Source organism: Lissotriton helveticus, chromosome 1_1, assembly GCF_964261635.1.
Source record: "Lissotriton helveticus chromosome 1_1, aLisHel1.1, whole genome shotgun sequence".
Classification (NCBI taxonomy): Eukaryota; Metazoa; Chordata; class Amphibia; order Caudata; family Salamandridae; genus Lissotriton; species Lissotriton helveticus.
In genome coordinates, this window is record NC_136057.1 from 1,204,871,502 (window position 1) to 1,205,015,680 (window position 144,179).

Sequence of the window (144,179 nt, forward strand, 5' to 3'; positions counted from 1 at the left end):
CGGTAAAAAAATCGTTGCTAAGCATCGTTAGTGATAAATATCGCTTAACTTTGGTAATATGCCCCAACGTCTGTTAACGTTCGATTCGAAGGAAATCAGGAAGTGTTGAAAAACATTGTCTGCGCCATCTTGTCTTTTTTCAAATGCCACACTTTTGTCGTGCACGGCAGCCATTTTAGATGCCTTGACCAGACCCACTCTGTGCACGCTGTCGATCCTTAGCATGGCTCCCCACCCTCGCAAGCATCTCCCCCAGGCAGTGGTCACCCCCGCTCTCTGTCTTATGCATGGGTAATAAACCTCCCCCATCTGCGCTGCTGTTCCCTGAGAATCACACCCTGTGCCCGCCCGACACCTCCCTTTCGCCCTATTCACTACCGCACCCTCTGACACTCCTTTTCCTCTGTGTCCGATTGTCCAGGCTGGTCCTAGGGTATCAGCTAGCCCTGCAGATGTAGTTTATGGCCACAGCTGTAAAGAATCACCCCTCTTCAAAGGAGTTATAGTAGATCAAGGCCCACACTCGATGAGATCCGTCACAGCAGAAGCGTTGCTATTATCTGAAAACCATCCTGTATTGTGATTGGGGAGGGGACCGAGCCTGAAGCGGAAGATTCCAGGGATGACTGTTTGTACATCAAAGTTTTTACAATTATGTTTCACATTAAAAATATATAGCACTCCGACAAAGTAGTAAGATTATAAAACTTTAATAATTTATAAATATATACAAGAAAACAAAAATAGTAATAACATATAAACATTTTTAGGGAAAAACAACGAAGTAGCGGTCGGCTGTGCGAATAGTCCCAACGCAGCACAACGTCCAGATTTCCGGCGTGGGGCGTCGCGGGGGGTGGGTGATCAGTAGCAAACTGTTGTGCGAATAGTTCCAAGGCAGCAGAACGCGCCGAAATCTAGATGACACGAAAGTGATGTCTAGTAAGTTGCCACCCAGCAAATAACGGCATGGGGCGTCGCGGGGGGTGGGTCATCAGTAGCAAACTGTTGCGCGAATAGTTCCAAGGCAGCAGAACGATGGCACCAAGGTGATGTCCAGTAAGTTGCCGCACTGGTTTTGGTATCCTACAATGCTGCTCCGAATAACGGCGTGGAGCGCCCCGGGGGAGGCGGCGTGAACGGGCCTCTCCAGGTGGAGTGTCATCTGTTGTAGTGGGGCGCCCCTTTACCGTTTCAGTTGCCATTCCGTCCGTTTTTGGTCCACTGTGTCAAAAGCCGCAATTCAGCTGAGTTGCGCCCACTCTTGCGGTGCAGCGATAGGCGGCTGTCACAGGACTCTCAAAATGGCGGCAGGCTGTTTCCTTTTTGGGCCTGGTCCACTGAAATGGCCCTGGGACACCTTGGAAATCGGACGCTTGTCTGCTAGGTCTTGGACCCCATTCTCGAAAGCATCCCCTCCGCCTTGAGAATTCATCAAAAGTTTTGGGGGCTCCGACTCCTGCAGGCTTCTGGTGGGGAGCGGCTGCCATGATTGCTCGCGGAATGACCACGACTGAGCTACGAGATGGTGGTGCTTTCATGCTGACGCCAGCTTCAGTCTGAAACATCCAGAAACAAGGTGGGGCTTTCATCGTTTGGGAAAAAAAAAAAGTTTTCATCCTATGAAAAGTGTTGTTTTTAGGTCACATAATCAAGCCTTCCATCATTAGGAAACAAAAAGTAAAATGAACCAATGAAAAGTTTTATAAACAAGCCACATGACCTGTTATGCGGCATAGGGTGTAAAATGCGGAGAAAATACGTTGGCATGTGAGGCGGTGTCAGTAGCGGACCGATGTGCGAATAGGCCGAAGGCAACACAACGCGCCAAGATCCGGATGGCACCGAGGTGGTGTCCAGCAAGTTGCAGCACTGGTGTGGCCATCCTACAATGCTGAAAGTCGGCGTGGGGCGCCCCGTTGGCCTGTGAGTTTGCGTCAGTAGCGGACCGATGTGCGAATAGGCCGAAGGCAGCACAACGCGCCAAGATCCGGATGGCACCAAGGTGGTGTCTAGTAAGTTGCCGCACTGGTGTGGCCATCCAACAATGCTGAAAGTCGGCGTGGGGCGCCCCGTTGGCCTGTGAGTTTGCGTCAGTAGCGGACCGATGTGCGAATAGGCCGAAGGCAGCACAACGCGCCAAGATCCGGATGTCACCGAGGTGGTGTCTAGTAAGTTGCCGCACTGGTGTGGCCATCCTACAATGCTGAAAGTCGGCGTGGGGCGCCCCGTTGGCCTGTGAGATGGCGTCAGTAGCGGACCGATGTGCGAATGGGGCCAAAGGCAGCGCAACAATATTTTCTGATTTGAAGACACCACAAGGCGCTGAGATGCCAAGATCCGGATGGCACCGAGGTGGTGTCTAGCAAGTTGTGGCACTGGTGTGGCCATCGTACAATGGTAAAAGTCGGCGTGGGGCGCCCTGTTGGCCTGTGAGATGGTGTCAGTAGCGGACTGATGTGTGAATGGGGCCAAAGGCAGCGCAACAATATTTTCTACTATATTTTCGGAGTAGAAGACACCACAAGGCGCTGAGATGCCAAGATCCGGATGGCACCGAGGTGATGTCTAAGTTGCGGACCGATGTGCGAATGGGGCCAAAGGTAGCGTAACAAGATTTTCTGTATGGAAGATACCACTAGGCGTTGAGATGCCAAGATTCAGATGGCACCGAGGTGATGTCTAGCAAGTTGTGCCACTGGTGTGGCCATCGTACAATGGTAAAAGTCGGCGTGGGGCGCCCTATTGGCCTGTGAGATGGTGTCAGTAGCGGACTGATGTGCGAATGGGGCCAAAGGCAGCGCAACAATATTTTCTGACTGACACCACAAGGCGCTGAGATGCCAAGATCCGGATGGCATCGAGGTGATGTCTAAGTTGCGGACTGATGTGCGAATGGGGCCAAAGGCAGCGTAACAATATTTTCTGTATGGAAGATACCACTAGGCGTTGAGATGCCAAGATTCGGATGGCACCGAGGTGATGTCTAGCAAGTTGGTGTGGTCATCCTACAATGCTGAAACTCGGCGTGGGTCACCCCATTAGCCTGTGAGATGGCGTCAGTAGCGGACCGATGTGCGAATAGGCCGAAGGCAGCACAACGCGCCAAGATCCGGATGTCACCGTGGTGGTTTCATAGTTGAGAGGCACTTCATCTGCAGTGGGGCGCCGAGATCCGGATGGCACCGAGGTGATGTCTAGCAAGTTGCTGTACTGGTGTGGTCATCCTACAATGCTGAAATGTAGTGGGGCGCCCATTTACCGTTTCAGTTGCCATTCAGCTGAGTTTCGGCTGCTCTTGATGCTACAGCGACAGGCGGCTGCAAGAGGACTCTTAAAATGGCGGCCTGTTCTTTGGATTTGGGCCTGGTCCACTAAAATTGTCCTGGGACACCTTAGAACTCGGACGCTCGATTTTTTTTTCCTTTCCTGTACATGCAAAAAAAGGTAAATGCCCGGTATGTTACACGCTTCATCTGCCACGATGAACTCTCCAGAGGAACCGAAAAAAAATATAGTTGTGGTAACTATACCATGCATCGTCATATGGAGAGGTGGCACCAATTAATTATAGTGCTGCATAAAAGAGAGATTTGGAGGAGAACCCCTGACCTGCTAGTACATTCATCAAAGAAGTGGCACTGAGAGCTTCAGAGGCAAGGGAAACGGTCCCAAATATTTAGAAGAACTTTGGAAAGATTAAAATGACATGTTTAGATTGTGGTAAATTAATTTCATGTGGGCAGATGAGTGTTACTCTAATAGGTACACAGACAAAATATCGATTTTTAAATATCGATATGCAAAAATATCGAAGTTTAAATATCGATATACAAAAATATCGAAGGTAAGTAATATCGACAGTCTAAATATCGATATTGGCATGATATCAGTAATATCGAAGTTGTAAATATCGATGTTAATAATATCGAAATTAATAACTTTGATGTTACTAATATCAATTTTTAAATAAATTTAGTGTATATTATATTGTATTTATTATGTTTTATTATTTATTTTTAATGTTATTTTATTAAATATTGTCTTTTACTACTGTAGCGGGTTGTGGGTTTATAGGGGAATAGGGTGGGAAGTAATTTAATTATGTTAAATTAATTATTAATTAGTAGGAATTATTAATTAATTAATTGAGAATTAATTTTTAATTATTTTTAATTAATTTATTAATAGATAGATATGTTCTGTAGCGGGTTATGGGTTTATAGGGGAATAGGGTGGGAAGTAATTTAATAATAATTAATTAATTGATATATGTTTGTACATATTTTAATTAATAATTAATTGGTAATTAATTTCTATTCATTAGTTAATTAAATATTATAATTTTTTACATATTTATAATTATTAATTAGTTGGTAATTAATTATTATTAATTATTTAATTACATTAATTATAGTAATTTTTTTATATATAATTTATTGTTATTCTTAATTAATTAATTGTGCGAGCACCCCGCGATTTTTTGAAAAAAAAAAATTGGGGGGGCCTTGGGGGTCCTTGTGGGACACCCTGAGCAGGCCTAGAGGGTCAGGGTGCTTCTACCCTGCCCCCTTTTTGAGTTCTACACGTTTGTTTTTCTGCTTTCCTGTGCCTCAGTCTACCGAGGCACAAGATGGCTGACAACAATTTCTGTTTTGGAGTGTTGAAAAACAAACGTGTAGAACACAAAAAGGGGGCAGGGTAGACACACCCTGACCCCCTAGGCTTGCCCAGGTGGTCCCACAAGGACCCCCAAGGACCCAATTTTTTTTTTTAAACCTGGTCTGTTTTTTTTTTCAGATTACCCCCGGGGGACTAAATCACGGGGGCATAGTGATAAAGAAGTGTGGGTGGTTCCCAATCCCCCCCATACTGCCCTGGGGACCGCCACCCCTGGGGCAAAGCAACGCAGCCCCCTGGCGCATAATGGAGGCTCCTGTTGGGCTAGTTGGCCCCCATGGACCCCCAGTATGCAAGGGGAATTAGTTCCCCCTCTGCAAACGCACCAGGGGGCTGCATTGCAGAGAGGTGTGAAAAAAAAAATTTCAATTTATATTAAAAATATGTAATGTAATTTAAAAAATAAAATATCTAAAAATAAATAATTAAAAAAAAATGTAGTAAATCAGTATAAAAAATATAACAATTAATACCCATGTGGTCCAACAAGGACAAAATAGGCCCCAATTTTTTTTTTTTAAACCCGGTCTGTTTTTTTTTAAATTACCCCCCGGGGAGACCAAATCATGGGGGCATAGTGATAAAGAAGTGTGGGGGGTCCCCAATCCCCCACACTGCCCCGGGGACACCCGCCCCCCCAGGGCAAAGCGACACTGCCCCTTGGCACATACTGGAGGCTCCTGGTGGGCTAGTTGTCCCCCAGGGACCCCCAGTATGCAAGGGGAATTAGTTCCCCCTCTGCAAACACGCCCGGGGGCTGCGTTGCAGGGAGGTGTAAAAAAGGGTGTGGCCTCACTACACCTCTCTGCAATGCAGCCCCCTGGCGCATACTGGAGGTTTCAGGTGGACTAGCTGGCCCCCAGGGACCCCTAGTATGCAAGGGAACTTAATCCCCCAATTTAGAACACTCTACAGGTGCGTTTGCACAGTTTAAGTTGGGAAATTAATTCCTGTTCAATCCAGAGGTCCCCTAGAGGAAACTATTCCAACAGGTATCTCCAGTAAGCTCCATGGAGCTGCGCTGCAGAGTGTTGTAAAAAGGGGGCGTGCCCTCTGAACACCTTGTATGTTGTAGGATTCTCTTGTGTGCCGCATGTTTTGTACTTCCAATGTATTTTAAGTTACAGCTACAGTCTAAAACATAGACCGCATATTCAGTCAAATGTTGGGTGATAGGCCGAGGAACATTGTTAAAAGCTGTGCAATATTCTGTCTTATTAGTACCAAACCTGCCGGCCTCACAGCTACTACATTTGAAAAACCATTTTCTTGCGGTCAGCCAAGAAACAATGTCCTGGTCATCTGGGTTGTTGCGTACCAGGGCATTGCCCATAGATGCAGTTTTCCTATACGAAATAGCAGTTTTTTCAATAAAGTCTGCCCTATGACAGGGTCATCAAAAATGTTAGTCAAATTCCGTCTCATTATTCCTCTAATCCGTTTTTTCTTGTCTTGAGAATGGCATAATGAGACATATCGTTTCCTTCTGTAATCCCACAGTGTTATTCGGTACAACCTCTAGCTTATTTTTATAGGTTAATAGCTCATCTCTGGGTTTTTGTTTTGATTTTGTCATGGTTCTATCCACTACTTTTGTCTTATAACCTCTTTTCAAGAATCTAGCTTTACTCTCCTTTTGTTTGCATTCATATTCTGATTCACCGCTACATATTCTTCGTATTTGAAGCATTTCCCCATAGGGGATGCTATCTCTCAGATGACGTGGGTGAGCGCTTGATGCATGCAATAGTGCATTACTCGCCGTATCTTTGCGGGCAGGGTAATAAATATGGAGTTATTCTGAATTGTGATTTCTACATCCAGAAAAGTCACAGTTTTCTTACTTTTATTCGATGTTTACTTCAAATTAACATCATTCACATAAAGTTGTGTTATAAATTCCTCTGCGCTCTCCTCTGTGCCCCGCCATATTATGAATAAGTCATTTATAAATCTCAGCCAATAAATTATATTCTCCTGACAGACATAACCATACTGTTTCTTGAGGACCAGGTCCTCCCACGACCCCATGAATAGACATGCGTAACTGGGGGAGAAGCTGGCCCCCATTGTTATGCCCTGCACTTGTTGATATATCTGATTCTTAAAAAGGAATAAATTATTATTTAAACAAAATGTCCATAAGTCAATAATCTTTCGATTGTGTTGGACATATTGCATTGGTCTTCTTGATAGAAAATATTCAGTAGCTCGTATTCCATCCCCAGGTATAAAGTGCTGAGACATCCAATGCAATCATGCGATATCCCTTTTGCCATTGTATGTTGTTGATTTTCCTCAAGAAATCGCTTGTGTCCTGTACATAGGAGTCTAAGCCATGGACATGCGCTTGCAGAAAATAGTCACTATTGCACAACATATTCTCAAAAGGTCCATCACGGGTTGAGATAATTGGTCTTCTTAGTGGCTTATATCTGTCCTTATGTACCTTGGGGATGAAGTAGATTTTCAGAATAGTTGGATGTTCCTTTTTAAGATATTTATATTCATCAGGACTTAACATTCCTAAATTTTTCCATGCCAGTAGTTTTATCATAAAACAGCCCAAGGTATTTTTGAATTTTTAGAAGGAGCTTTTCCCGTAGCATTCTGTATTGCCCAATTGACCCATTGCCTCAATCATATACTCCTTCAGAGGACAATGTTCCCACCTTTGTCCAAGTTTCTTATGACCACCTCTTTGTCTTTGCGTAACCTCTCCATCAATTGACCATATTTTCTTTCGAGGTCAGTGATTTTCCTTTTGTTCTTATTAATGTCGATGTTGAGTCTTTTTATTTGAGCCACATTTTGGTCATTAAAAATGGCTATTGAATCCCTCGGCATGATTGGTGTAAATTTTGATTTTATTTTAAAATTCGTATTGGGTTTGCCACACGCTTCCATATCAAGGGCTCCACTACCTTGTGAGTTGTTGAGATATTCATGGTACATTTCCTCCTCCCCTGTAATGGCATTTTCTTTCTCCAAGCTTTGTAAGTCCCTCAATGCACTTACATCTGCTACCGTAAGACAGGCAATGTGCATCGTGTCCATTACGGTTGAGTTGGCCTTCTTGTCTTTGTTTGATAATTGTAGCTGGTGAAATTTCCTCAATGTTAGTTTTCTAATGAATCTATAGATATCTACTCTTGTTTGCGTGTAATAAAAATTTGTCTCGGGACAAAAATGACAGACCAAGGGAAAGAAGTTGTTCCTCCACAGCGTTCAACACAATTTTGATAAATTAATGATGGTATTAGTGTTTTTGGGAGTTATATAAGGTGCCGTTTTTATATTTGATTCCATTTCCACGCTTCCCGTCTCCTTGTCGGACGTTTGGGTTTCGCGCCTTCTTCTTGCCTTTCTCCTTTCCCGTCTACTTTTGGTCCTTGTTTTTTTGCAGGTATCTTTCTGGGGCGCAAGGTTTCTCTGCGGCTTCGTCTGACATACTACAGTTTTGGGTTGCCCGATTCCTTTCTCTTTGTCCCTGTGTCAGACTCGCTCTCAAGCGCTGAGCTCAATTCCTCGATTGAGGCAGCCCCTGCCACGGACTGCCCCATATTATTGGATTTTGCCCCTTGTGTTCTCCCATCTTCCGTTGCCTTTCTGAATGTGTCAAACTTATGGGCAAACGTGAAGATCTGCCCGTTGGCATAGTCCTCTTTGTCCCGCTTGAATTTGTATACTTTTCTTTTTTTAATTTTATCTTCCTCCTTGTTCAATCTACTTGTCATTTCTTCAGAGAATTTTTGTTTTAGTTGGTGATCACTGTGCACCTGAATTACATCGTTCATGTTGTAAATTTTTAATTGAATATCTTGTCTGTCACTCTCTGCCTGTTTTACTAATATGGCCACAAGTTTACGTGATGATTCCAAATTACATTGTGCCCATTCCACTAACATTGCTGGATTAGGTGTTTCATAACTTGGGGCAATCATGATCCTTAAGCCCCTGGGAATCCTCCCCACATCAAGGTATTTTGTAGGGATTTTGCTTCCCACCATTTCGTCATCTCTTGGCGCATCAGTTTCTCCAGTGCCCAAAATGTATCTTTCAAGCTTCTCAATCCCCCACTTGCTTCCTCGTTAGCTCTCCCGTTGGGATCTACCTGCTCCGGAGCTGGTTCAGAAAACATTTCCTCCGCAGTGGATTCTTGATCCCTCAACGCTGCAGCGGACATGTTGGGCGGTTGTTGTATAGTCACAATTACGTTTGCGATCTATTTCAGCCTTGCACAATGCTGCCGAAGATAAGATCCCAACTGCACACCTCCCCAACTGCTAAAATGCTGAGAAGTTATTTACCTTCTTGAAGAGCGTGTGGTCTCAGCGCAGCGCAGCCACTTCACGTTGCTTCGGTCGCCAGTAGGTAGTTATAGTTAGGACCTAGTTACCATAGGAAAATGGCAACATTCTTTTCTCAATATCTTTGGCGCCGATTGACAAATCTTCCCGAAATTCTCGAAACTGATTCTTTGTTGAGATCAGCTCCTATGTTTAAAGTTTGGGGGTGATTTGGCAAGGGGGGCTGAGAAAAAAGAGGGGTCCCAAAACGTGTTTTTTTCAATGTTAAATTCCATAGGAAACTTTAGACAAGGCTGCAGGTCAAACGCGTGAACGGAACTACCCCAAATTTGGAAGGGAGAAGGGTCTTGGTCTAGAAAGCACGCCTTAGTTTATTTGGTATAAATCCGTTCAGTAGTTTTTTAAGAAATGTCAAAATGTACAGTTATCAGTATTTGCGAATTCTGCCATCTGATTGGTTGAGGCGTTACGAGCACAAGCTTGCTGCGGATTGGCTGCGAGCGGTATGAGCGTTTGCAACTAGGAAGTGTTGGCCGCCATTTTGTGATTCCGTTGAAGTGAGTAAGGGAAAAAAGGGCAAATAAAGTGGGAAAGAGAAGGGTAGGAGCACTGTAACCTCTGTGTGGTGTTTAGGGTGTGCTATAGAGGGGGTGCGAAGCGAAGTATTCACCCCTACCTGTGTGAAAGTGCTGGGCTACGGAAATTAAGTGAGGTATTGCCTAGGGTCTGATGCTGGTAAGGTGAGCTGGTGCGGGACTCAGAGGTTAAAGCGTGAGTGCAAACTGTGTGTCTTATGCTGTGAAGTCATGTGCTGTGGCGCTATACTTGTAGTAGGATGTGTTTATACCTACTAGGACGAACTACTGACCCATACTAGTGTGAAAGTCCTGGGTATGGGAAATATGTGAAGTTTTTTCTAGAGTCTCATGGAAGGAGGAAGTGTCTGTCACTAGTTTGTCATTCGGTTGTAGCGAGTAAGGGGAAAAAAGGGCAAAAATAGTGGGAAATAGGAGGGCAGGAGCACTGTAACCTCTGTGGGGTGTTTTGGGTGTACTGTACACGGAGGTGCGAAGTGAACTACTCATGCCTACCAGTCTGAAAGTGCTAGGCTACGAAAATTAAGTGAGGAATTGCCTAGAGTGTGATGCTGCTAAGGTGACCTGGTGCGGGACTCTGGGATTAAAGCACGATCTCAAAGTGTGTGTCTTATGCTGTAAAGTCATGTGCCGTGGCCGCTGAACTACAGTTGTGGAAGTAGTGTCAGCATGTGTTTATACTTACTAGGATGAACTACTGACCCGTACTGGTCTGAAAGTCCTGGGGTACGGAAAATATGTAAGTTAGTGTGTTAAGGCTCATGCTGCTAAGCTGAGCTGCTGCTGGACTCGGGGATGAAAGCGTGAGCCCAAACTGTGTGTCATATGCTGTGAAGTCATGTGCTCTGGCCGCTGTGCCACATCTGTCCAAGTAGTGTCAGCATATAGTTATAGGTACTTGGGGGAACTTTTGTTTCGAACATTGTAACTTGTGTATGTTGCTTAGGGGGTGTTATATAGGGAGTGCAAAGGTAAATTTGTGTGTATGAAATGAATTTGGTATTTGGAAAGTGGAAAGCACTGACTCCTACCGGTCTGATGGCGCTGGGGGCGTAAGCTGAGGTGCTGATGGAGTTGGGGGATAAAGCTGATGAACTACTGACCCCTATTGTGAACTTAAATGTTTGTCAAAATGTTGCAAAAGTTTATCTTTAGGTTACAAAAAAATTTATGAACTTTTAACCTGCAGGTGTCGTAGAATGTTCCAGAAAGAGTGGTGATAAAATAAGTTGAACTGGTGACCTGTATGTGGAGCGGAATATTAAGTAGCTTTTCGTAAGGAAAATTCAAAATTAACCAATGGAGATATGTTTTGGAATGTCGTTATGAAGTATTTTGATTTGTTCTTTAAATGTATTTATGTGTGGAGCGACAGAGAAATTGTGCCAATACTATTTCCATTCTAAGTAGTGTGTGAAGAAGAAAGAATTCAATGCATGTGTGATATTTGCTATCTGCATAACAACTACAACGGTGAGATAGAAATGAACAAGGTGTGTTATGTGTTCTGTAGTAGTGATTTAAGTATTTGAGGTGATGTTTTTAATTTTGAAAATATGTTTTATTTCAAAGTAATGTAGTGTTAGTAAAGTGTGGTGTTTGATATTGGTTATAAAATAAACTTAAAATTTGAGCCATTGTTAAATAAGTACTTTATATATGTTTAGGAATTTTTCACAGAGAAAAAGTATAGTTTGTCATCTTTATAGGACTGTATGGTTTTGAAAATGAGGTACAGCGTTAATTTGTGTTTGTAATGTAATCGGGGAGATAAACAAAATGTTGCACGTTTGCATGTTATACTCTTTGTGGAAATAGTGGGGTGGGGGGTGGTCGTAGGAGATGTATGTGTTACTAAGTTAAAAGCGATAAAACGAAATCCAGAAATGTTATGTGGGCATGTTGTGGTCTCATTTTTGACACTGAGAGGTAGATTTGAATGTAAGTCAAGGTAGGTTGTTGTACAGTGGGTCCGTTTACAGTGTTTGGAGATTACTTCGGGCGGAGGTGGAGATAGGAAAAGTGATACGTTCCTTTTATATGAACGCATAGTTTGAATCATGCGATCCTAGGTTGAGATATAATATGAACATGGTTTCTGGTTTTCATTTGGGTATAGTTAAAAGTGTTTGTAGTTTCTTACTAGTGATTAATGAAAAGGTAGATATACTAAAATATATGGTAGTAAAGGTATTAATTAGTGACTGTTCTTATGGAATAGAAGTGGTTGGGAACTGCTTCTTTAGAAGAGATGTTTTATAAATGTGTGAGAGATAAAAAAAATTCAAATGTGTGGTATATTTTCTGTATGACTTTGTTGACATTAAAGAACTACATGTGATTATAAGTGATACTATTTGTCAGGCTGTGTCGCTGTGGTGGATATATGTAGGTGTTGAAATGGTCCGTGGTTTACTGATGCTGAGCTTCACTATCCCTTTTGAGACACTTGTCAATGTATTCATTCCATTTAATATCTTTAATATAGATACAGGAAAGGGACGGTATATCAAAAGTTTGGGAATTAGAACTTTGTTTACTCTCCCCATGCTCTGGTATACACTCTAGAGACTAGTGATTAAATGACTTTCATAACAGATAGATGTCTAGCTAGTAAAGGTGGTGTAGTTCAACTGAGCCCATTTATTAACCGTGTTATGGGATGGTGTATGTCTTACCCGCCAATTTGCATGTTCAAATAGTTTTTGCTGATAAGTGTTCCGGCAGATGCCTGTTAAAATTAAGACTGTGTATGGCTATAGTGGCGCTTCTACATTTGCTTGGGCTCTTTCTTTTATTGCGTAAAGTTAAGCAAGGGCGGTTGTTGAGGTGGTGTACTAGTACTGTGACTATTTCTAAACCGTCTTATGGTATGGTGTATGTTTGAGTTGCAAAATAGCATGTTTTAGTAGCTTTCGCTGATGAGCATTTCGGGAGATACCTGTTGACATTAAGTCTATGGATGGCTGTAGCGGCAGTAACGGGAGTGCTGGGGCTAGTTGTTTCATTTCGCAAGGTTAAGCAAGGGCATGGGTGGGGGTGGTGGTGGGGGAGGTGCGTATGTTGCTGATTATAAGACAGATATTTGTAACATGGGCATGTGTAGTTACTAAAGGTAATGTAGTTTCAATGGGCCCATTTATAAACAGTGCTATGGGATGGTTTATGTTTTACCCGCCAATTTGCATGTTTGAATTATTTTTGCTGATAAATGTTTTGGTAGACGCCTGTTAAAATTAAGCCTGTGTATGGGTACAGTGGCACTAATAGGAATGGTGGGGGTTTCTGTTTGATTTTGTATGGTCAACCAAGGGCGGGGGTGGGTGTGGGGTAGGTAGTTATGTTGCTGTTTGAAATACAGAATTTAGTAACGTGGAGATGTGGAGCTCTAAAGGTGATGTAGAACCACTGGGAGCACTTATAATGTGCCCTAAGGCAACTTTGCATGTTTTAATACGTTTTGCTGATGAGCGTTTCGGGAGACATCTGTTGAAATTAAGCCTCTGTATGGCTATAGTGGCGCATTTACTTTTGCTTGGGTTCTTTCTTTTATTGCGTAAAGTTAAGCAAGGGCGGGTGTTGAGGTGGTGTAGTGGTACTGTGACTATTTATCAACCGTCTTATAGTATCGTGTATGTTTGAGTTGCAAATTTACAGGTTTTAATAGCTTTTGGTGATGAGCTTTCCAGCAGACACCTGTTGACATTAAGTCTATGTATGGCTATAGTGGCGGTAACAGGAGTGCTGGGGCTCGTTGTTTGATTTTGTAAGGTTAAGCAGGGGTATGGTTGAGGGTGGGGGAGGTGCGTATGTTGCTGATTATAAGACGGACATTTGTAACGTGGGCATGTGTAGTTAGTAAAGGTATTGTAGTTTCACTGGGCGCATGTATTAACCATGCTATTGGATTGTTTATGTTTTTTCCGCCAATTTGCATGTTTGAATACTTTTTGTTGATAAGTCTTCCGGCACACACCCGTTAAAATTAAGGCTGTGTATGGGTACAGTCGTGCTACTGGGAATGGTGGGGGTTTCTGTTTGATTTCGTACAGTTAAGGAAGGCCAGGGGTGGGTATGGGGGCGGTGGGTATGTTTCTGATTCAAACACAGAATATAGTAACGTGCAGATGTCGAGCTAATAAAGGTAATGTAGTACCACTGGGAGCACTTATAAAGTGCCCTATGGCATGGTATATATTTTACCCGCAAATTTGCATGTTTTGATACGCTTTGCTTATGAGCGTTCGAGTAGACAGTTGTTGAAATTAAGTTCCCGTATTACTATAGTGTGTCTACTAGGTTTGGTGTGGCTCTTTCTTTAATTTTGTAAAGTTAAGGAAGGATGGGGAAGAGGGTGGTGCAGTGGCAGTGTGCCCATTTATGAATCGCTTTATGGTATTGTATGTGTTTTTCTGGCACATTCCCATTTTTAATACCTTTTGGTGATGAGTGTTCCAGCAGACAGGTAAAAAAATTACACAATATTTCTGTGGATAAGAAATCTTCGTGCTGATAGATACTCTTGTAGTGTGGTAGAAGGCTGATAGCGTTGATGGAAAATTATGAAACTTGGTGCCATTGTAGATTTCAATGGACGCTTACACTGTTTCATTTTCACTATGGTGTAGTTAGGGTTGTAAGTGGGAGAAAAAAGTGGGGGTGCTCTAAAAGGGGGGGCAAAGCTCTGAAAGGGGTGTGGGCTATGTAAGTTGGTCCATGGTCTAAATCAAGGTAAGTATCATTGTGTGCTTTAGAAAATCCTCTCCAATTATCCTGCGTTCGGAAAAAACATTCTTTAAAGGATTTCCCTTCCTTCTACAACGTGGGTAACCTAGCGTGATGTCTCCACTTTTTAGTAGTGAGCAAAATAAGCATGCGTACATTGATGTGCATGCTCTCACTGCAGTGCAATAAAATAAAAAACAATTGACTGTTTGCAAGGGCCGAAAATACAATTGACTATGTTTGCGAGGGCTGAAAATAGAGCCCGATAGAGACCCGTTTGGAGGCTCCCTGAAAATAAATTGCCGGTCCTCAGACCCGGCCTAATTAAAGCCCAGCATCCGTCTATCCTAAGCACTGCGTCATCCAACCATCTTTTAATTGATGCATACATTCCTACTTATATATATATATATTCACTGAAAAAACCATAGGTTATAGACCATATATAGTTAGGAATTAGCATTTACAAAACCTTGAAAATTCACTGAAAAAACCATAGGTTATAGACCATATATAGTTAGGAATTAGCATTTAAGAAACCTTTTCTTTACTCACAGTGATGTCATCAGTGATGTCATTTGAGATGTCATCAGTGATGTCATCAGTGATGTCACTGACCATGTCATGAATGATGTAATATGTGACATGATCAGCAGTGGATTGCGGGTGCGCGATATATAGTTAGTACAACTAACTATATATGGAATTTCAATGGTTTTGTGTGAGTAAAAAAAGGTTTCTTAAATGCTAATTCCTAACTATATATGGTCTATAACCTATGGTTTTTTCAGTGAATATATATATATATATATATATATATATATATATATATATATATATATATATATATATATATATATATATATATTCACTGAAAAAACCATAGGTTATAGACCATATATAGTTAGGAATTAGCATTTACAAAACCTTGAAAATTCACTGAAAAAACCATAGGTTATAGACCATATATAGTTAGGAATTAGCATTTACAAAACCTTGAAAATTCACTGAAAAAACCATAGGTTATAGACCATATATAGTTAGGAATTAGCATTTAAAAAACCTTATTTTACTCACACAAAACCATTGAAATTCCATATATAGTTAGTTGCACTAACTATATATCGCGCACCCGCAATCCACTGCTGATGATGTCACATATTACATCATTCATGACATGGTCAGTGACATCACTGATGACATCACTGATGACATCTCAAATGACATCACTGATGACATCACTGATGACATCATCCAGTGACTGTGTGTTTCTGTAAAGTTTAAATATGTTTTACATATTGAAGAATGAGTAGATGTAGAAGTGTCTGGATGAAGGATTTAGTAGGTGCGTGACTGACTGTATGAGTGAGTGATTAAATGTGTCTCACTGAGTGCATGGGTTAGTGACTAAACTGTCTTAATTTGTGCATCATTATGTCTGTTGTTCTGTAAACTGCTGCATGTGTTGATCAGTAGCTATATGAGTAACTATATGGGTTATTGATTGATTGCCCAAATATTTGTATGGGAGACTGAGTGTGTGTGTGGCTGGCTGGGAGGTGTGTGACTCTGTGCAGATCAATGTGTACTTGTATCAATGATTGTATAAGAGAGTAATTATGTGTTAGTATATGTTTCAAAATGTAAGGTGCTCTATGTTTAACTGTATAGATTAGAAAATGGAAGTGTGATTGATTCTTTACAGGACTGACTAGGTGTGTGAGTAACTCCATGGATGAGTGACAGAGTGTGAGAGTCTGTATAGGTGTATGAGTGCATATGATAGTGTTGTAAAGATGAGTGATTGTATGTATGAATGATTGTATGGGTAAATGAGTGAATGTGTGTGTAAACATAGGAATCACTGAGTGCGTATGTAGTAACTAGTATTGGTGTGTCAATGGTTTCAAAAATTATACTCTGTATTTAACACTGGGTGTAACAGAGGTTATATTAAAGTGTGAAGAGATGCATTGTATTGTCACATGAATGATATCATCAGTGATGTGGTCATTGATGTCAAATGAGATGTCATCAGTGATGTCATCAGTGATGTCATTTGAGATGTCATCAGTGATGTCATCAGTGATGTCACTGACCATGTCATGAATGATGTAATATGTGACATCATCAGCAGTGGATTGCGGGTGCGCGATATATAGTTAGTGCAACTAACTATATATGGAATTTCAATGGTTTTGTGTGAGTAAAATAAGGTTTTTTAAATGCTAATTCCTAACTATATATGGTCTATAACCTATGGTTTTTTCAGTGAATTTTCAAGGTTTTGTAAATGCTAATTCCTAACTATATATGGTCTATAACCTATGGTTTTTTCAGTGAATTTTCAAGGTTTTGTAAATGCTAATTCCTAACTATATATGGTCTATAACCTATGGTTTTTTCAGTGAATTTCAATGGTTTTTTAATAGCAAATATCATAAGCTGTCGAATGTCAAGTACGTGGTAAGAATTTTTTTTTTCGTGTTTATGCACACTGATCTGCTTTGATTGCTGCCCCCCATCCCTCATTTCTATTAGGAGTACTCTCTCTTTGCAGATAGTGAAGGGTAGTTAACGCAGCCCTTTCCCCCTTTGTAATCCGTCGTGCCTGCTTCTCTCTCCATTTGATTGATTGTTCTCTTTGGTTCATTCTCTATTTACAAACAAGCACAGAGTCGCAATACTCTGTTTAGTCTTTGCAGATAGCGAAAAATCGTGTAAAAAAACAAAAGGAATCGAGCAAAATCAGTAGGCCACTAATGGGATCTCTTTTGACCTCGCTAAAATAGAAACATTAGGAACAACCTGTTGAAAATAGCAATGCGTATGTATATAAGCGGCGTTCATTTGTGTTCACAGTACCCCTTGTTGATTGTTTCAATCGAGCATTGAATTGTTCGAAGTTAATTCTCTTAACGATCTTCTCTACCTGCAAACGAGGAAGAATAGGAATATTCTATCTCCCTTTGCAGATAGTGAAGGGTAGGTAACGCAAGCCTTTAACACGTCGTACCTATTTCATTCCTCATTGATTGATTGATTGTCCGAACATTGACTGTTTGGGAATTAGTTCTTTTTGGAGGTATTCCCTGTTTGCAAATAAACGTAGGAAAATCTTTGCAAGTAGTGAAAGGGTACGTAATGCGGACCGTTCTCCCCCGTTGTAATCTGTCATGCCTATCTACTCCCCACTGATTGATGCACCTTTTTCACCCGGACCATTTACTAGAGATACGTCATCTGGCCCGACCAGAGAGCACCCCTAGTGAAAAGGACATATGCAATAATAACGAAGTGATCACTGTATCCTGTTAACAGAAACTTTACCATGAAACAACCTGGAAAGAAAAAAATAGGAAAACGAAAATCAGTAGGCCACTGATGAACATGAACTTTTATTAAACAACGAACAAAGAAACGATAACATAACGTAATGATAAAACCTATTAATGTCCTAGAAACAAGAAAACGTTAAAATATGCCAGTGGTGAGAGACCAGAAAAACAGTAAGAGAAACCAAATCACCCCTCGCTGTCCCACCGCCTGCCACGCCAAAAAAATCGATAGACTAGGGAAAATGCAAGTCAGTAGAACATCCACCCCCACTCTGGAAACTTCCAAGGTGGGGCAGGGTTCCGGCTACGCCCAGCCGGGAGCAGCCCATATAAGGCAGGTCCTGCTGCCACGCCTCGGCCAGGAGATCCTAACGTAGGGTGTAGCCGGAGGAGAGGCCGAGACCAGCGGGACCCGGCCAGGGGATTGCCTTTACAACGCTGAACAGTTGCAGGGGGGGGGAATGTCTCCTCGACCCTCCCCTCTCTCTCCCAGTCCGGCCGCGGTGGCCCTTGAGAGTTGCAGGTAGTCCCGCCACATGCTCTTCCGGTCCGACCACCAACGGTCGGGGGGCCGAGGCCGACGGGATCCGGCTGCAGCCGATAAACCAAGAAACCCGTTCATGGGGCCAGAGCCAGGGGCGTCCGGCCGACATCCACCGGAAGCCCGGCCCGAAGACGGACGGGACACTTCTTTCTTTTATAATGGCTGCGACAACACTGGGGGGGGATGTCTTGCACATGCCTCCGACCCCCCCCTCGTCCTCATCGCCTGGTCCGGCCATAACAAATCTCAAGCGAGACGCCGTGGGGTGCACTGGGAGGGAGAGACGGTGCGAACAGGCCTCTCCCGCCTCCCCAGGTGGAGACTTCCCAGCTGCACCCTCAGCGCTCCAGGCGGTGGCATCCTAACAACTACAGTGCTGCACAGTTTCGGAACGACCTAGATAACGGTTCTTCCACTGTGGCCATGCTGCAACGTCTCGCCCGGCAGGGTGGAGCCCGTCCGCTCATGTGACCCCGCGATCGCCGGTAGCTGCCGAACTCTCAAAATGGCGGTCGACCTGGCAAGAGCGGGCCCAACATAAAGAAATGGCCCGGTCACTGGTTGACTCCACCACCGTAGTCCTCCACGACCTTGAAGATTCTAGAGGAGCCGCGGGAGTCTCCGACCCCCGATGGGGAATGACTGCCATGATCGCCCGTGGAGTGACGAAACTGTATCCGCGGGACGTCGGCGCTCCCATGCTGGCGCCAGCCTCACTTTGAATTACTACAATCCTGCAGACCTCACTTCCGGTGAAAGCACAGTGTGACCCGGTAGGAAAAATTATTGCACCCCCTCCCCTTTTTGACTGATAGTTCAAACCACCGATCCTTTCCTTTGCCCTTTTAACGGAACTTTGGACTGCCTCCCCCTCTTTTACATTTTCTAGAGAAAACAAAACATTAACCACTACATTAGCATAGCAGTTGACACCAGAACTGTTTTCAAATTGAAAACCAACAACATCTTCAACAGAATCCTTTTTGTTTCTGCTGTGACCCTGCTACAGCACAGGCATTGTCCCCAGCAGTAATTCTGCAATGCCGGTAAGAATAGCTGTGGTGCCTACTGGACTCACTCACCCCCGCGGCACCCCACGCCGTTTTTTGCTGGGCGGCAACTTACTAGACATCACTTTCGTGCCATCTAGATTTCAGCGCGTTCTGCTGCCTTGGAACTATTCGCACAACAGACCGCTACTGACAAGAATATTTCATTATTGGTGCTGTCAATTTCAATAAATCTATTGGATAATTAAAAAGAAATTGCCACGGTCTCTTCGTTGTTTAAATGTTTTTACTGTTTTTGTTTTGTTGTATATATTTATATGTTATTAAAGTTTTATATTCCTACTACTTTGTTGGAGTGCTATATATTTTTAATGTGACACATAATTGTAAAAACTTTGATGTACAAAGAGTCATTCCTGGAATCTTCCGCTTCAGGCTCGGTCCCCTCCCCAATCACAATACAGGATGGTTTTCAGATAGTAGGAACACGTGTGGTGTGACGGATCTCATCGAGTGTGGGCCTTGATCTACTATAACTCCTTTGAAGAGGGGTGATTCTTTACAGCTGGGGCCATAAACTACATCTGCAGGGCTAGCTGATAGCCTGGACAATCGGACACAGAGAAAGAGGAGTGTCAGAGGGTGCGGTAGTGAATAGGGCGAAAGGGAGGTGTCGGGCGGGCACAGAGTGTGATTCTCAGGGAAGAGCAGCGCAGATGGGGGGAGGTTTATTGCCCATGCATAAGACAGAGAGCGGTGGTGACCAGTGCCTAGGGAAGATGCTTGCGTGGGTGAGGAGCCATGCTACGAATCGACAGCGTGCAGACAGTGGGTCTGGTCAAGACATCTAAAATGGCTGCCGTGCACGACAAAAGTGTGGCATTTCAAAAAAGGCAAGATGGCGCAGACAATGTTTTTCAACACTTCCTCATTTCCTTCGAATCGAACGTTAACAGACGTTGGGGCATATTACCAAAGTTAAGCGATATTTATCGCTAACGATGCTTACCAACCAATTTTTTACCACTAAGCATCGTCAGAAATTATCGAAGATAAACCTTACTATTATCAAGGTTTATCGCAAATGCGATAATAAACGGCCGCAATGCATGAATATCGCTAAAAACTCAGCGATATTCATGCATTACCGAGCTAATACTCTTAGCCATGTTATCCACCTCCCATTGGATAACATGGCTAAGAACTGCTCAGGGCAGGTGTTACTTTTTGGAGATATTCGCGCTTAGCGCGAATATCTCCAAAAGTTGGTAATAGGAGATAGATATCTTGCATGTTGTAATGCAAGTTATTGTGGTATATGGAACTCATACCATAATCTCTCAGGAAAGCAGAAACTGATCCTTTTGGGACCGCCTAAAAAGGCCTAGGGGGTGAGGAGTACTCTACTTTGCCCCCTTTTCACGTTCCGAACTATTTTATTTTACTCTCTTCTGTAATTACACAAAATACCAGCGATAAGATGCATCGGAGACACACAGTGAGAGAAAGGAGGCCGGAGATGAAGAAGACATGTCAAATACACATTGGAGATAATATAGTGGCAGAAGGGAAGTAAATATGAGTAAACTTACCATGTAACATAAAAATGTTGCACTCTATACTATAAGTCTCATTTTATACTACAATCACTTCGCTACAACCTCATAAATTAAAAATAAAAATGAATAATGTCTCAAACAATTTTTGATTTCTAAATATAAATTTATTCTTCAGAATTTTCTAAATTTGAAAGAACTAGTAACATGTCCTCATCAGCAATGTCCTCATTAAAAGTCTCCAATGATGATTCTTGTAACTCTATGGTCTCCAAACACTCGATAAATTCGCCATCAAGAGATTGATCAAAAAAATCATTCAAGTCATCTCCTCCTTCTGACAATATTTCATTATTGGTGCTGTCAATTTCAATCAATGTAGTGGAATCATTCAAGTCATCTCCTCGTGACAATATTTCATTATTGATGCTCTCAATTTCAATCAATGTAGTGGAATCATTCAAGTCATCTCCTCATTGTGACAATTTTTCATTATTGGTGCTGTCCATTTCAATCAATCTAATGGAATCATACAAGCCATCTCCTCCTTGTGACAATATTTCATTATTGGTGCTCTCAATTTCAATCAATGTAGTGGAATCATTCAAGTCATCTCCTTGTGACAATATTTCATTCTTGGTGCTGTCCATTTCAATCAATCTAATGGAATCATACAAGTCATGTCCTCCTTGTGACAATATTTCATTATTGGTGCTCTCAATTTCAATCAATGTGTTGGACAATTCAAAAGAAATTGCCACGGTCTCTTCATTGTGAGCCATTTTATTTTGAAATTGCTTGCTGTAAATTGCAGAAAAAAATAATCACTTTCATTTATCGTCTTTAGTAATACATAATATAAAACTAACTTTATCAAGTATTTAGTATAACAGAAGGACTGCAAATAAATAACAGAAAACATTTTTCAAATTATCTTCAAGTGTACAACATAGTTCCCCATACAAATTAACAACTCACCTTTTTAAAAGTAGCAGAAGTGTTAGTACTGTGTAAATCAAACACCAGAAATTCACCACCAAAAATTCCTCACAAATGTACCTCAGACAGTAGTATCACAAAATGGCTGTGGTTTCCTCTCATTTGACATATATACATAACCAATTAACTTTCATCACACACAAATACAAAACCAAAGTAACATTTTAATTGGTTCTAAATTTCAACACTTTCAAATGTGTTTTCTCCATGCAATTTTCCATAGGACATTTACATACGTCTACAGCCTGAATGGCTGAACGGAATTACACCAAACTTGGCAAAATGGTACATCAAACCTAAGAGGTCAGGAAGGATCTACTATGCCCCCTTATGGTCATTTCCCCCTTCGCTTTGGCCTCCTCTTGTCTCTCAATCCTACCGAGGGACAAGATGGCGGCCGCTACGGACTGTTTGGAATGTTGACAGACGCCGGAGAACCAATCAGCTTCGCAAAGCTCCGTAACGCGAAAAGTACGCGAAGCGGAGCGCTGTTACAGATATATATCTTTTTTTCAACGTTAATTTCTCAAAATCCACTGGAGCACATATATTGAGACCTAGCAAAGGCACATCGGGCTACCAGTCCCTAATATTTTGCCAAGTTTCGTGCAAATCCATTCAGCCGTTCGATTATTATTATTTTGGGTTTTTTTTGCCCCGCGGGGCCCTTTTAAAACCTCCACATCAAACCTAGGGGGTCAGCGAGGATCTACTATGCCCCCTTATAGTTATTTCCCCCTTTGTTTTGACCTCCTCTTGTCTCTCGATCCTACCGAGAGACAAGATGGCGGCCGCTACGGACTGTTTGGAATGTTGACAGACGCCGGAGAACCAATCAGCTTCGCTTCACAAAGCTCCGTTGCGCGAAAAGTCCGCGAACCAGAGCGCTGCCCGGTCCGCTGTTACAGATATATATCTTTTTTTAAACGTTAATTTCTCGAAATCCACTGGAGCACATATATTGAGACCTACAAAAGGCACATCGGGCTACCAGTCCCTACAATTTTGCCAAGTTTCGTGCAAATCCATTCAGCCGTTCGGGCTAAAAGTGAGGCCAACCGCCCTATGGAAAACTCAATGTTAAAAACACGTTTTGGGACCCCCCTTTTTTCTCGGCCCCCCCTTGACGAACCCCCCCCAAATTTTCAAGGGCTGCTCAGAAACAAAATGTGCCATTTTCCTGAAAATTTCAGCCAATTCCGTCCACAAACGCCAAAGTTATTAGACATAGAATTTTCAAAAAACCCATAGAGAAAAAATCCTAACTATATATACCTACTGGCGACCGCCAGTAGGTAATATATATATATATATATATATATATATATATATATATATATATATATATATATATATATATATATATATATATATATATATATATATATATATATATATATATTACCTACTGGCGGTCGCCAGTAGGTAGTTATAGTTAGGATTGTTTTCCATAGGGAAATCGCAACATTCTATTGGGAATAACTTTGGCGCCGGTTGAGGAATCTTCCTAAAATTTTCCTTAACTTTGCCACGCGGCGCTCCGGTCCTTCCCTGAAAGTTTGGGGGGATTTGTCAAGCGGGGGCCGAGATAAAAGGGGGGTCCCAAAACGTGATTTCCCCATGTTAATTTCAATAGGGTGGTTTGACTCACTTTTAGCCGAACGGCTAAATGGATTTTCACCAAACTTGGCAAAATTGTAGGGACTGGTAGCCCGATGTGCCTTTGCTATGTCTCAAGATATGTGCTCCAGAGGATTTTGCGTAATTTGGGTTTAAAAATATATATATATCTATAGCCGCGCCCTGGTACGCGCACCGGGGAGCCCACCGGGCGCGCTACGCGACTTGCGCGCGGAAAGCTGATTGGCTCTTGGGTGTCTGTAAACATTCGAAACAGTCCGCAGCGGCCGCCATCGGGCAGGGTACACCCCCCCTGTCCCCCTAGGTTTGATGTGGGGGCCATAAAAGGGTCCCGCGGGACAAAAAAAAAAAATTTAATTCGATTTTTGCGGGGGGAGCACCCGGTACACGTACCGGGGAGCGTACCATGGGGAAAACCCAGTATCTCTGCATAGAGTTGTTGTGTTGTTTGGGTGTTTTAAGTATCAATATGTAGGTACCAATGCTGAGTCTTAAATTTAATGTACACCGTTTCCTCTGTAGATATCTTGCATGTTGTTACAGAAGTTATTGTGGTATATGGAATCCATATCATAGTCTGTCAGGAAAGCAGAAAGAACATGGAGGCAGGAGATGAAAAAGAGATGACAAATACACATTGGAGATAATAAAGTGGGAGAAAGGAAGTAACTATGAGCAAAATTACTATGTAACACAAATAAGTTGCACAGTATATTATAAGTCTGACTTTATATTATAATCAATTTGGTACTAGTTTATGAATTACATATAAAAATGAATAATGTCTCAAACAATTTTTGATTATAAATATACATTTATTTTTGTGATTGTTTTTCAAAATTTGATAGAACTTCTAACAACAAATTGTCGGAAATGTCCTCATTTTCAATCAGTGAATCTACTGCTTCTACACACTGAACTAATTCATGGTCCAGTGACTCATCCATAAAATCAAAGTCATCATTGTCTTCAATATTTTTTTCAGCGTTTTTCTCCAGAACAATTTTGAAGGAAATATTCTGCTCTCCTTCCATTTTCTTGCTGTAAATTGCATAGAAAATAAATATATCAGTAGAGATAGGGCACTGTTGGGTTTAAGTTCAGACAGGTAGTTTTGTTTTTTTAACAGTGAAGTTATCTTTGGGCAGTGTATGGTATCAGGCTGGAAGTAGAAATATAAAAAAGTGTATGTCATAAATCCTAAGTAAATTCATAATTATACAAGAGAAGCCTAACTCCATCCATAACTATAACAGAGAAGCCTATCTCAATCTATCACTATTACAGAGGGATAGTATATAACTATCAGAAAATGTTTTCCAAATTAACTTAAAGTGCACAACATACTTCAGTTTTCAAAATAACATCTTACCTTTGAAAAAGCAGTTTAAGTTCTCAGTGAAAATCCTTTTGAAATGTACTTCAGGAAGTAGTAGTAAAAATGGCTGTGTTTCCCTCTCTTTCTTTATATATATTCATGTACATAACCAATCAAATGTCATGAAATAATAGTAGAACATGAAAGTAACATTTTAATTGGTTGTGATTTCTAACACTTCAGATGTGTTTTTGTCATGTAATTTACCTCAGGATATTTAGAGAGGGCTACAGGCCAAATGGCTCAATGGAATTCCACCAAATTTGGGAAAATGGTAGGGACTGGTATGTAGTATGGCCTATTCTATATTTGGTGAAAGTGTCTCCAGTGGTTTTTATGTAAATTAACTTTTAAAAAATTTTGGAAGCGCTTCCCGGTGCGCGCCCCAGTACGCGTACCGGCAGCGCTATGGGAGTCCTCCATTTTATGTTTCGGTAGATTTGAGACAGAAAATGGAGGACAAACAACGTTGGGAATGGGTATATATATAATTTTCGCGGGGTGAGCGCCCGGTACGCGCACCAGGAAGCGTACCGGGGAGCATACTTTGGTGAAAAATAGTGAAAAAAGTTAGAAAAAGATAATCATTTGGAGTGATCAGAGGTAGGGTAGCCCTGAAAAGAGCTTTTGGGTTCTGTGGCTGATTTAGGTACCTACAAGTAGGTACCAATGCACAGTCTTAAATTCAGGAGGAATATTCTATTCCCCTCATCTGAGAAGTGCACACCATCTTCTCTGTAAATATCTTGCATGTTGTAACGCAAGTTCTTGTTATATATTAAACCCATTCCATAGTCTCTCATGTAAGCAGAAACAGATTTATTCACATGTTTCCGTGCTTTCTCAAATTGTGGACAAAATTGGTTGGACCACTTCCATTTTTGTCTTTGGCATATATTGGAATATACCAAGGCAGTTTGTGGAAAAAGTGTCATCAATTGCCCAAAGGTGTCCTTTAAAACCATTTCCAGACCTACCCCAGTCAAGGTGCCTAGGTCATTTCCACCACAGTGCAAAATTATGAGGTCAGGGTGTGGCAGATGGTGAAAGGTTTTCACCAATGGTATCAATTGATGACATCTTAATCCTCTTTGGCCAATCCATTTGATGTGCACATTTGGTAAATCAAGGTTGTGAAAATTTCTGAGAGCTGCATACCTTTGCGCCCAGTGGATATAGCTATGTCCAATAATCCAGACAGAATACATGGTGAGAGGAGGTTCTGGTGCAGTCAGATGAAGTGTAGGAATAAAATGGCAGTTGGAACAGTAGGAGTTTGCAAAAAAAAAACTGTGGAGTTTCAGTGCTCTTGAATCATAAGCAATGATTGGTGGATACAGATAGTGGAAAACTGGAAGTTAGGATGCATGGTTCTGTTCTGTGAAAGAAGTAATTTGAATGGTTAAGAAAAATTCATTTAAAGAAAGATTGCAGCGGATAAGCTGGTGTATTGAGCGGTCAAACATCCTTGCTGAGTTCATTTGCAACATTGTAGAATAAACTTTTAACCTTGAGAGCTTAGTGAGGAGGGAGTTGCTATGGTAACAGGTAGAAAAGGCTGAGGGGGGAAGGGTGTTGGTTTGAAAACAGAGAGGGAAGAGTTTTGATTGGTTACCATGAGCAATATGTGTGTAGAATTAGAGGTTTTCTGTGCCATTAATGGTTGCAGTGCCTGGAGAACATACCTTTTGCTCTGCTAAAGAAATATTGGTGTGTGTATCTAACACTGTTCTGAATCTCCCAAGGCATTTGTAAAGGTGAGTTATGATTCATTGAGATAGAGAGTTCAGATTAAGAAGCATATTGATTTTCTTTGCTGTTGGTTTGTGTGATGCTTTTTGAAAATGCATGGTTTCTATATTTGCAAAATAGAGGATTTGTATTTTGTGAAATAGTGATGTTTCAGTAGTGAAGTTGAATGGTTGTACATAGGACTTGCACTCTGTATCTAAAATGTTATTTTAAAAACATTTTTAGGGTAAACCAATGGGTTTCAGTAGTGAAAATGAATGCTTGTACATAGGACCTGTGTTCTGTTCCTAAAATGGTAATTGAAAAACGATTTTAGTGCAAATCAATGGGTTTCAGTAGTGAAAATCAATGCTTGTATATAGGATCTGTGCTCTGTTTCTAAAATGTTAATTGAAAAACGATTTTAGTGCAAAACAATGGGTTTTAGTAGTGAAAATGAATGCTTGTAAATAGGATATGTGCTCTGTTCATAAAATATTAATTAAAAAACGATTTTAGGGCAAATTAATGGCTTTCAGTAGTGAAAATGAATGCTTGTACATATGACCTGTGTTCTGTTCCTAAAATGGTAATTGAAAAACGATTTTAGTGCAAATCAATGGCTTTTACATTTTTAAGAAGGAATAAATAGTGTGTGCATAATTACATACAAATATTAGAATCTTTTACAAACATGTTACCTATGTTATCTCAGATTGGGAAGTAGACTGAGTTTCTTTGCTGTTGGTTTGTGTCATTTTTTTGGGTAATGCTTGGTAGGAATGTTTGCAAGAGAGAGGAAATGTATTTTGTAAAATAGTGAGTTTTCAGTACTGAAATGGAATGCTTGTACATAGGATTTGCACTCTGTTTGTAAAATATTATTCAAAAATCAATTTTGGGGCAAAGCAATTGGTTTTAGATTTTTGAGAAGGAATAAATAGTGTGTGCCTGATTACAAAAAAATATTTCAACCATTCTCAATGATGTCACCTGTGTTACCTCAGATTAGGAAGTATACTGAGTTTCTTTGCTGTTGGTTTGTTTCATTTTTTGGGTAATGCTTGGTAGGAATGTTTACAAGAGATAGGAAATGTATTTTGTAAAATAGTGACTTTTCAGTACTGAAATGGAATGCTTGTACATAGGACCTGCAGTGTGTTTCTAAAATGTTATTGAAAAATCGATTTTGGGGCAAATTAATAGCTTTTACATTTTTGAGAAAGAATAAAAAGTGTGTGCATGATTACATAAAATAATTTGAAGCTTTCACAATCATGTCACCTGTGTTACCTCAGATTAGGAAGCACACTTAGAGCCTTATTTATGAAAACAGCGATGCGTCACTTTTCACTGAACACTCCTTGAGACACCAATGATGCATTATATTTAATGTATGACGCATCATGTTTCTAGGACTTACAGATAAGTCAGTATTTCTGATGTATCTGTAAGCGCAAAAGTGACGAATTGCTGGAGTGTGTCACAAAAATGACGCAACTCCAGCAATGCATCCTTTCACATGGGGAAAGCCACATGTGAAAGCGTTTGCCTCAGTCTTACGCCTGCTGTCAGGCAGATGCAAGATTTTGACGTAACAGTGTTCTAAAAGTGATGCAGTGAAATCTCATAGATTTCACTGCGTCACTATTACGAGGCTTTTTGCGGGGGAATGCCCCCTCTGTGTACATTACACCTGACAGAGGTATAATGTGGCGCAGAGGTTTAAAAATTTACGCATCTACCGTCACTTTTTAAATATGGTGCAAAAAGGCACATGTTTTACGCCACCGATGTGTCACAAAAAGTGACGCATCAGCAGTGCAAAACTGACGCAGAGCCTCATAAATGAGGTTCATCTTTTTTTGCACACTACTCCAGTTTAGTCCTATCCACTGCACTCTTGGACACAAGGCTCACCTTTTGTGCCCCCTGGACAGGCTTCATCTCATTTTTTTTTAGAATAACATTTGAAAAACAGAGAAAAGGTATAAGCTTTTCATTACACTACTAAAACATTTTTGGCGCAAATCAATGACTTTCACATTTGCTCTGTTCATAAAATATTAATTAAAAAACGATTTTAGGGCAAATTAATGGCTTTCAGTAGTAAAAATGAATGCTTGTAAATAGGACTTGTGCTCTGTTCCTAAAATGGTAATTGAAAAACGATTTTAGTGCAAATCAATGGCTTTTACATTTTTAAGAAGGAATAAATAGTGTGTGCATGATTACTTTAAAAAAATTGAAGCTTTCACAATCATGTCACCTGTGTTACCTCAGATTAGGAAGTAGATTGTGCAGATGAGGTGAGGCATGTCCAGAGGGACAGAGGAGGTGAGGCCTGTGTTCAAGACTGTAGTAGGAGAGAGGCCTTTCCTGGAGAGCGTAGGTGGTGAGGCCTGGGTCTAAGAGTGCAGTGGACTAGGCTTCATGAAGCCTATCCTCCACTGCACTCCAGACACAGGTCTCATCTTCTTTGCAGCCGTGGACAGACCTCTCTACCAGTACACTCTTCAATACAGGCCATACCTCTTCTGCACCCCTAGACAATCCTCACCTCATCTGCAACCCTCAATAGACTTCAACTAATCTGCATGCTTAGACAGGCCTCAGTTTATTTAGAACCTTAGACATGCGTCACCTCATCTGCATCCAGTTACCATCAATTATACTCAATACATTGACGCCTGTTTAGAGGACAGAGATGAGGTAAGGCTTGTCCAAGGGTGAGAGGAGATTAGTCCTATCCACTGTAGTCATGGACACTGAATGCTTGTACATAGGACCAGCACTGTGTGTCTAAAATGTTATTTAAAAAACGATTTTGGTGAAAATGAATGACTTTTCTTTTTTTTTGAGAAGGAATAAATAGTGTCTGCATGATTAAATACATATATTTCATCCTTTCACAATAATGTCACCTGTGTTACCTGAGATTAGGAAGTAGATTGTGTAGATGAGGTGAGGCATGTCCAGGGGTACAGAGGAGATGAGGCCTATGTTCAAGACTGTAGTGGGAGAGAGGCCTTTCCTGGGAAGCATAGGTGGTGAAGTCTGTGTGTAAGAGTGCAGTGGACTAGACTTCATGAAGCCTATCTCCTACTGCACTCTTAGACACAGGTCTTACTTTCTTTGTACCTGTGGATATACCTCTCTTCCACTACACTCTTCAATACAGGTCTCACCTCTTCTGCACCCCTGGAGAATCCTCACCTGATCTGTCACCCTGAATAGATCGTTTGCTTTTTGTCATTGCTTTGTTGTTTGGTAATAGTGGTCTATAATGTGCTATTTTTTTCTTTAACAGAGATTGAAATCAAGATTTCGAGAGTAAGGAAAGATGCCCTCAAGGCAAAGAAGAAGGAAAGATGATACGCGGAAAAAAACAAAAACAGCATTGGAATTACAGCACTCCTTTACAACAAAGACTTCAAAAAACAGGAAAGAAGCTCCTGGTAAGATAACTAAGTCTTTCTTACGGAACATATGTAGATCAAAAAAAAATGTGGGACAGCATGTAGAAAAAGAGAAGGAGAGAGTAAATTTGAAAAGGAAGGAGAGGCCATCAAAAAATCTTACTACTGGAGCAGGAGAGAATAATATGTATCGGAATAGAAGGCAGAATCAGTTTAGAGACATTCGTAAATGAATGTTTCGCAATAGGGTGGTTTTAAATTTGTTACAAAACATTAGGAAAGGAAAACAGAGAGCTGCTTTTCATAAGAAAAAGAAAAATGTAGAGAAGATTGTTGATCAGGCTTTTGAAGTTAAGAATAAATTATTTATTTTAATAATCAATAGAATTAGGAAACTTAACAAGACAATTGATGTTTTTAAATCAAACAGTAGATGGAAATGAGTAATTAATCGGACTACTTTTTGTAAAGTTTTTTCAGGAGAATGGATGCACAGTTCAAGTTGTGAGCCATTTTTTAATGAGGAGAGTTACTTCCAGGAGAATGATTTAGTGCATGCAGTTGACACCAGTGATCGAGCATATGAGGTGAAAGACGGTTGTCCGATTGAAAAAGAGAAACTTGTGCCTAGAGAACCAGAAGAGGTGTTAACTGATGAAGTTTTAGGGAGACGTACTAAGGGTCCAGTGTACACTTGGAAGTGTAGTAGTATTTGTGCTGTGCGACAGGAATCAATTGATTTGTTTTGTAATTTTTTACGTACATATAGTAAGAAAAGTCTAAAACAAAAAATTAAGTTGTTGCAAGATTTAGATCCTTGCAGATTGAGAGAAAACACAGGTTTGCAAGGCCATTCACTGGCTTGTCTTTCTAGAAAAGTCTGTCAGAGTGTTTTTCATCATTTTAGGATGTTAGCAGTGCATCATACCAAAATGAGGAAATTAGTGAGAATGTTGTATTATGCAAAAAGTCCAGCACTTAAGCTTAAACAATTAAACAGTGCTCTTTTGCATGGAACTGAATTAGATGTGAAGAAGATTTGTGAAGAAATTGAGATTTCCTATTTTGGTGAAAAAGAGGACAGTGTAGAAATTGACACAGAAATTCAAGGTAATGTGGAAGACAATGTACAGATTTCAAGTACAGAAAAGTTTGACCAGGAAATTACAAGGTTTAAGGTGAAATCAAGTGAAAGGCCGAATTTTACTTGTGTGTGTTGTCGACGAACTCATTATAAGCATCAAACTAGATTAGTTGATTTATACGTAAAAAGTGAAAAGATAAATAATTATGAGTGGAAGGATTTTGCAACTTATTTGTGGGTGGAGAATTGTTTTGATTTGAGTTCTGATCAGCGTATTTGTAAATATTGTTATGATAAATTAAATCAAAACAGAATGCCTGCTAGAGCTGTTCATAATAATCGGGAGTTGGTAGACATTCCTCCTGAATTGATGGATTTAAATACATATGAGTCTATTTTGATTCAATCTGTCCATCCTTTTCAAGCTATTGTTCGCATGGAGCCTAAGATAGGGAAATTGCCTCCTTCAGATTTACAGAGAGGATTAAAGGGAAGAGTTGTTTATTTGCCTCTAGATTTCAAGAAAAATATTGATACCATTGGTGTAGAGAAAGTGGAAGAGGAACCTCTGGTTATTCTAGTTAATGGGGTTCCGACAAAGAGTAAGAAAATCTGGCAAGATTTAGTGAATGTTAGGAAAGTCAAAAAGGCAACGTTGTATTTGGTCAAAAACAATGAGTACTACAAACATGTATGTGTTGACGCAGAGGAAACAGCTGCAGATGAAGACAGTGATTGTTCAGCTGGCCAAATTGAAAAAGTTGATGTGTCTAGAAGTGAAGAAATATATGAACATTATACTGTTCATCCTTTGCATTCCAAAGAAGTGATGGGGAATGCAATTGACTTGTTTCAAATGAAAGCAGCAAAAGGAAGTCCCATTAGTGTATGGGAAGAAAGTTTGGAAGCTTGTTGTTTTCCACATTTATTTCCAACAGGTCGAGGTGGACGATATGACGATCGACCACCTCAAATTCCTGCATCTGAATATCGAACTGTAAGATTATATGCTGAAGATCCAAGGTTTTGTCAATGCATTCCCTATTTGTTTCATCTACTGTATGAAAGTGACTTGTCTGGGATTTCTTATGCAGTAAACCATATACTGAAAAGTGGAGCACATCTGCAAAATGTTTCGGCGAGGGACTTTATGGAGAAAGTGAATCTGCAAGATAATATTTTGGAATCTCATTTAATCAATCTCATGGCATGTCAGCGTGGTACAAACGAGTATTGGTACCGGCGTCATGGGGAATTGAAATGTATGTTAAGAAACTTAGGAACTCCTACATGGTTCCTCACTCTTAGCTGTGCCGAGTATGCATGGGACGACTTACTTCAATTTCTACGAGAGGCAAATGCAAATATACAAAATATAGAATTCAAAACACCTGGAGAACTGTGTTCTTTGGATCCAGTGAATGTATGCAGATATGTTAATCATAGATTTGAAGCTATGATGTCTTTTATTACCAACAAAAAATATCCTCCCCTTGGAGAGGTTTTGGATTTCTTTTGGAGAAAGGAGTATCAAGCGAGAGGTGCTCCTCATATACATATGTTGTTGTGGATTAAAGATGCACCCAAATTTGGAACAGATTCGGATGAGACAGTGATGAGCTTCATTGAAGAGTATTCAACATGTGCTGTTCCGAAAACTACCGAAGAAAACAGTTTAGGGCAACAAGTTTTACGCTTTCAATCCCATTGTTGTGGAAAGTACTGTCGTCGAAAATTCAGAAACAAGGACAAGTTCTACACAAAATGTCGTTTCGGCTTTCCACGACCAGTGATTTCTAAAGGAAGAGTCAATAATTTGATGTCTTCTCTACGACATACTGTGACGAGGAAATCACCCAAAAATACATACAATTTAAAAAGAAACGAAGAGTCCAAGTACATCAACGACTACAACCCAGTGATTTTGTCCATGTGGAATGCTAACATGGATATTCAATTCGTTGCTGACAACTCTATTGCTGTGGCTTGAGATGTGACGTCTTACATCACAAAAAAAGAAAAGACAAAACTGAAGGAAATGTGGGAGGACATTTCACATGAAAAGAGTCTAAGCAAGAAATTATACAGTTACAGTCTGAAGATGTTGTCGCATCGAGAAATTGGAGCATATGAATGTTCTGATCGATTGTCATCAGCAAGTCTCTATGCCAAATCTAGAACCATCATTTGGATAAGTCTAGGTCTTGCTGCAACACAAAACCGAGTTTTGAAATCTGTACAAGAGATAGAGTATTTGGCGGAGAAAGAACCAGAAAGTACAGATATTTTGAAGACAAACATGTTGGATACATACTATCCAAATAGACGTCCTCACCTTGAGAACGCTTGTCTCTATGAAGTTCTTCACAGCTATATTTATAAGAGGAACATCAGAGAAGATATCAATAATGGAATATATGCTGTCATTGGATGTGAAGGATGTCTAGTGAAACGGAGAAAAGGTCATTTGATTAATCATCGAAAATTGAGATGTGAAAATCCAGACAAAAGAGAATTTTACTATTTGGCTCTTCTGCAACTCTTTAAACCATGGCGTACAGAAGAGGAACTACTTGGAGATTTTCTCTGTTATGAAGACTCTTTTAATGCAACGAAGGATACCATAGAATGTCCTGTTTTTCCAAATTATCTGCAAATGTTGAATGAAGAAATAGAGCAAGAAGTAACAATTGCTGCAGAGATTGCGAGAGACAGTTCTCAAGACAGTCAGAGTTCTGCTTCATTGAGTCAGGATCCACTAGGAGGACCAATTATCCAAAATGAAGCTGCCACTGCCATGGATGAGGTGGAAAGAGCTATGGAGCAAGCTCAAGAGGATGTAATTAATTTAGAAGATTTGGTGAAACAATTAAACCTTGAGCAGAAACAGATATATGACGAAGTCACAGAACAGGTTGAACATGGATTGAGTCATGAGAAGAAAGAGTGCTCATGTACATCATTTAAGCCTGTCCGACTGTATGTGAGTGGAGAAGCGGGAACTGGAAAAAGTTTTCTGATTAAAGCAATTGCAACTTATCTGCAGAAAAGGACTGAATCACCGCTGTCTTGTGTTGTTACCGCTCCAACTGGGCTGGCAGCACATAATATTAAAGGGATTACTTTACATCGTTTACTTATGCTGCCAGTGGAGCATGATAACAAATTGCAATACCACAAGCTATCTGGAGATGCGTGTTCTGAAGTTTCCAGAGTCCTGAAGAAAATGAAACTTCTTATCATTGATGAAGTAAGCATGGTCTCAAATTTAATGCTTGCTTTTGTGCATTTGAGAATGCAAGAAATTCTTAGAACAGACTATGATGTCTTATTTGGAGGAAAACACATTATTGTTTTTGGAGATCTACTGCAGTTGACTCCAGTGAAAGGTCAACCAGTGTTTAAAATGGTCACGCATGAAGATACCAGGAAGTGCCTAGGAAGCATTGGAAACGTTAATATATGGTTAAATTTCAAATATGCAGAACTACTCCAAAATATGCGGCAGGCAAAGGATGAAGATTATAAAAATATTCTAAAGATGTAAGAATCGGAAAAATAAGTCAGCATGGGAAAGAAGCTTTAAATGGACGATTAATTTCAAATTTGTACCCAAATGAAAACATTCTTCCAGAGAATATTTTTAAGAAAATTAACGAGAAGAAATCTGGCATATGTTTGATGCCTACTCTGAAAGAATGTTCCATGTTCAACAACAAAATGTTAAAGTTAGAAAATGAAGCGATAGTGAAACTGGAAGCTATAGATAAAATAGAGCATATGGGAGCAACAATTATTTTGTCAGAAAATTTGAAATCAAAATTGGATTCATTAGAGAAGACTATTTCTAAAACTGCTGGTTTTGAAAAGAGTCTGAATGTGTGTTTAAATTGTCGTATCATTTTGAGAAGGAATTTAAATGTTGAAAGAGGTCTGGTAAATGGAGCAATGGGTCATGTTGTTGGTTTTTTGAATTACAAAAATAGAGATGGAATTGAAATTTAAAAAATTAAATTTGATGGCATTGACGAAATAGAACAAATTTGTCGTTGTTCAGCTAGATTTTTGCTTGTGAAAGACTTATATGTTCGCCGAAAACAGCTTCCTGTTTGTTTGGCATATGCAGTGACAGTTCATAAATCTCAAGGTTTAAGTGTAGATAGTGCTTTGGTGAACATTGGAAGTTCTGTGTTTAAAGAGGGTATGGCATATGTGGCATTATCACGAGTCAGAACTTTATCAGGATTGTACTTGATTGAGTGTGATGAAACAAAGATTTGTGCTGATTTAGATTGTGTTAAAGAATACAATAGGTTAAGAAGAGAGTATGCTCCACATTTGCCTCAATATCCTCTGTTTGAAAAACGTGTGGTAGGCCGAAAAAGAAGAAATGAGAATAATTGCAGTGAGGTACTAGCAAAAAGACAAAAAGTAGATGAAACTGTAATTGTAAGGAGAAAGAAAAAGTATTCTGTTGAAGATGTTGTTGGATTTCAGTTTGAAAACAGTTCTGGTGTCAACTGCTATGCTAATGTAATAGTTAATGTTGTTTTTTATCTTCAAAATTTACAAGAACAGATTGTTGAAAATCGGGATCAAACATTCTGCTGTTTATTAAATTCTGTGTTTGAGAAATGTAGCAGTGATAGAGCAAAAATAGAAATTGTTTCAGAAATTAGAAATCTTCTAGACATATGTTCTGGTCAAAATCAATTTTCACAGATAATTCAGTAGGATTGTCAGGAATTTTTAATGTATATGTTTGATGTATTGGAAGATGAAGGAGTAGATATATAAATTCTTTTTAACCTTTCTTATCAATGGCAGCATGACTGTGATGACTGTACTTCATCAAGTAGTACTAGAATAGACACTGAAAGATTTATATATTTGAGTTTACCAGACTGCAAATCAGTGCCTTTTAATAATCTCGTTAAAGCAGCTGATCACAATATGGTGTGTACCCAATGTAAGTCTGCAATGCTGTCCACATTATTTCTACAAAGTTATGGTCACTATGTCATTTTAATGTTCCAACGATGTAGACCTGATGGAACGAAATTGACAACTTCTATTAAAAATGTTGTGGCTTCTCAGTTATCAATTTCAGGAAGAACGTTTGCAACTGTTGCTATTATTTATCATGACGGTCCTTCAACAACATCAGGGCATTACACATGCTATTTAAAAAGTTGTAAAGGTTGGACCCTTTGTAATGACACTCATTTGACTTTAAAACAACGTTTGCCTTTTGACTTAAAAAATTAATATCTAGTGTTTTTACAACCAAAAATTAAGTAAAGGTAATTGGCCTATGAAGACGGGAGCAGTTAATAAAGGTTAGTTTGCTGTTTAAAATTATATTCTGAGTAAAAGTGATCAAGATAATATAAAAAATTAAGTTGTCATATAGGTACTGTAAGTGGATCTCATAGTAAGTGATATCAGTATTATAGGAAATGATGAAAATGAGTGAGTCAGAGATAAAATTACGAAAATTTAAATATTGTGAAAATGTTGTTTAAGTCTTTCTTTCAGAACGTCGGAAAAACGGTAATTTTAGAGTTTGTTTTAAGTAATTTGAAAATATACTGATACATCTGACACTATTTGGCCTTAAGGAATGGTGAAGGAATGAGTAAAGAGTCATGACTGAAAAAAGGAGTATATGAAAATAATGAAAATATTTCAGATGTTCTTGGAGCTTTTCTTCTAGAAAGTCGATGAAATGGATTTTTTAGTGAACAGCAGAGTACTTTTCAACGAGAAAAGGACCTTCATGATATACTATTTGGCCTAAAGGAAAAGTAAGTGAATCAAAGATTAGTGTACATTTGTCATTTGTCAGTATATAAGGTTTTTTTTAAAACACAATCTTTTAGATTGTGTTTTTTTTCCCCCGCTGTCATATGATGAGTAATTTGAACTCACTGTTTTAAGTGAAATTCAATATATTCTGAGAAAAGCAAAAATAAACTATGTAACATGTTGTACAAGTTATTCTATACTTTGGATTGTGTAAATTAAATTGTATTCCCATTGTCTGACACTCACTTTCCTTTTCCTATCCTATTTCAGCTCTTTTTACTCACTTATAATGTCTTTCTCTCACTCTCTGTAACCCCCGTTCCTTTACTCAACTTCTTTCACAACCCCTCATTCTCATTTCAACTGTCTGCATCCCTTCTCTCCCTTGCATAACTTTTCAGCTTTCAGTCTCTCTGCTTTACTTCCCTTTTCCGTATTTTCCTCCTTTGCTCTTTTAGTAATTCCTCTTTACTCACTCAGCAGTATTGTCGCACTCTATCACTATAAATCACCCACTCTCCCTCGCTTATCTTTGTTTGCTCCTTTCTTTTGACGTCTTCTCTCTATTTTTCAGTCACTACCTCTATGTCCTCAGTGCCTCACTCTCCTTGTGTTATGTTCACTTGTGTTTATCTACCTTCTATCATTTCTTTTATAATAACTTCACTGCTCCTCTCTCATCATTCTTCATCCCATTTCTTTTAGTCTGGTTCCATTACTATCCCTCATTTCCTTTCTTTCAATGTCCTTCTCTTTACTTTCATCACCAAATTATTTTCTCTCAGTACCACTGTTTTAGTCGTCTTGTCCTCTGTTTCCTTTTTTTGCTCCCTTACTCATTTCCTTTGCTTACTCATTGTACTCCACCTCACTCAGTTTTTCTCTTAGTGTGTCTGTCTACTAACTTCCTCACTCCATTTCCCTCAATCATTGTATATTATCCTCTCTCCCTTCATCCCTTCACTCTATGACTGTTCTTCACTTACTCTCAGTTATCTTCTATTCCTCATTCTTCTAAATGCATCCTTAATTAGATTCTTTTCCGTCTCTGTCATTATCTTTTTACTTACTACTGTTTCCTGACTTAGTTTTGCTAACTCACATTGTTTTAGTATCTTTCTTACCTACAGTTCATTTCTCTGTTCTTCTCTTCCTCTCTGTCAGTGAATCTATATGCCTTACTCTTACTAATTTGCTCTCCTTCTATTTCTTTTTCTCTCTTTTTGTCCTTCTACCTTACTTTATTTACCTTTCTATGTCCTTCACTCTTACTTTATTTCTAAATACACTGTTATGCTTTTTAACCTCTTCATTTGTATCTTTCAATTTAAAATACATATTTTACTAATTATAACTTATTTTTTCTTCTCTCTTTCACAGATACAAAGTGTAGTAGAAAAATGTAATTAAAGTTACATTTATTATATGGTAAGTGTGACTAAAAAAATGTAGTTTGTCATCACCCTTTGCTTTAAGCTCACTAATATTTTCTCAACCAACCTCACTCCTGTTTCTTTACTCTGCTTCCCTCACTTATTCTTATTTTCCATGTTTACTCCAATTTCCCTATTTCCCCTCTCATATTCAACTTCTTTCAGTCCCTATTCTTTACTTCACTTACCCTCTGTTCCCCTCCTTTGCTTCTTCACTCATTCTGTTTTTCTTAATTATTTACCTTACTCCTACACACACACCTCATCCCCCTCCCAACACATACACACACCTCTAACATACACCCCACACACACACCACACACACACCTCATACACACAAAAAATCCGCCCACACACACTCCTCACACACACACACACACATTCCATACACACACATACATCCCACACATATACACCCCACACCCATACACCCCTCACACATATTTCACACACCCTCACCTCCACCCACACCGAAACACCCCACACACCCACACCCACAGGCACACCTTACACACCCACACCCCGACCTACACCCACTGACTCCCTATAAGTCACACACACTGCATTACTTACCTTTCTTTGCTGTTTCACTCAAACCCATTCAGGCACTGTTTCCTTTACTCTCTTTGTCCTTTCTCTTTGTCACTCCCCATGTCTTATCCTAATTCAATTTTTCACCCTCTTTCACCCCTATTTACTTACACTAACTGGTCTTTTCTCATCGTCCTTCACCGTTCTTCATTTATCCCGGTTCCGCCACTACCCTTCATTCTCCATTTTTTACTGTCCTTTCTTTTTCTTTCAACACCCACTCACATTCTCCCACTATCTCTACTTTAGTCTTCTTCCTCTCTCTTCCTTTCTTTCGCTCCTTTAGTCATTTTACTTTTCTCACTTTCACCCTATTACACCTTCTCTGTTTTTTACTATGTAATAAACAATCCCTCTGTGTTTCTCCCTGTAGCTCTCTTTCTCTTAACATTACTCTCTTTGTGTTCTTCCCTCATGCTAACTCCTTCGTGAATTTTTTTTTCTTTTTTTGGGGGGCGCGCCCCGGTACGCGTACCCTAAGGAAAAAAAATTAACAGAGATTCTTTAAAAATATAGGTTTATTTTTTATAAATTAAAGGTAGTTCTAAAAAGAACTGTTTTTGTTCTTCTTTTTGTTGTTTTATATTCCTTTAATGTTTTTTGAACATTTTGTATTTTTTTGGGTTTTTCAAATCAGTTTTATATTTTTTTGTATTTTTTATGGGGAGAACCCAAAAAAAAGGGAATTGAAAATGGCTCAACTGGAGCAAAAAACAAAAAACGGAAAAAATTAGGGTTTTTTGGGGCAATTGTGATTGTCACCAACAAGGACGACGAGCTTTACGCTCTTTTCACCATAGGAGATGAGTTTGCCACAGTGAATACATGTAATTCTAAAATCTGCAAATCGTTGTTGAATGCAAGGCATCGTCTCCGTTGTTTCTGGTCCCGATGGAGTGGGCTGCTTTCTTTTGGAGGTGGTCCTTGAAGACTGGGGGAGGTTACTGGCCAGTTCCCTGATCTCCGCAGCAGAAAAGTTGTTTGGATGCTTGCGGGTCATATGTCTAATCATGGTATTATTACCAAAAGAATATTTTTTGTTTGGGTTGCCCCTTGAGAGTTCCATGCCGCATTGACTTTTTTCTTGCCCTCTGGGATTGAAAAAAACTCCCATACAATGTGTGGCCTTGGCTGGTATGGGGTATGGTGTTCAGGCAGCCATCTTCTCCCCTCCTCCTCTCCCTCTTCCTCCTCTTCCTCTTCTTGACCACCAATGTACTGTTGTGGTGGTCCTCTTGGTGGTGGTGGTGGTGGTGGTGGTGCAGATGCTCCAGCTGCTGCTGCTACTGTAGCCATTTTAAAGTACAAAATAATTCTCTTTGTTGTTGAAACAGGTCTTCCTCAGTCAAAGGACAAAGTCAGAATAAGGAAAAAAGGTGGGGGTCTTTCATCATTTGGAAAAAAAAAACTGTCCTGAACCAATGAAAAGTGTTATTTTCAGGTCACATGACCCGGGCTTTCATCATTTGGAAACCAAAACTATTCTGCACCAATAGAAAGTGTTATTTTCAGGTCACATGACCCGACGCGCTTACGCTATGTGCCCCGGGGCGCGCCCGTAGTCGCGTCCCGGGGCGCGCCCTAGCGCTCGTCGCGTAAGTGCGTCAGGACGTTGCGCGATCGTATGCACTCGCGTGCTTCCGGATGTGCTTACGCAGTGCGTCATATGACGGATCACGCGGCTACGCGATAAGTCACGATGTTGTTTTCATTCGCGAAAATAGCGCTAACGGGGCGCTCCCCGGTACGAGCCCCGGGGCGCGCCGTAACATTGCGCTTACCCGTGCGTTCACCGGTACGCGCCCCGGGAGCGCCCCGGGCCAAACATTTTTTTTTTTAAATTACATAATTATACAATATTAAAATCGTTATAAAAAATATTACTTTTCATACCTATAGAGATTTGCTATTAAAAAACCATTGAAATTCACTGAAAAAACCATAGGTTTCACACCAGTTATAGTTAGGAATTAGCATTTAAAAAACCTATTAAATTCACTGAAAAAACTATAGGTTTCACACCAGTTATAGTTAGCTGGAAATGTTACTGGCATAAAACCAATGAAATTCCCACGTTATAGTTAGTTGGACTCACTATAACTTGCGCGTGCAATGCACTGCTGATGACGTCACATATTACATCACTCATGACATGGTCAGTGACATCACTCATGACATCACTGATGACACCATCCTTGTGACAGAGTGACAGACCTCCTTTCACTGTAATGTAACCCTTGAAACACATATTCAAAAATAGAAACTCAAATTTTCAAAAAAATGGAGATACCCATACCAGTTACAACAACCAATTCAATAATTCCACCATCTATATACACATCCACTCATTCACCAACAGTTCTATATAGTCACTCATACATATACTCACTCATCATATGTAGTGATACACCTATACATCCTGTTACACACCGACAGTCATCCAAAAGTTACTCACACACATACTCACACATGCAAATAAACTATTGAACATCCATTTATTTGCATATACAGCTATACAAACACTACCACTTCACTTCTAAGGAAACTTACACATACTTACTCTTTTAAACAATCACTTATAGAAACACATACTAATTTAAATAGGAACTCTTACAATCTCTTACTCTCAGATATACTCACTTATATACATCAGTATTCACATACACTAGATTAAAACATATGTAGTTACTGATAAAGAAACTAGTGAGACACTCATTTACTCAGTAACACACACATATACACAGTCATCCACCCATACAGTCCTGCACATATGCTGTCTTCAAAACACATACAAAGAGAGAGTCAGTCATTCATGCATCTATGTGCTAAGTAATACCTCAACCAAACCATACAAACACTCATACTTATACTAAGAAAAACATCTAATGCCCTATTTACATACACATGTACCTACTCACCAACCCATGCAGCCACTTATACACAAAGTGAAACACTAATACATATATTTAAATATTTAAACATTACTCACTAATATTTATTTTTCAGAAAGACACACATTCACTGGATGGTGTCATCAGTGATGTCATGAGTGATGTCACTGACCATGTCATGAGTGATGTGATATGTGACGTCATCAGCAGTGCATTGCACGCGCAAGTTATAGTGAGTCCAACTAACTATAACGTGGGAATTTCATTGGTTTTATGCCAGTAAAATTTCCAGCTAACTATAACTGGTGTGAAACCTATGGTTTTTTCAGTGAATTTAATAGGTTTTTTAAATGCTAATTCCTAACTATAACTGGTGTGAAACCTATGGTTTTTTCAGTGAATATATATATACATACATCTATTCCTGCACTTATTTTAAGCATCTATGAGCCCACTCGCCTATTGTAAGTACTGTGCCATTCATGCAGCCATACACCTATATATCCATAGATACATCTGTCCCATAACCAATCCTAAGCATCTATCAGCCCACCCATCTATCGTAAGTACTGGTCCCTGCATTCATTTATCCTTCCATCCACACATTGATACATCCATCTATGTATCTATGCATTGATGCATCTGGCCATGCATCCACTCGCCCTTTATTCAACTATACGTTCTTATTTTCGTGCATCGTCCGCCCCGATCCTAAATACGACACATTAACTTATCCATCCAGCCTCTTAAGGGGTCGAAAAGGCTTGTGAAAAGCATTGACAGGCAGATTATTTTATAAAGGATAACAAAGCTTTATTTTAGCAAAAAATAAAACCGACGACTCTCTTTTTAAATGTGGAGATCCTAAATTCTTCAAAAAGGCAAAATTGAAGGTACTGCACTCAATGGCATCAATGTGGTACCATATACGACGCTTGCTAAAAATAGAATAATATTCTCATTTTGCTCCGATTTGGGATTGACCAGGGACCCCCAGTGTCTTAATGATAAATTGGCATTATCAATCAGAGAAGCCAATCTAAACATCTGGGGAGATCTGTCTAGAGATGGACCTTTGCTACCCTGGTACGATCTTAATGGTTTGATGATGGGCTCCCTCTCAAATTTAAGTACCTTCAATTAAAAAGCTGGGCGCAAAGAAAAGCTTCGTCATTGGGCAATAGCAACATCTTGGAAGACCAACTGATAAGCAAGCCACCGGGAAGTAAAGAAGTATCACTTTGGTATTGGCACCTTCAAGACAGCATGGATGGAGAATTCACTTTGGCGGAGGAGCTGTGGGGAAAGTACTTGCCTGGTGACCAGTTACAGAATATCTGGCAAGTATCTATGCGCACTCTTTACAATACAGTTAAACCCGCTTTCTTAAGAAGGAACCACCTTTCCTCACTTCATAGGGCTTACATATCACCTGAGAAACTATCTAAGATGGGGAAAGGAAGCCAATCCAGCTGTGCGAAATGTGGGTTGGAAAAGGCAACAGATGTCCACATGTTCTTCCTATGTCCAGAAATCAGCGAGTTCTGGAGCAAAGTAGAAACAACTATGACATGTATTTTGGGTCGGCAAATAAAGGTAAGCCTTTCTCTAATTTTCTTTGGGGTGGACAAAGAGTTAACAGGAATCCCTAGAGATTTGTTGTTTTACACTGTGTTACTGGCCAGAAGGGAAATTTGTCGTAAATGGGAAAGCAACATAACCCCACAGCACTCCGATTGGTTCGAATCCCTATTGTATATGTCTAGAATGGATCTTTCAGGGAAGATGTCCAAAAAGAAAACTGTTTGGAAACCATTAACTGCTTGGCTGGACAGTCTATGAAGTAACAGTTGAGGTTATATTTGTGATATTAGTATTAGCTCATGTCCAATGATTACACCGGCTAACACTCCAGCTCTGCTTCAGGGCCTCCATAGTCTTCTCAAAAAGTAAAGCAGTGCCGGTATAATTCCGGGTGTGAGACAAAGCCGCAGATGTGGTGTTTATTGGAGTATAGCGATACAAAAGGGGATGATGGACGGAGCGTTTGGAAAACTCAAACACTCACCCCCAGTCAACTGATCTGGGTTTAATCCATCACCATTCTTTAGTTCACTCAGCCACCCCAGTTCAGACATGGCTATATGCAAATCAGTCTGACCCTGTGCCTTATGGGAACAGTCCAGCCCGAACTGCCAAGCCATGTCTTCCCTGGACCGGAAACAAGCATCCTGGGACCGGTTTGGGATTCATAATCCTCATCAGCCAGGCTATCTTGAATCCAGTGGCCAAGTGAACAAGGGACTCACGTCTGAGCATACCCTGCCACACTTAGGGCGAACAAAGCGATACAAAAGGGGATGATGGACGGAGCGTTTGGAAAACTCAAACACTCACCCCCAGTCAACTGATCTGGGTTTAATCCATCACCATTCTTTAGTTCACTCAGCCACCCCAGTTCAGACATGGCTATATGCAAATCAGTCTGACCCTGTGCCTTATGGGACCAGTCCAGCCCGAACTGCCAAGCCATGTCTTCCCTGGACCGGAAACAAGAATCCTGGGACCGGTTTCGGATTCATAATCCTCATCAGCCAGGCTATCTTGAATCCAGTGGCCAAGTGAACAAGGGACTCACGTCTGAGCATACCCTGCCACACTTAGGGCGAACAAAGCGATACAAAAGGGGGTGATGGACGGAGCGTTTGGAAAACTCAAACACTCACCCCCAGTCAACTGATCTGGGTTTAATCCATCACCATTCTTTAGTTCACTCAGCCACCCCAGTTCAGACATGGCTATATGCAAATCAGTCTGACCCTGTGCCTTATGGGAACAGTCCATCCCGAACTGCCAAGCCATGTCTTCCCTGGACCGGAAACAAGCATCCTGGGACCGGTTTCGGATTCATAATCCTCATCAGCCAGGCTATCTTGAATCCAGTGGCCAAGTGAACAAGGGACTCACGTCTGAGCATACCCTGCCACACTTAGGGCGAACAAAGCGATACAAAAGGGGATGATGGACGGAGCGTTTGGAAAACTCAAACATTCACCCCCAGTCAACTGATCTGGGTTTAATCCATCACCATTCTTTAGTTCACTCAGCCACCCCAGTTCAGACATGGCTATATGCAAATCAGTCTGACCCTGTGCCTTATGGGAACAGTCCAGCCCGAACTGCCAAGCCATGTCTTCCCTGGACCGGAAACAAGCATCCTGGGACCGGTTTCGGATTCATAATCCTCATCAGCCAGGCTATCTTGAATCCAGTGGCCAAGTGAACAAGGGACTCACGTCTGAGCATACCCTGCCACACTTAGGGCGAACAAAGCGATACAAAAGGGGATGATGGACGGAGCGTTTGGAAAACTCAAACACTCACCCCCAGTCAACTGATCTGGGTTTAATCCATCACCATTCTTTAGTTCACTCAGCCACCCCAGTTCAGACATGGCTATATGCAAATCAGTCTGACCCTGTGCCTTATGGGAACAGTCCAGCCCGAACTGCCAAGCCATGTCTTCCCTGGACCGGAAACAAGCATCCTGGGACCGGTTTCGGATTCATAATCCTCATCAGCCAGGCTATCTTGAATCCAGTGGCCAAGTGAACAAGGGACTCACGTCTGAGCATACCCTGCCACACTTAGGGCGAACAAAGCGATACAAAAGGGGATGATGGACGGAGCGTTTGGAAAACTCAAACACTCACCCCCAGTCAACTGATCTGGGTTTAATCCATCACCATTCTTTAGTTCACTCAGCCACCCCAGTTCAGACATGGCTATATGCAAATCAGTCTGACCCTGTGCCTTATGGGAACAGTCCATCCCGAACTGCCAAGCCATGTCTTCCCTGGACCGGAAACAAGCATCCTGGGACCGGTTACGGATTCATAATCCTCATCAGCCAGGCTATCTTGAATCCAGTGGAGTATGCCCGTTGGCGGTTGGTAACCCTCATAAACGATAAGGGCAGAAAATATTGAAATGTTTCTCTTTTTCTGAGGTGAATGAGGACAAATAAAAAAAGAATAACAAAGCTTTGAGTTGCTCTTTGTAGAGCATACTTCACCATCCTTCCCTGGTGGTGTTTCAAAGAAATGTACATATAGCGAAAGAAATGTAAAGGAGCTTTTAAGTGTAAGACGTTATTTAGAAACATAACGTTTTGTCGAGTTTTATACAGGTACACTGTTTTAAAGTGGCCGTCCCTGACAGATACTGAATACCTGTATTGAGAAAGTATACCAGAGAGGTAATTTGGGGTGGTGAGAACCTTGATTTCTATATTTCCATGTGAAGCACAGTATAGGAATATAAAAGTAATTTGAAAGCTTTTACGTTCATATGAGAACTAAGTGAGGCCGGCAAAGCGTGTGTTTTCGTAGCACTAAAACAAGAGAAAGTGTAAGGTCAGAGCAGGTTCGTGCTGGAGTTGCCTGTTTGTGGTCATTTCTAGAGGCACAACCAGAGCAAACTTTCAGGTGAGCCTAATTCTTTCAGCTATAGGCAGAGTGGGGATGTAGGGGCTGTAAAAAGGGGTGAAAAAGAACAGAGTCTTATTTAACAAAAAATGATCTTTTGAAGACCTGTGAAGTCCTCGGTGCAGCTGTGTGTGTGCGCCCGGGAAGCTTTTTGAGAGAGTCCGGGGCAATGGGCGATACGAGCCTGGTGGTCTGTTTGCTAATTACCCCAGGATGATGTTGCTCTTGCATTGCAAATAGATAAGGGAAATTCTGAGAGCAAATGTGTCATTTTAAAGGATTTCCCTTCTCCTACAGTGCGAGTCACCTGGCATGATGTCTGCACTTCTAAGAAGTGTGTAATGTGCATGCTTTCACAGTCTCACTGGAGTGCAATAAAAACAAAACGGATGAGATTTGTGAGGCCTGAAAATAGACCCCCATAAAGACCTGTTTCGAGGCCCCCTAAAATAAAGTGCTGTTGCTCAGACCCCCCCCCCACTTAAAGCCGGAGGGCCGTGGTATGTTTGGGAAGTTGTAGATAAAATTATAGGCTAATAATGGTAATATTTGTGTGGGCTGTTTGGTTGATAATATCATCTTAAGTACATAGATAAAAAGAAAAAAATACTGTCTATAAAGTTGTCTGAGGTGGGTTGCAGAGAGAGTGGTGTTGGGTGGTGGGGTGCGGTGGAGAGGTGAAAAGTACGAAGTAGTGCAGTTACATATAAATTGTAAAGGTGTATGCAAATAATTAAATAAATACTTGCTGTTCTATGGCACTACTTGTCATCTTAGTGCTGCTCTGTCGTGCTCAATCACATTGCAGCAGTGTAAGTAAGTAAGTAATATTTTATTTGCATAGTTAATTAAAACCATTGCAGTACAATATCAAAGTTTAAAAATAAATCTACATGCTTGATAATACCAGCGTATCGTGATCACAATTTCTAATTTCATTTTAAAATCGCAAAGATGCATCCTATTAAATTGGCCTTGGAAATAGATACAATTTTGTTTTATAATATTGTCTAAAAACATTTAGAATTCAAGTTTTGGCATTTCCTTTTCAGCAGTGGGTGTGGAAGTCATTAGTGGAAGTTTTCTAATTGTATGTTATTATTTTAACATAGTGAAAGTATGTGAAAAATAATTGAATCTATTTTTTGTTTCTTAGAAAATTATTACATTATTTTGTTTGGATTAAAGTTTGGAAATGCCAAGAAGTGAAAAAAAGAAAAGAGAAGAAAAATATATATTTCAGCAAAAGTCAAAAGTTTGAATTAGAAAAAAATGTGAGTAGGTCAGAAACAGTTTGTTCTGCTATAAGTACATGATGAAAAAAGGATCATACAAGAGGAAAAAGAAGAATTTTTCAAGTAAGGTGAAGCAGAGTTCAATTTCAAATACCAGGAAAAGGAAACTTGATAAAGAAATAGTATCTGTTACTCGGAGACAAAAGCAGTTTCATGAAATTCGTCAGAGACTTTTTCGATCTAGAGTGATTCAACACTACCACAAGGATCATCACTCAGTCCCACCCTCTTCAACGTATACATGAGTCCCCTCGCATCCATCGCGCGCCAACACAACCTCAACATCATCTCCTACGCAGACGACACCCAGCTGATCCTCTCCCTCACCAAAGACCCAAACTCCGCCAAAACCAACCTACATGACGGGATGAAAGAAGTGGCCGAGTGGATGAAGAACAGCCGTTTAAAACTGAACTCGGACAAAACGGAAGTCCTCATCCTAGGATCATCCCCCTCTGCATGGGACGACTCATGGTGGCCACCTGCCCTGGGAAATGCACCCAAACCAACGGACCACGCCCGCAACCTGGGCTTCATCCTGGACTCCTCCCTCTCGATGACCAGACAAGTCAACGCCGTTTCCTCATCATGCTTCAACATCCTACGTATGCTCAAAAAAATATTCCGTTGGATCCCCACCGAAACAAGAAAAACGGTCACCCACGCACTGGTCACAAGCCGACTGGATTACGGAAACACCCTTTACGCAGGAACCACAGTCAAACTACAGAAAAAACTCCAACGCATCCAAAACGCTTCAGCCAGACTCATACTAGACATCCCCCGCCAAGATCACATCTCCGGTCACCTGAAAGACCTCCACTGGCTCCCGTCAACAAGAGGATAACGTTCCGACTCCTCACCCATTCACACAAAGCCCTTTACGACCTAGGACCCGAATGCCTTAACACGCGCCTGTCCTTTTACACCCCCACCCGCCAACTCCGTTCATCCAATCAGGCCCTAGCCGCTATCCCGCGCATCAACAAATCCACCATGGTGGGAAGATCCTTCTCCTACTTAGCAGCCAAAACCTGGAATTCTCTCCCCACCCACCTACGCCTCACACAGAACCACCTCTCCTTCAGAAAGCAACTAAAAACTTGGATATTCGATAAGTAAAGTACTCCCCCCTCCTCCCTCAAGCGCCTTGAGACCCTCCGGGTGAGTAGTGCGCAATACAAATTCTGAACTTGAACTGTTTATTCAGAATTCAATGAAAATATGCTGCAAATATAAAACAAAAGTTTTTGAATTGAAAGAGAAACAGCGTATTAAAAGTATAGTGGATAGTGCTTTCAATTTATAACAGAAGTTATTGATTGTGATTTTGAAGAGAACGTTAAGTTGTTACAAGGACTAGATCCATGTCATGTAAGAAAATATACTGAGAAGTATGGGCATTCTCTGGCTTGTCTTTGAAGAAAAGTTTGTAAAATTGTTTTTCATCAGTTGAGGATGTTAGCAGTATGTTATTCAAAAGTGCGAAAGTTTGTGAGGAAAGTGTACTATGTGAAAAGTTCTGCATTATTTTTAAGTGAACTGAGTACATATCTCTTATATGCTTCTTTATTAGTTGTTCAAAAAAGTGTGCTGATATTGTAATGCGATATTTTGGTTCAGAGGAGCAGAGCATAGAAAGTGAAAGATTGACAATTACAGATGTTGGAGGAGATGGGAAAGTGATTAGCACTGATCAGTTTGAAGAAGAAATTAGAAAGTTTAATGTAGTGTGGTCTGAAATACGAAACTATGTTTGTGTTTGTTGACGACGTACTGATTATAAAAGTCAAAGTAGGAATGTTGATTTGTATTTGAAATGTGACAAGGAGAACAATGGTAAGTGGGTAGAATTTGCAATTTACTTGTTGGTGGAAGGTCAATTTGAGTTAGGTAGTGATCACCGTACATGTAAATATTGTTACAACAAATTGGAAAAGAACAAAATGCCTTTTAATGTAGTACATAATAACTTAGAATTAGTAGCTATTCTGGAGGAACTGGCAGAATTGAAAACCTATGAGCCTGTTCTAATTCAATGTGTTCATTCTTTTCAAACTATAATTCAGATGGATCCTAAAACAGGTAAACTGCCACCAATAGACTTCCAAAGAGGTTTGAAGGAAGAGTGGTGTAGTTACCTTTGGATTACCTTTCTCGATTTGATCACTTGAAATTTCAGATTATATTCTAAAAATCCTAAATTTCGACAATGCATTTTATACATATTTCACCTTTTGTTTGAAAGTGATGTGTCTTCTCTGTTGTTTGCAGTGAACCCCATACTTAAAACTAAAGTTCATCAATAAGTTCTTTCTGCGAAAGAATTTGTGGAGAAAGTCCAAGAAAGAGATGAAAATTTAGAAGGACACTTAATCAATTTGATGGCATGTCAAAGAGGAACAAATGAGTATTGGGATTGTTGTAATGAAGAACTCAAGTGTATGTTATGGAATGTAGGTACAAGAACATGGTTTGTCACACTTAGCTGTGCAGAGTATGCATTAGAAGATTTGCTTGACTTTCTAAGAGAAGCAAATTCCAATATAAAAAATGTTGAAAGACTTGTGGTGAACTGTGTTCATTGGATCCTGTAAATGTGTGCATATGTTGTAATGATAGGTTTCAACCTATAATGTATTTTATCTGCAATAAAAAAATACACCTCTTGGAGAGGTTACCGATTTCTTTTGGAGAAATGAGTATCAAGCAAGAGGTGCACCTCATATACATATGATTCTATGGATCAAGGATAAACCTAAATTTGGAAATGATTCTGATGAAACAGTATTGCCTTTCATTGAATAGTATGTGACATGTGAGATACAAAGAGAAGGAGATAGAAGCTTGAGATAGCAAGTTTTACATTTCCAAAGTCACAGTTGTTGAAAGTATTGCAGAAGAAAATACAAGTCTAAAGGAAAGATTTTACACCAGATGTCGGTTTGGCTTTTCCTGTCCAGTCATTTGTAAAGGAAGCGTAAATTATTTGTTTTCTTCTGTAAGGCACACAATACCTCGGAAATCTCCAAAGAATAACTACAAGTTAAAAAGAAGAGAAGTGTCAAAGTATATGAATGGTTACAATCCAGTCATTTTAAAAATGTGGAATGCGAACATGGACATTCAGTATGTTGCAGATAACTCAATTGCTGTTGCATGTTATGTTACATCGTACATAACAAAATCAGAAAAAATAGAGATGATAGAACTGTGGGACGAAATTGCACAAGAGAAAAGCCTTAGTAAAGAATTGTACAGCTTTACTTTGAAAATGCTTTCCCACCGAGAAATCGGAGTGTATGAATGTTCAGCCTGATTGTGCTCTTCACGTTTAAATTCAAAGTCACAAGCAATCATTTAGGTAAGTTTAGGTCTTGCCTGCAAATGAAATGGAGTCTTGAAATCATTTGAAGAAATTGAAGAATTTGCAGTAGATGAAACAGACATTACAGACAATCCTAAAACTAATATGTTGGACACGTACTAACAGAAAAGGAGTCAAGATCTGCAACAGCTATGTCTGTATGAAGAACTTCAACATTACAGCTTGAAAAGAAATGTTAAAGAGAATGTAAAAGAAGGAAAATATGCAGTAGTTGGATGTCATGGTTGTTTAGTAAAAGATGCAAAGAGTAATCTCATAAACCAAAAGAAAGTTAGTTGTGAAACTTTAGATAAGCGAGAATTTTACTATTTAGCGCTTCTGCAACTGTTTAAGCCATGGTGTAGTGAAAGTGGCTTATTTGGGGACTTTGACTGTTACGAAGATTCTTGTAACATATGTAAAGGTAGCGTTTCATGTACAATTTTTGATATATATTTAAAAATGTTGAATGATGAAGTTGAACAGGAAAAGACTATTACAGCTGAAATTAGTAATAAAAGTTCTAAAGATAGTGAAACTAGTGGTCCATGTAGTCATGATCTTATTGGATGGCCAATGCTGGAAAATGAAACAGCCATTGGTATGCATGAAGTTGAAATTGCAATGCGGTACAGCAGGTCCGAATAGTGAAATGGGGTCTTGATTCTATGATTGAGGATGTCAGAAGTTAAAGTCTGTGATAATTTCTGTGTACCCCCTCTGACCAGGTACAAAGAACTATTGGTCCCAACAGTGGAATGGCGTCTTGATCCCACAATGGACGATGTTAGAACTGAATCTTAGAGTGGAGATGAAGGTACTCCCTTTGACCGGGTGCAACTAACTGTAGGTTCCAATAGTGGAACGGTGTCTTGATCCCACAATGGACGATGTCCGATATAACCTGCTGCTTGTTTTTCACAGTACTCCCTCTGTTGAGGTGCATCACAGTGTGTGCTTATGTAGCTAACTGTTGTACAGGATTATTGGGCTTGGTTGACTGTAGTCGGTAGAGTAAACCACGGTACAGCAGGTTCGAACACTGAAATGGGGTCTTGATTCTATGATTGGGGATGTCAGAAGTTAAAGTCTGTGATTATTTCTGTGCACGACCTCCGACCAGGTGCAAGCAACTTTAGGTCGCAACAGTGGAACGTTGTCCTGATCGCACAATGGAAGATGTCCGATAGTACATGTTGTTTGGTTTTCATCAAACTTCCTCTATTGAGGTGCATTACACTCTATGCTTCCGTAGCTAACTGCTGTACAGGATTATTGGGCTTGGTTGAGTGTAGTCGCTGGATTACACCGCGGTACAGCAGGTCCAAACACTGAAACGGGGTCTTGATTTTATGATTGAGGTGCAACCAGCTCTAGGTCCCAATTGTAGAACAGTGTCTTGATCCCAGAATGGAAAATTTCCAATATTATTTGTTGCTTGGTTTTCATAGAACTTCCTCCGTTGAGGTGCATCAGACACTGTGCTTGCGTAGCTAACTGTTGCACATGATTATTGTGCTTGGTTGACACCAGTCAGCGAACTACTCCGTGGTACAGTAGGTCCAAACAGTGAAACAGAGTCTTGATTCTATGAATATTGATGTCAGAAGTTAAAGTGTGTGATGATTTTTGTGTACCCCTCTGATCAGGCGCAACAAACTGTAGGTTCTAACAGTGGAACAGTGTTTTGATCCCACAATGGAGGATGTTAGAACTACATCTCAGAGTGGAGATGAAGGTAATCTGTTCGACCAGGTGCAACCAAATCTAGGTCCCAACAGTGGAACAGTATCTTGATCCTAGAATGGACGATGTCCGATATAACCTTCATGAATGTCTTTGTGAGAACTGTCTACAATTAACACTGCAGGTAGCAGTGTTCACAATTCAGATCGAGTTGGTCTTGTAGATGACACAGTTCTGTAGGAAATGACATTGCTCTAGTGCGCTCTGTCTACACCATGCATACGTATTATTACAGGCTCCAGACACGATTTTTGTTGCGTCGCGTATAACAAACTGTGCAGCTGAATTCCACCTTCCGTAACTGTGGGCCCTTGCTGACTGCTCTCTCTGGCCTACACTGTAGACAGCAGTGTTCACAATTTAAATTGAGTTGCTATTGCATATGATGTTCTGTTGATGGCAACAGATATTATTCCTAGTACGGCCTGCCTGTCTACAGTACACCAAAACACACAAGATGATGAATGGAATGTTGCACAATGGCAAAACATTCAGCCACAGACACAGATCTGGGTTTAATCCAACGTTATTTTGCTCACCAAGCCACCCCAGTACAGACATGGCCATATGCAAATCAGTCTTGACCCTGTGCCTCATGGGAACAGTCCAGCCCGAACTGCCAGGCCATGTCTTCCCTGGACCTGAATCAAGCATTCTAGGACTGGTTTCTGGCTATCAGCCGTCTTCAGCCAGGACAGCTTGACTCCAGTGGCTTAGTGAGCACGGGACCCACGACTGGGCACACCCTTTACACATAGGGTGAACAGCAAAACACACAAGATGATGGACGGAATGTTGTACAATGGCAAAACATTCACCCCCAGTCACAGATCTGGGTTTAATCCATCGTTATTTTGCTCACCAAGCCACCCCAGTTCAGACATGGCCATATGCAAATCAGTCTTGACCCTGTGCCTCATGGGAACAGTCCAGCCCGAACTGCCAAGCCATGTCTTCCCTGGACCAGAATTAAGCATCCTAGGACCGGTTTCTGGCTACCAGCCGTCTTCAGCCAGCACAGCTTGACTCCAGTGGCTAAGAGAGCACAAGACACACGTCTGGGCATACCCTTCCCACATAGGGTGAACAGCAAAACACACAAGATGATGGACGGAATGTTGCACAATGGCAAAACATTCACCCCAAGTCACGGATCTGGGTTTAATCCATCGTTATGTTGCTCACCAAGCCACCCCAGTTCAGACATGGCCATATGCAAATCAGTCTTGACCCTATGCCTCATGGGAACAGTCCAGCCCGAACTGCCGAGCCATATCTTCCCTGGACCGGAATCAAGCATCCTAGGACCGGTTTCTGGCTATCAGCCGTCTTCAGCCAGGATAGCTTGACTCCAGTGGCTTAGTAAGCATGGGACCCACGTCTGGGCATACCCTTCCCACATAGGGTGAACAGCAAAACACACAAGATGATGGACGGAATGTTGCACAATGGCAAAACATTCACCCCCAGTCACAGATCTGGGTTTAATCCACCATTATTTTGCTCACCAAGCCACCCCAGTTCAGATATGGCCATATGCAAATCAGTATTGACCCTGTGCCTCATAGGAACAGTCCAGTCCGAACTGCCAAGCCATGTCTTCCCTGGACCGGAATCAAGCATCCTAGGACCGGTTTCAGGCTCTCGGCCGTCTTCAGCCAGGACAGCTTGACTCCAGTGGCTTAGTGAGCACGGGACCCACGTCTGGGCATACCCTTCCCACATAGGGTGAACAGCAAAACACACAAGATGATGGATGGAATGTTGCACAATGGCAAAACATTCACCTCAAGTCACAGATCTGGGTTTAATCCATCGTTATTTTGCTCACCAAGCCACCCCAGTTCAGACATGGCCATATGCAAATCTGTCTTGACCCTATGCCTCATGGGAACAGTCCAGCCCGAACTGCCAAGCCATATCTTCCCTGGACCGGAATCAAGCATCCTAGGACCGGTTTCTGGCTATCAGCCGTCTTCAGCCAGGATAGCTTGACTCCAGTGGCTTAGTAAGCATGGGACCCACGTCTGGGCATACCCTTCCCACATAGGGTGAACAGCAAAACACACAAGATGATGGACGGAATGTTGCACAATGGCAAAAAATTCACCCCCAGTCACAGATCTGGGTTTAATCCATCATTATTTTGCTCACCAAGCCACCCCAGTTCATACATGGCCATATACAAATCAGTCTTGACCCTGTGCCTCATGGGAACAGTCCAGTCCGAACTGCCAAGCCATGTCTTCCCTGGACCGGAATCAAGCATCCTAGGACCAGTTTCTGGCTATCAGCCATCTTCAACCAGGATAGCTTGACTCCAGTGGCTTAGTGAGCACGGGACCCACATCTGGGCATACCCTTCCCACATAGGGTGAACAGCAAAACACACAAGTTGATGGACGGAATGTTGCAAAATGGCAAACAATGCACCCCCAATCACAGATCTGGGTTTACTCCATCATTATTTTGGTCAACAAGCCACCCCAGTTCAGACATGGCCATATACAAATCAGTCTTGACCCAGTGCCTCATGGGAACAGTCCAGCCCGAACTGCCAAGCCATGTCTTCCCTGGTCCGGAATCAAGCATCCTAGGACAAGTTTCTGGCTATCAGCCATCTTCAGCAAGGATAGCTTGACTCCAGTGGCTTAGTGAGTACGGGACCGACGTCTGGGCATACCCTTCCCACATAGGGTGAACAGCAAAACACACAAGTTGATGGACGGAATGTTGCAAAATGGCAAAAAATTCACCCCCAGTCACAGATCTGGGTTTAATCCATCATTATTTTGCTCACCAAGCCACCCCAGTTCAGACATGGCCATATACAAATCAGTCTTGACCCTGTGCCTCATGGGAACAGTCCAGCCCGAACTGCCAAGCCATGTCTTCCCTGATCCGGAATCAAGCATCCTAGGGCAAGTTTCTGGCTATCAGCCATCTTCTGCCAGGATAGCTTGACTCCAGTGGCTTAGTGAGCACGGGACCCACGTCTGGGCATACCCTTCCCACATAGGGTGAACAGCAAAACACACAAGATGATGGACGGAATGTTGCACAATGGCACAAAATTCACCCCCCAGTCACAGATCTGGGTTTAATCCATCATTATTTTGCTCACCAAGCCACCCCAGTTCAGACATGGCCATATACAAATCAGTCTTGACCCTGTGCCTCATGGGAACAGTCCAGCCTGTACTGCCAAGCCATGTCTTCCCTGGACCGGAATCAAGTATTCTAGGACCAGTTTCTGGCTATCAGCCATCTTCAGCCAGGATAGCTTGACTCTAGTGGCTTAGTGAGCACGGGACCCACGTCTGGGCATACCCTTCCCACATAGGGTGAACAGCAAAATACACAAGATGATGGACGGAATGTTGCACAATGGCAAAACATTCACCCCCAGTCACAGATCTGGGTTTAATCCATCGTTATTTTGCTCACCAAGCCACCCCAGTTCAGACATGGCCATATGCAAATCAGTCTTGACCCTGTGCCTCATGGGAATAGTCCAGCCCGAACTGCCAAGCCATGTCTTCCCTGGACCGGAATCAAGCATCCTAGGACCGGTTTCTGGCTTTCAGCCATCTTCAGCCAGGATAGCTTGACTCCAGTGGCTTAGTGAGCACGGGCCCACGTCTGGGCATACCCTTCCCACATAGGGTGAACAGCAAAACACATAAGATGATGGACGGAATGTTGCACAATGGCAAAACATTCACCCCCAGTCTCAGATCTGGGTTTAATCCATCATTATTTTGCTCACCGAGCCAACCCAGTTCAGACATGGCCATATACAAATCAGTCTTGACGCTGTGCCTCATGGGAACAGTCAAGCCCGAACTGCCAAGCCATGTCTTCCCTGGATCGGAATCAAACATCCTAGGACCGGTTTCTGTCTCTCAGCCGTCTTCAGCCAGGACAGCTTGACTCCAGTGGCTTAGTGAGTACGGGACCCACGTCTGGGCATACCCTTCCCACATAGGGTGAACAGCAAAACACACAAGATGATGGACGGAATGTTGCACAATGGCAAAAAATTCACCCCCAGTCACAGATCTGGGTTTAATCCATCATTATTTTGCTCACCGAGCCACCCCAGTTCAGACATGGCCATATACAAATCAGTCTTGACGCTGTGCCTCATGGGAACAGTCCAGCCCGAACTGCCAAGTCATGTCTTCCCTGGACCGGAATCAAGCATCCTAGGACAAGTTTCTGGCTGTCAGCCATCTTCAGCCAGGATAGTTTGACTCCAGTGGCTTAGTGAGCACGGAACCCACGTCTGGGCATACCCTTCCCACATAGGGTGAACAGCAAAACACACAAGTTGATGGACGGAATGTTGCAAAATGGCAAAAAATTCACCCCCAGTCACAGATCTGGGTTTAATCCATCATTATTTTGCTCACCAAGCCACCCCAGTTCAGACATGGCCATATACAAATCAGTCTTGACCCCGTGCCTCATGGGAACAGTCCAGCCCGAACTGCCAAGCCATGTCTTCCCTAGTCCGGAATCAAGCATCCTAGGACCAGGTTCTGGCTATCAATCATCTTCAGCCAGGATAGCTTAACTCCGGTGGCTTAGTGAGTACGGGACCCACGTCTGGGCATACCCTTCCCACATAGGGTGAACAGAAAAATACCGAAGATGATGGACGGAATGTTGCACAATGGCAAAACATTCACCCCCAGTCACAGATCTGGGTTTAATCCATCGTTATTTTGCTCACCAAGCCACCCCAGTTCTGACATGGCCATACGCAAATCAGTCTTGACCCTGTGCCTCATGGGAACAGTTCAACCCGAACTGCCAAGCCATGTCTTCCCTGGACCGAAATCAAGCATCCTAGGACCAGTTTCTGGCTATCAGCCATCTTCAGCCAGGATAACTTGATTCCAGTGGCTTAGTGAGCACGGGACCCACATCTGGGCATACCCTTCCCACATAGGGTGAAGAGCAAAACACACAAGTTGATGGACGGAATGTTGCAAAATGGCAAAAAATCCACCCCCAGTCACAGATCTGGGTTTAATCCATCATTATTTTGCTCACCAAGCCACCCCAGTTCAGACATGGCCATATACAAATCAGTTTTGACCCCGTGCCTCATGGGAAAAGTCCAGCTCGAACTGCCAAGCCATGTCTTCCCTGGTCCGGAATCAAGCATCCTAGGACCAGTTTCTGGCTATCAGTCATCTTCAGCCAGGATAGCTTGACTCCAGTGGCTTAGTGAGTACGGGACCCACGTCTGGGCATACCCTTCCCACATAGGGTGAACAGCAAAACACACAAGATGATAGACGGAATGTTGCACAATGGCACAAAATTCACCCCCAGTCACAGATCTGGGTTTAATCCATCTTTATTTTGCTCACCAAGCCACCCCAGTTCAGACATGGCCATATACAAATCAGTCTTGACCCTGTGCCTCATGGGAATAGTCCAGCCCGAACTGCCAAGCCATGTCTTCCCTGGACCGTAATCAAGTATCCTAGGACCAGTTTCTGGCTATCAGCCATCTTCAGCCAGGATAGCTTGACTCCAGTGGCTTAGTGAGCATGGGACCCACGTCTGGGCACACCCTTCCCACATAGGGTGAACAGCAAAATACACAAGATGATGGACGGAATGTTGCACAATGGCAAAACATTCACCCCAGTCACAGATCTGGGTTTAATCCATTGTTATTTTGCTCACCAAGCCACCCCAGTTGAGACATGGCCATATGCAAATCAGTCTTGACCCTGTGCCTCATGGAAATAGTCCAGCCCGAACTGCCAAGCCATGTCTTCCCTGGACCGGAATCAAGCCTCCTAGGACCGGTTTCTGGCTATCAGCCATCTTCAGCCAGGATAGCTTGACTCCAGTGGCTTAGTGAGCACGAGGCCCACATCTGGGCATACCGTTCCCACATAGGGTGAACAGCAAAACACACAAGATGATGGACGGAATGTTGCACAATGGCAAAACATTCACCCCCAGTCACAGATCTGGGTTTAATCCATCATTATTTTGCTCACCAAGCCACCCCAGTTCAGACATGGCCATATACAAATCAGTCTTGACGCTGTGCCTCATGGGAACAGTCAAGCCCGAACTGCCAAGCCATGTCTTCCCTGGACCGGAATCAAGCATCCTAGGACCGGTTTCTGGCTAACAGCCGTCTTCAGCCAGGATAGCTTGACTCCAGTGGCTTAGTGAGCACGGGACCCACGTCTGGGCATACCCTTCCCACATAAGGTGAACAGAAAACACACAAGATGATGGACGGAATGTTGCACAATGGCAAAACATTCACCCGCAGTCACAGATCTGGGTTTAATCCATCGTTATTTTGCTCACCAAGCCACCCCAGTTCAGACATGGCCATTGGCAAATCAGTCTTGAACCTGTACCTCATGGGAACAGCCCAGCCTGAACTGCCAAGCCATGTCTTTCCTGGACCAGAATTAGGCATCCTAGGACCGGTTTCTGGCTATCAGCCATCTTCAGCCAGGATAGCTTGACTCCAGTGGCTTAGTGAGCACCGGACCCACGTCTGGGCATACGCTTCCTACATAGGGTGAACAGCAAAACACACAAGATGATGGACGGAAGGTTGCACAATGACAAAACATTCACCCCCAGTCACAGATCTGGGTTTAATCCACCGTTATTTTGCTCACCAAGCCACCCCAGTTCAGACATGGCCATATGCAAATCAGTCTTGACCCTGTGCCTCATGGGAACAGTCCAGCCCGAACTGCCAAGCCATGTCTTCCCTGGACCAGAATCAAGCATCCTAGGACCGGTTTCTGACTATCAGCCGTCTTCAGCCAGGATAGCTTGACTCCAGTGGCTTAGTGAGCACGGGACCCACGTCTGGACATACCCTTCCCACATAGGGTGAACAGCAAAACACACAAGATGATGTACGGAATGTTGTACAATGGCAAAACATTCACCCCCAGTCACTGATCTGGGTTTAATCCACCGTTATTTTGCTCACCAAGCCACCCCAGTTCAGACATGGCCATATGCAAATCAGTCTTGACCCTGTGCCTCATGGGAACAGTCCAGCCCGAACTGCCAAGCCATGTCTTCCCTGGACCAGAATCAAGCATCCTAGGACCGGTTTCTGGCTATCAGCCGTCTTCAGCCAGGATAGCTTGACTCCAGTGGCTTAGTGAGCACGGGACCCACGTCTGGACATACCCTTCCCACATAGGGTGAACAGCAAAACACACAAGATGATGTACGGAATGTTGTACAATGGCAAAACATTTACCCCCAGTCACTGATCTGGGTTTAATCCATCGTTATTTTGCTCACCAGCCACCCCAGTTCAGACATGGCCATATGCAAATAAGTCTTGACCATGTGCCTCATGGAAACAGTCCAGCCCGACCTTCCAAGCCATGTCTTCCCTGGACCGGAATCAAGCATCCTAGGACCGGTTTCTGGCTATCAGCCGTCTTCAGCCAGGATAGCTTGACTCCAGTGGCTTAGTGAGCACGGGACCCACGTCTGGGCATACCCTTTCCCCATAGGGTGAACAGCAAACACACAAGATGATTGACGGAATTTTGCACAATGGCAAAACATTCACCCCCAGTCAAAGATCTGGGTTTAATCCATCATTATTTTGCTCACCAAGCCACCCCAGTTCAGACATGGCCATATGCAAATCAGTCGTTGAATGTTGTGTGTAGTGCAAATTATGTGTACATAACAAAAAGTTTCAGAAAACCTCTCTGAGCAGAAGAGGTGTGTTTCATGAAATGCTGTAGAGAGAATGACTAAAATGGGTGGCGTCCTTCAACAGCTACAATGGGAAATGTTATGAACTAATCAAAAGCTTTTTTTTAAGGTCACATCTACTTTTGGGACATAAACAAAATGAGGGAATGGTGTACCCTGCGCAACAACATACATGTATGATATAAGACAGGGTCTGGCAGTGTGCACTCGTCGCATACACAAAGCGCAGCGAGCGTGAATCCATACGTACATGACGTAATGCGTCGCTTGGTACTGCATATTCGTCACACAGCAAACTAGTAGGTGGCGCGACCTTGTCCATATATGTTGTTATGTGAGACACGGTGTCATGAACGTGTTGGATTCCAAATGCACTTTATTTCAATATGGTGGATAGGATTTGCGTGCTGATGGAGCTTGGTAGACTACCGGTACAGGACTTTTCTCTAAAAAAAGAAAAAGTTATATACATATATTTTTGGGGAAGTTTTAAAATATGACATAATTTTTAAGTTAAAAAAAAGGATAATATATTTGTAAGATATTGAAAAACAATTAGAAAAAATATAGGTTTTATAAATATTAAAATATGAAATTAAGATTTTAAAAAACCATTGAAATTCACTAAAACAACTTAGGTTTCAGGGATGTTATAGTTAGAAATTAGGATTTAAAAAACCTTTGAAATTCAATGAAAAAAACATAGGTTATAGTTAGTTGCCAGTTGCCAGTAGGTAGTTATAGTTAGGACCTAGTTTCCATGGGAAGAGCGTTTTTTTTTTGCCAATTACTTTGACAATGTTTTTTTTAATTTAGACAAACTTTTCAAAGCTAATTAAACACTCACTTCAGCTGCTGTCTTGAAAGTTTCATGGTGATCCAGTGAGGGTGAAAAAAAGGGGGCCCTAAAACACATTTTCCTCGTGGCAATACTCACAGGAACTTTAGACACAGCTCCGGACCAAATTGCCGAAAAGAATTACACCAGATATGGCAGATAGGTAGATGGTGGTCCAAAACAGATAATTTTTTTGATATGGTGTAAATCTTTTCAGTATTTTTAGAGAAATTAACCGAAATCCAAATTTGTATATATAGGGACACAAAGGCTCTGTGACCCCTCCCGATCTCGTGCTGAGATCTGATTGTCTGCCCACACTTCAAACCAGGAAGTGTTGGCAGCCATCTTGGGACTCAGCTTAAGTCCCACAAAAAAAGTTAAAAAAGAGAAGGGGGCAGGGTATGAATGCCCTGACCCCCTATGCCTCGTTGGGGTGTCCCAAAGGGACCCAGCAAGGGCTCAAAACCTTTTAAAAAAAAAATATATATATATATATATATATATATATATATATCTATATATATATATATATATATATATATATATATATATATATATATATATAGATATATATATAGATATATATATATATATATATATATATATATTTCAGTGGGAGCCACGGTGGAGCCAATAAAGATGTTTTAAAAGAGAAGTGCAGGCCCCAGCATTTTAATATTGAGCCAGGTACCCGAGCCCCCTTATTATTTAAATCAAATGTGGGGCTCATGTTGACCCCTTGTCCGAGGAACACCCACCTACCTGCAGCTAAGCATCAGTAATGGGGGGTCTAGTGGACTTCATGTGCCCTGGGGACTGACACTTTTCCAGGGTCATTGTTTATATTTATGTGGGGCTCTACAGCCATCCCACAACCTACAGGACCACCACCACCTGTCTGGGGCTTAAGGTAAACAATTCAGGGGGGTCCGCAAACCCCCTCATGCCCCAGGGACCACCACCTCCCCATAGCTGTTTGATGTATAATGGGGGCCTCACTGACCCCACAAGGTCCAATTACCACCACCTCCCAGGTGCGAAAATCAATTAAAAAAATGGGAGGGTCTTGTTTTTGTTCCTGGGGACTGCTACCTCCCAGGGGCAGGCCCGACTCCAATAAAGGAGGGTGGCCACATGGCCAACCCTCCTGGAGCCAATGATGGCCCTTTGGACTACCACCCCCAGGGCCAGCTCCTTCTATGTTTCGGGGTGCCCACCCATGGACCTACATGTTTGCTGTGGCTTGGCAGAAGCTTCAACGCTTCCACCAAGCCACAGCATATGCTCCGCTTCCAGCAAGTGAGAGTACTGAAAAATCTATTTCTTGCTGAAAGCAGAGCAGAATTGCTTTCAGATACAGGGAGCTACATGTTTAGCAGCTCCCCATGTCTCAAAGCAAAGCAGGAGGCGGGGAGCCAGCAGGGACAGATGGGGCCTTCAGTCTCCTTCACAGTCCCCAACAGATGTCTCTGGGCATCCTGGGTGTGACTAGAGCACCTACAATGGAGGCCAGGCATGGGGATGGTGGCCTGGGGCTTAAATCAGCCAAGGGAGGGGGGATGCGTGCCTCGCCACCCAGAAAGAATATTTTAAATGAAAGGCCAGGCCCCAGGAGGTGGGGTCACTGGGCCAAAATTGTCCCAGGGAGGGGGCCCACACAGCACCCCACCCCTTTTACAAATAGACCGGCCCCCTGGGTATGGGGTACTTAGGACTGTAATCAGCCCAGGAAGAGGGATGCACAGCCCCCTTCCCCTTTGTAAAATGGCATGGCCCAGGGGGGATGGGAATCCAGGGCTGAATTTGGTCGGGGGAATGGGGGCCATACAGCCTACTCTCTTAATATTATTATTTTTTTAAATCAGCCAGCCTGGGAGAGGTCGCCAGAGGCCCAGCCCTATTTCTCAACTACTGTGCAAAAGGGCCTCCAAGCACACAACTTGTTGGGGAATGAAGTCCTCTTGGATTCAGAGGGTCCTCTGGGGCTACCAACACCTCCTGGCACCTGCAGCAAGTCCCACACAGCGGGATTGCTGAGAGATCAGCAGATGCCACACACCCTTTCTCAACCACTCTGCAATTGTGCCTTCTGGAGCACTACTGTTGGATGCTGAGGGTCCTTGGGGCCAGGGACCTTGTTATCTCAAGTAGGTCCTACACAGTGGGATTGCTAAGCGCTGGTTGGACGCCACGTCGCCTTCCTCCACCAGACAGCAAATGCACCTCCTGGCACACTACTAGTTGGGGGATGAGATCCTCTTGGATTCTGAGGTTCTTGGGGGCAAAGTACCTCCCATTTTACCTCCAGTAAGTCCGAGAGAGCGGTGTTGCTGAGAGCTGGTCAGAGGCCCTACCCCCTTTTTCCAAATGCAACTCCTAGGATTGAAAATCTTAGAAATTCACGTAAAAAATACAAAGGCTACAGGGATGTTAAAGTTAGGAAATAGATTTTTAAAACTTTTAAATTCACAGAAACAAATAAAGGAGACAGTGACGTTATACTTATGGTCAGATTTCACTCATACCAAACCATTGACATGACTGATGACATTACTGATGACATCATCCAGAGAACCACTCACACACGCACACACCCGTACAACCTCTTGTACGCCCACTCACACACCCACCCAACCACTCTAATACACATTCACAGACCCATAAAGTATTTATACAACCACTCACTCTTCCTCAGAGCCACTCACACACCCACTCACTTACTCATACAGCCACTCACACAATGATTCACTCACCCATGCAGCCACTCATACAACAAGTCACTCCTCTACACAGCCACTCACATAGCCATACAATCACCCATAAAGCTACTCACTCACAGACTTATTCACATATACAGCCACTCACTAACCCATACAAGGACTCACACTGTGAAATTTGAGCATAATGATTAAATCCATGTAACCTTTGTTTTTTCAGTAAATCTATGTGTGTGTTTCTGTCTGTGCATCTGATAATCATAAATGATGACCCACCTACAAAGTATTTCATGGGTCATCCAGATTGCAGTGCATAAAAAGAGTACAGCAACAGTGATCCTCAGTGCATTGGGGATGGACCAGAGAAGTGGCTAAAAAAAAAAAAACATTCTGCAACTATTTAGCTTACCTTTTACCTTCATATAAACACAAAATATAACACACACCATAATTGGAAAATACATGTAAGTTAAAGTAATTTGTGGGAAATGCATTCTTTTATGTTATAAAAGCTGAATTGGTTAATGCAATGACAGCAGATGACTGTGTGTGTGTAACCAGACACCCACAGAACCTGTGTATTCAAAGTGAGACAAGGTCCCATCCTGCAACTAAAATCACTGTAAACATGCAAGTGCTTTTAAAGAAGTTAAACTTGGGCCTTTAATTTGGATATTTCAAAACAGTCACTAAAATTAGTGGTAACTTCTATCTCGCCAGCTGTCTAAACATCTTGAGGAGCACCCATCGCTGAATGCTAACCTGATGAGTGTAAGGCCTGGCTTGGGCATTGCAACTCCCCAGTTGGCTGTACTGAATGGTGTCATATGTTACAGTGATAGCATTAACACCTGCCTCCTCTTGCTGCTGCAATTCTGTCATCCTGTAACCCCCAAATGAGGATCTTAAAATAAGAACCTTTTTTTTATTCTCTGCCACTTCTAGAATAAAAACTACCAATGCTAGTTACTTTGGCATTCCTGGGACAGCTATTTCCAATTCCAAGGTATTCAACGGTGTGACTTGTTGTGAATTTCAGGAAATTTAAGAGATTATAAAGACTTGCCATACGCTGTACTAGTTGACATTTTACAGTGCTCTCATTTGCCCACAGAGCCTATTATGAAACAGGCCCCATGCTGCGTCTGTGTTTTCTTCCATGTCTGATTGGTCCCTTCATTTTGACTTTTCCCTCCTGCTATCATCCTTCCAATTTTGAAAGGCTGTGTGTGAAAGTAGATGAGTATGTTCCTTCTCTTTATTTACTTCCTCAATTTGAAATGCACTCAGTCTTGGCCAGCACAAAATAGAGGACTATTCTGTCTTTTTGAATGCTCTTAAAATTCATCTATTCATCTATTGATTTTCTTCATATCTTTCCTGATGTTGTCAGACAGTTCAGCATCAAGTTGCCTTAGGGCATTTGTTGCACATTATAAGTAGCAACTCAACTCTGCACATGACTTGAATGAATAGGTTTTCAATATATTTAGTGGGTGCCCTCCAGCACTAAATGCATGGCTGGTAATAATTGTAAAAGAAATTTGACCGAAATAATTGAGTGCAGCTCTTGTCCTTTAGTGATTGGGCACTGAAATCTGAGGGGTAACTCAGGTGTCAGATGGGAACATTATGGATAGACTGGGAGATAACTCAGCTATGGGAAGCATTAAGATATAATTTATGTTTACCCTGAGGCATACCTTGGCTGCCTTGGGCAAATGCCTCTATGGGAAGTTTCTCAGCATGAACTGTAAGACTGATGTAGAACTTGCTTTAATGTTTGGCCTGTATGTTTTTTCTCCAGGATGGTGTCGGTTGTATGACGTTACAACACATGCCATTACAATGCATGCAGTTAAAACACATACCTTTAGTCCGAATAGTATAATTTACTATTCCAACTCCAGTGTGTGTAACAGTAGGGAAGGGGTTGGAGTTAACTCCAACACCTTCTACCCCCTGCAACAAGCCTTTTGCGTTGTAATGACATGCGTTGTAATGGCTTGCGATCTAATGCTTACTTTGTATAGGCTTTTTCCCATGGTGTCTATGTATATTAAGTACACCAGACTCCCCTTGTACTGGCATTGCATTTCTGTGTCCTGCCTCTTCACACCTGTGTAGTTTGGCAGTAAATGTTTGTTAAACCTTATTCTGCTGCAAAGTTAAACCGGGGTCCGTCAAAAACAGCATGCCTCGAATATTCTGTATAATAGGTTACCAATCCAAAACCATTGCAAAATGAAAGCATTACTTGGTCATTGTAGCAGTGGCGCAAGTACCTATACTGGTAACTATGTTGTCTGCCTGGTGTCCTGCTTGTGCCATGTTCAGGATGTTTCCATTCTTTGTTATTGAGAATGTAGTCATTCTTCTCAAAGAATTTTGGGAGAAAATTGCAACAAGACAATTGCCTACCAACCAGACATCATATGTGTTAATTAGCTTGGAGAAAATCAGGTATCCTTTGCATGCTAGGACACCATTCAATGTAAAATTATTTCAAGGCAATTACATTTTTTTGCCACTTTTTAGGAAGTTGACTTCTTGCATGGATGTAGCTCAGACCTCTTTTACGAGAGCTGCTCAATGTGGGGTGCTAACAATAAATTTCTTCCTTTGATGAAAAACGGTGCAGGTTACTGACAGAGTAATTAACAGGTGGTAAAACGATCATCTGATTCGGACTCAATGTTTTGATGCTTGAACATGTGCAGCCTAAAACACACATATGGTGCAATGCCCCCATGAGGTGACATTTTCAGAGAATTGGCAAAGAGTGGGTCAGGTTGAAATAAGTTTATGAAAACTGGTTCTAAACTGCTTTGTATTGAAATCTATAGAAACTGCTTTTAGTTGTCAAATCACTAGTTTCCCTTTTTATAGATCTCTGTGAGCAACCTGTAAACATTGTCAAACCTGCTAAACATGTTTGCTGTGTTCTTATCGGGTTTGGAAGTGTTTTTTTGGTTTTTTTAGCACGCTATTTTTTGGATTGGCTCTAAGGATTACTCACAAGTTGTTTGAAATGTAAGCCCTCACCACATCAGCCCTATTCAATATGATCACGGTACCACCGCACACAATAAATTAATGTGTATATGTATATGAACGAGGTAGTAGGGACTAAGGAGGCACATTGTTGAGACTTTTCAGCCTTCAATAAATTTGGTGATTTTATCAGTATACATATATATATTCCAAGTTTGAGGCTGATCTGTGAAGGTTTGCTAGTGAAAACTAGAAATGGGAAGAAACAAGGTATGTTTTATTTTGTTAATTTCATTAGCATATATAAATATAGTTTCAGAGTGAAACAAAAGTAATGTAAACACGGTTTATAGTAAGGGTTAAAGTAATATCATATTTTGATTTTTTTTAAAAGTTTTATTGTTTTGTGATTAACATTTTTACTAAATATTCTGTTTCCATGGCACTGCCAGCGTCTGCGATGTCTCTGTTAACCACGTACACTGAGGGCTTTTGAACATGTTGTAATAGAGATATGTTTGGAAGCGTAGGCAATGTTGTCCTTTAGGTGTTTGCTAGTAGGCTGCTTTCAATAGTATTTTTCTATTTGGCTTTCGTAAAATGTATGTGGGTCACATAATATGTGAGTGTCTGAGTGGGTATGTGAATGGGTACATGAGTCTGTGACTTGATCAATGAGTGGGTGCATAAGTGTCTGAGTGGGTCTGAGATGGCGGCAAATTTCTGTTCAAGTTGCGTGCACCCAGTTGTGAGTAACCGTGAAATCGTCTGGAAATATCTGCGGCCACAGATATCACTATAAGAGTCAACTTAAATTTCTCAAGAACTACTAAATGGACCTGGGCCAAATAACAAAAAGCACAATCTGCATAACAACACCTACCTTACTGACAAATTTGGTGCAATTCCATTCAGTATTTTTGGCTGTAGTCGTGTTGACAGGTTCCTGTGGGAATCAACATTGCAAACGCACCCTTTTTTCAACCCCATTTTTCTCAACCCCCACTTCACCAATCCTCCTGAAACTTTCCATGTGCAACCAGAATCAATGCAGCATTTTTCTGGGAATATTTGGGGTAGATTCATCAAATGGCGCAAAAGTAATAGGCAAGTCAAAAAAAAAAATTCTATGGAAACATGGTGCCACTGACATATTCACCTAACTGTAAAGTGACTTTAACATTTGTTTTTTCAATGAATATATATGAATATACGTGTATGTGTATGTATGTATATATATATATATTACCTACTGGCGGTCGCCAGTAGGTATATATAGTTAGGATTTTTTCTCTATGGGTTTTTTGAAAATTCTATGTCTAATAACTTTGGCGTTTGTGGACGGAATTGGCTGAAATTTTCAGGAAAATGGCACATTTTGTTTCTGAGCAGCCCCTGAAAATTGGGGGGGGTTCGTCCAGGGGGGATCGAGAAAAAAGGGGGGTCCCAAAACGTGTTTTTAACATTGAGTTTTCCATAGGGCGGTTGGCCTCACTTTTAGCCCGAACGGCTGAATGGATTTGCACGAAACTTGGCAAAATTGTAGGGACTGGTAGCCCGATGTGCCTTTTGTAGGTCTCAATATATGTGCTACAGTGGATTTTGAGAAATTAACGTTTAAAAAAAGATATATATCTGGAACAGCGGACCGGGCAGCGCTCCAGGACGCGTACTTTTCGCGCAACGGAGCTTTGTGAAGCGAAGCTGATTGGTTCTCCGGCGTCTGTCAACATTCCAAACAGTCCGTAGCGGCCGCCATCTTGTCTCTCGGTAGGATCGAGAGACAAGAGGAGGCGAAAGCGAAGGGGCAAATGACCATAAGGGGGAATAGTAGATCCTCGCTGACCCCCTAGGTTTGATGTGGAGGTTTTAAAAGGGCCCCGCGGGGCAAAAAAAAAAAATAATAATAATAATCGAACGGCTGAATGGATTTGCACGAAACTTGGTAAAATATTAGGGACTGGTAGCCCGATGTGCCTTTGCTAGGTCTCAATATATGTGCTCCAGTGGATTTTGAGAAATTAACGTTCAAAAAAAGATATATATCTGTAACAGCGCTCCGCTTCGCGTAACGGAGGTTTGCGAAGCTGATTGGTCATTCTGTCACTGGGCTATAGTTGGGCTACATCTGGCTGATATTTGGGCTACATTTGTTTTTTTTCGTCTCTGGCGGCCATCTTTGGGCTACATTGGGCTACATTGGGCTTCATTGGGCTTCATTGGGCTACATTGGGCTACATTTGGGCTCCAACATATATATAGGCCAATGTAGCCCAATATATATTTTTCAAAGTTAATTTTCGTAAAAACCACTGGAGCATATATCTTGAGACATAGCAAAGGCACATCGGGCTACCAGTCCCTACAATTTTGCCAAGTTTCGTGGAAATCCATTCAGCCCTTCGAGCTAAAAGTGAGTCCAACCGCCCTATGGAAATGAAGGAAATGAATGGGTAATTTGTAATTAGCAAATAGCTCATCGAAAACTAGGAATGGTAAAGAATCGCTATTTATTCCTTAAAGTTCGCTATTTAGGAAATGCAAAAAACTTTGATGATACATATGGCGGTTCATCTCTAACAAGATAAGAAGCATAGGGATAGATTTATGATGACTGGCGCATCACCAGGGATGTGTTAGTCATTCTGTGCCGCTGTTCCGTCACCTATGGTGTGCTGCATTTACAATGCGGCGCATCATGGGGCAAAAACAGCACAGATGCGTGATGTATCTGTGCCGTAAAGGTGGCGCATTGCTGGAGTTGTATCGCAAGTGTGATGAAGCTCCAGCAAGGGTCGGGGGTGCCCCTGTCGCAGGGTTTCTGTTCTCACACAGAACTGTGGACAGAGGATTGGAACCTCGGCGAATTAGGGTGTCCCAAAACTCACCTTAGTAATCAAAAACCCCTTAGCAAGCTAGGTACAGTGTCACATTGGATATAACAAACTCTCAATGTTTAGACAATCCAGAATATGAACTTATAGTACCTCAGGATACGTGGAACTCATGAACAGTCGGTCGTTATATATTTCTTAGAAACCAGAACATGGAGTTAAGAAGAACACATGTGTATTTGAAATGTTTATTTACTAATGCCGTCTTCTCAGGCGTAGTATCTTAGATAATACAAGTACACATATTATCAGTAGCAAAATTACCAGCATAGTTACTAGTACATAAAAAGCGAATGGTGACAGTATGTTAACATGCTGTAAATGAATAAGAGTTAGCAACACTTATAAGCAGCCGCGGGCCGTGGAGGGAGTTACGGTGGGGCAGGGAGGCGGGGAGGGGGAGGGGCAGGGTGGAGAGGGCTCCACCCTGCTTCTCCCCCTCCCCGCCTCCCTGCCTCACCGTAACTCCCTCCACGGCCCGCGGCTGCTTATATCTCACCCTCCCTAATACACATATTATATTATTTGCTAAGAAGGTCTCTTTGTGTTGGTTTAGGGCGTGCCCATACTTTAGTGTCTTAGATTTGAAGGAATCACATCAGCATACACCAGCTCTCTCTTCATGTGAACCGCATCAAGTGTTGTGTATGTGTGTTCGGCAAAGCAATATAAAACCCGCCTCATGCCCAGAATTGGCAGAAGTTGCACTTATGTTATGAGTATGAAGTCGTGGAGATCAGACCTCATAACAATTCTGTATCGTGTTGTTCTTGAAACTTTAGCACTCGCTGTACAGATATAGTTTAACAAGCAAAGCAGATAGTAGAGCAATAACATATTATTCTCATGTAAACCACGATGAACTACTAGGTTGAAAGCTAAAGCAACAACTAAGTGTCGTGTGCAGAAGTTGCAAAAAAGGAAAAATGGCGTTTAAACCGGTAATGAGCCCATGCTAACTTAACACGGTGTAAAGATATCCAGGACCTAGATGACACCTCCCCATGATCCGGAAACGAACTGAATAAGATAATAGAAGTGCCATCTCATGAGAGCAGATTGCAAGTTTATATGTGGACGGTCCGCAAGGTAAAGCATTAAAAACTAGGAAAATTTAATGCTAAAGAAAAATAAAACAGCCAAGTACTTTATCGAGTCTTAAGCCAATAGGCAAGGTAAATAATAAAAACTTGACAAATAAGTCAATGAATTGTCAATGAAATGCGAGTACTCAGCATATCAAACATGAAAAAGGTCTATGACATAACTGTGTATGCAAAATAAGCTGCAACAGCCTCCAATAGGAAGTCACCGTCTTCATCCGAAAACAGTTCAGCCATCCAATTTAAAAGCGGAAAAGAACATACGTGCTCTCCCAGCACCGGATCCTCTATCACCATCAGAGGACAGCTCGGTGGGTTTTCAAGAAAGCTCTGTTCCAAGAAAGACTGTGTTGCCGCCAGTAAATTCCAGGGACCAATTAGTCCATGCATCAATGCCACAGCCATAATCCTTTCGCCAGGACAAACCAACTCGTGAGTAATGATAGGAGTCATCAGCTGATTAAAGTCGACGTCAGGAGAAACCGGTCCGCAGAGACACAAATCAATGGCCCAATCGAAATCACAGGTCAGGCAGTGAAATACAGGCTGGACACAGGTGAAGTAGGGGAATCGAAAAGATAATCCATATGCCGTGCTTAATATCGCCAACGGCATTGTGCCATAATATTCTAGCATGCGATTGCGGAACAGTGTCAGCAGCTGCAGGGCGGGAGGTTGCATAGGAGGGACATCCATATTTAAAAATGTAAAAAAGCACAAGAGCGTCCGCTGGTAATGCAAGTAAAAATGGCAATCCACGAAGCAGAGTGGAAAAAATAGAATGAAAGAAAGCAGGGATGACTCCAAAGATTTTCTCAAATGAAGTCACGAGACCACTGGTAACAACTTTAAAAAAGTGTGCCAGGGCCTTTGTGGAGGATGCGTTAAAGATAGTCCGAACCATCTTGCTGAAATGGAAAGACAAATCTGAATTGAAAAGGGTCTGCACCTCTGTACGGGTGTTCGCTATGTGAAGCACGAAAGTTTCACGGGCCGAACTCAAGGCCACCTCTCTCTGAGACAAAAGAGCTCTTATTCTTGCCATGCCGTTGAAATCTGCTCCCAAGGTTGGTATTTGTGGCGAGATTGAAAACTCCCTATGTTCATGTGTGGGAGGAAATAGAACATTTCTGCAGCAAATAACCTGTTCACTTACTGTTACGATAAAAGGAATACTTTTAATTAACCCAGAAAAATCTTCATTATTGAGCATCAAATAACTACCATTTTCCAACAACTTGAACGTGGGGATGATAGCAGGAACTGGCGTGCCTTGCAACACGCAAGCCATATTTGGTCGGTGTTTGTTGCATGAACCGTGTAACTGTATGTGCCTACACATTAGTGAATGATCTGGCGTCTCAGTGCATTCCTCTCCATTCAGATAAACTTCTTGATCATCTTTGAAACATGTGTATGTGTATGGAAGCGACCAGACCTCATGAAGAAAAGCACTACCTAAAGGTTCATAACGACCTATTGGTATATATTTCATACAATTTGAAAACTTATATAAAGCAAAAGGCAGCGTTATTAAACCGTGGATAAGGCACGTTGCCAAAAAACCCGCAATCCTCTGCTGATGATGTCACTGAGCATGTCATGAATGATGTAATATGTGACATCATCAGCAGTGGATTACGGGTAATAGTATCTCTAGTTTACTCCCCTATAGCTGTCTTTCTTTTAACATAAGTGTCTGTTTCCTTCCCTTATACTTACTGTTTTTGGTTCGCTTCCGGTTCGCGTACCGGCGAGCGAACTGGGAAGCGAACTAAGAGAAATAGAGGTTGGCACAGTTCCAAATATTGTACCAATTTTTTAATAACGGGGAGGTAGTTCTGAAAAGAACTTTTTTTTTTATTGTTTTTGTTGTTTTATATTTTTTTTATTATTTTTCGGAACATTTTTTTACTTTTTTTGAATTTTTCTGAACAGTTTTATATTTTTTTGGGTTTTTCTTGGAGGGGGCAATGAAAACGATTCATTGTAAAGGGCTCAACAGGAGCAACAAAACAAAAAAAAAGTATTTATTATTTTGGGCGTTTCGTACAAACTTGCATATGATAGTCAATAGCTCTGTTGATCAGAGTGATGCTTCTTTCTCCGTAGCAAATGAATCCATCGCAAAATACGCAGATGTGTTTTACTTCACCAAATCTCATTTGTATATTTGGCACCATCTCCCTGCCCTCTGGTCCCGTTACTTCCGGTACAACAGATCTTCTGGCCATAATAGGGAGATTATCTAGGTCGTTCCGAAACTGTGCAGCACTGTAGTTGTTAGGATGCCACCTAGTCATATGGCGATGCATTGTGTAGTTTCCGAAACTGTATTTTTTCTCGGTTCCTCTGGACAGTCTATCTTGACATATAAGGCAAGTTACGTATCTTGCATTTACTTTTTTCTGACCTTTGGGAATTTTAAAAAATTGCCAAATGAAGTTTTCTTTCCGGTGAGACGTCCTGGGCTCCTCAGGCAAAAACTGCCTCTCTTCGTGCTCGTCGTCCTGTTCCTCTTCTTCCTCTTCTTGTTGAATTATAACTTGAGCAGGTGGTCCACTCTTCCTTGGATGTGGTGGAGGTGGTGGGGAAGCACCAGCTGAAGCTACTAAAGAAGCCATTGCTCAGTGATCACAAAGGGTCTTTCTCTCACAATGATGAAAGTCAGAGTGAGGAAAGAAGGAGGGATTTTCATCATTTGGGAAAAACAAGAGTTCTCAACCAATGAAAAGTGTTCATTTTAGATTATATGACCTAGTCTTACATCATTAGGAAACCAAAAGTGAAATGAACCAATGAAAAGTGTTATTACCAAGTCACATGACCTGCTGTGTTTACGTTAAGCGCTTTGCAGGGCCTCCCGGTTTGCTTCCAGAAACCTGCGCTTTGCGACTCGCTTCGCTTACCAGTTCGCTAACGTAGCACGTCATATGACGTATCACGTGACAACGTGAAACGTCATGCGGACGGGAGGCGTCACGATGTTGTTTTGTAACGCGGCAGTTGCGGTAAAGAAACGTTTACCGGCTCGCGGTCTATTTCACGGCATCAAGGTCAGCTAACGGGAAGCTTCCCGATTCGCGAAGCGGGAACGAAGAAAAAAAAATATTAAAAAAAAAAATTATTCATAAACATATAAAATATATTTTTGGATTTAAAGAAGAATACATTTTACAGCTACAGATATTAGCTGTTAAAAAACCAATGAAATTCACTGAAAAAACCATAGGTTATAGACCATATATAGTTAGGAATTAGCATTTACAAAACCTTGAAAATTCACTGAAAAAACCATAGGTTATAGACCATATATTTAGGAATTAGCATTTACAAAACCTTATTTTACTCACACAAAACCATTGAAATTCCATATATAGTTAGTTGCACTAACTATATATCGCGCACCCGCAATCCACTGCTGATGATGTCACATATTACATCATTCATGACATGGTCAGTGACATCACTGATGACATCACTGATGACATCTCAAATGACATCACTGATGACATCACTGATGACATCTCAAATGACATCACTGATGACATCATGACACACCAATACCAGTTACTACATACGCACTCACTGATTCCTACGTCTACACACACATTCACTCATTCACCCATACAATCACTCATACATACAGTCACTCATTATTACAACACTATCATATGCACTCATACACCTATGCAGACACTCACACACTGCCACTCATCCATGGAGTTACTCACACACCTAGTCAGTCCTGTAAAGAATCAATCACACTTCCATTTCCTCATCTATACAGTTAAACACAGAACACCATACTTCAGTGACATCACTGATGACATCACTGATGACACCTCAAATGACATCACTGATGACATCTCAAATGACATCACTGATGACATCATGACACACCAATACCAGTTACTACATACGCACTCACTGATTCCTACGTCTACACACACATTCACTCATTCACCCATACAATCACTCATACATACAGTCACTCATTATTAAAACACTATCATATGCACTCATACACCTAGTCAGTCCTGTGAAGAATCAATCACACTTCGATTTCCTCATCTATACAGTTAAACACAGAACACCATACTTTTTCACACATATACTAACACATACTTACTCTCTTATACAATCACTGACACAAGTACACATTGATATGCACAGAGTCACACACCTCCCAGCCAGCCACACACACACTCAGTCTTCCATACATCCACTCATTCTTCAATATGTAAAACATATTTTAACTTTACAAAAACACACAGACACTAGATGATGTCATTTGAGATGTCATCAGTGATGTCATCAGTGATGTCATTTGAGATGTCATCAGTGATGTCATCAGTGATGTCACTGACAATGTCACGAATGATGTAATATGTGACATCATCAGCAGTGGATTGCGGGTGCGCGATATATAGTTAGTGCAACTAACTATATATGGAATTTCAATGGTTTTGTGTGAGTAAAATAAGGTTTTGTAAATGCTAATTCCTAAATATATGGTCTATAACCTATGGTTTTTTCAGTGAATTTTCAAGGTTTTGTAAATGCTAATTCCTAACTATATATGGTCTATAACCTATGGTTTTTTCAGTGAATTTCTCTATATATATATATATATATATACATATGGATATATATACATATACACACACACACACATATTTATATTCACTGAAAAACAAATGTTAAAATGATGGTATAGTTAGGTGAATATGTCAGTGCCAACTTAACATTTTGAATCAAAAAATAAACACAGAAATCTGGACAGGGTCCTACAAGTCTATTGTATAGTTATCAATAATGCGCCTGATTCTATTGGTTGCCTCCGGGTGAAGTGGGAGGTCCCACTGAAAGACGATGACTGTAGAGATGCCCTGATGGAGACAGGATTATTATGATTTCCTCTAGACTATGACTAGTCCAAACATATTATCTTCACAGTGCATATCTCACCCCAGCCCGTCTACATAAAGCAGGCCTCCTGTCACACTCTGGATGCTCCAGATGCTCACAAACACCTGCACATTTCTTTCACATGGTCCAGTTGGTGGGTGTCGGGAGCAATCACGTTTCCCTATATGTGCCATTGTCCCCTTATATCAGTTTCATTTTAACTTCAAGACACAACTAAGTTCACGAGTCCTGTAATCTCTGCCAGCAACATTTTCTCATGGTGCTGGCAGCCAATCAGAGCACTCGCTGCCACGGAAGTCTGGCTCCTGTGGGAGCAAATTGGCCCATGGGAAAAATAGCTCCCTGGGCCAATCAAAATGCTCCATGTCTCTCGAGCCTCTCGCGGACCCAACCATCCAGATATACCAATATTTTGGTCCCCTAATTTGTTTTAAAACCTACTGAATATATTTACATCAAATTTCATAAAGCACAATCTGCGGACTAAGATTTAGCTTCCTGCCAAATTTGGTGTAATTCAGTTCTGCAGTTTCTGCTTTAGCATTTCTTAAAACATCTGTGGAAAATGAATGGGGATTTAGCATTTTGGAACCCCCTTTTTTTCAAGGGGTAGATTAATATGTAACTTCTGTCATATTAGTCTATAAGAGTTCACCCTCAAACTCATGAGGGCCCTAATTTAGATTTTTCCCTGGCTGGTGGGCAGTAAATCTGTATTTTATTAAAGATACAGAGGTTAAGATTATGAAAATCTTCTATATTGCCCTGAACAAGCAGCAGTAATTGAAGAACATAGAACATTGCAACAAGGTATAAATCTCCCGCACACACAGCCATCTTCCTTCTTCCAGGGCTGAAAACAAGATAACGCCAAAAGAACTTAAACTTCAGCAGACAAATCTCGGAAAGAAAACAAAATTTTTGATACAATAAACTTTTCGTTCATCATGGAGGGTATCAATGTGGATGGATAATCTTAGTTTCTGTGTCTTTATTAAAATCCAGATTTTCTGTGCATCGGGATGTGAAAAATCTAAATTGTATCTCAGGACAAGGAGGCTAATAGTATTTTTTAGTGCTGTTAACATATTATCAATTGTATTTGTGACAGGTCTAAAATAGCCATTTTTAAACATACTTTCATTGGACCCATCTGCAGCTCTAAGGATATCCTGCAGACCATCCCCCAAGATAAAAGCTTTTGAAGCTGACATACCCCTAAGGGAATGAACCTCAAACATAATGACAGCCACACCTGCCTCACTCATAGCTTCCTTCTCCTATCTCGCTAAGGTGGGGGAAGAAACTGGCCTATGAGGCCATCTATGAGAAATCAACACCTGAGCTGCACTTTGTAAACTTTCAGTTCTCCTCTTGTACATCTACAAGCATTTCGCTACAGAAAGCCTTTCATTCTGCTTAAAGTAAGGATAGAAAACATAAATTGACATTGTCTTTGTTCTTCTCTTAATAAAAAAACAATACCTTTGGGTCAAGTTGGAGCTATAATTCAAACAAAGTCTTGACCTAAGGAAAGACAAATTGATACCCACTTACTTACTGATTTGTACAGAGTGAAACCAGAAAATTTGGATAAAATCGTGGCTTCCATGCTGAAATTATGTGATCTTAGGCCAATATTTATTTTCACTAAGGTAGGTTCTGGAATGCCATTTCCTATGGGATTCTACCAGGCCGTCTTTGGTGGGATTCTCAGAACCTGTACTAAAGCAGACCCTGTACTAAAGCAAATGGAGGATTGCATTGCCAAGGAATAACAGCCTTCACCTGTGGGCTGCTTCCTCTGTTCCACATCCCAGGTTGTCTATTTCAAAGCGGAATACTCTGCTAAAACAGTTTTCATTGATATAAAGCTGAAAATGAATGATTATGAGTAAAATAAAGTGCCGCTAATTTGCCTTATTTGTGCCGCTAAATTTCCATATTTGTGCCCCTAAATTTGCTAATCCATGCCGCTATATCCTGGGGGGTCTCATTTACATACCTTAAAAGTACTTGAATATTAATAAGTTCCCTCTTTCAAAGCCTATGACCGTTTAGAACATTTATGTGAAGATTGTGCTTTCAAATGCAATATTTTTCAGCACTCTTTGCATGCACTGTCGCTTGCAAGATCTTTTGTTTTCTATGCAGTGGGCTTGCAACACGCCCATTACTTACCATTGGTTGGTTTCATTGTCACTCTCATATTCTTGTTACTCATTGGTCAGCTGCTATAAGCTTCCTTCCTCTTAATGTGTTTATTTGCTCTCTGCCCCCACCCTCCCTCATGTTTATCCGATCCCTTCTGCTGTCAGCATAGCCTTTCCCCCGCCACCCTCCCTCCTGCTGTTTGTGTTGCCTTTGCCCTCTACCACCATCCCAACCTCTGTCCATGTTGCCTTGCCACCACCTGTCCTCCCTACCACCTGTCGGCGTTGCCTAGCACCCACCATAAAAAAGCATCATGAATAAGACACCACTGACCATGCCATAGCGCTTTCCACTTCCCACCCAATCTTTATGATGCCTCAAAGCCCTCCCTCCCCTCCAGCAATACAAATTTAAAAAGCGCTATGATGCAACAAGAGTTGTGCAAATGTCCCTATTTCATATGCTCCTTTATGTATTGTTCAAAATGTTTACAGGAGTCTTACTTTAATTGTTCTTTCAGCGCTGTTCAAAAATAGAAATTACACACACATTAACTCAGCACCCATTGCCCGCTGTCAATAGGGTAAATAAACAAACCAGCTGGTGAAACTGAATCACATTTCTCTTTCTGATTTATAGTTTCGGGCTGGTTTACTGATTTAAATGGTCATAAATCAGTTTATTTTTATTTTTATTGATTTGTAAAGTCCAGTGATCTTAAAGGAAGAAATGGCAGGGCAACATTTACTAAGATAATAAAAATGAAAAGCTAACTGAAAAGGAAGGCCTTCGGCGAGAGTACCTGCTCTTCTTTGATTTGAATGGCAGAGTACCTGCACTTTTCAGCAGGGGTTCTGTACTTTTAATGGGAGGGTACCACACCTCTTTATAGCAAACAAGTACTCTAGTATTGTCAGTATAAATTTCCTTTTGAAGCACTAAGATCGTATAATATTCAAGTCACTGGAATCATGCAACATGGGAGCACCAAATTAAGCAGCAGGATTGGCTAAATTATGCGGCAAGAAAAGGTAAATTATGTGGCAAGGTGTAGCACATTTGGTGACAGTATTGCTGGGCACTTTTGTAAAAATCGCAGACTTTTTACAAAAGTGCCAATCTTGCGGGCACTTTTGTAAAAATCGCGGTATTTTTACAAAATTGCCGATTTCGCGGTTTGCAGAGAAATTGCAAAATCCTGGAGGGTCTGTTGAGTGAGTCCGTCACAATTAGGTTGATGCAAACACAGGACTATGATATATCCACTGTCTGCCATGGTTTTCCCCATATTACTGCCATTGTCAGTGGCAACAAATCCTATTGTTAGACCCCTGGGTTTAAGCCCTTCGTAGACATTGGTATTAAAATCTTCCAAGATGTTGGTAACTGTCTGTAATTTCTCCATGGCGAAACTGTTGCATGCTGCCGAATACACTGAAAAGCGTAATTCATAGTGAGACCAGCAGCTACCCTTTGCCTAACCTACAGGAAAGAGACCAAGCGGCCAATTACGATGTTGGTCGGAAAGGCAAGTGTTTGCACTCCTGTGTGGGTTCAGTGCTTTTTGCAGTCCTATTTTCACTGAATTGTAGAATTAATTATTTGTCGCAGCGTCATGGTGTTAGAATTAATAATTCCACGTCATAAAAGTAAGGTGGAATTACTCCAAAAACTCCAAAGTAATTAAAATTACACCCAGCCCTACTAAAACCCCTTTACTACAACTTTATTTTTTAATATGCTATATGGGTTTATGGAGAAATGTGAGTAGCAGGATGATGGTTGATGTCATTTGAAATGTCATCATTGATGTCATCATTAATTTCCTCAGTCAACCTGTGCTCAACCCCTTCCCTACTACTCACAGCACACAGCTAAATGCAGCAGGGGACTGGCCATGAGCCCAACCTATTGCACGTGGTAAGCCCACTGCGAATGGTCTATGACCAAACTCTTCTCCTTTAAAAAAAAATATGAACCATGGTATTGGTACTGGCAATGTACTAAAAAGAAGGTTACCACAAGGATATTGTGGTACCAGGTGTTTGTACTAAGTTACCTACGACTCAAAATGTTTATTTTTATTTTGACTGAGTGGACAGAACCCTGAAGCCCAGTAATGGCGGCCACTATATAATTGCCATCTTGTGGTCAATCAATCAAGATCCACCCATCTGCTCTGAGCACATATGTACATGAACGTTCATGACATTTCCAGTTTTTGTACCAGTTCTAACCCCTTTATGCCCGACCAGAGTCCCTTTTTAAATGCTAATTTCTGAATAAAGCTCAACGGATTTACACTCAATCACAAAAATCAAGCTTTGTGAGTAAATTCCTAACTTTCTGACAAATTTGGTGCAATTCTGTTTAATGATTTACTCTTCATCAGACAGCAAATGTTCCCACAAAACTTAGAGGGATATTTTCAAGGACCGGCGATACCTACAGCAAACGCCAGTTAGCGGCAGTTTTTTATCGCCGCCTAACCCTGAAAACTATTGCCATGTTAGCAATGTATTACCAAGTCGTTGCTACATGGCGGTAGTATCAGGGAATGGCGGTGAAAACTGCCAATGACATCAGCACAAAGGCGATACATAATCCGCCGTTAGCGGACAATAACTACAGATAGGCCCATTAGTGGCAAAAAAACTCACGCTAGTCAGCCCAACGTGAGTTTCTTTGTCTCTAATGCAAAAAATAGCCTATCAGTCAACCTCCATTATCAAATAGCCATAAAAACCAATAAACTGCAGAATGGAGCAGCCAGGGCCAAGTGCAGCACTCATCAACAACCCCTGCAAGCCAACCAACATCCAGGATCACCAGGATGAGAGCCTTGATGTCTCGCTGGACCTGCACCTGGAGCCTGGATGCCTCACTGGATCTGTGCCTGGAGCCTGGATGCCTCGCTGGACCTGCGTCTGGGGCCTGGAGGCCTCGCTAGACCTGCGTCTCGAGCCTGGATGCCTTGCTTGACCTGCGTCTGGAGCCAGGATGCCTCTCTGGACCTGTGTCTGGAGTGGGATACGGAGACACTGTGGAGTCGATGAGCCGTGGTGGTAGACATTGAGGCGTGAAGATAGCCCGTACCTGGTGGTGTAGTCTGGTAGGTCGCATGGAGACATGTGACTGACCTGTGTGAGAAGACCACCTTGCGCATCTTGGAGCTGTCAATAGTAGAGATGTTCCTGCACCCCAACAAAGGGAGGTCTGCATTGCTTACTATAATCCACCACTACACCGGGGTGCATGGAGGGGATTTCCAATGGTGGGTGCCCCCTCTCTGCAGCACAGGCTGGATGATGTTGGGCTGGTCGGATACTGTGGAGGGTGAGGACCCTGGTGTGTGCCAAACTTGTGTGGCGTGTGCGCTGCAACTTCAGGCCTAAGCGGGTCCTGCTGCATCAACTGCTTCGGGAGGTTCATCAGCGGACTTGGTGGAGACTGCTATACCGAGGCTTGTGGAATCCATCCTAGCTGAGGCTCCTGCTGGCTGAGTCACAGATTTGGAGAGAGCGCAGCGGAATGCACCATGGTGTCAATGTCCAGGTAAGGAGAAGGTGGGACGCATAGCGCAGGACGCATGAGGGTCGAGTCCCCCAGGCCTAGCACACGTAGAAGACGAAGTGTTGGCTCATCCGCTATGGTGGAAGGAAGAGCATCGCCCCACTGCTTCCAAGAAGTGCAGAGGAGGAACAATCATCACATGATGCTAACTTACGAGTGTAACCATGCTATGTTTCCCTTGTGGGTGGGAGGGTGGGTAGTACTGATCCTAGCATGGGGCAAGGCATGGGCAAATTGGCATGCCCATTCAAGTGCACAACGATTTGTTGGTCAGCCCACTCATGCCGCCCAAAGCAGTCATGCACACTTTCCTGTTAGTAATGCAGGCTGCATTACAGCCTGCATGGAGAACATGCCCACCCCTCCAGCCCTTGGCTGCATGCCTTGTCCCGTTGCCAATTACCAATCCCACCATCGCATCGCAGTGTTGTGATTGGCTCAGGGAAGGGATCCTGGCTGACTACTTCCTTTTCCTGAAAGCAGACGCAGGATAGGAGGAGCAACGAAGACACGGACCCGGCTTCGAGGTAAGACTTCCCTTATTAAAATGTTTACAGCACCCTCTCACACACACATCCCCGCGTCCACACCCCATCCATTGTTCTTTCCAGCATTTACCACCTCACAGCTGTCCAGCCCCCCCAGCACATCCCAATGGTGGTGCTTGTGCGCCCATGCACAGCGGGCGTACCACCCATGTGCCAAAGCCACATATGTGGTTGCAACACATGCCATAACATCGCATTCCATTCCGATGCATACTAATACTAGGCACATTGCAACAGTAGAGTAGGTGTTGCGTAATGGAGACATCAATATCACCATTCCCACATCAGTGAGTGCAAACCAAAATTAATCTTTGCACCCCAAACCCGAACGTGAACCCTGGAATTCCTTTTTGAGCCCCTGTAACACACCCAAAAATCAAATTTCACCCAAATGCACACCCCAATTTCCATATTTTACCCTGAAAAACATCCCAAATTCCATATTTTACCCCAAAACACACCCCAACTTCCATATTTTACCCCAAAACAAACCCCAATTTTCATATTTTACATCCAAAACTCATACCCACACAAAACACTTTAAATTGCCCCATTACTGACCTCACAATGCGTTGTACTCAAATGCGATGTAAAGGCATCTGCTTTGTCGGAGTTGCGTTGTTGACTATGTACTGTCTGCATTGTAATGGTTGTCTCCCATGCCAAAGACAACCCATAGGCTATCGCGCTTGCATCTGTCTGGCCCTGGGCCGCGCTCTGTACCAAGGAGCCTTCCTCTTGGACACTCCACCCCTACGACGCCAGCACCCTCCTTGCCATCAACCCTGGACACCACCTCACCTGCCAGGACCAACCTCTGCTCCAGACCGGACATCGCCATCGCTGACGGCTGCAGTATCGCCCGCAATGAGCACCCGACCATCAAGGAGGAGGCATTGTGATCACCTACAGATGCACACTCTGACTGACCACGCACTCTAATGACCCAAGGGTGACCACGGACCACCTCAACTCCCCAATCCGGACCAAGCTCAAGAACATCCTCTACGGCACCCACATGTGCAGGCTCCCCGGGCCCTGGCCCCCCATTATTCAATACCATTGTAGACCTCATTGCACCCCAGGGTCTCCCGTCTAAAGACAACATCCTACTCGGTGAACTCAAGTTCCACCTGGATAACCCCGGTGACCAGGACATTACCCCGCCTGAAGAAGGTCCCCTACATCAGAAACAAGCAGCAAATCACCTCAACTAGCAGGACACATCACCTCCGCCAGCGGAAACTTCAACTACAGCCACAACAGCGGACTCTCCTGGTTGGACCATCATTGGTAACATGAAGTCTTCACCTTGCCCACAGGATGCCACCGCCGTCAGAGCACCCCCTTGCAGCTGGATCAAGGCCACCGAAGAATGTCTCATCCAATCCCTCCACAACAACACTCCACCAAGGCTTCCAAACAATGACATCACAACGTGCAACCACCACCGATGGATCTCCAACAGCGCCGACATTCGGGCACCCTTGATGAACGGCACTGCGTCAGTGGCTGGAGTTAGAGCCAGCTTTTTTAGTCTTCAGAAGTTCAAAGATCCCCTTGCGAATATGGAGTAGTATTATTTGCAGGCATTTTTTGCATGGGAACTCCTCTCCTGCATATAATTATCGCTTATAGAAGTAGCGATTTTTATAACGGACGTTTTCACCTAAAATCGGTCGCTAACGGCTGTTAGTGACAGCTTGGTAATAGAGCGATAAAATAATCAATGCATTAGGGGCACAAAAGTGCTGCTAACGCGACGATAAGTCCTGGTGAGTATGCCCTTTAATGTAGGAAATCACATTTTTGCGTGGATCAATCAAGTGGGGGACTTGTTTAGATGTAAATGTTATTTTATATTTACCCACCAAAAACTTGTCTCCAGGGAGGCAGAGACACCAAAAGAAGAGAAAGTAAAGAAAATGACTTGTGAACTCATTGCTACATTATGTTTCTCTTGGTTGTACTACTGGACATGGACACCAAAAATATCCAGATACAAGTATATCAAGGGCAGAACATAGAGGGACATCATTTTAAAGGTAAGTGCATTTAGGGAATTATAGATTTACTGTTCCTACTCCACATGTACGTACCTTGAAGATAAAGGCCCTGCAGAGGTACATATATTTGGAATTAAATATAGAAAATTTAGACTCCTTTGCCTGCTTTTTTTCTCTCAATATTTTGAACTAGATATTCTGTCCCACCAATATTTTGGGTTCAATATTCGGAGTATGCTCCCTTGAATAAACACATTTTACACTACTTCTGCTAATTGTGTAGTTCGAAATAGAGAGCACTGGTTCTACATCACCATATTTAGAAAGTGAATACAATATATTTTCTAATGGTTTATATTTTGTAAGTGCAGAAAACAGCATGAGCTCAATTGTTAATGGAAATATTACATTCAAATAAAAATGAGGTAGCACCTGATACCATATTTTTGCACTCCCTAAGCACTGTAAATTGGCTGTGATACTAATATTCAATATATTGATACTCAAAGTATCAAGCTAGGAAAGATATAAGATTACATTTTTCTTGCTGGAATTTAAACTTGTGACCTTCAGATTGCAGCAGACATAATTTTTCCATAGCGCAAATATCTATTTTGGCGATAAGCAACAGTACAAATTGCATACATTGATTTCCCTATATTTTTTAACACCAGTACAAAGTTTCAGTGATGGGTCAAATGCAGTCTATGGTTCTGATTATACGAGGCATGGTAACTCAATCATGGGTTTGTAGAGCATGGCTACTGCTGAGGGGGGGTGGCTGCTGATCTGTCTTGGTGTGGAGATTCAGTCGAAGAGCCAGGTCTTGAGGTCCTTTCTGAAATGTGTCAACGATGCGGATTGCCTGAGGTGGAGGGGCAGGGTGTTACAGGTCCTGGCGGCAAGGTAGGAGAAGGATCTTCCTCTGGTTCTGGTCTTGTGGAGCCGTGGAACGGAGGCCAGGGCAAGTTTATTGGAGCAGAGTTGTCTGGCAGATGTATGGAAGGTGAGACATGCTTCATATATTCTGATCCTGCATCATGGAGAGTTTTGTAGGCATGTGTGAACAGCTTGAAGGTGATTCACTTGTCAGTAGGGAGCCAGTGGCATTTTGGAGGTGTTGTGTCATGTGGGTGCGGCAGGGGATGTTGAGGACCAGTCTGCCTGTGGTGTTTTGAACATTCTGTAGTTTCCTGTGCTGTTTCTGAGTGATGCTGCCATAGAGTGCATTGCCGTAGTCTTGTCTACTGTGATGAGTATGTGGGTGACCATCTTACTATATTCTGTGGGGAGCCATCTGAAAGTCTTTTGAGGCAGGCAGAGCATGTGGAAACAGGATGAGGAAACTGCATTGATTTGGCGGTACATTGCGAGGGATCAGTCCAGTGTGATGCCAAGGTTGCGTGTGTCGTCCATAGGGGTGGGAGGGGTTCCTACTGTGGCAGGCTACCAGGAGTCATCCCAGGCTGAGGGGTGGGTCCTAGAATGAGTACTTCGGTTTTGTCCAAGTTGAGCTTGAGGCAGCTGTCCTGCATCCAGGTAGTGACTACCTTCATTCCATTGTGGAAGAGGATTCTGGCAGTTGGGGGCTTATTGGTGAGGGAGATGATCACCTGGGTTTCGTCAGTGTAGGAGACAATGTTGAGTAATTGGCTTCTGACAATGGCTCAGAGGGAACCATGTAGATTTTGAAGAGGGTGAGGCTCAAGGAGGAGCCCTGGGGCACTCTGCAACTGATCTCTGTAGGTTCTGTGGGGAACAGGGTAGTCTGACTTGCTGTGTTCGGCTGGTCAGGAAGCAGTGGATCCATCCCAGTGCCTTGTCATGGATGATGTCATGGAGTCTCATGATTAGGGTGCGGTGGGAGACGATGTTGAAGGTGGCCGAGAAGTCCAGTAGGATGAGGGCTTAAGTTTCGCTTCACTCGAGGCCGGAGCGGATGTCGTTGGTGGCAGCGAGGAGTTCGTCTCGAGCTGTGGCTGCTTTGGAAGCCCGAGTGGAAGGTGTCCAGGAAGTGGTTTTCTTCAATGAACGCAGAGAGTTGGGTGTTGATGGCCTTCTCGATGACCTTGGCTGGTAAAGAGAGGAGGGAGATGGGTCTTAAGTTCTTAAAGTCTGACGGGTCGGCACACATTTTTTTCTACAGGGGGTTGATCTCGGGTGTTTCCAGTCATCCTGGTAGGTGGCAGTTTCGATGGAGCAGATGATGGTGCGGCAAAGCTGTGGGGCGATGGAGGTAGCTGCTCTGTGGAAGATGTGGTATGGGCAAAGATCTGATGGGGCTCCTGAGTGAATTCTCTTCATGGTCTTGAGTGTGTCGTCTGTGGTGAGCAGAGTCCAGTTGAGCATGATTTTTTGGGGTGTGGCGTGGTTCCGTGTGGTGGTGGTGGGCATAGTGGCGGTGTCTTGGGTGTCAAAACCATCGCTGATCTGCCTAATCTTCTGGTGGAAGAAGGTGTTGAGTTTGTTGCAGAAGTCTTGAGAGGGTGAAGTGTCTGTGGTCTCGCTGTTGGGCATGGCAAACTCCTTGATGATGGCGAAGAGTTCTTTGCAATTGTGTACATTGGCATTTATTCTGTCTTGGAAGGCCATTTTCTTTGTGAATTTGAGGAGAAGGTGGTGTGCATTAACGACGGATTTGAAGGTTGCGTGAGTTTCTGGGGTTTTGTTGTTCCTGCATCTCTTCTCAAGTCATCGGCAGGTGCATCTGGGCTTGTGGAGGTTGGGAGTGAACCAGCTGGCTTTCTTGCAGTGTTGCTTGCCTGGTGTCTTCTTGAGGGGTGCCAGAGTGTCGACGCATTTGGTGATCCATCGGTAAAGGTTGCAAGCTCCAGTGTTGGTGTCTGTTGTTGTTAGCGGGGTGGTAGTGCCGAGGAGTTTGACAAGACATTCTTCGTTGACCTTGGTCCAGACACAATGGGGGTGATGAGGGCAGTGGTGTACAGTGGGCAGTGGCGGTCTGTCCAGAGGAGCTCTGTGATGCGGCTGGAGGTGATGTGTCCGCTGGCAGAGAAAATAGGGTTGCGTGTGGGTCCAGCTGTGTTGGTCAGAGTGGTCACTAGCTTCTTGAGTCCAATGTTGGTGAGGCTCTCCAGTAAGGCAGTGGTGTTCTGGTCCCTGGGGTTGTCGAAGTGGAAGTGTAGGTCCCAGATTAGGATGTACACGGATGATATCAGAGCCTGAAATGGAATGAGGTTTATGATGATGCTGGTGAACGACTGGCGCGGGCCGGTGTGCCTGTAGACAAGGGTGCCTCAGAAGGAGGTTTTGGGGTTTATCTAGATCTAGAAGTGGAGGTGTTCCATGGTTATCGTTGGGTCGTTTGAGTGAGTGGTCAGTTGGAGGGTTGTCTTGTGGACAATGGCGATGACTCCTCCTGGTCAGTACGTGCTGTCCTTGCTGGTGATTTTGTAGCCGTTGGGGATGGTGATTGCGATGTCTGGTCTAGAATTGGGGTTGGTCCAGGTTTTCATGAAGAATTAAATGTCAGGAGAGGCAGCATTGTTGAGGTCCCAGATTTCTGTGGCGTGTTTGTAGAGGAATAGAATGTTGAGGAGAATGCAGTTGAGCTGGACGGGTGCGCTGTTGGTTGGATGAGTGGCAAGAGTATCTAACATGTTGCCCTGGGTGAAGGCGTAGTTGCAGTCCTGGCAGGTGAAGCATCCATGGGACTCCTTCGGTGATGCTAGCTGAAAGATGGCATGGCGTCCAGAGTTGAAGGCAAGGAGGGTGCTAGCATTGTAGCAGTGGAAGGTCCGAGAACTAGGGTCCCTGCTGCTGCGCGCGGTCTAAGCGCGGACGGGCTCGATTAAGTAGTGCTGCAGGGAGGTCTGGACAGTTGGGAGGAAAGAAAATGCAGTAAGGGTCACCAGGGGTGGCGGGCCATGGGGGATTGCAGGGGTGACAAAGGGTAAAACATGAAAAAAGGAACAAAAGCAAAATAAATAAGGATAGAGAGAGAAAGCAGAAAAGGAGACAACAGGGCAGTCAAGCAGTAGAGCAGTGACGCTATACCACTGGACCACCAGGATGAGGCTCAGGCGCGGGCAGGAGCCTGTGGGTGGAGGATGACCTTGAACTCCTGACCTCCGGGGCAGCAGCAGCAACGGGGACAGAAGCAGCTACCAGAAAGAGCTGTGTTGTGAAAGGAGCAAGTCCACCAAAAGGTTAGTGGACTGCACTTTCACTGTGCAGCGGATGCCATTAAGTAGTGCTGCAGGAAGCCTGCACAGCTGTGAGGCGGGAAAACGTGGGGAGTGTCACTGGAGGTGGACAGTGCCCCGGTGGAAAGCAGCGGCAGCAGAGATGAAGGAAAAAACAAGAAAAAAGGGAAAAAAAGCAAAGGCCGAAAAAGGCAGAAACAGGAAGAAATATGGAGAGAGAGAAAGCAGGAAGAGAAACAGAGGGCAGTCAAGCAGCAGAACAGTGACACTCTACCACTGGACCACCAGGGATGAGGCTCAGGCAGGAGCCTGTGGGTGGAGGTGGGCCTAGAACTCCTGAACTCCGGGTCAGCAGCAGCAATGGGGACAGCAGCAGATACCAGACGGAGCTGCGCTTTGAAAGGAGCAAGTCCACCAAAACGTTAGGGTCGCAATTCCTGCACCCAGGAGTTCTAGTTAGTTACCTCACTTTACGTTCGTGTGGGCTGAAATGGGGAGCAACTGGGATGTTTCCCCACTAATTCCGACATGTTTTTCAGGAAAAGTATCAGGATGTAACAGTGTTCCCAAGCAACTTGGAATCATCATGAAACATCGGATATTATGCTACACAGGTGAAGAGGGCCTATAAAAGTAAATATAAACAGAAGAGAAAAAATCGACAAAATGCAGCGAATCCGTGGTTGGCTTTCCCGAGCCAAAGAGGTCTGGCACTAAAAAACAGGAAAGGGTGTCAAAAGCAGCAGAATGGGATTAAAAATAAACCTGTCAGCAAATATTCTAGTGAGTAAACTAAATGTGTGTAGGGCTGAGGAGGTGAAATGCTAAGAACGCGGCATTATAGGATTTGTACTGTAAATATTGATGCGATATGAACCTAGCACGCTTTGAATATTTCATAACGGAGCATGGAAAATGTACTTCCCACAGTGAAAGCACTGTAAGTCTGAAAGCAAGCAGCTCGTGCCAGACACTGCAATTACAGCAATCCCTCTGCCCCAATCCCCCTGACGCTCCAGTCTAGGGCAAGATGTGCCCGTCTTCTGGCAGCTCCAGGACTAATGGCACGCTTTAAGACAAGCACTGCTTACTTAGAGTTCAACTTGGCAGATGGGGCCTGGACAAAATGCACCTTGCCTCCACCGCAGAAGCCACAGTATAAAGCGGTCGCCGTTCAATAGAAGCCTGTGACATGCGCAGTGCAGTCGGACACATGGAGAAGTGGCTGGCCCTGAAGACAAAAATAAGCTATGTTTCTATATGAAGTTTCTTGTTAACATGCAAAAGTAGGAGCTCAAGGAAACAAAGTACTTCAGTTAAATGTGGGTGAGCATTCATAGAAACCATTTCTTTCTGTGCTTGAAGAAAGCCTGGGATTAAATGATGCGCTTAAATTCGTCTTTTCCAGTCAAGCCAATCTTGGATTAAAACAATGTATATCTAATAATATCTGTCTTGCCACTCCTTTCTTTTTGAGTTTTCCACTGGTACGTGTCCTGCATGTAAATATCACTACTGAACTATCTCGCCTAATAGTTCTGTTGCAATATGGCACACATGTTTCCTTAAATCATGCAGCTTCTTGACAATTCCAGCCAGTGTAAGAGCCAGGGATGAACATACTGAGTGTGATTTTAAAAACAACGGGCTACCTATGAAAAGAAACTAAAAAAGAAAAGCTTTAAGATAATCAAATATATACCTTCACATAAGAATTTGCCATAAAAGAATATCAAAAACTAAAAAATGATGGCACTGACATTTATATATCGCCCATATTGCCTTACACACCAGTTACAGGCTGAGAAGTCTCTCTTGAAACCTTGTCCATCTGCCAACACCAATAAAGCAACAATGTGGAAATGCAGTCTAAAGACTGCAACAGGAGAAATGAAGACAAAACGGAAGTATATTTGGAGTCTGTAATGTAATAAGGAAGGCAGGATTGTTCAATAAACTGACAAGTATCATCAGCAAAGCCTGGATGGCTGCCTCATTTCTAAAATAATCTGGGCATCTAATTCCAAAGTGCATTCTGTACTGCCACAAATCTGAGTCTACCGTTAGTGACAGAAATTTGCTTACATACACAAATATGCTTCCCTCGCCAGGAACAGTGCAAGGATGTTTCATGCTCCAGGAAAAACACTCCCACCCAAAAGAAACCCCCATTTCATTTCTGACCTGTTTCCTGTAATTTGGCGCGGCTTAGTGCGTTTATAAAGTAGTAACTTTGCTAAGAATTAGGATATGCCACACCTCAACGCGACGTCTTAAATCACCAGCAATTTAAATAGTATTATTTTGCGTTGCTTAGTTTTATCCAGCTGGCGTTTGCCCTTTAGACGACTCATTTCGGCTTTTGTAATTTGTCACAGATTAGTCTCAAAAGAAAACCTTAAAGAATCAAATGAGGTGGCATTATGTTATGTTAACACTTTCTCCAGTGACAAGAAATACTTAATCAGTGATCATGGTAATAGCTGCAGAAAAAATACAGCAACATAGAGACAGGGAGAATGTAAAGCTCAAATCTTAATCTGGCTCTCTATCTTCAACAAACACTGCATACCCCTTGAACAAGTACATCCATTATGGGCCATTATACAAATAGCAGCTAACAGATAAGATCTCACCAGCACACGCACAACATATTCACATGAGAAAAAGCAAAGCCAATAAAAAAGCTTCGAATGCAATCAGATTTTGAAAACCAGAAGTAAAGGTATACAGGATAAGTTTTAAATTGCCTACGAAATCCAATTTAAAAAGCACAAATACATTACTGATGAACTCTATGTGACTTCACTGAAATATTCCTTTTCTAAAAACGAAGTAACATATTTATCAAACAAATTTAAGGAATGGTGTGCATGATGGAATATCACTAATGTACCTCAGTACAGTAGCTCTGTAGCTTCAAAGTAGGAGAGTTTCCACATAGTAATATTGCTGTAAAGTGAAACTGAAAGAGCTTAAGTTTCGTCAAAGGCCATTTTAGACAACTTTGAATTTTTATGCCAAGGCCCAGAGAAAGGTAAGTTTTGTCTTTTAACCTTTTGCTGTCCTTTTGAGGATGTAAATTAGTCTTAGACCTGCAGCATAGGTGCTTGACCTAGGAAAGATCAAGTCCCTCCTCAAAGCTCTCCTTGTAATGGCACTGCTTCATTCACCCCAGCTGGTCCTGAAACACAGCGGTACAAAAGGGGGTGGTGATGGATGGAGCATCTGAACCCATCAAACACTCCCACCCAGTCAAAAGATCTGGGTTTAATCCATCACCGTTCTTTAGCCCACTCTGCCACCCCAGTTCAGACATGGCTATATGCAAATCAGTCTGACCCTGTGCCTCATGGGAACAGTCCAGCCTGAACTAAAACACAGCCAGCCTTCATGGAGATTCAGAATCCCCAACTGACATTGAAGCTGTTTCAGCGAGAAAGTGCAATAGATATCCATCAGGTACATTCTGCTCATTCATGACAACATTTGAGAATAGCTGAGGGGGAGATTTACAAAACAAAATTGGGAATCTTCAATATCCTTAGCATTTTGTATTTATATTGTAAATGTATTAAAGACAAACTGCCTGATGTAGATCTTGGTGGTAATGGTTCTGCTGTCATTTTTTCGATGGATTCACCTGCCTACTTGGCAGTCTGCCCATCCTATTTAGATGTTTGCAAGTTTTTACTGTTTTCCACTTCCGTTTCTATCTTTAAATCCACCGTCCTGGTCCCTCCTTAGCTGCTTCAACTGCACCACAATGCCAAACAACTCTGTTCTTGCCAGAATCTAAGGTAAGTTACTCTAACAATTGTCTTGCTATTAAGATAGTGTTGACAATTGTTGTAGCCGTGTGCATTTTAGCATTGCTCTTACATGCAATTTTTTAACATATGTAAAATGCACACACCTATTTTGACACTTGTTGTGAAGGTTTTGAGTGCTGTGCTTGTGGTTCCTGTGGATGCACATTCACTAGTGTGTGTATGTTGTGTGTAAGGCATGCAATATATATCAAGAAGGACCATTACACATTACCTACATATGTATTTTGGAGCAAAGCAAATGCAACATGTATGTGTGTTGACACATTACTGGGTAGTTCTTACCAGTGTGTACTCCACTAATGACTCACTCCATCAGGATTCCGCCACTATGATCTAATGGGGTAACCCACAAGTGTCCAATGACCTGGGTAACGGTTGATATAGAAAAAAATCGTCCTAGACTTCTTAACGCTACAATTTAGTTATGAAAGCATTCATTAGTAAAAAACATCAGGTACATATAGAATTAGCATATGATCATTAATGTGCCACCAATTTCTTAAGCATGAAAGCATGTACATCCTCAAAAACACAAAGGCACACAATATCGCTCCAATAGTGACTGTATATTACTCAGTTACTTTTATAACAGATCCCCATATTCAATGATCCAATAGAAAAGGTTGCTCCAAAGGGAGTGTGAAAAAGGAAAGTGCTTGTGACGTAGGACAGATAAAAAGGAGGGGAATCCAAAGAACAGATTAAAAAACCAATCAGTTTTACATTCTAATATGCTTAGTAAACTGGTAGTGGTTCATAGTGGCACCAGTTTTACAAATGGGCCTGTCACTCATGGATTTTCCAAGTGTTTATTTAACAATTTTTTGATGGTGCACAGAGCGTTTTCATCTGTGAAAAGGAAGGGCCGGGATGGTATCCCGTACAGGCCCACTGGGGCAAAGTGTAGCTGTTTCGACCCTTGTGTATAGAGGGAAATTTACATCATCTGCAGGCGGGTTTTCCTCAGGACTGCACGATATTTGGAAATTGGCGTTAAGCCACTTTGCGTGGGTAAACACCACTTTGTAAATATGGTACCCTTTCACGCAGTTTTCTGCGTTCAAGGAGTGTGCAGTGGGTGTTGCTGTGGGCTTTCCACCGCAACACCCATTGCCTTTTCATGCTTCCCCCGATTTACAAAGAACTGTAAATCTGAGGCTGTTATGAAAAAGGGTTAACCCAATAGAGTCAAAGGGACCTGGGTAGCTGAACGTTATAGACAAAGTGGTCCCAGACTGGGAAGAAGGTAATAGATTCATTGGGCCCCCTGTCTAAGTCAGTTGTTCGTCTTTTTTCAGCATTGAGGTGTTTGCCGTCCGATTTCAATTAATTCGAGCAGATCCATGTAACAAGGATTAAGGTAAATCCTAAATCAATATTCTCTGTGCTTGCGGGTCACCTTAATGTTAAGTGGAGGAGGTGTAAAAACTTGATCCCCTTTCCCTTATTTTTTAGACATTTGAAAAATCGCGAGTCCACCGTGGTTTCCGGGGATACCCGAACATGGGGTCCTGGAGGTGAGATATCAAGTGGATAACGATTCTTGTTAATTTGGCGCAATTGCTGTGCCTAGCGGAGCCATAGGTCCTCTCGTACACCGGGGTTGATCATGTACACCGTACCTGTGCCTAGCGGAGCCATAGGTCCTTTCGTACACCGGGGTTGATCCATACATGCATCTATCTGTGTAGCACTTTGGTCAATGAAATTTTCTAAACAACAACTCGCTCGTGCAATGGCTCGTCTAATGGTTAGATAAGGATCTCATTGGAGACCTTTAATATAAATATTTAATTTTTCTTTTCCCCCTCTCCCAGGAAGTCTGCCCACTTCAACCACCTGTCCTGATGAAGACCCGCCTTGTAAGGGCAACTTTCCCTACTCACCTCAGGGTCGAAACGTAGACTACCTGTCCCCCTTATGTGCCAACTCCTAGCCTCAAGCAAGATTAATACAGCTATAATAGGAGACTGTCTTTTGAGAATTGTTTGGACTCGTATGAGCTGTTACGTGTGGCCTCGCTATGGGGAACCACCTGAAATAATGTGTAACAAACGTATAAAACTAAATTCAACTGTTTGTCACAAAAGAAAACTTTCTTTCACTTTGCACTGAAACTCCCTCACAGCACTCCCTTTTTACCCTTTTTCCTCTTGTGTTGTATATATGGGCACAAATGTATTGAAAAAAGAAAAAAATTGACAATTGTAGTGCATAAACCAGTTATAGGTTTGTCGGTACCCTGTGAATAAAAACATCGTACTGTTTATTTGATGCTTTCAATTTGGTATTTACTCATATGATGTTGTCCTGAATCTATTACCTTCTTCCCAGTCTGGGACCACTTTGTCTATAATGTGTAAATCTGAGGCAGCACCAAAAATAAATGCCATGCAAAAGTAGGCATTAAATTGGTGCAAAGAGGAGAAATACTTGTATTTCTCCTCGGTTTTGCTTTTTCTACATAGAAAGAACAAAACACGTTTAATGGCTGTTTATGTGCAGGAAGGTGTTCCTTCTTGTACTTAAACAATCATTAAATAATGTTGATTTGCTACTTCTATGTATGTGTACACTCGAGGAAGTCTATACCAAAGTTTAATGGCAGACACTTTAATAATCACTGTTAGCTAAACTACATGGAATCCTGTGATGTCTCCAACCAAGGGCCCCAGGCAATGTCTTTGACTTCCACAGTATTCCATGGACCCACATTATAAAAGCCCATATAATAAATGCAGGCCTACAATAAGCCCACGATACAACAGTGTGCTGTAGAAAGCAGCACACATAGAAGTATCAAATCACCACCTTCCTGCACATAAACAATCATCCCTGCAAAGCATGCACCCTTGCACTATGGCACAAGGGTGTCTGTGTTGGCTCTAGGCAGCTATTTTTAGTACCAGCACTACGGAAAACACAGTGGTGCGCAGTATTCTTGTAAATACGGTGCATCCCTGCGTTTGAAAGTGTTTTTTGCGCTCAATTTCTGGCGTTGCCTGATTTAATGTGGTTTAACCATCAATTAGTAATTTCACTTTAAATGTACATAAAAGGGCATGGATAATTGTCATGTGTGATCATTATGTTTGCTAAACTTAAAAAGAAATAATGAAAAAAAAAGCTTCTCTACTTCCACAGAGCAGTCTTTACAAGGCACCATGCATAATATGCTTAAATCCAGTGGTAACAGGTAAAGCACAGATATGCGCGTCAGTGTAATGGTACAGTGCCTTTATAAATGTGTGCTGCTGACAGAAACCGGGCCCATCGCATCCAATCACGTTTTAAAAGTGTTGACATTATCAGCTGCTACCTTGTCAGGGTGAATGGAATACATCGTGACATTTAACTCACCTGCATTAGTGTATATGGGCTTTTCATGGGCCAGAGATTTCCTAGCAATATGTCTTTTTATTCGAGTCTGGTAACGTGTGTTTTAGATCAATGCTCGCGTCCAAGAAAAGGAAGAATGATGTTGCCACGCGCCCTGAAATGTCAAATGTATCGCAGCTTTGTTGCAGCATAAACAGGCTTTTATTCATGCATTAACCCAACAAAACTGACCGACCTTCACATGTGAAAGGTCAACTGAAAAGGGAGAGTCGTTTATTGGTTCGTTGCCATGGGCACTGAAGAGACATGAAATAAATGGATATGTCTGTGCAGTAAGTCGGCTCTGCCCTGACATTAATGGTTATATACTGCAGGATTTAAAGATGCCTCAGTGCTTTACCATCACTCCCCTAGGTAAGAAAGATTACCCTGGATAGTCATCCGCCATTTCATTTGTGACTTTGGCCAAATTGATGCTCTGCTGTAGTGTTGCCAGACAAGCTTGGAGATCAAGATACATACATGAGAGACTTTTCAGCTCCACCTTCCAACCATTTCTATAGCCGTTAGGTAAGAGCATTAATTATTAAACAAAATTACCCCTTTTTGAAAAATAGTGTACTCGCTGCTCATTGTGTTTCTACTTTTCATTTCAATGAGTAATTTCACACATGCATTTATTTTGTGCTTACCTCTACACAGTGGCGGCTGCTAGCAGGGTAAAGTGGTGGGCAGTACGGGGGACAAAAAAAAACGTACCTGTTGCCTTGCCACCTCAGTGCTCAGCTCCAGATGAATAGTTTCCCAGGCACCCTGGCGCCAATTCAGACGCTGCTCTGAAGCTCGTATTACCCATGATGAGAGAAGCATCAGGATTGGGCTGAGTGGCTGGTGCCTGCTGCTCACTTTGCAACAGAATGGAGTTAGGTAAGTGCACCTGATGGGTTGTACGTTTTAAGACAGCAGGCCAAACCGTCATGGGCACTTGCCCACCACTCCTCCTGCTGCAATCAGAGGATGACCCCACACTCAAGACTCGGCTGCGTATTGTAAAATAAAATGATAATTACCCAGCTATATGAATTGCTTTATTATAATTTTATTTTATATGTTTTCATGCAGTGGGGTGACACTCCTCTACCATAACAGAGGAGGCAACGCTGCATTGTACACTTCTGCATCCTGACTTTCATGTTTCTCCAGTTGCTTACGGTGATGGATATTTAGAGTTCTTTCGGATCATTCAGTGTTATGTGCACTCACTACATGTGTGAAGTGACAGTTTATTGATCAGCTATTTGATATTGTATATTGGGATTGTTAACCTCAGTACAATGTGGTGCATGTCCAAGTTGAAATTTATTCTATGTTAATGACTGATGTATGACGTGTTTGGCTGGGATGTATGATGATACAATGCGATCATTTAGATCGTGGTACATTACATTGCTGTTTTTACAACGCAAGTCGTTTCAATGACTTGCGCTGAAGGGGGCGGAACTTAGGAATAGTGTGATTTACTATTCCAACTCCAGCCTACGTACAGTAGGGAAGGTGTTAGAATAGTAAATCACACTATTCCTTAGTCTAGAGTGCCCTCCAGTGCAAATCGTTGTAACGACTTGCGTTGTAAAAACAGCGATGTAAATGTATTGCAGTGTTTTGACCGCATTGCAAAGGTCATTTTCCGTTTGGCTGCATTGTGTTGAAACTAAAGTTTCTATGTGCTGGATTCATAGGATTTTCATTTGGACTACTTAGTCCACAGAACAAGTGAGGCATCACATTGGTAACATTAGTCAATGTGGCGGTCAAGCTATGTGTTTACGTAGACGGTCAGTTTTACTGAGACATATGTGTACATATTTATTTACTGTTGGTGTCACAATGTGATCCAGTATTGACATTTGCACATGTCTAGGGCCGACACTGACATGGCATGCCACACATGGCCTTTCCACATACTTCTTTGTGTTTTGCTCCAATAACCTTGATCAACGTAGATTTATACTGACATGTGTGACAATCTTGCTCATGTCCACAGTACTTTGTCTCGCACCACTGACCTTGTTGACCTTTCAGTGATACCAATAGTTGGTACACCATAGAAGATACACTGATCTCAGACTTATCTCTTGTGTTACCTTTGTACTCATGTTGACTTGTCTGTCAAGCCATATGGTTTCATTAGTCATTCGTTACCCAGTGCAGTTGATGTGGTTCCTTCCCTCCAGAAAGATTGAACTGACCCATGACATTCTGTCACTACTGCCATTCACCAATTAATAAGTGTATGACAATGTGGAACATCATTGTGGACACATTGCAGTGCATTGTTCCCAACACGTGCCCATTACATTGTCACCCTGATATTTGGGAAAGTGGCACTGTGCAGTGCAGCAACTCACCTGTCTGTACTGTACTGTGTCACAGAGTAAAGGCAATAGTGCATAATATTCAGGCCATATCACACTTTCCTTACATTTCAGACTACAGTGGCACACAATGTGCTCCCTAACAGTAACACAGGCACCATTGCACCATGGTGCAAGGATGCCTGCATTGGTACTAAACAGCCCAACTGGCTCCAGTGCAGGACAGGTATGCACAGTGTTGCATTACTATGTTGCATTCCTGCCCTTTCACTTAGGTGCAGGGCAGCACAGCAAGCTCACTTGATGTACTGCCCTATGCCAAAATCCCAAATGTGAGGGCCTCAGGTTTGACTGAGACGTATGTGTGAAACAGATTCCAGCACACATAGGTAGCGGTAGTGACTTGAATTACTTTTGTTGTTTTTCCTTGTTACACATCACCTGGGGAGACCATTTAATTTGTTACATGTAAAAGTTAACCTGGCATGAGATACGTCATGCCTCATGAACCATGGGAGTTTCATAAAGACACCCCCATAACAAGCATGGAACTCCTCCCTTGCACACAGAGATGGCACACTGCACTTTACATTGTGCTCCCTTCTGCACTCCCTATGTGGTGAAGGTGGTGGTGGGGGGGGCTTCTCACTACTCCCAACTGCAAAATGAGCACCTCCATAGTGTAATGAAGCTTGTAAAAGTTTAATCTGTGGCTTGTGTTCATGTACCAGAGCCAATTCGTCATGTCTTATGCCTGGGTTGCCGATGCACAGGAATTTTGATGCATCAGGCTCTGCGCCTCGCTGGATGATGATGCGTCACCCATTGACAAACCATAAATATCAATGCGTTGGTTATACGGTGGATTTTAAAAGGGACCGCCCAGCTTGAAATTATTATTCTCTGCGTAATGCAGCCGGTTCTTGCACTGGCAAATTACAATGCAGGCCTACCAAATTGACGCATTTGGCCACATGTATCAGTTTGTAAATATGGTGTACTTCCAGGCCGTCGTCGTTCTTTCTGAGACGAGTGGTCATGGGTGTATTTTTGTGATTTTGATTCAGTAAACAGGAATGGTCCCTGGCCAGCAGCTTCCCCAACAGTCACTGCCTCTCCATCCTCTAGAACACATACATGTTCTAGAAGTAGAAGAAACAGCGTGTAAGGAGCATCCATGCATAAACATGGAAAAGATGATCACATAGACATAACACATCTTCCTAACTAAATAGAACAATTACAGCATGAACACTGGTATTAAAACATAAATGTACAATGCAAACAATAAAAAAGCATGACCTACACCAAGAGTGTCAGACCAGCAGGCAATACATTATTTTCTACAGCATAATATAAACAGAAGACTAGAACTCAATTGCAAACATATGATTCCAAATATCTGGGACTGGGCTTACATCGCTTACTGGGATCCCTGTGAATTTCCAGAGTTCTTCCAACTTCACCACCACATCTTCTCAAACACTCTCTTCCTTCTGCCTCATTGCATATTGCCACTGTTCTAGTGTTCCACCATTTTCCATCATCCAACTTGACAATGTTCCCTTATACTTCAACAATCACCCTAGGTGTTGTTATCTTAGACCATCCTTTTTTTGGAGATGATCAGAATGCACTCTGACCAACATGCCACTGTTAAACACTTTACTTTCTTTCCCCACATTATCATTGTGACTCAGTCTGTTCCTTGTTTGATATTTGTCCACATTCTCACATAATTCTTTAAAGTTCACTTTAACTGTACCAGCCCTTGCCATACATGCTGGTGCACCTACTGTGCACGGCACTCTACCTATTAGCAAACTAAAAGGTGTAACTCCCATTGCATAATGGGGTGTGATATGACAGTTCCATAGAATTTCTTTCGATTGATCCTTACAACACAAGTTGCTATGCCTTGCCAACTGGATACTTTCACCCAAGGCGCTCTTAAACTGCTCAATCATACCATTACCCCTTGGATGATAAACAGGGGTTTTGCAAACGTCTGATGCCCCATTTGTTCAGAAAACTGCTGAACTCTTCTGACACAAATTGGGGACTGTTGTCGGTTGATACCTCCTCAGGACAGCCTTCACTCCAAAATTTGTCATCACAGATTGCAATCACATTCTTAGATTTCACCTCCCTCACAAGTCCCACTTCCGGCCATTTAGAAAAACAAAACCATCATCAAGATGGCATATTTTTTGTTAGCCCCTAAACTCTTAAAAGGGCTGCAAATGTCCATTGCCAACCTCTCCGAGGGTTGTCTGGAAAGTGGAACTGGGCATATCGACGTCTCCTGAACCTTGTGAAACTTGTCGCTGCAAGCACAGGGAATGCAGTCAAGCACACATCTTTATATTTGCATGTCCATCCCTGGCCACCAAAAATCCATATGAGCTCTTTTCTTCATGCCTGTCATGACCCTCATGAAGCAAACTGATGACTTTCCCTCTCTCTCATACCTATGGGTACCACCAATATCTCCTTCCTTCTAACTATACAATTATCGACAGATAACTTATCCCACACAAACTTGAATAGTAGTAATTTATCCTGCTTGTTCCACACATTGTGTCTAGGAATAGCATCTATGAGTTTCACCAAGGGTGGGTCCTCCGACACAGCTTCTTTCAATTCCTCTTCTCCAATGGTACCTCCCCAGTCTTGTATTATAGCCACCATCTATTCCTCATCAGCCAACTCCTCACAGTGCCCCAACGGTAATCTAGATAAGCAGTCAGCATTGATGTTTTGTACACCAGGCACATATGTTATAGTAAAAACGTATTCTTGAAGACGGTATAACCATTTCGCTATGCCAGGTGTAGCTTTACTTGCACCAGCTGTAGTAAATAGATCCACTAAGGGCTTGTGATCCACACGCAACTCGAATTCTAAACCCGACACAAAAATCCTAAAATGTTGTATGCCCCACCAACAAGCAAGGGCTTCCTTCTCAATGGTTGAGTAGGTGCTCTTCACCCCTTTTAGGGTCTGAGGCGAAAGAAACCACCCGTTCTTTACCCTCATGTACTTGCATGAGTACCGCCCCAAGACCAAACTTGCTGGCATCGGTTACTACTATGATTTTATCCTCTGGATGAAAAGGTTTGAGAGTTACCACATTTACAATGGACCTTTTTACAAAGCCAAATTCATGTTAAGGCTCACCAGACCAGCTAAATGTAACCCCTTTTTTCGTGATCTCCCTTAAAGGATTTGATATGTCGGTGAAATGGTGTACAAATTTGCCATACTACTCTCCCATAGCAAGGAACGATCTTAACTGATCTTGGTCTTGAGATCTTGAGAGGCAGGAGCTTTTTCAATGGATTCTACTAATTTGAATTTTGGCATTACACCATCAGCTGTCGGAGTGTGCCCAAATAATCAACTTCCTCTGTGCAGAATTTACATTTGTCCAACCCGATGGTTAAACCTGGTTTCTCCAGTCTCTGTACCACTATCTTCGTGTTGGTTTATATTTTTTCCCCAAATCAACACATCATCTTGAAACACCAAGACATTCGGCATGTCCTGCAGATTCAGATGCCAGACGAAGGGCATGCAAATGAATTGTTAAGCTTCGTCCGATGTTATGAATGAGGTTAACTGCCTCAAACCCTTCTCAAGTAAAATTTGATGGTATGCATTGGATAAATCCAATGTAGTATAGTACTTCCCTCCTTTCACACTGGCCAACATTTAGTTAATTTTTGGTAAAGGATAACGATCCTTACAAATGCAGCTATTAAGGGCTTTGAGCGACACACATCCTAATTTTCCCATTAGGTTTCTTGGCAATTACAATAGGACCTAAAAATTCTGAGGCTTCTCTTGGTTCAATTACCTTCTCGTTGCATAGCCTTTGCAATTCTTCCTTCAACAACCCTCTCAATGAAAGTTGAGCATTCCTGACCATATGCACTTTAGGTAATGCCCCTTGTTTCGATACTATATGGTGTTTAAGCTTAGGGCCATATGTATCAAAGCAAAATGGGTTCGCAAATGCAGAAATTCGCAGAATTCCGGCGTTTGCAAACCCATTTTCGCTAAATGGTATGTATGATACATTTTTGGTGCAAAATAAGGAATCGCTAAATTTGTCATTCCTTATTTTGCAATTGCATTTAAGGAATTGCATATTTTGCGATTCCTTAAATGCAATGTATCAAGGAAAAAAAAAATCCAAAATGCCATTAAGGAATCGCAAATTACCACCAACTTCTAGTTGGTGGTAAGTTGCGAATTCTTTTAAAAAAGCATTTTTTTAAACATCAAAAGGTGCCATGTGACGCTCATACATGCCCTTAGGGCATGTATGTGCGCCATATGCGCACACATGTAATTTTCAGGGGTGCAGCAGGGTGTTCTTGAGACACCCCTGCACCCTTGAAAATATTCACAATTTGCGATTAGCAAATTGCTCATCGCAAATTTCCCCTTCATTCCTATGGGCCTCCTGGGCCATAGAAATGAATGGGAAATTTGCGATTAGCAATTTGCTAATCGCAATTTAGCAATGTTAAGGAATCGCTAAAAAGAAGCGATTTCCTACATACATACCATTTTGCGATTTTCTAAATAGCGATTCCTTAAAAATCGCTATTTAGGAATCGCAAAACGGAATGTTGATACATATGGCCCTTAGTGAGGCATCCCAACTCTTTCCTAAATAACCTACGAAACAAATCGATCTACTTGTTTTCAAACTAGGACACAGTTTTCAAAACCTGTTTTGAATGTTTGGGATCGTGTATCATACCTAAACCCTTTTGTTCCCTCCAACCTAACAAGGATCTTCCTTTTTCAACCAAATACACCTTGCTTATAGCCCTTCTATCAAGATACACCAATTCAGTAAAAAAAAAAACATACACCTCAGGCTTGATGTCCGTGATGGATCACTTCACTGATTCTACTTTCTCCCATGTTTTCCTGTCCATTAATGTAAAAGGAGAACATAAGTCTGCCCACATTAATATCCCTTTCCCTTTAATGGTAATAGTACACTTAGGAGGGCGATAGGGACATGTTTGTAACTCATTTTTGTCACCATCTAGCAATATCACCTAAACACTGTCGTCATCGTTACTATCCACGTCATCGGGCACAAAGGTATCTTGTTCACCACATTCACTGAATTTCTGAATCTAGAAGTTGGGGCTTGTTTGCATGCCCTGGAAAAATTACCTACTTTCTTGCTTTTGAAACTTGTGCTATTCACTGCAGGACAATTGCTAAATTGTGCTGGATGCCTTGTGCTTCTACACCTGAAACACTAGTTGCCGCAAGGTAAACAGGAAGCTAAAAGAAAAGGTGTGTCAATTACCGGGTTGCTTGATAGGCTGTGTACCACAGCTGTAGAAGAGTAGCTTGCACGCCTCAATAGATTTCCCAAAGCCACATATAGAATACAGTGGCTTAAATGCTTCACATTGTTGCAGGTATTCTGCACATACACAGAACTATGCGCAGGAAACCAAGACCTCGGTGTGTAAATGTGTATCAGAAAAACCACCTCGGTACCCAAAACCCCAATCCGACTAGCTATAGTGTCTCATTCGTTCTCCATACTACAGCGAAGCCACCAATGATTTTACATCCTTGAACACGTCACTCTGTCCCTCTCAGGAATCGCGGGAAGAAGAACACTCCTTCGTTCAAACACTCATACTTGTCCACACCGTGAGTAAACAGTGACACAATATAGATTAAAATGTTTCTTTTAACTAAAGTGCTCTATAATGCAGTACACAAGCCAATACTAGCAGCAAAATGCATAAGAACAATATAATCAGCATGGTTACAATTTCCTAAAGCACAAAAGGGGAAATCATATTTTAATGACAGTGGAAACAGGACTACAGCGCCTTACCACCCTCCCTGTGCTATAAGCTAGTTTATTATAAGTATAGCAGATCTCTAGGCTTTGTCAGGGGGACCCCATACCTCCAAGTTTAGATGCAAGTTATTACATCCCAAGACAAACACAGCTCTTCTTCGTTGGAATGAATCTCTCCAAGTGCCTTTTCATGCATGCAATGCCATATTAAATGCACTCGACTTTCAGTAGTGCAGCTGTGTTCGATGTTGTGTCTGTGGATGTGGGACTGACCAAAGTGAATCAACAGCATACATTGTTTTTTTACCTTGGACATGCTGGGCAGACAAGGAGCACAGTGTACAGCTAAATGTGAGAAAAGCAGACAGTTCTCATGCGAGAACACGCCAGCAGCCTGTCCACGAGAATAAAGCCATGTAGTAAAGCGTTCAAAAGCGGCAAGATACTAACTAATGCTAACTTAACAATGCCTGCAGTTAATTCCATGACCTCACTACACCCTCCCCTGGTCAGTCCATTGGACAGAGGTTTATGGAGAACACAGAGTTCAAGAAGTCTGATCCATAAGTTGGAGCATTGATTTTTAAGTGATTTGAGAATCCGGGAGAGAAAATTGATTTCAAATTCAGCACAACAATTCTGGGAAGGAATGGATACAAATATATTTTGTCTTTCAACAAGGTTGGCATATACAAAAATATCAACAAAAGAGGAAAGAGAGTAAAAAAAATAAATCCTTCAGATGGTCGGTGCCAGCCAGGTTAATCCATCAAAGTGTATGAGCAGTAAGTTGCAAGAGGAAGTCATTGTTATCATCAGAAAAAAGAGACGCCATCCATTCAAGCAAACTGAAAGAACAAACATGTTCCTCAATAAGGGGTGCCTCCAGCACCATCAAAGGACAACTTGTGTGATACTTGATGTAACTTCGTTATAGGAAACTTGTGCTGCTGCACAGATATCCCATTGTGCCAAAACTCCTAGCGCAGCCGCGCAGGCCATAATACCAACACTGGAACATTCTTGCTCATGGGACACTAAGGGACTCATCAGCAGATCAAAATCTGGTGCAGGAGACACTGTATTGGAGAGGCAAAGGTCCAATACCCATTCAAATGAACACTCTAGGCAGGTGAAGACAGGTTGCACGCAAGTGTAGTATGCAAAATGAAAGGACAATCCGTGAGCCTTGCTGAGTGTGGCCAGGGGCTGAGTACCATAGCATTCAAGCATATGGCTACAAAGCATCTGCAGCCAGTCTTGGCTGTGTAGGGCCACAGGAAAAGCAGCCATTGTGCAGCAGGAAAATCAGCAGCAGTACTCCAGAAGCTAAGGCAAGTAATAGTGGCAACCCACCGAAGACGCTGGAAAAACATAGAATGAATAAATGCCGGTATCACACCAAAAATAGTTTGGAAAGATAACACAAGGCCAGTGCCTACAATTTAAAAAAAATGGGCCAGGCCTGTAGTATGAGAGGCATTGAAAATGGTATGAATGAAAGCACCAAAATGCAGTGGGAGGACACTGTTGAGAAGGGCTTGCACTTCTGATCGGGTATTGGCCACATGAAGGACGAATGTTTCACGTGCAGATGTGAGAGAAACTTCTTTTAGGGATAACAATGCTCTAATTCTGTTCAACTTATCGAAGTCTGTCTTCAAGGTCGGAATGGAAGGCCAGAAGGGGTTATCGAGTCTCCTGTGTAAATGTAAACAGTACATTTGTACAGCAAACCACACATTGCAAGACTGTCACAATGTAGGGGATGCCGGCAAGCATACCACAGTAGTCTTCATTATTCAAAAGCAGAAAACTACGGTTTGCAAGCAGAGTGAAAGTTGGTGTAATACTTGACATTGGAATACCTTTCAGAACGCATGCGAGATTCGGGGCCGTTAGGTTACAGCAGAGTTATTCAAACTGTGGGGCACGCCCCCCTAGGGGGGTGACGCCATTTCAGGGGGGCGTGCACTCCACCATAAAATTTCACCTTTCATTGTTTCCCACTGGCGTACGTCTCAAGTATGTTTGTTTCCTGTATGTCTTCACCCATTTAAAATGGGGCTTTGGGAATGGAGAACAAGAGCCAATCAACACATAGGAACATCACCACTGAAGTTCCACCAATGAAGTGAACAGCACCATAGATGGCAGGAAGTGCCGCAAAATTTGCGTGCACAAATCTCCTGCATACTACTACCTTTTGGTAGTCTGGCGCTTCTTCACTCCTGCTGTTTTCCGTGCGTGCTGCCTCGGGGTGAATGATTATGCCTCGGAGCATTTTAAAATCACCAACAGGTAAGTCAGATCTGAAGAGAAAGTGAACAGACAGTCCTTCTTCCCAGGGCTTCTGCTTGCCTGAAAGAAGTATGTTCACTTTCAGTTTCACAGCATAGTGAACTTCGCATACTCCTTGTATCCTATTATTGACTGTCTCACTTAATGTCTGCCCCATTCTCTAGTTCTATTGTTTATTTATTTATTATTTGGGAGTTGTATAACCCCCTGCCAGTAAACGTTCGGTTACTTCACTGGGCAGTTTTGATTTAATCCTGGCACCCTCATGCATAAAACACCCTAATTAAAGCCCCCCTATAACATCCATTGCACAAAAGGCACAGGCTTTGCATCTTCAGGTTTAGCACCTTACTCTAACCTCAGCATCCCAGTCCCTCACCTAGATATGGTGCAGGGTTGTCTTTTTCAGAGAGGCACCTCCAAATACAACCCCTTTCTCCAATCTTCACACTCCTTGAGCTACTACTGACATGGGACAGACTTGGTATCTTGCGCCAGAGCACCCATGAATACAGCAACATACTAAAATGTACCCCCCAGGGCACCCTTCTACATGTGGTATACACTTGATATTTTTAGGCACGGCAGCTGGGACATTAACCTCCTAGGTCACACATCCCAGACACTGGGTATCCTTTGGCCTATTGTTATATTTTTAAACTTGTACCCTTCAGAAGCAAATCACTAGCATTATGATAAAAATGCAGGGTCTGAGCACTACAGAAGTAGGAAGTTCCTTTTCATCGGATGTGAAGGAGAAAGCCTTCAGCCTCAAAGTCTACCCCAGAGATGAACTCGTCACAATCACTACCCAAGAGGAGTATCCTGCTTCACCTGATCCCAGAAATCCTGGTCACTACCATTGTCCCAAAGAAGACAACTGCCTCACTCACAGGTTCAGAGAACAGGGAACAGGGGCATCTTAAGGATTTTGGGGGCCCTGGGCCAAACGAATTTGAGGGTGGGGGGCATATTCAGAACACCTTTGAATTTATGATCCAGTTTCAGCTCTTTCATGTCCTCTTTGGCCTGGTCACTGACCGTGCACTGGCACACTGGTCCAAATTCTAAATGTGTTGACATTTCATATTCAGGGATAGTGACATGTGTATTCAATATTGTAACACAACGACAGCTCACTAATATCACTGCAAATAATATCTGTGACACCCTCCCATTTCTTGTGTGTACAGTGCTGTTTTGTTCTAAAATAAACTTTTTTTATGGGTGTTGCATGAAACGTAAACACATTTGTCTGCAAAATGTCTTTAGTAGACTCTCACACATCACCCCAGTAAAAATTATTTAAAGGAAAATGCTATTTAAAACAAACTGTTTAAGATTGATTCAAGATAGTCAGGGTAAGACTCTCTCCAAAACAGAGCTGGCTCTGTTAGAGGTCCCCCTTAAAGGCTGGAGCCCTGGGCCAGAGCCCACATTCCCTATGTCTTAAAACGTCACTGCCAGGGAAGACACCTACTACAACCTGTGTATCAAATAAACTGTTTACCTTAATGCCTGGCAGAGGGAGTCAACCGCTTTTTTTTCATATAGAGAGAAGCTGTGATAGAATGGGCAGTGCAGGAATGGGGAGTTTTTTTCTTGGAGGTGAGAATGGGGCAGTGCTGCTAAGGAAGGCCAGAGTTGAAATTGTTTTTTTAATGTCATCGAACAGTGCTTCTCAGTGGAGAGCATGGTCTTTGAATGGTACTCATTTCATTGTCCACAGAAGTTTCGTTGAGGAGGCTTTGCAAGAATTCGGTGAAGAGCTAGTAACAATTTGCACACATTTTATCTTGAAAAATGAAGTTTTCTACTGTGTAGTTAACCTCTGTCATTAAACCGCACTAACTCGCAATCTTGCAGTTTTCTAAATACGCTTACTGTGTTTTACATTATTAACTAGATATGGACTGGGAAATGCGGATGCCAGTCTATTATGTAGAATACCAGGTTCCAGAAATTTTTGTCAGGTGGTGGGGGGGCCTGACATCTAAACAAATTCAGCTGATGGGGGCCCAACCTAAAAAGTTTTGAAGAATTCTGGGTTACAGGTTCCATGCAACTCTATATTTTTGCAAACCAGAGAATGACCTGTGGTTGAATTGCATGATTCCCCAGTTAGGTAAACTTCTTTATCATCCCGCAAGCATCTGTAAGCGTATGGTAATGATCAAACTTAATTAAGGAAAGCACTGCCTAAGGGTTCATAGCGGCCTAAGGGGTAATGCTTCATGCAGGAGCTAAATGTAAACAAAGGAAATGGTAAGGTTATTACCAATGGATGAGCCAGACAGCAGCTTCAGTTTCGGCCACAGAAAAAGGTAAAGGTTCTAATTTTTCAATATGTAAAATAGTGTATGCTGCATCTATAATGGACATAAACCGCTGTTTGTCTGTTAAGTTAAAAGGCAAAAATAAAGATGTCGAGTTCAAAATAATCCCAAGAACTTTCCCCATCTTAAGAGTTTGTAACGTCCATGCAAAATGTATTACTGAATGCAATTGATTCTGACCATGATACAAAACAGACACATCATCTTGCACAATATCAACAAGAGATGAAACAATACTATTCAATGTGTAAATGAGGGAAGAAAGCGTGTTAATACTATTATCCACGACAGCAAGGACTTTTTCTAAATTAGCCTGGTCTATCGCCCTTAAACGGGAAGCAGCCTCAATCTGAGACAGCTTCCATATTTTATTATAGGTTGCGTAAATAAATCATTTTCATCTAGCACCAGCAAGGCTCTTTATAAAATCTGTCAAATCAATGTCACACAACAATAATGACAAATGCTGTTTCACTCACAACAGTGTCGAGTGTTTTAACCACAATGAAAGACACGACCACGGAAGTCCTGTGAACATGAAGAGATTTGTCTCTGTAGAACGGAGCTGAGGCTATTCAGGGAATTTGAGTGCTTTCATAATTTTTTGGATGCACACAGTATATATAATTAAAGTTATACGCCGTGAATGCTGATTTTTGACTAGTCTGGTCCGGATCTTAAGGCACACGGGATTGTTTACTACAAGTCGTTTCCCTCATCCTTGTCCTGAGTAGGCCAAGATGTTTTCGAAGGTCGAAATGCGTCCGCGGTGACAGATTACAATAAGCGGAGTCTGATGACATTTTTTTATTAAGTTTGGAAAGATTTTATGCACAATTGTTAAATTAAGGTTTGGAGAAATTAGAACCGATTGTGTAGATAAGACTAACTCTAAGGGGCCGATCCCGATCTCGAGGTTGGATTTCCGTCTGAGTCGTACACGGGTCCGGACGTCGAAGTACAATACGAACAAGTGTGAAATCTCAGTCCAAATCGTTTCCGGGTCCAAACCGCTCCGTCCGACTTGGTCACAAGCAAACCATGGCGCGCAATGGAGACGTTTCACGACCGATCTAGTACGATGCTCGATTCAGACAGCCGGATCGAGTCGGAGCATCCGGCTTGCAATAGCTCCCGGAGCTAGACTTCGGGGGTCCGAGTCAGACCCCCTGTTACCGGCAGCCTTATGACTCGGACACAGGGGGAGACCCATGGGTCTTCCCAACACAGGCATGTACGGTGATGATGGCACCAACAAGTACCCACTGTAGGGGGCACACTTGTCCGCGACGTACCCATTCAGTCAATGGGAGCCCAGTTACGCGTCGTACGACTGGCTCCCATTGACTTCTAAGGGAGTCCAACCGAACCGAGTCCGAAAGAAAATACGGCTACATCGTACTCGCTTGGTCGGACTGCAGGAGTCCAGGTTGGTCGGAAAACACCTCGGATCCGGTGTTTTCAGACCCAGATCGGAATCGGCCCCTTAGTGTATTCCCTTTATGGAATAGGGGAACACCTTCTTTTCGACGAATCGGGTGGAAGGAACCTATGAGTTGTCTTGAAATGTTTTGTGATTTGTATATAATTGTTGTATGTGTGTATAAATATGTATGTAGTTTGATGAAAGAAGTTCAAAAATTACGATGAAGTGAATCAAGATTACGATAATGAAATGATATAATCATGTGTATTTGGTTTGTGATTGTCCTTTTGTTAAAATGGAATGTAACTAATTACAGGATTATGTACTGATAATAGAGGAATATACAGTCCCCTATTGAAGAGTGAGATTTATATATTCTTTCCTCCTTGCCACTTTTGTTTTTCTTGTTGTATTGTTCTTTACCCAGGCATAGGAGGGTAATTTGGGTTAACCCCTATATTTTTCTGAATATCCTGTATATAGCCAGGAGCCTTGTCATGAAAACAGAGTTGGCAAGCATCTGAGCTGGTCTGCCAATCCAACCAACCCAGGGGGTCTGTAGCCAATCCAAAACACGGAGTCTGAAAGATCGAATCATTTCAAAATAAAATTTGAGTCGGATGAGGCACACACGATGTAAAGCTTCAGTGACCAGCACCTGCCAGGATCTAGAACCCCAAACAGATTTTAAATCTACTGTGGCCTACCACAGGTCATAGCCATCCACTGACAATTCATTCATAAAGGATTGTGAATACACTAATTTGGTGTGGGTGAGCATCACTTTTGGATTGGACGAAACATTTAATTTAAAATAAAATGATTCCGGTTTTGATTTATCAAAATCTGTAAAATACATACATTTTTTCAAGAAAGTTTTTGAGCTACCTCCCAATGGAGCCGGGCAATGTTCCCATTGTGTGTAGTTAATGTAATGTAATGTAAGACATACTTTTATAGCGCGAACTGTCACCCAAAGGGTATCCTGGCGCTTTGACTCTACAAACATCACACACAGACAGGATCACACAGCCCTAGGGAAGAGATGGGACTTCAGCCCCCTTTTGAAAAGAGATCATTCATTCAAACTCCTCAAGGAAAGTGGGAGAGAATTCCAGAGCTTAGCAGCAGTGAAGCTAAAAGAGCGGCCGCCCTTCCGTGTCCTCTGGATTCGAGGAACTGCCACTAAATAAGCAGAAGAGGAACGTAAAAGTCTGGCTGCCGAATACCATGAAAAAAGTTCCTGAAGTACAATAGGCCCCTGTCAATGGAGTGCCCTGAAGACTATGCAGAAAGCCTTGAAGCAGATCCGCTGATGAATAGGCAGCCAATGGAGGTCTCTAAGCGCCAAAGATGATGAGGTTGAGCACATCCGAGAGAGGGCCAACTTGTCTGCCATATTCTGGATCCGCTGCAGTTGCCTAATCAGGGAACAAGGGCCACCTAGAAGCAATGCATTGCAGTAATCAAGTCTACTGAGTATGATACTATGCACTACTTCAGGTCTGGCCGGATCAGGTATCATGGGGAGGATCTTACGCAGTTTTCACAGCAGCAACATGCAGGTGCCAATAGTCTTGTTTACAAAGGCATCCAACTGTAGTTGTGGGCCAAAGATGACGCCGAGGTTGCGAGCAGCGTTCGCTGCTTCCACAGTGACCAAGGTGGTTGGTGGCCAAAAGTCCACAGGCAGAGGGCGAGAAATTCTATCCAGTGAGCAGTGCAGCACCTCTGTCTTCGATCCATTGAACTGGAGGGAATTATGTCTCAACCAGTCCGCAGTGGCTAGCATACACCGATGAAAGGTCTCTGTAGAGACGGCATCCTTACCCTCAAAAGAGAAGATAAGCTGCGTGTCATCGGCATAGTTTATTACAGAGATGCCGAAGGATTTAATCAGCCTAATCAGGGGGCAAAGATAAATGTTAAACAAAATGGGGTAGTTAAAAACATTTCTAAATGTATTAGCTTTATGCAGGTAATGATGGCCATAATGCTGGTAGCAAAACAAATCAGCATAATTTACAGTATTCAAATACAAATCTTCAGCATCAAATGCAGCATAATATTTAAAATCTAAAAACAAAGATTGTATGGCATGTATATCCCACTCATCAGACCGTACATTGTGTTTAACTACATCACCCATGGAAACACGAAGTACATTAAGTACGTTAATTATCTCTGTAGGGCCATGAATTTGGAGCTCTACTGCATCCCAAAGGTAACTAGACAAAATATCGAAAAAAAATATAGACTGGACAAAATATTGAATTCAAAATATAGATAATATAGTGGTTAATAATATTGAATGCAGGTAAGTAATATCGACTGTCAAAATATCAAAGTACATATTATAGGCATTAAAATATATCGAATTTTTTATAATATTGTTTTTTTAAAGTGTTTTGTATGTTAGTATATGTGTTAAAAGTGTATATTATTTTTGTATTGTTTATTAATTTTTTTTTAAGTAATGAATTTTATGTTTTTAAATTTTTGCGTAATTTAATTCTGTAGCGGGTTGTGGGTTTATAGGAGAATATGGTGGGAAGTAATTTAATTAAAGTAAATTAAATATAAATTTTTCGAAATTATTATGTCTTTTTAATTTAATTTTGCATTTTAGTTCTGTATCGGGTTGTGGGTGTATAGGGGGATATGATGGGAATTAATTTAATTGTAAATAAGTAAATATTTTTTTTATTTATTTGTATTGATAATGAATGTATTGTTAATTAATTATTAATTGGAAATTAACTTTTATTAATTGGTAATCAATTTTTATTAATTGATTAATTGATACTTATGTTAATTGTATTAATTTATTTTTCAGAGCGGGTTGTGGGTTTGTAGGGGAATAGGGTGGGAAGTAATTTAATTGTAATTAAGTAAATATTGAAATTATTTTAGTTTATTGATAATTAATTTATTGTTAGTTAAGTATTAATTGGTAATTTATGTATTACTTATTGCATATTTGGTATTGAAAATTAATTGGTTGTTAATTAATTATTAATATGTGATTCATTTTTAATGAATAATATTTATTGGTATTTATAATGAATTATTTCTTAAATATTTTGTAATTGGTAATTAATTAATATTTTTTTTTATTGGTATTGATAATGAACGTATTCTTATTTAAATATACAATCATTACTTTCCCTACTGTTGCACTCACTGGAGTGGGAATAGTAATTTTCACCCCTACGCTATCCAACGCTTTCCCTACTGTTGCACTCTCTGGAGTGGGAATAGTAATTTATACCCCTACGCTATCCAACGCTTTGCCAACTGTTGCACTCACTGGAGTGGGAATAGCAATTTTTACCCATACGCTGTCCATCGCTTTCTCTACTGTTGCACTCTCTGGAAATGGAATAGTAATTTTTACCCTACCGCTAACCCAAGGCTTTCCCTACTGTTGCACTCTCTGGAGTGGGAATAGCAATTTTTACCCCTACGCTATCCAACGCTTTCCCTACTATTGCACTCTCTGGAGTGGGAATAGTAATTTTTACCCCTACACTATCCAACGATTTCCGTACTGTTGCACTCTCTGGAGTGGGAATAGTAATTTTTACCCCTACGCTATCCAACGCTTTCCCTACTGTTGAACTTACTGGAGTGGGAATAGTAATTTTTACCCTCCCGCTATCCAATGCTTTCCCTACTGATGAACTCACTTGAGTGGGAATAGTAAATGTTACCCTCCAGCTATCCTATGCTACAAATAGTGAATATTGTTTTAAATATTAAGTTAATATATATATATATGTATTTAATAATAAAAATGCATGTTTTTTTAACTTACATTAATTATTTATTAATGTTAAGATTTTTAAGTATGTTTTAGTTAATTATATTTATTATTTCATTAATTTTACATTACTTTTAATGAATTTAAAACATTCGATATTTTAACAAACTATATTATTTACAACGTTATTTTGGATTCGATATTTTTGTACTTACCTGTTTGTAAAAATGAATTCGATATTTTGGCATCCTATATTTTGTCCATGATATTTTGGCAGGTCGATATTTTGCTCCTCGATATTCTGTCAGTGATCCCATCCCAAACTGTGCCATCCACAACTGGCCAGGCAGGAATGTTGACAAAAGTCAGGTCCCTTTTCATGATGTGAGATGACAAATGCGGGGCTAAAGTTCCATCAACCAGTTTCACAGCAGAGCGTTCAGGTATGTAGTGACCATTTATGAGAAGGAAAAAGAATGTCACAAATCCAATCGACATAAAAAGAAAAATGGCAAAGAGGACCACCCAGATGTATGTCCAAGGAGGAATCAAATAAGTCCTTTTAAACCAGGCCACAAAAATAGAGAATTTGGTAGGGGTCAATGATAATGTAGAGTTCGAGTCAAAAGAGAAACGTGACTGGAGAAGGGTATCCAGTTGCAAACCAGGCAACGACTCGGTGTGGGATAAGCAAACTCTATTTCTTCATTAAGACTGGAAGTAGGGAAGTATAGCAAAGGGTTAATGACAGAGTCCATCTCTATGGCAGTATCGGACTGAGTGTTGTCAGAAGCTCCCAACACTGGATTCCTAGAAATCTCCGTACATTAAGACGCTGGTGTTATACTATTCAGGATCTGCCAGATGTTGTAACTTGACATTGTCCACAGAGACGTTTCTGTTGTCTTTTTGACCAAGAAGTGGTGGTAAAATCACTGTACGAGTTCCCTTCATGCCAAGCACTGGGACAGGTGCATAAGAAAAGGGGGCAAATTCTTTTTTGCTCTCCACCTTCTTTCAGACCAGGTCACAGACTTTGGGTAGCCAGACGACTACCGGAATCTGCAGTGCTGCATCTATGGCAAAGGGGAAATGTTTCTTTGCAAGACTGTCTCAGGTCTCTTGCAGCTTCTGTAATAGAGCAGAATGATTATCTACGTCAAAGACTGCGGCAGTTGCCGCCATGTCTAGACCATCAAGGTCTGGCACAAACATTTTCATACCAAAGAGCATTTCGTATGGGGTCTGCCCACCCAGAGATCGTCTAAGGAGATTATTTAGTGCACGTTGTACACTATACAAATGGGCGAACCAGTACCTAGGACCCTAGCTGTCAAGGATTGCTTTAAGTCACGGTTCATTCGCTCCACAACTGAATTACCCTCAGGTCTGTATGGAGACGAAAATTTGACCTTCACTCCCAAAGACCTCAAGGCATCATTGTATACCTTTGAGGTAAACACAGGACCCTGGTCTGAATGGAAAGTGCCACCTGCAAAAATTCCCACAAAGATGCCCAAATCCCTGAGGACAGTTCGAGCGTCAGCACTGCGTTGTGGCCACACCCAAAGACAACAAATGCACGAATCAACTGCAACTAAGATGAATGTAAAGGCAGGATGTAAAGAAAATGAACCGCAGTGACCTAAATAAACACATCCAAAAGGTCTATGAGAAATACACAGCGGTGTTTGTGGTAGAGGTGCTACCGTAGACGGCTTAATCTGTTGCCAAATGTCACATGAAATCACATAATTGAGGGTTTGTTTATATAAACCACGCCACCAGTAACGCTTCTGTAAGATAGAAACAGTCGCAGACACTTCAGCATGGGCTGAAGCTAAGCCTTCCTGTGCGGCTGTTATCTGTGAAGGTCTGCTGTCCGCGTTGGGAATTACCTGTCACCAACGTCATTAATCCTCACATAAGGAACTTTATCAGGACTTAAGTGATAAGAGTATTTTGAAAGGAAAACCTGCGGGTAATTGCCTCCCTTCTCTGTAGCAGCAATTGCTGCCAAGATGTCGTTATCAATCTCATTCATGGATCTTGTAACCACTGTAACTGAAAACGTGGCTACTGCCGATTTAGCAGTTTATCAGCCAAACTATTGCCAACCGCGTGTACTCCTATGTGCTGGTGGCCAATAGTATGAATTACATGTGTGAGAGGCAGACGTTCTTTAAGATCTACGACTCGAACCCAAAGCATTTCATGCTTAATTGTGCTGCCTTTAGAATCACGACAGTCATTTTGGGACCAAAAGTGTAAGTTGTCATTGAAAGACTGAACTCAGTAGTAAGAATCACTTACAATGAGTGTAGTCACATTCGGATCTGCAAACTCAAGTGCGAGCACCAGGGCGCGCAGCTCAGCTAATTGAGCGGTACAGTCTCCTAGTGCCTGAGTGTGTACTACACTTGACTTGAACTCGCTGTTCACTATGGCACCTGCCACAATTGCGCATGCTGCAGAATAAGAATGCTTTGGCTCCATCGCTGCTTGCGCTGAACCATCAGTGTAAATGATACAATGGTATTCCTCCAACGGACGCATAGACAGAGGTGTGGGATGAATAAATTCATACTATAAAAACTCCTGCGTTTGCAGGGAGGAGTCGAAGATGAAGGTGACATATGAAGATGTCAATGACTGGGGTGAATGTGTGACATTGATCCACATTCTGTCCATCATTGTTGTGTTTGCAGTCAATGAAGAAGACCATTGTATCCAACGTGGATGCAAAGCTTTTGAATTTGGTACACTTGCCTTCGTCATTGCTTCTAGAGTAGGATATGGTGCGACAACCAAAATGTGCTTTCCCTGTGCCAGGGGTCTTTCCTTCAGGATCGCCATTTGGACACCTGTCAAGACTTTTTCAACAGTGGAAAACCGCAGTTCAGCCGAATTGTACAAATGTGACTTATAATCAATAGGCACTGTGTCGCCCTCATTAAACGTCAAGTATGTGAAACCCACCACGCCTGGCACGATACGTATCACCAGGTTAGTGTGGTTATCACACGTCAACAAATATTTATATTCAAGAAGATCAGACTGCAAAGATTGCAGGATAGACGAATGTTCCCAAAGCCAGCAGGCTTTTGAAAAAGTAGGTTGTATCAAAGCATACAATATTTTGATATGCTGGGCATACTCGGGAATATAGGTTGGACCGAAGTTTAAAAATACCAACAAAGACTGTCGGTTTTTTCATGGTTGTAGGAGGGTGCAAACATGCGCATTCCTCTAAGAAGAGAGGCGCCAAGCATCTACCTTTATTATTGAGCTTGTAGCCGAAGAACAACACTGTGTACTCTGCAATGTGTGATTTTGCAAAGTTAAACTTATAGCTGTAGTCCACAAACAAAACTAGAAGGCAGTCCACTCGATAAAGATGCGGGCATAATTCATCGTCCGTAAGATAAATATCATCAACGTACAAGTACACATCAGGGTCAATGCCGTCCAACAAAGAGATGACACGGGCGGCGAATACCGCCAAAATCGTTTTTGTTTTCCGCCGGCTTTCAGGTGACAGGTTGTGACTGAAAAAGCCGTTGGAAATATCAAGGATAGTTTAATATTTTTTATGAATAATACTGTCCACTAGAGCAGAACTATGGGTATTCTGATCCGCACAGGTTGGACAATGAGAATTTATGTGTCGATAATCCAAAACTAAGAGGTACGACCCATCGAGTTTGGTTACGATAAGCACAGGGTTATTCATCGGTGACACGCATTATTCAATTACTCCTTGATACTCTAATTGATCTAGAACCTCAGCAACTGGAGCTTTTGCCTCCTGCCTGATGGGATACTGAGGTTGTGGCTGTGGCATAGACCGTAATGGTATCTCATGCGGAGGAGAATTTTTATTTCATCCCACCTGAGTACGGTACAGCACCGGTGCAAGCACCAAAGCCCACTTTTCTGCAAATGCCTTTGTATGCTCCTTAGAAATGTTACGTGAAAAACTCAGGAGTATTACTTCCTCCCCCCCAAAGGCGGGGGCCAATCTGCCTCTGCCAACAAAATGTCATAAGAAGTCGGATTTTCCCCAAAAATCCCTTTAATTACACGCTGTATGTCACCTTCAATCATAAGGACTATATCAAATAAGCTGTCATGGGGAGCTACTCGGGTATCAGCCGTTTCAACTGTGACGAATGTTTCAGTTGCCTCCAGAAATGGATGCAGTGCTTGCCGCACTATGGTAACCTCCGCTGCACTGTCTAGCAGCGTTACTGCCCATGTTAGGTACCGGAGCGGTGCCCTCACCGTCTGTGGCATATCTTGCTGTTAATGCAGCAAATTTCTTTTTCTGAAACTGTGGGCTCTGACATGGAAAATCGTCAGTCTGATGAGGTTGCTCACGTCCTTGTGGGGCATCTCGACCTCTTCCGCGCTCCTGGCGTTCTCTGCCACCAGCCTGTGAGCCTGATGTGTCCTATGAAGAATGAGGAGAAGGCTAATCAGGAACCAGAAATCTGTCAGGAGACATGATTCTCGCACGGTCGCGCAAATCATAAGTGCGCTCAGAAGACTCGGTGCTGGGGACATAGCACGTGACCCTTGTTTCTGTTGTTGCTTCCCCTGCTTTTTATTTTTCCAATTTTTCCTAGGAAATATTGGACAGTCATCTTTTGCAGACTGTGCCGTCTGTGTTTGCTGTTGTGCTGGTATTTTAGCAAAAGGTTTAACACCTAAACTATTGCGGCTAATTGTCTTATAGGCATTTGCAATGATTTTTGGTAATTTGCGATGTTTCTCATCTTCCAGGGCATGACGCAAGGCTATAGACACTTTTAAGTTGACTGCATCTACCTTGACATTGGCAAGGATCAGATCAGCAACTACGTCGAACACTCCAACCAACCTCATGCTCATTCTGAACACACTTAATCACGGAGTGGAGCACTATCATAGAAGGTGTGCCAAAACATTTTGCATACACCTCCATGAATACTTTACCCCAATTTTCACAATCGGTTACCTCAGGGATTAAATCTTTCTGCATACTAATAGTTAAAATCCTGTATTTTTCCACAGGAGTGGTATTCAGGAATACCGCTTCCAGGTGGTCAAATTTCTCTGCAAGCCAGTAAGGTAAATCATCCTTATTCTGTGGACTCTTGCCCATAACCGAATTAATAGTCAGCCCGCAAGGTCCAGCTGGTTGCGCAGCAACCCCAGGTGGTCCCACCGGGAGATTGCGCGAGATGTATTGCACTGGAGCTCTGTGCACCTCAATTAAGGAGTTGTGCAAGTCACAAAGGGGCCCATTAGGATGTCTGGTGGATCGCTACCGCCGTGCGGGTGGTGGCGATCCGCCAGACATCCATACCCACCTGCCACCCATTTCCCCCCCACCATATTACTATGGCGGGGGGGGACCGCGGCAGACAAAAAGACCGTCCGCCGCTTTTCCGCCCCGATCGCCTTGCCGCCGGGCGTAAAAGGTTTAATATGGTGGCGGTGTCTATTAGACACCGCCAGCCATATTACCATGGGCCAAAACAGATGCCTTTCCATGGCGGCGATGCCGCCATGGAACGGCATGCGGTCTTCACTTTGGGGCCCCCCTGCGGGCCCCCGGAGTGAAGGAGAGGTGGGGGTGCCCACGGGGGGTACCTGTGGTACCCCCCTGCATTTGCATAAACAAAGCGTCAGGCACCGCGCGGTGCAGCCGTTTTGTTTATGGCCCCAATCCTTTTTGGAGGACAAATGCTTCAAGGTGTTTGAGGGTGACATCCTTTCTAAACCAGTCCCCCTTAGGTGTGGAGTCTCACAGGGCTCATCTTTGAGCCCGACCCTTTTTAATGTCTATATTCATCCATTGGCGAAGATTGTCGCCCCCTTTGGGATCCATATAGTCACATATGCCGACGGAACTCAGTTGGTGGTGGCACTGACCCAGGCTGACCATATGCCGTCTGATATCCATGCCTGTCTTGAGGAAGTCACTAAATGGATGAGCCTGTCCCACTTAAAGCTTAACGGTGATAAAACAGAGCTTATGCTACTTGGCAACCAGTAAAACTTTAAATCGAATACTATTTGGCCAGTTTGTATGGGACTGGTACCCACCCCAAAAACTGAGATAAAAAGTCTGGGTATCTGGTTGGACCAAGATCTTTCATTTAAAGTCCAAGCCAGAAAAAACGCTGCTCAATGTTATGGCTTATTAAGAATGATTCGCAAAGTGCTGCTACTCCTACCGGACCATGCCAAAAAATACTCTGGTCCAGGTGCTCATCCTGTCTAGCATAGATTATGGTAACACCCTTCATCTCGGCGCACCGAAAGCTGTCATCACAAAATTACAGATTTTACACAATTCAGCTGCAAGACTGCTCACGGGAACCCAGAAGCGATGTTCAGCAAAGCCTGCACTACCCATGCTCCATTGGTTACCGATGCAGGAAATAATTAATTTAAGGCCCTGTTTGTTGCCCATAAGTCCCTAGGAGGAAATTGGCCTCCTATTATCAAATCCATGATTTGCCCTTACACGGCCAACAGAAGCCTTTGCTCGATTAGAAGTACCTTGCAGTGGTGCCAAGCATCAAGAAGGCCAGTGGTGGAGGCCGGCGTTTTTCGTATAACGCCTCTAAACTGTGGAGCGGCCTCCCGCTGCATCTGCGTAGGCAACCCAACCATCTAGCATTCTGTGAACAACTTAAAACCTGGCTCTTTCCGTAGAAGGCAGGTCCTATTCTAGTGACCATTACAGAGCTGGGATGCTTCCAGGTAGCCATGCGCTATATAAAAATCCATCTATTCTATTCTATTATATTATATGGTTATTTTTCAACAAATTCAGGACATGGAGACCAACAGCTAGATTCATGAAAGGAAATTGCGCTCGCAAAGGGCCAGATTCTGAGAATCTGGCCCTTTGCGAGTGCAATTTTTGCATTTGGGATTCATCATCCCAAATGCAAAATTCGCTAATAAAGAATTCGCACATTTGCGAGGAATTGCATTTAAGGAATCTCTATTTGAGATTCTTTATATGCAATTCATGAACCATTTTGAAATTGCGAAATCGCAATTTAGGACCGCTATTTACCATGAAGTCAAACCTCGTGGTAAATAGCTAAAACTTAGAAAAATGCATTTAAACGCATTTTTCTAAGTTGCATGTTACACACACACATGTCCTTTGGACATGTGTGTGCACAACATCAGTGTAAATTCACATTTCAGGGGTGCTACAGGGTGTCCTTTGGACACCCCTGCACCCTTGAAATCGCATCCTTATTTGCGATTAGCAAATTGCTAATCGCAAATAAGGAATAACTCCCCATTCCTTCCTAAGGGCCTTTAGGCCCATAGGAATGAATGGGGAGTTATTCCTTATTTGCGATTAGTAATTTGCTAATCGCAAATAAGAAATGTGTAGGAATCGCAATTTATTTAGCAATTCCTACATGAATCCCGTTTTGCAAGTCCTTAATAGCGATTCCTTATGAATCGCTATTAAAGACTCGCAAAACGACCCTTTCATGAATCTAGCTGCAAGTCCCTGTGTACTGTAATGGCAGCTGCAAAGTTTTTCTGAAAGTTATGGACAGCCAATTAGATTGTTTGTACCAGTAGGACCAGTGCAGGTCCTACAGGAGTAGTGTGGCTCAATGGTTAGAGCGGCAGACCCTGATGCAGAGGTCTGGCCCGGACTAGGGTTCAATTCCCGCCTCGGCGGGTCTTGGGCTCAATTTCCCCGGACCTGATCATTCTCGCCTCGGGGCCTATTCTAAGCATGGGTCCCACTCTGCAACTCTGGGCAATAGCTTGCTTAATCTCCACAATGGCCCCAACAGCGCTAGGATGCCTGGCTTCACCTTGGGGGTGCCCAGGAGTGGGCACTTCACAGGGAAAGGCCAGGAAGGGTTCCACAGCGGTATGTGTACAGCATCTTGAGACCCCTTCGGGGGTGATACGTGCGCAATATAAGCACTACATTTACATTTACAGGACCACCAAAAAGGTCTAAGGAAAAAAAATCTCTCTTGGAAATCAGAAACCATCAATTGTTAAATTTAAGGTATTGCAGGAATCCCAAGGAACCAACCATCCAGAAATCACAAAAAAATTTAGGCCCTCATGACCACCTTGAACACCTCTTTAGATGCTAGCTTTCGGCCAAATTTGGTGTAATTCTGTTTCTGTTCATCTCTTTTTATTATATCACTTCACAGAAACTTCAAAGCCAATTAATGTTGGAAAATTATGTTATGGAAAACCCCATTTTCATTGGCCCTTTTTGATTGGGACACCCCAAAACTGTCCAGGAAGGATCTAAGTTAGGCCCTTATTTGCTGTATCAAAAAACAAAGAGTCCTCCACAAATTTAAATTGGAAATGGTAATTTTGGATTCCCCCCATCTTTCTTGGCCTTTCCTGAATGGGCATGCACAAAACTTGCCATAAAGAGCCCAAAGTAAATGTACTTTTTTAGCAAATTTTGTGCAGATTCATCAAATGTGGAAGAAGTTACTAAGAGAATAAAAAATAACTATGGAAACTTTGATAGCCAGTAGATAGTTATAGTTAGCATCAAAGTTTCCATAGGAAAAGCATTTTTTTTTTGCCAATAACGTTGGCGCTGCTTGATGAATCTCCACAACATTTTAACAAAACTTCCCCTTTTTGTTTTAGCTCCTGTGTTCAAAATTTCAGAGTGATCTGTCAAGCAGGGGCTGAGAAAAAAGGGGGGTCCCAAAAAGCATTTTTCCAATGTTATGTCTATGGGGATTTTTCTGAACATGATTGCAGCACGAACTGCTGAACGAAATTACACCAAGTTTGACAGAATGCTAGATGTTGGTCTAGAAAGCGTGCTGTTTGTGGTTTGGTGAAAATTGGTCCAGTAGTTTTTCAGATATCTAACTTTAAAAAATGTAGATCTCTAGGGACGCGAGTTCTTGCAGTGGGCTCCTGATCCTACTAAAAGTTGGTTGACTGCCAACACTTCTACCAGGAAGTGTGGTAGCCATCTTGGAACGCAATTTGAAGTCGAGTCCCAAAAACAAAGTAAAAAATAAAGAAAAGGGGGCAGGGTTTGAATACCCTGACCCTCGAATATGGTGGGGATGTCCAACAAGGACCACGTCAGGGTTAAAAAGGACTTTTTTTTAAATGTTTCTACAAACTCGCTGGTGTATCCGGGAATCCGCAGCAAAACATTTAAAGAAAATAATGTGCAGGCTCCTATGTGTCTTTTAGAAAAGCCCCCAGTGGGCCAAATCTTAGGGGCATTAAGGAGTGGGCTCATGGAGCCCCCATGTCAGGCTTACAAAAAGCTCTGGGAACAGCCACATACCCGGGGTTATGAACAATAAAAATATGGGGGCCCACTCCAGCCCCCACAGCCCCAGGGACAATTAATTCTGTAAATGTGGGGGGGCACTTGGCCCCTGCAGTCCCAGGTATTGTACCTCCCCAGGGCAATTAATACTGTTAATGCAGGGGACACCCTAAGGCCTCTCCTACTGGCCTGGGGATTGCCACCTCCCTGGGGCACTTTAATAAAGGAATCCCTGGGGCTATAAACAATACAAATACAGGGACGTGCTTGGCCCCCCACAGCCCGAGGGACCCCACCACCCCAGGGCTAATAATACTGTAAATGTGGGGGGCCCGCTCAGCCACCTTACTGCTCCTGGGACCGCCACTTCCCCGGGGTAATTAATACTGTAAATGTGTGGGCGGCCCTAGGGCCTCCCCTGCTGCCCGGGGACCACCACTTCCCTGGGGTACTTTAGAAAAGGAATGCCACCTCCCCAGGCCATAAATATAATAATTAAGGGGGTCTGTTGTACCCCCCGCCCCAAGAACCACCACCTCTCTGGGGCAAATTTGAACAAAGAAGGGGGGCCAAATTGCCCACCTCCAAGGGATCTAAATTGCACTGGGGACCACCACCCCACAGGGCCAGCTCCAGCAATGTTTTGGGGGTGCCCACTACCTCCCGCCAAGCCATACTAAACAAGTGCTCTGCTTTCAGCAAACAAGCACAATATGCTCCTGCATGTTGAAAGCAGAGCAGTGTCTGTTTCCCTGCCCTTGGTGAAGGGAGCAGGGAAACAGATACATTGCTTTGGAATCCAGGAAGCTGCATGTTAGCAGCTCTCTGAATCTCAAAGCAATGTCTGCTACCACAGGAGGTGCGGAGCAGGCAGGGTCCACAGAGCCCAAAGGCTCCCCCGCGGTCCCCAATGATTTAAATCTGGGTACCCTGGCCGGGATCAGGGCACCTACACTATAGGCTGGGTCCCAGGGGATGGCATCCCTGAGGCCAACATCTATCTGGGTGGGTCTTCCTGGAGGTAACAGGAGGGCTAGTTGCCCCCCAGGCCCCTCACTAGCCAAGAGGACTTCATACCACAACTTCTAGTGTGCCAGATGGTGCATTTGCAGATTGGTGGAAAAAGGGTGTGTGGCCACCAAACACTTCTCAGTAAACCCACTGTGTTGGACTTGTTGGAGGTAACATGAGGGGTAGTTGGCCCCAATGACCCTCATTAGCCAAGGGGACCTCATCCCTCTACTAGTAGTGTGTCAGGAGGTGTGTTTACAGAGTGGTTGAGAAAGGGGGCATAGCCCCCTACCGGGTCTCAGTAGTCCCGCAATGTGGGACTTACTGGAGGTAACAGGAGGGGTAATTGGTCCCCAAGGTCCCTATCTCTAGTAAGTCCTAGACATCGGTCTGTATTGCAGCAGGGTCTGCTAATCGCATTCCTGCCGCAATACAGTAGATAGGCAATGCGAGCCCTGCGGTGGGGGTCACATCCTAATGCGGTGGGTGGGTGGGCCACCTCGAGGTCGACTGGTTCCACTACCGCAAGGGTGGTGGATGGACTGAAGTCCGTCCGCCATCATGATGATCCCCTTACTGTCTCATACAGTCACCCACACATGAAGTCCCTTAACAAAACAGCTACTAAAACAACCACTCACCTATTTAGTCACTTACACACCCAATCACTCCCTCATACAGCCAATCAGACACCCACTCACTCAACCATACTGTCAATTACCCATTGATAGAGCAACTTACACCATCAGCCACCCACCCATAGAGCCACTGACACACCCACTCACTCACCAATACAGCCACTCACAAAGCCTCTCACTCACCCACAAAGCTACTCACACAACCACTTATACATTCACATAGCCACTCACACACCCATGCACACAAGGATACATATAGTCACACAGCCACACACATGATATATATATATAACTATATGTGAGAGTGAGTGATTGTAAGAGTGCCTGTATGGATCAGGGTGTGCTTGTATTAGTGCTTGTATTAGTTATTGTATTAGAGTGTAAATATGTGTTAGTATGTGTTTAAATAAATGAGATGGTATGTGTATAACTGTACAAGGTGAGTAAATAAAAGTGTGACTCATTATTTCCATTACTGCCTAGGTTTGTAAATACCTCTATGAATGAGAGGTGGTGTCTGAGTGTCTGTACAGATATGTGACTGGATATGATAATGTTGTATTGATGGCTGACGGTATGTATGAATGACTGTATGGGTGAATGAACTGATGTATGTGTAGACCTAGGAATTAGTCAGTGGATATTTACTAACTGGAATTTGTGAGTTCATGGTTTCGAAAAATATAGTCTGTATTTTCGAGTGGTTGTATCAAGTGTTCTATTAAGGTCTGATGAGGTGCATCAGATTGTCACGTGGATGGTGTCATCAGTGATGTCATTTGAGATGTAATCAGTGATATCACTGACCATGTCATGAATGATGTAATATGTGATGTTATCAGCAGTGCATTGCGGGGATGTGAGTTATAGTTAGCTCAACTAACTATAACAGCAGAATTGTTATCGTTTTGTATGAGTGAAATGTCCAACTAACTATAACGTCTCTAAAACCTATTGTTTTTTTCTGTGAATTTCTAAGGTTTTTTAAATGCTAATTCCTAACTATAACGTCTGTAAAACCTATGGTGTTTTCAGTGAATTTCAAAGGTTTTTTAAATGCTAATTTCTAACTGTAACGTTCCTGAAACCTATGGGTTTTTCAGTGAATTTCAAAGGTTTTTTAAATGCTAATTTCTAATTATAATGTTCATTAAACATATCTTTTTTTCTGTGTTTTTAATTATCATCCCATTCTAAACCTGGTGAAAACTGTACATCTCACCACTCTTCCCTCGATACCTTCCGCCAACAAAATCGCCACAAACGAGAGCCACAACTAGCGCTAATGATATGCAAAGTAGGCAATCCTGTGCAAAAAAGACACAACATCCCCACTTCCCCATATTTTAAACAACCAGCCAAATCTGCAATGCGATCCAAAAATCAGACGATAAGCCGACTTACCAGTAACAAATTAACATCAACCTTTAACTGGTGTAAGGAGGTCGACTATCTACTGCGTGAATTAGACCCAATTCACAGCCACATCTAAAGACCAACACGTGATACAGCTACTGATCATGCAGCTCCAAAACTTAACAAGACAACAACACCCAGCGCCACCACCACCACCACCAGAACCTCCCCCCAGACCACCCCCACTACTACCACTGAGGCAGCGCAAAACAGGACAACTGAACTTACCAAAATACCATGGCCCCTCAGCCGCACAATAGCTGAATGTTGGGAGAATAGGAATGCACACAATGCCAAGTGTAACGCTGATGTGCTGCACAGACCTCACTGTGCAAACCACAAACCTCTCCATGTGGAAATATACTATTGATACTTGTAGTGTAGTGCACAGTGGACGCAACCATGTTACCTCAGGCAGTGGGGAAGATCTCGGTCATGTAGCTGTGTTGTCCCCCCCTAGAAGCGGAAGCAGAGTGGTCTGATCCAACGTACGCCACTCCAGCATAGGAATATGAATAAATAGGCCAGGCCCTAGGCGTGGTTCACTTCTTAGAAGACCAACGAGTCTGCCAGAGCGGTGGCCCTCACCCTGGCACGTGGCAGTTGCCACGATCGCGGGCCTCCTCCACACAAGTCCCCTGCAAACCCAGCGCCACAGCACCGCAGACTTATGTCTGTACCGACTACTACATTCGGTCTACACTGCGGACATCAGGGCTCACAATTCAGATGCAGAGGCGATTGCAGACGACGCAGTCCAGTTCGCAGGAGACGTTGCTCCCAGTGAGGCCCGCCGGTACCACGCATCATCGCAGAATGCGCACATGCTGTGTACTGTTGCAGGGTTTCTGTTCTCACACAGAACTGTGCACAGAGGAGTGGAACCTCGGCAAATTAGGGTGTCCCAAAACTTACCTTAGCAACCAACTCACCCCTTACCGAGCTAGCTACAGTGTCTCATTGGACATATCAAACTCCCAATGTTTAGACAAACCAGAACATGAACTTACAGTACCTCAGGGTACGTGGAACTCATGAACACTCTTTTGTTATATTATCATTACAAACCCGAACATGGAGTAAAGAAGACACATGTGCATTTGAAATGTTTATTTACTAATGCCGTCTTCTCAGGCGCAGTATCTTAGATAATACAAGTATACTTATTATCAGTATCAAAATTATCAGCATAGTTACTAAGACATAAAAAGCGAATGGTGACAGCATGTTAACATGCTGTAATGAATAAGAGTCAACAACACTTATATCTCACCCTCCCTAACACATATACTATATTATTAGCTAAGAAGGTCTCTTTGGGTTGTTTTAGGGCGGGCCCATACCTTAGTGTCCTAGCATGAAGGAATCACATCAGCATACACCAGCTCTCTCTGCATGTGCACCGCATCAAGTGTGTTAACAATTCTCGTGCAAAGCAATATCAATCCCGCCTCAAGCCCAAGTTGGCAAAGGCTGCACTTGTGTTATGACTATGAAGGCGGGGAGATCAGACCTCATAACAATTCCATATCGTGTTGCTCCTGAAACTTCAGCACTCTCCGTGCAGACATGGTTTATTAAACAAAACTGATATCAGAGCAATAACATATTATTCTCACATACACCACGGCAAACCACTAGGTTGAAAGCTAAGTCAACAATTAAGGGTCGTGTGCAGAAGTTGCAAGAAAGGAAAAATGGCGTTTAAATCTCAAATGTACCTATGCTAACTTAACACGATATAAGGATATATAGGAGCTATATAACACCCCCCCATGATCCGAGAACGGACTAAATAAGATAACAGAAGTGCCATCACATGAGAGCAGAATCCAACAATAAACGAGCATGAATAAAAATTCAATTATAAAAACTAATGCTAAAAAATAGCCCACAAGTATAATGTGGCTCAAGCCAATAGGCAAGCAAAAATAAAATGTCTTGACCAAAAGTCAATAAAATCAAGGAAATGCTATTAATCAGCATGTCAATTCGAGGCAGTGTTTATGATAAGACTGTATATGAAAAGTAAGCTGCAACAGCCTCCAGGAGGAAGTCACTGTCCTCATCCGAAAACAGTTCAGCCATCCAATTTAAAAGATGAAAGGAACATACGTGATCTCCCAGCACCGGATCCTCTATAACCATCAGAGGACAGCTCGGTGGGTTTTCAAGAAAACTTCGTTCCAAGAAATTTTGCGCTGCCGACAATACATCCCAGGGACCCATTAGTCCATGTGCCACCGCCAAGGCCATAATCCTTTCGTCAGAACAAACCAACTCGTGAGCAATGATAGGACTCATCAGTTGATCAAAATCGACGTCAGAAGAAATCGGTCCGCAGAGACACAAATCAATGGCCCAAAGGAAATCACAGGTCAGGCAGCGAAATACAGGCTGGACACAGGTGAAATAGGAGAACCGAAAAGATAATCCAAACGCCGTGCTTAGAGTCGCCAACGGCAGTGTGCCATAATAATCAAGCATGCGGTTGCGAAACCGCGTCAGTAGCAGTTGAGCGTGGTCTTGCACAGGAAGGGCATCCATATTTAAAAAGGCAGAAAACCACCAAAGCGCCAGCCGCTAATGCAAGAAAAAACGGGAACCCTCCAAATAAGGATGAAAAAATAGAATGGAAGAAGGCAGGGATGACTCCAAAAATCTTCTCAAAGGAAGTCACGAGACCACTGCTAACAACTTTAAAAAAATGTGCTAGGCCCGTTGTGGAGGATGCGTTAAAGATAGAACGAACCATGGCTCCGAAATGCAAAGGCAAATCAGTATTTAAAAGAGCCTGAACCTCCGTACGGGTGTTAGCAATGTGAAGCACGAAAGTTTCACGGGCCGAGCTCAAGGCCACCTCTTTCTGGGACAAAAGAGCTCTTATTCTAGCCATGCCGCTGAATTCTGCTCCCAAGGTCGGTATCTGTGGCCAAATGGAAGACTCCCTATGTTCACGCGTGGGAGGATAAAGAACATTTCTGCAGCAAATAACTCGCTCACTTACTGTTACTATGAAAGCTATACCTTTAATTAACCCACAACAGTTTTCATTATTGAGCATCAAATAACTACCATTTTCTAACAATTTAAACATGGGGATGATAGCCGGAACTGGCGTGCCCTGTAAAACGCAAGCCATATTCGGTCGGTCCATGTTACATGAACCGTGTAACTGTATGTGTCTGCACATTAAAGAATGATCTGGCGTCTCAGTACACTCCTCCCCTGTTAGATAAACCTCCTGTTCATCCTTGAAACATCTGTATGTGTATGGGAGCGACCAGACCTCATGAAGAAAACCGCTACCCAAGGGTTCAAAACGACCTATTGGCACATATTTCATACAATTTGAAAACTTATATAAAGCAAAAGGCAGTGTTATTAAACCGTGGATAAGCCACGTAGCAGCAGTGGCTTCTGCCACAGAAAAAGGTAAAGATTCCAACCTTTCAATATGTAACATAGAAAAGGAAGCATCACGCATTGAAAGCAAGCGTTGTTTGTCAGTCAAATTAAATGGTGCAAATAAAGAGGAAACGTTCATGTATCCCCAGGGAACTTTACCCATTTTCAGAGTCTGAAGTGTCCATGCAAACTGCATGATTGACCGTAATTGATTTTGACCATGGTATAATACTGACACTTCATCATGCACAATATCAACAACAGACAACACAATATTATCCAATGTGTAAATTCTAGAGGAAAGCACGTTAATGCTATTGTCAACAACTGCAAGCACTTTCTCAAGATTTGCCTGATCAATAGCCCTAAGGCGTGTAGCAGCCTCAATCTGTGACAGTTTCCAAATTTCATTGTAAACCCCATATAACCACCTTTTCGACCTGCCACTAGCTGGGCCTCTAATGAAATCATTCAAATCCACGTCTGCATTCAGTTTGGAAAGGTGATACTTAACCGCAGGTAAAGTTGAATGTTTCAGCCAAGCTTGACACAACTTGCCCACAGAGTAAGAGGTGACAGTATGACTCAAATCAAACCGGGGATCAGATCTAACAGTCTTAAAACCGTCAGTTATATTCAAAAATCTTTTTTGGCAAGAATCAGCACTACGGTGCCAAAGCAGCCAACCCTTAGGATTCATACTGGAAATATTAAAGGAGGAATTAAGAAGCAGAGCCTGTATATCTTTAATGGACAATTGAGTAAAATTACTCCAATCCTCATATTACTCCAACTCTGGGAAAGACGGGGTGTTTAACCTTTTAGATGTAGCCAATCCAAAGCATGTGGTCTGGGAAATGGTTTCATTTAAAAACAACATATGATTCGGGATGAGACATGCACGGTGCAAAGCCTCAGTGCCTCGTACCTGCCAGGCCCTTGAACCCCAAACCGATTTAAGGTCTATGGTTTCCTTCCATAACTCATACCCCCCAGTTACTAATTGATCTAGGAAGGCCTTCGAATACAACAATTTTGTATTTGTAAGTCTAACCTTGGACAGTGGCTGTTTGTGAAATCTAAAATAAAAGGACTCGGGATTGGACTGATTAAAGTCAGTGAAATAAGTATACTTTTTAAGAAACGTTTCTGAACTCCCTTGTGTAGGTGCTGGGCAATGTTCCCACTGAGTAAAATTAACAGCATCCCTTCGGGAAGATGTCTTGTGTAAGAAGTGATTGCCATAATGTTGGTAACAGAACAATTCACCATAATTAGCAGATTCTAAATATAAATCCTCAGCATCAAAAGCAGCATAGTATTTCAAATCAGAAAACAAACTTTCCACAGCATTAACATCCCAATCATCAGAACGAATGTTTTGTTTCACCACATCCCCCATATTCACTCTAAGTACATTAGGAACATTAACGACTTCCGTTGGGCCATGAATTTGAAACCGAACTGCATCCCACGCGATTCCATCCAGAACAGGCCATGCTGTGATGTTAACCAAAGTCAAGTCTCTTTTTAATCTGTGTGTAGAATGTGAAGAGGAAAGTGGGGCCAAAGTTCCATTTAAATGAGTAATGCAAGTTCTCTCCTCGACATAGTGTCCATTCATAATTCGAAAAAAATAAAACACAAAACCAATTGACATAAAAAGGTAAACCGAAAAAAGGACCAGCCAAATGTATGTCCAAGGAGGTATCAAAAAATGTTTTTTAAACAGGCTAGCATAAACTGCAATTTGAGAGGGTTTTTTCGAGGCAAGGGAAGCAGAGTCAAATGAAAATCTGGATTCCGTGGCTAAACGAGCTTGCAGGTCAGGCAGGGACAAATCAGTGGGGTATGTATAGTCCAACTCATCAACGTTAGTTCCGGGTAAATTATTTAATAATGGACTGGAAACAGCAGGTAATTCGATGGCCACTTCAGGTTCAATATTAGAAGCAGTGGGCATAACTGAATTTCTCACAATGGAAGGACAGGAAACAGCCGGTGTCATGCTAAGAAGAATCGGCCACTCTGTGTATCTTGACATTGTCAATTGAAATAAACCTGTTTTCCTTACGACCAGGAAGTGGTGGTAAAATGACTGTTCTTGTGCCCTTCACTCCAAGGACGGGAACCGGAGCTCGATAGGAAGGACCAAATTCTTTCTTGTTATCGATCTTCTCTCGAACCAGTTCGCCAACTTGAGGTAACCAGCCAGCTACCGGGATCTGCAACGCATCATCCGACGTGGAGGGCAAATGTTCCTTTGCAAGACTGTCTCTGGTCTTTTGTAGATTCTGTAAAACATTGCAATGTTCATCTGCGTCAAAGCAAGTGGCGCGAACCACCAAGTCTAGACCGTCAAGGTCAGGGACGTACATCTTGATGCCAAAGAGCATCTCGTATGGGGTCCGCCCACCCAGAGACCTTCTAGGGAGATTATTAAGAGCACGCTGCACGCCATAGAGGTGAGCCAGCCAGTTTCTGCCAGTGCCTATAACCCGGGCCGTCAAAGATAGCTTTAAATCACGGTTCATTCGCTCAACTGTGCACAGAGGAGTGGAACCTCGGCAAATTAGGGTGTCCCAAAACTTACCTTAGCAACCAACTCACCCCTTACCGAGCTAGCTACAGTGTCTCATTGGACATATCAAACTCCCAATGTTTAGACAAACCAGAACATGAACTTACAGTACCTCAGGGTACGTGGAACTCATGAACACTCTTTTGTTATATTATCATTACAAACCCGAACATGGAGTAAAGAAGACACATGTGCATTTGAAATGTTTATTTACTAATGCCGTCTTCTCAGGCGCAGTATCTTAGATAATACAAGTATACTTATTATCAGTATCAAAATTATCAGCATAGTTACTAAGACATAAAAAGCGAATGGTGACAGCATGTTAACATGCTGTAATGAATAAGAGTCAACAACACTTATATCTCACCCTCCCTAACACATATACTAGATTATTAGCTAAGAAGGTCTCTTTGGGTTGTTTTAGGGCGGGCCCATACCTTAGTGTCCTAGCATGAAGGAATCACATCAGCATACACCAGCTCTCTCTGCATGTGCACCGCATCAAGTGGGTTAACAATTCTCGTGCAAAGCAATATCAATCCCGCCTCAAGCCCAAGTTGGCAAAGGCTGCACTTGTGTTATGACTATGAAGGCGTGGAGATCAGACCTCATAACAATTCCATATCGTGTTGCTCCTGAAACTTCAGCACTCTCCGTGCAGACATGGTTTATTAAACAAAACTGATATCAGAGCAATAACATATTATTCTCACATACACCACGGCAAACCACTAGGTTGAAAGCTAAGTCAACAATTAAGGGTCGTGTGCAGAAGTTGCAAGAAAGGAAAAATGGCGTTTAAATCTCAAATGTACCTATGCTAACTTAACACGATATAAGGATATATAGGAGCTATATAACACCCCCCCATGATCCGAGAACGGACTAAATAAGATAACAGAAGTGCCATCACATGAGAGCAGAATCCAACAATAAACGAGCATGAATAAAAATTCAATTATAAAAACTAATGCTAAAAAATAGCCCACAAGTATAATGTGGCTCAAGCCAATAGGCAAGCAAAAATAAAATGTCTTGACCAAAAGTCAATAAAATCAAGGAAATGCTATTAATCAGCATGTCAATTCGAGGCAGTGTTTATGATAAGACTGTATATGAAAAGTAAGCTGCAACAGCCTCCAGGAGGAAGTCACTGTCCTCATCCGAAAACAGTTCAGCCATCCAATTTAAAAGATGAAAGGAACATACGTGATCTCCCAGCACCGGATCCTCTATAACCATCAGAGGACAGCTCGGTGGGTTTTCAAGAAAACTTCGTTCCAAGAAATTTTGCGCTGCCGACAATACATCCCAGGGACCCATTAGTCCATGTGCCACCGCCAAGGCCATAATCCTTTCGTCAGAACAAACCAACTCGTGAGCAATGATAGGACTCATCAGTTGATCAAAATCGACGTCAGAAGAAATCGGTCCGCAGAGACACAAATCAATGGCCCAAAGGAAATCACAGGTCAGGCAGCGAAATACAGGCTGGACACAGGTGAAATAGGAGAACCGAAAAGATAATCCAAACGCCGTGCTTAGAGTCGCCAACGGCAGTGTGCCATAATAATCAAGCATGCGGTTGCGAAACCGCGTCAGTAGCAGTTGAGCGTGGTCTTGCACAGGAAGGGCATCCATATTTAAAAAGGCAGAAAACCACCAAAGCGCCAGCCGCTAATGCAAGAAAAAACGGGAACCCTCCAAATAAGGATGAAAAAATAGAATGGAAGAAGGCAGGGATGACTCCAAAAATCTTCTCAAAGGAAGTCACGAGACCACTGCTAACAACTTTAAAAAAATGTGCTAGGCCCGTTGTGGAGGATGCGTTAAAGATAGAACGAACCATGGCTCCGAAATGCAAAGGCAAATCAGTATTTAAAAGAGCCTGAACCTCCGTACGGGTGTTAGCAATGTGAAGCACGAAAGTTTCACGGGCCGAGCTCAAGGCCACCTCTTTCTGGGACAAAAGAGCTCTTATTCTAGCCATGCCGCTGAATTCTGCTCCCAAGGTCGGTATCTGTGGCCAAATGGAAGACTCCCTATGTTCACGCGTGGGAGGATAAAGAACATTTCTGCAGCAAATAACTCGCTCACTTACTGTTACTATGAAAGCTATACCTTTAATTAACCCACAACAGTTTTCATTATTGAGCATCAAATAACTACCATTTTCTAACAATTTAAACATGGGGATGATAGCCGGAACTGGCGTGCCCTGTAAAACGCAAGCCATATTCGGTCGGTCCATGTTACATGAACCGTGTAACTGTATGTGTCTGCACATTAAAGAATGATCTGGCGTCTCAGTACACTCCTCCCCTGTTAGATAAACCTCCTGTTCATCCTTGAAACATCTGTATGTGTATGGGAGCGACCAGACCTCATGAAGAAAACCGCTACCCAAGGGTTCAAAACGACCTATTGGCACATATTTCATACAATTTGAAAACTTATATAAAGCAAAAGGCAGTGTTATTAAACCGTGGATAAGCCACGTAGCAGCAGTGGCTTCTGCCACAGAAAAAGGTAAAGATTCCAACCTTTCAATATGTAACATAGAAAAGGAAGCATCACGCATTGAAAGCAAGCGTTGTTTGTCAGTCAAATTAAATGGTGCAAATAAAGAGGAAACGTTCATGTATCCCCAGGGAACTTTACCCATTTTCAGAGTCTGAAGTGTCCATGCAAACTGCATGATTGACCGTAATTGATTTTGACCATGGTATAATACTGACACTTCATCATGCACAATATCAACAACAGACGACACAATATTATCCAATGTGTAAATTCTAGAGGAAAGCACGTTAATGCTATTGTCAACAACTGCAAGCACTTTCTCAAGATTTGCCTGATCAATAGCCCTAAGGCGTGTAGCAGCCTCAATCTGTGACAGTTTCCAAATTTCATTGTAAACCCCATATAACCACCTTTTCGACCTGCCACTAGCTGGGCCTCTAATGAAATCATTCAAATCCACGTCTGCATTCAGTTTGGAAAGGTGATACTTAACCGCAGGTAAAGTTGAATGTTTCAGCCAAGCTTGACACAACTTGCCCACAGAGTAAGAGGTGACAGTATGACTCAAATCAAACCGGGGATCAGATCTAACAGTCTTAAAACCGTCAGTTATATTCAAAAATCTTTTTTGGCAAGAATCAGCACTACGGTGCCAAAGCAGCCAACCCTTAGGATTCATACTGGAAATATTAAAGGAGGAATTAAGAAGCAGAGCCTGTATATCTTTAATGGACAATTGAGTAAAATTACTCCAATCCTCATATTCCTCCAACTCTGGGAAAGACGGGGTGTTTAACCTTTTAGATGTAGCCAATCCAAAGCATGTGGTCTGGGAAATGGTTTCATTTAAAAACAACATATGATTCGGGATGAGACATGCACGGTGCAAAGCCTCAGTGCCTCGTACCTGCCAGGCCCTTGAACCCCAAACCGATTTAAGGTCTATGGTTTCCTTCCATAACTCATACCCCCCAGTTACTAATTGATCTAGGAAGGCCTTCGAATACAACAATTTTGTATTTGTAAGTCTAACCTTGGACAGTGGCTGTTTGTGAAATCTAAAATAAAAGGACTCGGGATTGGACTGATTAAAGTCAGTGAAATAAGTATACTTTTTAAGAAACGTTTCTGAACTCCCTTGTGTAGGTGCTGGGCAATGTTCCCACTGAGTAAAATTAACAGCATCCCTTCGGGAAGATGTCTTGTGTAAGAAGTGATTGCCATAATGTTGGTAACAGAACAATTCACCATAATTAGCAGATTCTAAATATAAATCCTCAGCATCAAAAGCAGCATAGTATTTCAAATCAGAAAACAAACTTTCCACAGCATTAACATCCCAATCATCAGAACGAATGTTTTGTTTCACCACATCCCCCATATTCACTCTAAGTACATTAGGAACATTAACGACTTCCGTTGGGCCATGAATTTGAAACCGAACTGCATCCCACGCGATTCCATCCAGAACAGGCCATGCTGTGATGTTAACCAAAGTCAAGTCTCTTTTTAATCTGTGTGTAGAATGTGAAGAGGAAAGTGGGGCCAAAGTTCCATTTAAATGAGTAATGCAAGTTCTCTCCTCGACATAGTGTCCATTCATAATTCGAAAAAAATAAAACACAAAACCAATTGACATAAAAAGGTAAACCGAAAAAAGGGCCAGCCAAATGTATGTCCAAGGAGGTATCAAAAAATGTTTTTTAAACAGGCTAGCATAAACTGCAATTTGAGAGGGTTTTTTCGAGGCAAGGGAAGCAGAGTCAAATGAAAATCTGGATTCCGTGGCTAAACGAGCTTGCAGGTCAGGCATGGACAAATCAGTGGGGTATGTATAGTCCAACTCATCAACGTTAGTTCCGGGTAAATTATTTAATAATGGACTGGAAACAGCAGGTAATTCGATGGCCACTTCAGGTTCAATATTAGAAGCAGTGGGCATAACTGAATTTCTCACAATGGAAGGACAGGAAACAGCCGGTGTCATGCTAAGAAGAATCGGCCACTCTGTGTATCTTGACATTGTCAATTGAAATAAACCTGTTTTCCTTACGACCAGGAAGTGGTGGTAAAATGACTGTTCTTGTGCCCTTCACTCCAAGGACGGGAACCGGAGCTCGATAGGAAGGACCAAATTCTTTCTTGTTATCGATCTTCTCTCGAACCAGTTCGCCAACTTGAGGTAACCAGCCAGCTACCGGGATCTGCAACGCATCATCCGACGTGGAGGGCAAATGTTCCTTTGCAAGACTGTCTCTGGTCTTTTGTAGATTCTGTAAAACATTGCAATGTTCATCTGCGTCAAAGCAAGTGGCGCGAACCACCAAGTCTAGACCGTCAAGGTCAGGGACGTACATCTTGATGCCAAAGAGCATCTCGTATGGGGCCCGCCCACCCAGAGACCTTCTAGGGAGATTATTAAGAGCACGCTGCACGCCATAGAGGTGAGCCAGCCAGTTTCTGCCAGTGCCTATAACCCGGGCCGTCAAAGATAGCTTTAAATCACGGTTCATTCGCTCAACTGTGCACAGAGGAGTGGAACCTCGGCAAATTAGGGTGTCCCAAAACTTACCTTAGCAACCAACTCACCCCTTACCGAGCTAGCTACAGTGTCTCATTGGACATATCAAACTCCCAATGTTTAGACAAACCAGAACATGAACTTACAGTACCTCAGGGTACGTGGAACTCATGAACACTCTTTTGTTATATTATCATTACAAACCCGAACATGGAGTAAAGAAGACACATGTGCATTTGAAATGTTTATTTACTAATGCCGTCTTCTCAGGCGCAGTATCTTAGATAATACAAGTATACTTATTATCAGTATCAAAATTATCAGCATAGTTACTAAGACATAAAAAGCGAATGGTGACAGCATGTTAACATGCTGTAATGAATAAGAGTCAACAACACTTATATCTCACCCTCCCTAACACATATACTATATTATTAGCTAAGAAGGTCTCTTTGGGTTGTTTTAGGGCGGGCCCATACCTTAGTGTCCTAGCATGAAGGAATCACATCAGCATACACCAGCTCTCTCTGCATGTGCACCGCATCAAGTGGGTTAACAATTCTCGTGCAAAGCAATATCAATCCCGCCTCAAGCCCAAGTTGGCAAAGGCTGCACTTGTGTTATGACTATGAAGGCGTGGAGATCAGACCTCATAACAATTCCATATCGTGTTGCTCCTGAAACTTCAGCACTCTCCGTGCAGACATGGTTTATTAAACAAAACTGATATCAGAGCAATAACATATTATTCTCACATACACCACGGCAAACCACTAGGTTGAAAGCTAAGTCAACAATTAAGGGTCGTGTGCAGAAGTTGCAAGAAAGGAAAAATGGCGTTTAAATCTCAAATGTACCTATGCTAACTTAACTTGATATAAGGATATATAGGAGCTATATAACACCCCCCCATGATCCGAGAACGGACTAAATAAGATAACAGAAGTGCCATCACATGAGAGCAGAATCCAACAATAAACGAGCATGAATAAAAATTCAATTATAAAAACTAATGCTAAAAAATAGCCCACAAGTATAATGTGGCTCAAGCCAATAGGCAAGCAAAAATAAAATGTCTTGACCAAAAGTCAATAAAATCAAGGAAATGCTATTAATCAGCATGTCAATTCGAGGCAGTGTTTATGATAAGACTGTATATGAAAAGTAAGCTGCAACAGCCTCCAGGAGGAAGTCACTGTCCTCATCCGAAAACAGTTCAGCCATCCAATTTAAAAGATGAAAGGAACATACGTGATCTCCCAGCACCGGATCCTCTATAACCATCAGAGGACAGCTCGGTGGGTTTTCAAGAAAACTTCGTTCCAAGAAATTTTGCGCTGCCGACAATACATCCCAGGGACCCATTAGTCCATGTGCCACCGCCAAGGCCATAATCCTTTCGTCAGAACAAACCAACTCGTGAGCAATGATAGGACTCATCAGTTGATCAAAATCGACGTCAGAAGAAATCGGTCCGCAGAGACACAAATCAATGGCCCAAAGGAAATCACAGGTCAGGCAGCGAAATACAGGCTGGACACAGGTGAAATAGGAGAACCGAAAAGATAATCCAAACGCCGTGCTTAGAGTCGCCAACGGCAGTGTGCCATAATAATCAAGCATGCGGTTGCGAAACCGCGTCAGTAGCAGTTGAGCGTGGTCTTGCACAGGAAGGGCATCCATATTTAAAAAGGCAGAAAACCACCAAAGCGCCAGCCGCTAATGCAAGAAAAAACGGGAACCCTCCAAATAAGGATGAAAAAATAGAATGGAAGAAGGCAGGGATGACTCCAAAAATCTTCTCAAAGGAAGTCACGAGACCACTGCTAACAACTTTAAAAAAATGTGCTAGGCCCGTTGTGGAGGATGCGTTAAAGATAGAACGAACCATGGCTCCGAAATGCAAAGGCAAATCAGTATTTAAAAGAGCCTGAACCTCCGTACGGGTGTTAGCAATGTGAAGCACGAAAGTTTCACGGGCCGAGCTCAAGGCCACCTCTTTCTGGGACAAAAGAGCTCTTATTCTAGCCATGCCGCTGAATTCTGCTCCCAAGGTCGGTATCTGTGGCCAAATGGAAGACTCCCTATGTTCACGCGTGGGAGGATAAAGAACATTTCTGCAGCAAATAACTCGCTCACTTACTGTTACTATGAAAGCTATACCTTTAATTAACCCACAACAGTTTTCATTATTGAGCATCAAATAACTACCATTTTCTAACAATTTAAACATGGGGATGATAGCCGGAACTGGCGTGCCCTGTAAAACGCAAGCCATATTCGGTCGGTCCATGTTACATGAACCGTGTAACTGTATGTGTCTGCACATTAAAGAATGATCTGGCGTCTCAGTACACTCCTCCCCTGTTAGATAAACCTCCTGTTCATCCTTGAAACATCTGTATGGGTATGGGAGCGACCAGACCTCATGAAGAAAACCGCTACCCAAGGGTTCAAAACGACCTATTGGCACATATTTCATACAATTTGAAAACTTATATAAAGCAAAAGGCAGTGTTATTAAACTGTGGATAAGCCACGTAGCAGCAGTGGCTTCTGCCACAGAAAAAGGTAAAGATTCCAACCTTTCAATATGTAACATAGAAAAGGAAGCATCACGCATTGAAAGCAAGCGTTGTTTGTCAGTCAAATTAAATGGTGCAAATAAAGAGGAAACGTTCATGTATCCCCAGGGAACTTTACCCATTTTCAGAGTCTGAAGTGTCCATGCAAACTGCATGATTGACCGTAATTGATTTTGACCATGGTATAATACTGACACTTCATCATGCACAATATCAACAACAGACGACACAATATTATCCAATGTGTAAATTCTAGAGGAAAGCACGTTAATGCTATTGTCAACAACTGCAAGCACTTTCTCAAGATTTGCCTGATCAATAGCCCTAAGGCGTGTAGCAGCCTCAATCTGTGACAGTTTCCAAATTTCATTGTAAACCCCATATAACCACCTTTTCGACCTGCCACTAGCTGGGCCTCTAATGAAATCATTCAAATCCACGTCTGCATTCAGTTTGGAAAGGTGATACTTAACCGCAGGTAAAGTTGAATGTTTCAGCCAAGCTTGACACAACTTGCCCACAGAGTAAGAGGTGACAGTATGACTCAAATCAAACCGGGGATCAGATCTAACAGTCTTAAAACCGTCAGTTATATTCAAAAATCTTTTTTGGCAAGAATCAGCACTACGGTGCCAAAGCAGCCAACCCTTAGGATTCATACTGGAAATATTAAAGGAGGAATTAAGAAGCAGAGCCTGTATATCTTTAATGGACAATTGAGTAAAATTACTCCAATCCTCATATTCCTCCAACTCTGGGAAAGACGGGGTGTTTAACCTTTTAGATGTAGCCAATCCAAAGCATGTGGTCTGGGAAATGGTTTCATTTAAAAACAACATATGATTCGGGATGAGACATGCACGGTGCAAAGCCTCAGTGCCTCGTACCTGCCAGGCCCTTGAACCCCAAACCGATTTAAGGTCTATGGTTTCCTTCCATAACTCATACCCCCCAGTTACTAATTGATCTAGGAAGGCCTTCGAATACAACAATTTTGTATTTGTAAGTCTAACCTTGGACAGTGGCTGTTTGTGAAATCTAAAATAAAAGGACTCGGGATTGGACTGATTAAAGTCAGTGAAATAAGTATACTTTTTAAGAAACGTTTCTGAACTCCCTTGTGTAGGTGCTGGGCAATATTCCCACTGAGTAAAATTAACAGCATCCCTTCGGGAAGATGTCTTGTGTAAGAAGTGATTGCCATAATGTTGGTAACAGAACAATTCACCATAATTAGCAGATTCTAAATATAAATCCTCAGCATCAAAAGCAGCATAGTATTTCAAATCAGAAAACAAACTTTCCACAGCATTAACATCCCAATCATCAGAACGAATGTTTTGTTTCACCACATCCCCCATATTCACTCTAAGTACATTAGGAACATTAACGACTTCCGTTGGGCCATGAATTTGAAACCGAACTGCATCCCACGCGATTCCATCCAGAACAGGCCATGCTGTGATGTTAACCAAAGTCAAGTCTCTTTTTAATCTGTGTGTAGAATGTGAAGAGGAAAGTGGGGCCAAAGTTCCATTTAAATGAGTAATGCAAGTTCTCTCCTCGACATAGTGTCCATTCATAATTCGAAAAAAATAAAACACAAAACCAATTGACATAAAAAGGTAAACCGAAAAAAGGACCAGCCAAATGTATGTCCAAGGAGGTATCAAAAAATGTTTTTTAAACAGGCTAGCATAAACTGCAATTTGAGAGGGTTTTATCGAGGCAAGGGAAGCAGAGTCAAATGAAAATCTGGATTCCGTGGCTAAACGAGCTTGCAGGTCAGGCATGGACAAATCAGTGGGGTATGTATAGTCCAACTCATCAACGTTAGTTCCGGGTAAATTATTTAATAATGGACTGGAAACAGCAGGTAATTCGATGGCCACTTCAGGTTCAATATTAGAAGCAGTGGGCATAACTGAATTTCTCACAATGGAAGGACAGGAAACAGCCGGTGTCATGCTAAGAAGAATCGGCCACTCTGTGTATCTTGACATTGTCAATTGAAATAAACCTATTTTCCTTACGACCAGGAAGTGGTGGTAAAATGACTGTTCTTGTGCCCTTCACTCCAAGGACGGGAACCGGAGCTCGATAGGAAGGACCAAATTCTTTCTTGTTATCGATCTTCTCTCGAACCAGTTCGCCAACTTGAGGTAACCAGCCAGCTACCGGGATCTGCAACGCATCATCCGACGTGGAGGGCAAATGTTCCTTTGCAAGACTGTCTCTGGTCTTTTGTAGATTCTGTAAAACATTGCAATGTTCATCTGCGTCAAAGCAAGTGGCGCGAACCACCAAGTCTAGACCGTCAAGGTCAGGGACGTACATCTTGATGCCAAAGAGCATCTCGTATGGGGTCAGCCCACCCAGAGACCTTCTAGGGAGATTATTAAGAGCACGCTGCACGCCATAGAGGTGAGCCAGCCAGTTTCTGCCAGTGCCTATAACTTGGGCTGTCAAAGATTGCTTTAAATCACGGTTCATTCGCTCAACTACACTATTACCCTCAGGTCTGTAGGGAGACGAAAACTTGACTTGGACCCCCAACGAAGTCATGGCATCCTTATACGCCTTAGAGGCGAAAGCCGGACCCTGATCCGAATGGAAGGTACCACAGGCAAAAATCCCTATAAAGATACGCAAATCTCTAATGACAGTCCGTGAATCAGCGCTGCGATGTGGCCATACCCACACAAAGCGTGTGCATGAGTCAACTGCTACTAAGATGTACTTATATGCAGTATCAGATGAAAAAGGACCGCAGTGATCTAAATAAACACAGCCCAGCGGTTTATTAGAAATGTACAACCGAGTCTGTGGCGGACGCGTAGCAGTTGAAGGTTTAATCTGCTGGCATATGTCACAAAGAAGGACATAATCACGCGTCTGTTTGTACAGTCCCCGCCACCAGAAACGTAGTTGTAATTGCGTTACAGTGGCCGAGACGCCCGCATGCGCAGACGCCACACCTTCATGAGCCGCTTTAATCAAGTCTGCTCTGCGATCCGAGTTGGGAATCAGCCGTTCCCCAACATCAGGAATTGTCACAAAAGGAACCTTTTCGGGACTTAAGTGGTATTTATACTTCGAAGGGAATCCCGCAGGATGTTTACTTCCCTTCTCAGAGGCAGCAATCGCTGCCAAGATGTCGCTATCAATCTTGGTTTTAGACCTAGTAACTGCTGCAACTAAGTATGTAGATACTGCTGATTTCGCTGCTTCATCAGCAAGCGAGTTGCCAACAGCGTGAACTCCTACGCGCTGATGACCGAGAGTATGAATAACAAAAACGAGTGGCAACTTAGCCTTAAGCTCTGCCACTCGAACCCAGATCATTTTATGTTTTATTGTGCTACCCTTGGAATCATGAAAATCATTTTGAATCCAAAAGAACAAGTTTTCATTGTAAGACTGGACACAGTAGTAAGAATCACTTACAATCAGAGTTGTAACACTTGGATCCGCGTACTCTAACGCTAGTAATAGAGCACGAAGCTCTGCCAATTGTGCGGTGCAATCGCCCAGGGGCATCGTGTGCACCTCCCTGGAAATGAACTCATCATTCAACATAGCACCGACCACAATGGCGCATGCGGAAACGTAGGCATGTTTAGAGCCATGCGCAACCTGCGCCGACCCATCAGTGTAAATGATGCAATGGAAGTCCTCCAAAGGTCGCATAGCCAGAGGAGCAGGATGAACGAATTCATACTGCAAGTACTCTTGCGACCGTAAGGAGGCGTCAAAAATAAACATGACATCCGTGGATGACAATGACGCAGCCCACTGAATCCACCGAGGGTGCAAAGCTTTTGAATTTGGTACACTGGCTTTCGTGACTGCCTCCAAATGAGGACAGGGTGTTACCACAAGCATGCGTTTCCCCTGAGACAGTGCTCGTTCCTTAAGAATTGCCATCTGTACAGCAGTTAAAACCTTTTCCACTGTGGGAAACCGCAACTCAGCCGAAGTGTACAAGTGCGACTTGTAAGCAATAGGTACTGTGTCACCTTCATTAAAAGTGAGGTATGTGAAACCCACCGTCCCAGGAATTATTCTTATTACTAGGTTGGTGTGGTTATCACGAGTCAGTAAATATTTAGAAGCGAGCAGATCAGCCTGCAAGGATTGCAAAATGGCTGAATGCTCAGGCAGCCAGCATGATTTTGAGAAAGTTGGTTGTATCAAAGCATACAACGGCTTGATACGCTGGGCATATTCCGGAATGTAAGTTCTGCCGAAATTCAAAAAGCCCAGCAAAGACTGTAATTTTTTCAGTGTTGTAGGAGCGCGCAATTGTGCGCATTTCTCCAAGAAGTGAGGAGCCAAACCTCTACCTTCATTGTTCAGCTCATAGCCGAGGAACAACACTGTGTGTTCTGCAATGTGCGATTTTGCAAAATTAAATTTGTAACCCATATCAGCAAAGGTACAAATTATAGAATTCACTCGACACAGATGCATCCAAATCTCGTCGTCTGTGAGATAAATGTCATCCACATAAGAACATGCATCGGGATCGATACCCTCCAATAGAGTGACTATTCTGGAGGTGAACACTCCAGGACTATTTTTGTAGCCCATAGGGAGTCGCCGGAAGCATTTTTGCACACCAGCGGACGTAAAACTTGTCCATTG